The following is a 115,016-nucleotide window of genomic DNA, read 5'->3' as shown; positions in this document are numbered from 1 at the left end:
GGAGGGGCAGAGAGAGAGGGAGAGAGAGTCCCAGGCATCAGATCCCAATCCAGGCGGGGCTCCTATCCCCAGCCCGGAGACCCTGACCTGAGCTGAGGTCAAGACTCTGAGACTTAACCGCTTAACTGACCGAGCCACCCAGGCGTCCCGAGAATGTGACTTTCGTCCTACACCAGAAAAAGTATTATTGCAGACGTAAAGGACCTTACTTTCTTCTTCTTCTGGTTTCCTTTTGTATAATCACTATGTGTCAGGATAGATTTCTAACCCAGAAGCTACAAAAACAAAAACACAAACCCGCCAACCAGTGTGATTGTGCAACGCGCTTTTGAGACAAAGGCCGAATGAACTAACTTGAAAAACAAGCAAAAGGATGAGAAAAAATATGCCTATTACACGATTATTGCAATTGCAAATTAAACGACTGCAATTGTATATCCGTATTGTAGGACACGGTCATATCTAAAGAACTATAATTGCAAGCCGGTGGATACAAAAAGAAATAATAATAATCAAAGGACTTATATGTACTGGCTAACTTTCAACCTCCATCCCCGCCCCGAGTCAAAAGCATAAACGGATAAAAGATAAAACCGGAATGCAGATAGGAAATGGGTCTTAATTAGGGCTCCGGAGATTGGTGGGAGGCAGGCTGTGACAGCCGGAGCTACAGCAGCCATCTTGCGCCATGAGTAAAACTGGCTAATGGGCTGCAAAAGCGGAGGTCACCAAACAGACAACTGGGCCATGGGAGGAAATTATTGAACCCTCAAGTTACCCCACCCCAGAGGCTCAAACCTCACTAGGTCTTCTTATGTGATAATATCTTTATGGTTTTATCCATTTCGAGATGGCTTTGTGTGGCTTCCACAGAAAAGCATCCAAATTCATACAATCTAGCAGAAGTTCTCAAGCCTTCTGGTCACAAGACTCCTTGATACTCTTACATTCTGAAATAATCTGTCATTGCCCGCTTTCCTACTGAAACAGAATACACATAGGTCCTGGCGTTCACTGTTCCCCATCACAACGTCATGTATTTTATGAATTCTAAATGGCTACCCGCTGACCAACGGATTCATCACTGGCTGGATGAAATAATCTATCATTGCCCATTTTCCAAATGGAAAACGTGTATTTGTAAACATACGTTAAACGGAGCAGGACTTCACTGAATTCATTAATAAAAGAAACGATGATGGGCCTTTGTGGTGGCAAAAAACGTCATTTTAAAAGAATCTTGGTCGGGGGTGCCTCGGTGGCTCATTCAGTTGGGCGTCTGACTTCAGCTCAGGACATGATCACACAGTTCTTGAGTTTGAGCCCCACATCAGGCTCTGTGCTGACAGCTCGGAGCCTGGACCCTGCTTCCGATTCTGTGTCTCCCTCTCTCTCTCTGCCCCTCCCCCGTTCATGGTCTGTCTCTCTCTCTCTCTCCCTCTCTCTCAAAAATAAATAAATATTTTAAAAATTTAAGAAAAGATTCTCGGGGAGTGCATGAATCATACATACCATTGTCTCTCTTTTGTGACTCCTTCTGAATTTTTATTGTGAAATTTAGCAAACACAAATAACCAACACTTCCTCTTTTATTGATGATTTCCTGACATTGTTGTGCACGTTGTTTTAACAGGTTTTTAAGACTGTAGACCTAGGAAGAATATATAGAAAAAAATGAAATTTCTGAAGCTCTAAGACCTAGCTCTCCTTAAATATATTTTTACAAGCCATATACATATATATTAAAAATATATAAATATAAAATATATTCTATACATTATATTATATATCCCATATCTGTATATCTATATTATATTATATTATTATATTATATATGTTATATAAATATGAGATATCTATCTTATATATCCCATGTGTATATATCTTATATATGTAAGATATTATATATAATGTCATGTAAATTCTATATGTCACATATTATAATGTAGGTAATTGTATTATATATGATATATATGATTACTTATATATGATATGTATCAATATATATTATAAATCGCCTATATATCTGTCTGTATTATATGTTTACTACATAATAATTATAATATGTTTATATATGTTTATATAACAAACATATATAAACATATTATAATATATAATTATATATTATATATGATATATATGATTACATATTATATATGATATGTATCAATAATATATACTATAAATCACATATGTATCTGTCTATAGTATGTTTATTATGTAATAATTATATGTTTATATGATATGTTTATAATCTATATATTATATATACCGTATATTATATTTTCCTATACTAATTTATTAACAAATATAATAATGCATATGTAGAATGCATCCACTCTGAACAAAGCCCTGAACTCTCTAAGGAGTCTGCAAGTGCATAATGTAAAACATAGCCCTCTGGGGAGCCTGGGGACAGCAGCATTTGGTGTCTCGAAAAGCAATTATCACCTGCACCCAAATGCCTGACCCAGCTGCAGAATCTCTCGCCTCACAGCCCGCAGGGAAGCTGTCCGCACCGTGGTTCGCAGCAGTGAGGCCAAGGAGATGAGGAAGATGTCACTTTTGCACAGTGCTCTTAGCAGGTGTATTTTGGGCACGTCCAGAAGTCCGATGCAGGCACAACAAGGCACCTGTATGCAAGGACCATCCCGTCAGAATTCCAGAAGAGAAGTCCTTCAAAGTGTCGGGAAGGAAAAATTCCTCCTCTACCCTTCAAGGTGTTCCAGCTGGTTCAGGAACTAAATCAACATGAGACAGACTAACCACAGGAGAAAAAAAACCAAAAACCAAAAAACTTCGAAGTTTTGTTACGTGTGCACAGAGGCCAATGAAATTGATACCCGAAGAAATGACCAATGCAGGCAGTTTTTATACGTTTTAGGTGGAGATGATACATTTGTGAGAAATGGACAAGATTAAAAAACAAACACACACACACAGATTTCAGGGGCTGTACTAGTAAGGAATTCTGAACAGAATTTGGGCCGAGGCAGATCAGAAAAAGGAAGGTTTGCATACACAGCTTTTTCAGCTTTAAAGCCCCAGTTTCTGGTGATAAGGGTGTCTTGTTCCTTGTTAGTAAGGGAAGGTATTTTTCATACAGGAAACTTGTTTCTTGCTTTCAAGGGGACAGACGAGGGTCTGAGTGAACTTGCACTGGCCATGAATTAACTAACTTCTATTTAAATAATAGGTTTTGTTTCTTAAATTTGACATATGCATGAAATCGTATGGTATTTCTTTCTCTGACTTATTTCTCTTAGCATAATACGCTCTAGATCCATTCACGTGGTTGCAAATGGCAAGATTTCATCTTTTTTTATGGCTGAATTATATTCCATTGTACGTATACATATATATCTCTAGATATACACAGATATGCATATATCTAGATAGATAGATATAGTAATAAAACTTTCCAAATCGAGGGTCCCATCACTAGTTTATGAGCAAAAAGAAGTAAATAATTTTTTTTGAAACAAAGCTAAAGCCAGGTTACTTATTTCTTTCAAGTAATTTGTTTGGCCATGTTTCTGACATTCTGACAAACAAACAAAAAATTCAAGGCCCGTGTGAAAGTGGATTAACGTGTCCTGGAAAGGTTGATGGGTTCAGAGCAAGAATTAGCTTTCAGAGTCCCACATTACACGGCTCGAGGACAGAATAAGGATCCTGAAGAACTGTCCCAATGAGCAGAGCCCCCTTGGTGCAGGTTGGGGACCATGTGTCATCACTGCTTTGCAATACCGGATCGGAACAAGTTTGACGGGCTCTGAAATCCACCCACCCTCCGTATCACATCCCAACATGAGATTTCTCAGCCATCAAAAAGAAAGATCGGTGAGCTTTAAGGACAACCGTCTCACACAAGGCAGCAAGAACAGACAGTCTGGGTGCAAGTCCCCATCTTCAGGGACACATAAATCTGATAAGACACCCAAGGATGCAAAGAAAAAGGAAGTAAACTCAATGAGCAAACAAACACAATGTCAATAAACACTTACTCAAGATAGAGGCCATGGTGGTAGGGACGGGGGGGGGGGGGTAGGGGTGTCCCTGGGATTGGGGACAAATGCACGAGTCCAGGCAGAGCCCTGGTGATGCATCATGAGGAAGAAATTTTAAGAAAATGATTAATGTGCTCTCATCAATGCTCAAATTCTCTGGAACAAAAAGCAACCCAAGGTACAGTGAATTGTCTGATGGAAGATAAAATACCAGTGCACATGCAGATCCTGTTTACAAGTCTCCACAACAAGCAAGCTTCATGTAGTCAGAAAAAAAAAAGGCAATTTGAAAGTCAGATTCTGTAATGTCAGCTCAATCATAAAGCCATTACTGAACCACATCTATCTATCTATCCATCCATCCACCTATCTGTCCATCCAACCATCCATCATATGTATCTGTATATCTATTTACCTATCTACCCATCTTTCTATCCATCCATCATATCTATCTATCTATCCATCCACCCATCATATCTATAGATATATGGATCATATCCATTTATCTATCCATCCATCATATCTATCTATCTATCTATCCATCAACCATATCTATCTACCTATGTATCACCTATCTATCTATCCATCTATCTATCCATCAAATATATTTATATTTTATAGTATTTATATACATAAGTATATTCATATATATTTATATACATGAATATAAAAATATATTTTAAAAATAATATATTTTATATTTATATTTTATAGCATTTATATACTTAAATATATTCATATATATTTATACATATATAAATATATATATTATAAATAATATGTTATATATATAATATATAAATTTATATGCACAAATATGTTGTGTATATATATTATATAATGCCTATATGTCATTACAAACTTGTATTGAATTACCACCATGATTACATTTATAGTGAATTTACCGTGGAAAGAAGAGGGGAATCTTCCAGAGTCCCTGAAAACATCATCTGTGCGTGTCCAGTGGTGGACGCCTGCAGACTCCAAGCGAACACGCTTGTGGAGAGAGATCAGAGCTCGCCCGGGTGTGTTGTACAATTGTCCTACCACATGGTGACCGTGTCAGGTGTGCACGGTGGCACGGGACACACTCCCACGTTGCCGCGTCTGCTTTGTGGCGAGGACGCCGAAGACGCGCGGTGTCCACAACTGGAAGCTTGTACCCTTTTATTAGTAGGGTCTGAGGGTCAGGACCACAGGAGAAGGGTCCCTCCGTGAAGACACCCCGGTCCTGGCACAGCAGCCCCGCCCCCAAATACACCCCCAGATCTCTTCATTGCAGAAGGGGATCATCTGCAGGCACATAGAACTCTCCTGCAGCCGTAGAAATAGAGGTGGCACGCCATTGGCCAGAGCTGTCACATGACTATCATAGCGTGCAAAGGGTTCTGGGAATTGTAGTTCGCCTGGAAAGCCTGGAGCCTGGCTAGGGCGCCGTTGATTCAGAAGAGGCACAAGGCAGGTTTGGTGGGGACAGCCTCTATTCTCGAACACTCTGTGTGTTTCATTAGTGTCCGCAGATTTGATTTCACGGTCTCATCTTCTAATCTGACTCTAAGAAATATCCTATATATTTCATTGAACCTCATTCTATTTATAATAAGAAAAAAAGGTTATTTGTATTTTTTTTTCACACATCTGCACGTGCAGACCTCACTACCTACCGGGCACGGCTGGGCCTGCTTGTGACACCTCAGCTCCTACACCCCCAGCATCCGGGCGAGGCACAGCCCCGTTATTACACCCACCCTTCAGGTGCAGTTCCTGCAGCCCAGAGAGGTCGTGCAGGCTGCCTGCAAGGTGCACAGGAAGTCACACATATGGATGCAACATGTCGTGACCTGTGCGTGAGTTTCTCAGGGCCGCCACAACAGAGTCCCACACACCCAGCAGCTGAAACAACACACGTTGATTCTCTCTCTCAGCTCTGGAGGCAAGAAGTCTGAGATCCAGGCAGGGCAGGGCCGCGCTCCCTGTGAACATTGTACGGGAGGGGCTGTTGCAGACTCACCAACTTCCGGTTCCCCTCTTCTCCTTTTTTTTTTTTTTTAATTTTTTAAATTTATTTTTATTTTTTAAATTAATTTATATATTTTTTATTTTTTTATCTATTTTTATTTTTTTAACGTTTATTATTAAGAGACAGAGAGACACAGAGCATGAACAGGGGAGGGGTGGAGAGAGGGGAGACACAGAATGTGAAGCAGGGTCCAGGCTCCGAGCTGTCAGCACAGAGCCCAACGCGGGGCTCCAACCCACGGACCTCGAGATCACGTCCAGAGCGGAAGTTGGATGCTTAACGACTGAGCCACCCAGGCGCCCCATAATCCGTTTTATTCCAAATGGTGCCAACCTGAAAATGTGTTTCTGGGGGGAAGGGTGAAGGAAGGCCACCCAGTCCTCAGATACCTGCCAGGTCCCCCGGGATGGAGCGGAGACCATCTCAGACAGAACACACACCCAATGGACACACCACCAGGCCCAGGACGGGATTTACTCGATGCCTTATGATTTTTATTTTCCAGTGCTGTTTCATCAACGTCGGTGGGAAACAAAGAAGACGTCTTTTTACTTTATTTTTTTTTTACATTTCTTTTACACGATAAAAATGTACTTATGGCAGTTACAGGAAACCGATCGACGTATGTCGTTATGAATGCTTCCATTCCATCCAGGAGTGTCTGTGATGGTGTGGATGTGTCTGTCTGTCCACACACGCGCATACTTTTTATCAAGACTCAAAATAAACTCCTACCGAAACCCACAGAAAAGACTACAGAAAGAGTGTTGGGGCCACGAGGCTTTGTCACTTGATGGGGACACTGGAGAAACGTCGGAGGACATTCCCATCCCGATAGCAACCAGATGGTAACCACGGCCATCTTGAAAGTGCTCCAATCACATATGAATCACATCACATCAAGAGCGTTAGCTGTAAATTCCCTTTTCTATTTGGGGAGGTATTTCTAGGTCTTTCTGCATTCAAGTCCTCCCTGGAGACCTACCTCCCAGTCCATACCCATGAGCACGGTGCATACAACAATTTAGGACTTTCCTGGGTCCTCCTGATGAGTTCTGGATTGCAGTAACTATCTTTATGTTCAGTGCTGATATTTAGGGCAAACTCCAAAAGTCCTATAAGCATTTACGTTAATTGAATGAAACTCTATCAATGAGCCCAAATCCTTCCTTTTTCCCAGCTTCCCCTAAAATGTCGCTAAAATAGAAGCAAATACCTAGTATGCTTTTTAGATGCCTGAGGACTTAGAATTTTCTACTCCAGTAAAAAGGGGTGGAAAAAAGTAGAAACCAAGGAAAACGATGCCATTGCCTTCAACACAGTTGCCTACAGACTATCACATGAAAAATAATACGGGAAGACTCAACAGGCACAAATGACTGCCAGCCCCAATTTTCTCCCTTCCCAAAATACCGAAATCATAAGATTTTGCAGGAAAAAAAGAGAAAAAGTCTGCACAGATTGCCCACGATGTCTTGCACATCAGGGAGTGTATGAACCAGCAACTGGAAATGCCAGCCTTACTGTGTGCTAATAAGGGTTACATGGTCACGGCCAGCACTGAGCAGCGGGAATCCTGCTGTTCCAGCTGGAAGGGGGGGTGCTGGCTCCTTGAGGAAGACTTCCCATGGATTAGGTTTCTCCCAGAGCCCACTGGAAACCCTCAGAGGGTCCCCCAAAACCCCCAAAAGGAGACAGCACCCCACAGCCCGAGACCCCTTATACCTTTGCACCCCCGTTGTACTTTGGGACAATGTGCGCATCCTGCACCGTGAGGTAGTTCTGGGGAACCCACCACAGCCTCGCAATCTGGTCAAAGGAGTCATCGAACGTGCAGGTCAGACTGTCTTCTTAGGACCCAAGGCTTGGCTAACTTATCTTTATAAACACCCCCCTCCCCCATCTGGCGGATCAGAAATTCTTTGTCAGGCGGTCGGTCCCTTCCAGACAGAGACGCTTTAGGGTGGCGATGACGTCCGCAATGGAAGGAGCTGTCACGGGAGCGATACACGGGGACCTCGTCTACACTGAGCTTCTCTCAAAGCAACCGCGGGATCCTGAAGCCGTCACACGTGCTCTGGTTCTGTGAGGGAAGACGAGGAACACAGTGTCACCGCCAGGGACAAGAAAACTCCTCTGTGGCTTGATTTTCAAGCATTACCATGCTTTTTATGCTTTCCGCTCTTGAGGGCTTTGAACACCCTCAACGAACCAGCCACTCTATCTTTTTGGTCACAGCTAATATTTTTTTAGGGATGTGGTTTCCTTAACCTTCAAAGTCTCTGATGCGGGTGCTTTCATTCCTTCTAGTTTACAAAATAAACGTGAATCACGCTCAAACAACCCACTGTAAAGGAGGTCTGTCACCCTGTAAGTGGCAGCCCGACCCGATAACCGTGTCCCCACAAGCTATGCTAGGCCGACTGTGGGGCTGCGGCACACATACAGTTCACGAGGTTGTGCACTGCACCGCATCCCACCTAGAAGGGGCCAGTTCACCACATCGTGTGCACCCTTGCCTGTCTGAGGTCCCTAGTGTGAACAGAAGGTTAAGCGTCTGACTTGGGCTCAGGTCACGATCTCACGGTTCGTGGGTTCCAGCCCCACGTCGGGCTCTGTGCTGATGGCCCGGAGCCTGGAGCCTGCTTGGGATTCTGTGTCTCCCTCTCTCTCTGCCCCTCGACCACTTACACTCTGTCTCTGTGTGTCTTTGTCTCTCTCAAAAATAAATAAACATTAAAAAAATGAAAAATAAAATAAAATAAAACCCAGTTCGGCTTTACAGTCCTGCTTCTCCAATGCCCACACGTTGTTCACGGACTCGGTCCCCCTCTCCCGCCCCCACCCCCGCCGGACTTTCTGCGGGGCCCCGGGGACAGCGGAGATGCAGGCTGGCTGGCCCCAGCCTGCGTTTGGTCAATAGCCCGCATCCGCCAGCAGGGGGAGGCCCCGGGCAGGCTTTGGGGTTTTGACATCCCTTCTCGAAGGCTGGTTTTCACAGCGACCTTAGGGACAGGAAGGAGGGGAGGGCAGACACTCCCTGCAAATCCCAGACCCCGTCAGACGCAGGGGGCTCTCGGGACCAAAACTCAAGACACTGTCGCTTAAACTCGGAGCTGCTCTTTCCACAACAGAGGCCCCCGTGTCTGTCCCAGGACCCTCCCCGCAGAGATGTCCTCAGGGCCCTTCACTGACCACCTCTGCTCCCCAAGGACCGCCACCAGCCGGGCGCGTGATTCTCCAAACCCAGGAGCCTGTACCCAAAGTGGGACCAGAAAACCACGTGTGCTGGCTTCTCCCAAGTCCCCATGTGTCCCTCGCAAACATCCCAAGTGAAAACCATGTCCTCATGCCAGGGTGCTAGGCTGGCCGTCACCAGAAACAGCCCTGCTGAGTGACAGGCTCCGGAAGGAGCTTTCCAGCTCGAGACACTTGCCTCTTGTCCTGAAACAATTTCTCCTCCTGTTTCGCTGGAACCATCCCGTGGCAGCACCCACCAGCATGACCACCAACACGGACACGATGGGGGACACGATTTTCGCTATCGTGTTACCTGCCGGGTGGAGAGACGGAGAGGTTCTGAGAAAACACCCCGCGAGAAAGCCGTTCGTGTTAAATGCCTCCACATTCTCACGTCCCGCCCTCCCCACCCTCAACTCCGGACGAAAACATACATAGACACAGCAAATCCGAACGAGGAGCTAGCGGAAAGGGTTCTGCGCCTACCCTGCGTGGAGATCAGTAAGCACGTCTTCCCCATGCAGGACGTTCAAGATAGAACGGTGCCTGTGAGAGGCACTTGATTGGTTTTTCGTCTGCCTGTTGAATTTGACGGGTTTGTACCGTTTTCGAAGTAGAGTGTTTATGCAGGCCAAAGAAAATTTTTTTTTTTCTTCAACCAAAACGTGTCCTGACAGCCACAGGTCTGGACTCATTCACACCCCACAGGCTGACGCCTTCAAGGGAAGGTTACCGCACAGCTTTGGTTTCTCTCGTGCAGGACCTCGCGTGACAAAAGTCAACACTTGGAAAGAGAAGTCGTTGCCTGTGTGGACACTGACCCCCTGCGTCTTGTGTCAGGCGGGGTCGAGCCCCTGGCGGGTCGTAGGCAGGGATCCTTGGCCCCCATGGCACCTTGGCTTGGATATCGTCACCGGAGGGAAGCCTCGTGTGCCCGGACCCCACCCCAGCCTGCCATCGTCCCCCCCTCTTGCCGCGGGACCCCATACATTCTGTGCAGCCGTGTGTCTGGGCCGGATGTTCGTCGGTCCCCTGGACCGCACCCCTGCCCTGCGGCTGGCCGTGCGCTCTGGGGGCTTCACGAGGGCACAGCGCCCGTGCCCTCCTTCCTGTTCTCCTTCTCGGCCTCCTGAGCTGTGCGTTCAGCAAAGGACAGCCCTCGGTGGCACCGACACAGGCCCACGATCCCCACCGTGCCCTCGCGGCCACCAGGCATCCGGCGGCCTGGCGCGCGCCCTCCTTTCTCCTTCCCTGAGCCCCTGGGGCGCTGACCGCCCCCCGAAGGTACACAGGGCTGTTCAGGACCTTCCTTCCCAACGTGAAGACGGCAGGTGCTCTGTCAAAGACCAGAGGCGGGGACCACGCGGGCCTCGCGCACCCCATGAGAGCGTGTTTTTATTAAAGACGCGGGGCGTGGCCCCGACCCGTTACCTTGCTGGTTGCCGTACGTGGAGTATCCGTCTCCGCCTGGAAGGGGAAGGGGAAGGGCACACGGTCATGAGTGTGTTCCAAGGCGCGTCCAGCCCCAGGCGCTGGGCTCGCGGGTCCAAGCGCAGCGCACGACAGGCCCCCAGGGAGGCGGGGACACCCACAGAGGGAGCAGGTGTGCACGCCACACGACATGGTGAGGGGGGACAGGCCGCGGTGGAGACACACGGGGGTGCAGGTTCCGTGTCAGGGGTCGGGGTACATGCCCATGCACACATGTACGTGCAACAGATGTGAGCTCACACTCACATTCATGCACACACGAACCGATGTATGCACGCATAAGCACACACACGTGCATGCCTCCGCACGTGTACACGCCCACACACAGACCTATACACGTGCACACACCCACGTCCACACATGGACACGTGCACGCCCGCACACATGTACACGCCCACGCACAGGCCTACACACGTGCACACGCCCACCTCCACACATGGACACACACGTGCACACCTACACACATGTACACACCCACACACGCACACCTACACATGTGCACACACCTCCACACACGTGCACACGCACACCTCCACACATGGGCACACACATGCGTGCATGCCTCGGCACATGTACACGCCCACACACAGGCCTACACACATGTACACGCCCACCACACACGTGCACACACACACACACCTCCACACATGTACACGCACACACGTGCACGCCTCCGCATATGTACATGCCCCACACACACCTACACATGTGCACACACCTCCACACACGTGCACACGCACGCCTCCACACATACACACGCACACCTTCACACATGTACACGCACATGCGTGCATGCCTCGGGACACGTACACGCCCACACACAGGCCTACACACGTGTGCACGCCCACCACACACGTGCACACATGTGCACACGCACACCTCCACACATGTACACACACGTGCACGACTACACACATGTACACACCCACACACATGCCTACACACGTGCACACACCTCCACACGGGCACACGCACACCCACATGTACACACGAACACCTCCACGCATGTACACGCACACATGTGCATGTACACATGCACACATGTACGCGCCCATCTACACACACGTGCAACGCACACCTCTACACATGTACATGCACACACATGCACACCTACATGCATGTACACACCCACACACATGCCTATACACGTGCACACACATCACACACGGGCACACGCAGACCTCCACATACGTGCACACCCACACTCACATGTGCACACACATGCCTCCACACATGTAGACGCCCATCTACACACGTGTGCACTCACACCTCCACACACGTCCACGCACACCACACATACACATGCCTCCACACATGTACACGCCCATCTACATGCGTGTGCACGCACACCTCCACACATGGGCACATGCCCACCCACACGTACACACACACACACTACACATGCACAAGCCCACACAAACACCACACACGTGCACACACACCTCCACACACACGCACACGGCCACACATGTGCAAGAAACACTTGCACACGCGCACTGCACACTAACGCAGACACACATGCACGTACACACACAGACACATTACGAACTGTAAGCAGGGCTCACTTCCTTCCAAGATAGGGAAACAACTTCGCTGACGAGAAAAGCACACGAGTTAGACCCAGCTGGTGACCTGGTGTCCACACAGGACACAGTGCGACCCGCCCCCTGCCAGCGTGCAGTCGGTGTTAGTTCTCCCCGAGGACAGCCCGTCCTCGCACGGCGCGAACACAACAATCCCTTTACCATAATTATTTCCGTAAGAGTTGGGTCTAGAACGCCCTCCTCCTGCGGGGCAGAAAGAGCATGTGAACTGGAACCCCGGAAGTTTCCGGGGCCGCACCGAGAACACCCGACCCAAGATGCCGCGTGAGGCTGGGGAGATGTCGAGGCCGCCCTCCCCGTGCAACCGAAAGGTGCACCGTCCCCACGGCGTGGCCTCTGACCGCAGGGGACTGGAAGCTGAGGTCACACTGCACGGCCTTTGTCTCAGGGGGCTCGGAATCCCTCACCCCAGAGGATCAGGGGCCCCATGTGATGATGATTGCCAAGTTTTCAATAAAAAAAATTTCTTTTCAGGGCACCTGGGGGGCTCAGTCGGTTGAGCGTCCAACTTCGGCTCAGGTCATGATCTCGCGAGATCTCGCGTGATCTCGCGTGAGTTCGAGCCCCACGTCGGGCTCTGTGCTGACAGCTCAGAGCCTGGAACCCGCTTCAGATTCTGTGCCTCCCTCTCTTTCTGCCCCTGCCCCCGCTCATGCTCTGTCTCTTTGTCTCAATAATAAACAAACATTAAAAACAATTTCTTAAAAATGGCATCTGCTTTTGGCCGACAATTTCCCATTGCGTTATGGGGACAGGGCCATCTACGGGGTGACGGATGTCTGTCCCTGTCACCTTTACTTTGTAAAACGGGCTGTAAACTATTATTCCTCATACCAAGGCTGCGGAGATTCACGGACCACATCTCCAACAGGACCCCGACGCCTTGCAAATGCACCCATATGAGTCGTAACCCACCAGACCGTGACTCCATTCAGTTCTGATGCTGAAAGCCCGTAACCAATGGCAAAGAGAAAAGTAAATTCACGCTTTGCCTTTGACCCGTAAATTGACTGATGGGTGAACTGAATCAGAGGGACAAGTCTGCATTCATAAGCCCCAGGACGTCATGGGCAGAACGGGGACCCTGATTAACGACCCTGTATCACATCAGAATGCGAATGTATCGCATCTCAAAATTGCTAAGGGAAGGGGGCGCCTGGGTGGCTCAGTCGGTTCAGCCTCCGACTTGGGCTCAGGTCGTGATCTCACGGTTCGTGGGTTCGAGCCCCGCGTCCAGCTCTCTGGTGTCATCGCGGACCCTGCTTCCGCTCCCCTGTCTCTGTCCCTTGCTGCTTCTCTCCCACTCATGCTCTCTCTCAAAAATAAGTAAGCATTAAATTATTTAAGTCGCTAAGGAAGTAAATCTTAAAGGTTCTCATTTCGGAATAAAAATAAATAAATAAAATTTGTAACTATGCATCCCGATGCGATGCGGGACCAGCGGACTTACAGTCCCAATAATTTTGGAACAAGTCTCCAGTAGGGAACTGTTACTTTATATACATAGAATGAATGCAATGTTTACGTGCATTGTGTCTCCAATAAAAAAAAAGGAAAAAACAATCCGTAGCGTTTTCTTTTCCCAGCATGACATTTTGTCGTCAGTCTTCCCTTACAGAAGCAGACAACAAGCTGAGAGCTTCAAGATTGCCCGCTTACTTTGAGATACACTCAGTGTAGACAAGACCCCCATTACTTCCTGCTGTGGACACTTCCTTCCCTTCCTGCCAGGATCTGCCCGCCCAGAGTGTTTTCTGTTTGCAATGGTCAGCCGCTGAGCCGCGTAACAAAGATCCCCCCACACACCGATTCACCGGCTGCTGTTCCCCTAGTGTCAGTTGCTCTGTTTCTCACTACCTGCGTGCACACCTGGGTCCCTGGAGGGCAGGAGGCAGGCCAGCCAGAGGGTCAGTGCAGACAGGGCTCCAAACCCCGCACACCAGCACAGAGCCAACACCCAAGACCGCAGGAAGAAATTGTTGTGGGGATGCAAACAGGAGCCCTGGAAATACGACACCCCCTCCCGCCGCCCTCGCCCTCCGGGGGGCCCAAGTGTTGGACATACCGTAGGCGTTTCCGTGGCCGTCATTGTTGGGATAGTAGCCACCACCGCCAGCTGTGGGACAGAAGGCAGATTTCAGCTGAGCTCTGCTGGGACGCACAGGGTTGTAGCAGGCGTCTGCTTGGGTCGCTGGTGACGGCACCAAGCCATGCCCAGGAGTCACCCCAAAGGGAGCCCCATACGGCAGCCAAGAGCAGGGGCCGTGAGGGCACATCCAAGGGTGCCCCCAAAGTCATAGCTTTCTGTAGGAAAATTCATGCCCAGGCAGGCACCCCCACAGAAAGCTCTGTGCGGGGTGCCTGACGGGGCTCAGGCGGTTAAATATCGGACTTCAGCTCAGGTCATGATCTCCCGGTTCGTGGGTTCGAGCCCCACGTCGGGCTCTGGGCTGACAGCTCGGAGCCTGGAGCCTGCTTCCCATTCTGTGTCTCCCTGTCTCTCTGTCCCTCCCCTGCTCGCACTCTCTCTCTCTCTCTCTCAAAAATAAACATTTGAAAAATTAACAAAAAAGAAAAAGGTCTGTGCCTTCAGAGAGCACGTATGTATCCTGATGGCAGCAGATAAATGCAGGTGCATCCATCCCTGTCCTGCGGAGACATCTGAGCAGGACCAGAGACCCAGACACAGGGTCACCGTTCGGAGAAGGAAGGCTGGGAAGGCGGTCCCCACCATCAATGCTCTGTACCAAAGGCTACCCATTATTATCGTGTGATCATTACTGCAATAACGAGTCAAAGTTATTTGTTGGGGGTGTTCCAACATTGCAGAAAAGATGCGTGTGTGCATCCTGGTCGTCCAGATGACAAAGAGGCCCCTCCGCACGGTATCGGGGAGAAGTCCTCACGTACCTCTTCTGGACACTCGCAGAACTCGACACAGCAGAAACCTCACAGCCGTGCACGAGAGCCTCATACGTTACCCCCTGGCGGACACCGCACCCGTCTGTCTCGCGGAGGGCATGTGCTTTTATTCACGTATGAAAATGCCTATGAAGGGGGTCACTTTCTAGTCACACAGAAAACACTGCGTGAAAGCTTTCTATGCACGTGTGTATGGGTATGTGTGTGAGGGTGTGTGTGTGGACAAATACACACACATAGATATACACACAAATATACATACCTACATATGTAAAAGTAGATATACACATACACAGATATAGATATTATTTATCTGAAACTACTTATATAATGACACACATATAAAAATATACATATGTATGTATAAAGGTATATAAGTATACATACAGATATACAACTAACTATATATAAAAATATACCTACAGATAAATATACATATACATAAATAAAGATATATTTATCTAAAACTACATATATAATGATACACACCTATAAAAGTATACATATGTATGTATAAAGGTATATAAGTATACATAGAGATATACAAATAACTATATATAAAAATATACCCATATATAACAGTATATATACACTCAAAATACATACACAGATATATAAAGCTGTGTATATATCCATATATAAAGGTATGTATATACATATATAAAAATGCATCTATACACACGTATAAAGATATGTACAAAACTCGTGATATAAAGTCTATCTATAATCATGCACATACAAATATATATACATAAATATAAAGATATATGGAAACACATATATAAAGGTATGTATACACACTGTATATAAACACGTATGTATTTATAAAAGGTGTATATGCAGAGATGTATAAATATGTACATACACATATAAATGTGTATATATAAATATATAAAAAAGGATATATGATAAAGACATACAAATATGTGCATATGTATATAAAGGTACATATACATAAACATATATAAAGATATATTAATATATAAACGTGTTTATGTAAACATATGTAACACGATATATACATAAGTATAAATATATCCAAATATGTACATACATCTTATGTATGTACATATGTACATACGTCTTATGTATATAAAGATGTACATGTAAATATACATAAAGGGATGGATACGTAAAGAAAGGTACAGGGACTTATGTATCCAGACGTGTGTATTTACATAAAGGGACGTGTGCATACATGCAGATTTGGAGAGATGTGCGTACATAAAGCCCTGCACACAAAGCGGTACGTGGATACGTGGACGTATGCAAGTGTATGCCTAAAGGCCCGTATGCACACGTCCGAGCAGAGGCCGTAAAGGTATGCGCACACACAGGTCCATTCGGGCACACGTGCGTACACACGCCACCACCACCTTCCAGGGGAATCTGCCCCGTTTCCAGTCTCGCCCGCAACCTGCCCCTCCAGAGCGCCAGGGGTGTGAGGCCCACTGCACTGCGGCATCGGAGGGGACGCCCCGCACCCCGTGTTCGCGGGGCGCACCTTGCACCCAGGCGGGACCCGCGGCCTCCCCCCAGTCAAGTGAGAGAAGCCGTGGGCGTACCTGCGGGCGGCCTGGGCCTGGGCGGGTAGCGGCCGTCATCCTGGTCCCTGTTCCCAAAGTAACCTGTAGGGCGCAGCACAGAGCACTCCTCAAACCCCGCGCAGACAGCCCTCTGTAAACCCAGCCCGTGTGACCCGACGCGGGTAGCTTAGGGAGAGAGGGGTGGACCCTTTCCAGGACGCCAGGGGCGGTAACCAAACTGTGGGTGGGATGCCATCATTCCTGCGGGGAGAGCGCGGGGGGCGGGGGGGGGGGCCCAGAAGCCCGGGAAGGGCAGTTGGTGGGACAGACCCCGTCTGATCAAGGGAGATGCAAAACCGAGAGGAAGACACCCAACCCCAGGACCTTTGCACATGCCCTCTGCACTCAACACAGGCTACGCTTCCTGCCTCAGCCACTTCATCGGACCCCACGCCTCCCACACTTATCCATCCATTTGTTTCTGCCCCCTAGCACGCTGCAGGGGGCCACATTCCGTCGATGACCACCGAACCCCCATGCCCAGCACCAGGCTTGGCCCATCCAGAGTGCTCAATTAACCGCGTTCAAAGTCCTCCATGCAAGCACATAGTAAGTCCTTAATTAAACGCTCGGCATTTCCTCCCTGCAGGCACATAGTAAGTGCTCAATTAAACACGTCAGACTTCCGTGGTGCAAGCACATAGTAAGTGCTGAATTTGATAAAACTATGACATGGAAAAGGCCTGTAGAGGCTTCTCTGATTTCTTTCTGCAAGAACTTCTCCCTCAGCGACGCTGCCCCCAGCACTGGGGACCCCAGGAAAGGGCTTTCCTGCTCTGGAGGGCTCATGACATCTCACTGATTTTGCTTAAAGGGGCATCTCCCGAAATACGTGTGAGCAGAGAACAGCTTCCATCATGAGCCCTTACTAAACATCTTGGAGGACACTGCACCCCGCACGCAACCCGAGATTTAGGGGGCAGCACGGGTGAGGGATTCAGGGGTGGGCCTCGTAAAAGACGGTCTGGATCTTTCGGAAGCACTGGCATCGCACCACCAAGGGGACAATTCCAGGCGTGAGTAAAGGCCACACCCCGTGCACCCCGAGGACTTCTGAAACGCGTCTTCGTGCGCTTACCTCCACCGCTGTCGGAACCGCCGGGCTGGGGGCGCGGGGGTGGCCTCGGCCGGGGGTAGATGCCTGTCGGAACACAACGCCGCCATTTCAGGAAAGTAAGGACGCCTTTCGGCCATCGGCCAGCCGCACAACTGAGGAAGCACAGCCCCACACGCTGAGCCTGCCACCGAGACCTCAGTGGTCTCTCCGGAGAGCCAGTGGCCACAGCAGGGACGCGTGCCCTCCTCGGGGTGACCTGTCCCCAGCTCAACTACCCGCATCGGCTCCTGGGGGACCCCCCACCCCGAGTATCTGGGGAACAAGCCTGCACAAAACGCTTCTGGGAGCCGCCTTGCAAACGGGGCGCCCTCCCAGGGTGGGGCACATTCGGTGTATTTCCCCCACATCATGCAGGTCTGCCCCGGGGGGCATCCGACCCTGAGACCTCCGCGTGGTTCGGAACTTCACCCCCAGTCTCCCAGGGAAACCGATCGCCTAAGCACAAGGTTTTTCGAAAGGGGAACTTCGAGATGCAAAACTGTAGAAACGGCCTTGTTTAGGGTTGGAAGCAATTTCCCTGAATGCAAAGCTTCCGTATCGATTTCATACCGTGGCCACAACAAATACCACAAACGAGGCCGGCTGGAGCAAGACACATGTATCCCCTCCTGGTCCTGAAAGCTGAGACCGTAAGATCCAGGAAGGGCTGAGGCTGGGGGTCTGAGGCCCAGGCAGGGCTGAAACTGGGAGGCTGAGGTCCAGGCAGTGCTGAGGCTGGGGGGGTCTGAGATCCAGGCACGGCTGAGGCTGGGAGTCTGAGATCCAAGCAGGGCTGAGGCTAGGGGGCTGAGATCCAGGCAGGGCCAAGACTGGGGGGTCTGCGATCCAGGCAGGGCCGAGGCTGGGGGGCTGAGATCAAGGCAGGGCTGAGGCTGGGAGTCTGACATCCAGGCAGGTCCGAGGCGGGGAGGTTGAGATCCAGGATGTGCTAAAGCTTGGGGTCTGAAATCCAGGAGGGGCCGAGGCTGGGGGTCTGAGATCCAGGCAGGGCCGAGGCTGGGAGTCTGAGGTCCAGGTAGGGCTGAGGCTGGCAGTCTGAGATCCAGGCAGGGCTGAGGCTGGCAGTCTGAGATCCAGGCAGGGCCGAGGCTGGGAGGTTGAGATCCAGGAGGTGCCGAAGCTTGGGGTCTGAAATCCAGGAGGGGCCGAGGCTGGGGGTCTGAGATCCAGGCAGGGCAGAGGCTGGGAGTCTGAGGTCCAGGCAGGGCCAAGGCCAGGAGTCTGAGGCCCAGGCAGGGTTGAAGCTGGGAGGCTGAGGTCCAGGCAGTGCTGAGGCTGGGTGTCTGAGGTCTAGGCAGGGACGAGGCTGGGAGTCTGAGGTCCAGGTAAGGCCGAGGCCTAGAACCTGAGATCCACGCAGGGCCGAGGGTGGGGGTCTGAGATCTAGGTGGGGCCGAGGCTGGGAGGTTGAGGTCCAGGTAAGGCTGAGGCCTAGAACCTGAGATCCAAGCGGGGCTGAGGCTGGGAGGTTGAGATCCAGGCAGGACTGGAGGCTAGGAGGCTCAATCCAGGCAGGACTGGAGGCTGGGAGTCTGAGATCCAGGAGGGGTGGAGGCTGGGAGGCTGAGATCCAGGCAGGGCTGAGGCTGGTTCCTCCTGAGGCCTCCCTCCTTGGCACGTAGACGCGGTGCTCTCCCCATGTCCTCACATGGCCGTCTCTCCGTGCATGTCCGTGTCCTGATCTCTTCTTTGAAGGACACCGGTGTTATGCTCCCAGGACCCACCCTAAGAACCTCATCTTGACCCATTTACCTCCCCAAAGACCCCATATGTAACTAGAGTCCCATCGGGAGGTCCTGAAGGTTAGGGATTCAACGCACAAATGGGGGGACGGGGTGGGGGCACGTCCATCCGTGGCCCCCTCCTGGTTGCTTGGAAGCCAGTGTGGGGACCCTGCTGCTGGGGTCAGATGAGAGAATCAGAGAGTGAACCCGGAGGTTCTGGAAGGGGCGTGTGTAAACACCAGGAGCTCAGGGGGACGCCCAGAAGGAGTGTCCTCACGGAGCAGGTGTGTGCAGGGGAGAATCTGATGTTCTCCTACGTCCGTGTGTCAGAGAGAGACCCCACCACCGAGCTCAGGGGGGCCCGTATTCGTCCTAAAGGATCCAGAGCTCATTCTCGCTGCATCGGGGCCCCCGATAAATCGCCCAGCAGCCATACGTCACAGCAGGTGGCCCCTGGCAGAAAACCCCACAACGTCCCATCTGGAGGCCCTTTCTCAACGTGGCTCATCTGTGACCATCTGCCTTTTGGAACAGAACGTTCCGGAACGCCCCACACCCCAGGGACTTTTCAGGGCCGCTGTCAACAGTGCGTCTTCCTTCTCAAGGGACACATCCAGGAGCCCCGGGGCGAGCCAGGGGCCAAGCAGGGGACTTCGGGGGGCCGGTTGCCCTAATCACCTTCTCACCAACCTCCCCCGCCCTCTTGGTTTCGTGTGTGCATTGAGTTTAAGCAAAGAGTGAAAACTGCTCCCAGATGGCATTGGCAGCTGGCGCCCCTGAGTCACAGAGGGTCCCCTCCCACGCTGGGCCTCGCCCCTCACTTCCCCAGGGACTGAGTCACCCCGTCCTGCTGATTCATCATATACATTTAACCCCCCATTTCCCCAACACCGGGAGCAAGAAACACTTCCTGTAAGGGACTCCCGTGGATTCCTCGTGGAACAAGACTTTAAAAGTAATTTCCGGGGCGCCTAGGTGGCTCAGTCGGTTCAGCGTCCAACTTCGGCTCAGGTCATGATCTCACGGTTCCTGAGTTCAACCCCTGCATCAGGCTCTGCGCTGACCGCTCGGAGCCCGGAACCTGCTTCGGATTCTGTGTCTCCCTCTCTCTCTGCCCTTCCCCCGCTCACGCTCTGTCTCTATCTCTCAAAACTAAATAAAAACATTTTTAAAAATTAAAAAAAAGTGACTTCCAGGAAGACGAAAGGCTCAGGCACTTGGAGGTGTTAATGCCGGACAGAAAGTTTTAAAAGGTGAGGGTGCATGGTGACAAAAGCACCGTTAACCGCGGCCGTGGATGCTACTGTTGATTTTCAATTAGGTATCGGCTTCCTTGGACCCTGGTCCTGACGTTGGGCGGCCCCTCCTCGAGGAGATGAATTTTCACGCATCTCAGCGCCAGAACGGGATTCCGGGACCGCTTCTGGAAGCCTTTGACTTAGCCCTGCTTCACGCGGCCCTAACCCAGTCTGGTTTTACGTTTTCAGCGCTTTTGAATTGCTAAGGACTTTACTGACTTTGTCCGTCAATGTTTCCTTTCAGTTAACTTTTTTTTGTTTTTGTTTTGTTTTGTTTTAACTTTTTTTTTTTTAAGAAATCTATGGGAACATTGTCTGCCAAGCCTTTGAACCCAAGCGCACACTGAGGATAAATGATGTACAGTACACAGCACACCCCACGTGGGCTTTATTACGGGACAGAATTGGGAACCGTGGAAACAAGCGAAAAAGGAAACGTCCTCAGCCTCATTAAAAATGCATTTCAATAACGTTCACTATCCGCCAAGCAGACCCTACTATGCAGCGGTCAGAGCAGCAGGAAATAAAATGCGTGCTGTGGGTTCACCCTGCCAGCTCCCCCTGCTTATGGGTGAGACTCGGTCTCCTGCAGGGAGAGCCGTTCCCTACTTCAAAGGCAGCTGGAGGAAGACCTGTAGGGGAGACACGGCAGGCTTCATCCAAGCAGGGTGGAGAGGAGTCTGGAGGGGCACAAGACTTACCTCCGCTGTTGTCGGGCATGCCTGGCTGTGGGTGATACGGGGGCTTCGGTCTGGGGTAGATATCTGCGGGGAAAATGACAGTGCCCTCTTAGCAGAGAAAAGTAGCCTTCTGTTCACAGCAGGTTGTAGAACAGGAGCGTCAACACCACGATAGACGCCTCGATCTTGCACTAACATCTACTGCCCGCGGTGTCACAGCTGATCATGGACCACAGGACGTCCCTGAGCCTCTGGGTGTAAAAATCTCAAAACTAGAACTTCAAGAAAAACCCCACCTGGGTGCGCACTCACACACACACACACAGACACACACACACTCTAACCACTCATCCACCCACCCACCCATCCAACCATCCACTCGTCCATCCACCCATCCATCCATCCACCCACCCGTCCATCCACCTATCCATCTATCCATCCATCCATCCATCCATCCATTCTCTCATCTGCCCATCGATCCATCCATTCACCCACCTGTTCATCCATCCACCTGTCTACCCATCCACCCACCCACCCAAGCATCCACTCATCTGCCCATCCATCTATCTATCTATCTATCTATCTATCTATCTATCTATCCACCCACCCACCCATCCACCCATCCACTCATCTGCCCACCCATCCATCTATCTATGTATCTGTGTATCTATCTATCCATCGATCCATCCATCCACCCATCCATCCATCCATGCATCTATCCATGTACCCACCAACTAATCCACTTGTCCATCAATCCACCCACCCGTCCGTCCGTCCATCCATCCATCCACCCACCTACCCACCCACTCATCTGCCCACCCACCCACCTATCCATCCACTTATCCAGTTATCCATCTATCCATCCATCCATCTATCCATCCACTCACCCACCCATCCACCCATCCACTCATCTGCCCACCCACCTATCCATCCACTTATCCGGTTGTCTGTCTGTCTATCTATCTATCTATCTATCTATCTATCTATCCATCCATCCATTGATACATGAATCCTGTCTGTCAATCCATCCATCCATCCATCCATCCATTCATCATATCTATCTATCTATATCTATCTATCCATCCATCCACCCACCCATTCGCCTGTCCATCCATCTACCCATCTACCCATCCACCCATCCACTCATCTGCCCACCCACCCATCCATCCACCTATCCATCTATCCATCCATATATACATCCATCCATCCTCCCACCCACCCATTCACCTGTCCATCCATCCATCCATCCATCCATCCACCCACCCATCCACCCAACCACTCATCTGTCCACCCACCCATCCAACCACACATCCATCCACCCACCCACTCATCCACCTGTCCATCTATCCACCCACCTGTCCATCCATCCACCCACCCACCCGTCAGTCCACCCATCCATCCACCCATCCACTCATCCGCCCATCCATCTATCTATCTATCCATCCATCTATCCGTCCACCCACCCACCCACCCACCTGTCCATCCATCCATCCATCCATCCACCCACCCACCCACCCATCCATCTACAGTCAATATTTCCTTTTACTTAATTTTTTTAAAGAAATCTACGGGAACAGTGTCTGCCAAGCCTTTGAACCCAAGCACACACTGAGGATAAATGATGTACAGTACACAGCACAATGCATATTGACTTTTGGGGGGGGGACAGAATTTGGAACCGTGCAAACAAGTGAAAAAGGAAATGTCCTCAGCCTAATTAAAAATGCATCGCGGGGCGCCTGGGTGGCTCAGTCGGTTAAGCATCAGACTTCAGCTCAGCTCATGATCTCACAGTCTGTGAGTTCGAGCCCCACGTCAGGCTCTGTGCTGACAGCTCAGACAGAGCCTGGAGCCTGCTTTGGATTCTGTGTTTTCCCCTCTCTCTGCCCCTTCCCTGCTCATTCTCTGTCTCTCTCTGTCTCAAAAATAAATTTTAAAAACATTAAACAAATTTTTAAAAAATGCATCGCAATAACGTTCACTATCCACCAAGCACACCCTACTTTGCAGCGGTCGGAGGAACGGGAAATAAAATGCGTGCTGTGGGTTCACCCTGCCAGCTCCCCCTGCTTATGGGTGAGACTCGGTCTCCTGCAGGGAGAGCCGTTCCCTACTTCAAAGGTGGCTGGAGGAAGACCTGCAGGGGAGACACGGCAGGCTTCATCCAAGCAGGGTGGAGAGGAGTCTGGAGGGGGACAAGACTTACCTCCGCTGTTGTCGGGCATGCCTGGCTGTGGGTGATACGGGGGCTTCGGTCTGGGGTAGATATCTGCGGGGAAAATGACAGTGCCCTCTTAGCAGAGAAAAGTAGCCTTCTGTTCGCAGCATCCTGTAGATCACGATAGAGGCTCTACTGCGCTCACATCTGCTGCCCGTGGTGTCACAGAAGACCATGGACCATGGAACGTCCCTGAATCTCTGGATGTAAAAATCTCAAAGCTAGAACTTAAAGAAAAACCCCACAAGGGTGCATGCGCGCACACACACACACACAGACACAAACACACTCTAACCGTTCATTCACCCACCCATCCATCCACCTATCCATCTATCTATCCATCTATCCATCCACCGACCCATCCATCCATCTATCCACCCACCCGTCTGTCCATCCATCCATCCATCCATCCAACCATCCATCCATCATATGCATGTATGTATGTATGTATGTATCTATCTATCTATTTATCCATCCATCCATCCATCCACCTACCCATCCATCCATCTATCCACCCATCCACCTGTCCATCCACCCACCCACCTGTCCATCCATCCATCTATCCATTCATCCATCCATCCATCCATCCATCCAACCATCCGTCCGTCCATCCATCCATCTATCCATCCACCCACCTACCCATCCACCTGTCCATCCGCCCGCCCACCCACCCACCCATGCATCCACCTATCCATCTCTGTCTCTATCTATCTATCCATCCATCCATCCACCGACCCATCCACCCATCTGTCCACCCACCTATCCACCTATCCACCTATCCATCTATCTATCCATCCATCCATCCATCCTTCCCTCTATCCATCCACCCACCTATCCATCCATAGTCAATATTTCCTTTTACTTAAGTTTTTTAAAGAAATCTACGGGAACAGTGTCTGCCAAGCCTTTGAACCCAAGCACACACTGAGGATAAATGATGTACAGTACACAGCACAATGCATATTGACTTTTGGGGGGGGGACAGAATTTGGAACTGTGCAAACAAGTGAAAAAGGAAATGTCCTCAGCCTAATTAAAAATGCATCGCGGGGCGCCTGGGTGGCTCAGTTGGTTAAACGTCCGACTTCAGCTCAGCTCATGATCTCACAGTATGTGAGTTCAAGCCCCACATCAGGCTCTGTGCTGACAGCTCAGAGCCTGGAGCCTGCTTTGGATTCTGTGTTTCCCCCTCTCTCTGCCCCTTCCCTGCTCATTCTCTGTCTCTCGCTGTGTCAAAAATAAATTTCAAAAAACATTAAACAAATTTTTTAAAAATGCATCGCAATAACGTTCACTATCCGCCAAGCACACCCTACTATGCAGCGGTCGGAGGAACGGGAAATAAAATGCGTGCTGTGGGTTCACCCTGCCAGCTCCCCCTGCTTATGGGTGAGACTCGGTCTCCTGCAGGGAGAGCCGTTCCCTACTTCAAAGGCGGCTGGAGGAAGACCTGCAGGGGAGACACGGCAGGCTTCATCCAAGCAGGGTGGAGAGGAGTCTGGAGGGGGACAAGACTTACCTCCGCTGTTGTCGGGCATGCCTGGCTGTGGGTGATACGGGGGCTTCGGTCTGGGGTAGATATCTGCGGGGAAAACGACAGTGCCCTCTTAGCAGAGAAAAGTAGCCTTCTGTTCGCAGCAGGTTGTAGAACAGGAGCGTCAACACCACGATAGACGCCTCGATCTTGCACTAACATCTACTGCCCGCGGTGTCACAGCTGATCATGGACCACAGGACGTCCCTGAGCCTCTGGGTGTAAAAATCTCAAAACTAGAACTTCAAGAAAAACCCCACATGGGTGCACACACATACACACACACAGACACACACCCAACCACCCATACACCTATCCATTCACCCATCCACTCATTTGCCCATCCACCCATCCAATCATCCATTCGTCTATCCATCCACCCAACCACCCATCCATCCATTGACCCATCCAACCACCCAGGCATCCATGCATCCATGCATCCATCCATCCATCTACCCACCCACCCATCCATCCACCCATCCAACCATCCACCTATCCATTCACCCATCCACTCATCTGCCCATACACCCATCCATCCATGCATCCATCCATCCATCTCTGTATCCATCCACCCACCCACCCATTCAACCATCCATCCATCCACCCATCCGACCATCCACCTACCTATTCACCCATCCACTCATCTGCCCATGCACCCATCCAATCATCCACCCATCTATCCATCCACCCAACCACCCATCCATCCATCCATCTATCCATCCATCCATCCATCCGTCCATCCATCCGTCTGTCCGTCCATCCATCCATCCATCCGTCCGTCATTTCTTTCATCTACACATTCATGTATCCATCCATCTGTCCAACAACCTACCCATTTATACACCCACCTACTTACCTATCCATCCATCCATCCATCCATCCATCCATTCACCCATCCAGTTATCAGCCCATATACCCATCCATCCATCGTCCATCCACTTATCCACCCACCCATCCAACCATCCATCCATCCATCCTTCCCTCCCTCCATGGACATTAAGTCATTACCACCTTTTTGCTATTGTGAATCACCGTGCTGTGAATGTGGATGTCCACATTTGCTGGAGTCCCTGTTTTCAACTCTTGCTGGTCTACACGTAGGCGTGGTATTGCTGGGTCCCGTAGAAATTCTGTTCTTAGCTATTTGGTTTGAGGCCACAGTGTTTTCCACACAGCCTCACCGTTTTCCATTCTTACCAGCACATGCACGAGGTCGGGAGGGTGTGGGTTCTGATTTCTCCCCACCTCACCCACGCTTGCTATGTTGCACATTTTGATTCTAGCTGTCCTGGTAGGCACGCGGTGATGTCTCCCGGGGACTTTGATTTGCATTTCCCCAATGACTGCTTGGAGCTATCTGCACCTGCTTTGCACACTCAGCAGCCCCCATAAACACCCCGGACTCCCAGGCGCGGGCTCACTCCTGGCCACCCTCATGGCCACTCACCTGAGCTTGGCTTCTTGGTGGGTTCTGTGAACAAAGAGAGAAAACAAGTTGAATGAGCATCACGGATTTATCCACAGCTCAAAGAATCGTTTGCACCCTCAGAGAAAGTGAAAGATCTCAAGGCACCAAACTTTACGTGTTTCGGACACAAATTCCAATTTGTATTTAGGAGGGAAAAAAAAGAAAAAGGAAGAAAACGCGCATACAATCCATACCTACCGGTCTTCCTGGGAGCTGTGTAGGGCTGTGGGGCTGGGAGGAAGTTTAGCGAGAGAGACAGACCCTTCAAGGAGCCACATATCCAGGTTTCTAACAGCCACACTGTCTGGCCGGGCTCAGCCTGGCAGAAAGGCCCGGCTGGGATCTCTGCAATCACATGCCCCTTCCCCACGGGGACAGCTAGCAGCCCTGTCGGTGGAGATGCCCGCGAACCCGCCAGCAGGGAGGCTCCCCAGACCCCAGAACCAACGCCCCCAAGAAATACGGCCACTCACCGGGGTCATCGAGGGCATCGGCCAAATCAAAATCACGTTGACCTGTGGGGGCACAGAGGGTGTGAGTCACACAGACAGGAGGAATGGGGAGGGGGGCTGGCTCCTGACCCTTGGCTGCTCGGGTCTGCCCCATCCTCCCACTCGCTAAGCCACGCAGGGGCCTCCGTGCAAAGGGCAACCCCCGGCGAGCCCCGCGGAGGGCCGATGTGTTTGTCAGATGAGTATCTGCCCTCTCCAGGCACCCGGTGGCTCTCGACTCAACACACATCTTAAGGCAGATCATCGTTCCGTGGCTGTGTGAACGGAGTTAGAAATCCTTCTGGGATCTCAGCTGCCTCCAGCTGCAGAGCAGAACCAACACAGGATGTTCTGGAAACCCCTGAAGGATCCACACGTTCCACGAACGCTGCTGGGAGCCGGGGGTGTGACAACGAACCCCGTGTGCCCTGCTTCCCGGTTCTTCAACGGGGGGGACAGGCATGTGACCGGCCCTGCAGGGAGGGACAGGTTGCCGCAGGGACGGACCCAAAACAGGCGCCTGTGCGAGCACTCCCCGAGGGCTTCCCAGAGGAGGTGGCCCGCGAGCCGTTTGGAAGGTGCCGCTTTACTTGTGAGCCGCTCCAGCGGCTGCCGGGGCCCCAGGGTGCCACCAAGGAGTCCTGGCTGTACCTGCTTACCCCTCTGCCCCTGAAGCTCAGCCTGACCCCCGGCTGAGCTCCCGCGAGACAGCGCCTCCCAGAAGACACAGAACGTGCTCGTTTCCTCCTCCTGAACCCGGAGCCCCAACCTCCCCCTCCCAAGGGAGCCTTACTTTCACTTTGTGGCCAGACGCTTGCAAACTGGGCTCGGCCCCAAGGCTTTCCCGGGCCTCCGGCTCGTCCTTGCATTGCACGAATTTGGGGAGGCGCCCCCCCGAGGAGCCAGCCTCTCCCCTGTTTTCTAGCTTAGGAAACGCTCCGGGGAAATATCTGTCCAGAAGGGCGGGCATTTCCCTTCCCTCTGGGACAGACAGAAGCGGAATGCGGGCCCGGCCACCATGGTCCTGTCGCTCTCCACTACTGTCCCCAAACCGTTTCCCAAACCGCGCAAACCAGCCCCTTCTCCCCCTTCCCGTGCCCGCGTGCATTTTACGTAAACACAAAAAAATCGTTTCAATGAGCTGAGGGAGGCCGGGCTGCCCCGAGTTCGTTGCTTGCACAGCCCCCATCCCTTTGCTGCTTCCTAATCACAACGTGACAGAGCCTTTTGGATTCCGGCCACTTTCCATCGACTCTTTGGGGGAAGAGCTTTTTCTAAAACAGCTTCACTGAGGTACCACTTGCCAATCACGCCATCCTTCCATTTCAGGCGCACACTAGGACAGCCCGTTCACAGCCTGTGCAACCAACACGTCTGCTTCCAGGAGATTCCGCCGTTTGCAAAGGGGACCCAGGACATCCCCTGTGCAGCCATCTCCTGTTTCCAGAAGATTCCAGTGTTTGCAAAGAGACCCAGGAACATCCCTCTGCAGCTACCGCCTCTGTTTCCAGAGGATTCCAGTGTTTGCAAAGCACACCCAGGAGCATCCCCTGTGCAGCCATCTCCTGTTTCCAGAAGATTCCAGTGTTTGCAAAGCACACCCAGGAGCATCCCCTCTGCACTCACCACGTCTGTTTCCAGAAGATTCCAGTGTTTGCAAAGCACACCCAGAAACATCCCCTGTGAAGCCATCTCCTGTTTCCAGAAGATTCCAGTGTTTGCAAAGCACACCCAGGAGCATCCCCTGTGCAGCCATCTCCTGTTTCCAGAAGATTCCAGTGTTTGCAAAGCACACCCAGACCAGCCCCAACCCGAGGGACCAGGACTCGGCTTGCTCCTGCCTCTGCAGACTGGCCGAGACTAGATGCCTCCATGAAGGGAATCACATGTGTCTGAGCTCGGCCCACGTAACTCTGGGCGATCCTGCATTTGCATGAGGCAGGCCTTCCGCACACGGCAGCATGTGGGTCAGTTACCATGCGCAGGGTGCAGATCAGGAGCCTGAGGGCAGACTCAGCATTCGCACTGGACCCCCTGGCAGCGTCAGCCTTGACCCTGCGCCCGGAGGGAGCCTGAGCGTGGGCGAAGAAGGTGCCACCTTCTTCGACACCCCCGACACCGGGTGGCCTCCTCGCATGGGCCTGGGTTGCACCCGCACTGGAGCCCGTTTGCAGGTCCCGCCTGGGGTCAGCGCCGACTGCGATACCACGTGACGGGCTCTACTCTCTTTGCTGAGGGAGCCAGGTCCCTGGGGGCCGGCACGTCCCCAGGCAGGTGCCTCCTGAGCCGGCACAAGCCACAGGCCTCCTTGGGGAGGGCAAACTGAGGCCGGGGTGCACCCATCAGCAGGCCCACGGTCCAGACGCGAGCAAATCGCACAGAGAGCCACTTGTAAGTCTGAGAGGTGCCGCGTCCCTCCGGACACCCCTCCGCCTGGCCAGGCTCTGTGAGCTCCTCGTGCGTGCAGGGAACAGCCTGGAATGCTGGAATGCTCTGTCCACCCTCGTGCAGGCGGGGGGAGGGGCGCAGATACCCCCTCTCAGGGCTCTGCGGGGCTGTGGCAGGTGCTCAGCCCCTGCACCCCCCTGCCGCCCCCCCCCCCCGAAGGCCCTGACGGCTCACCAACAGCCATTGCCGCGCTCTGTGCGCCCCGCCCCGGATGCTGCAAGCACCCGCAATTACTCCAGCGCCCAGGAATCTCCGCCAACCTGCTCCGGCCACGCCCCTCACCCCAGATAAGCCGAAGGGGCTGTGTTATGTGCCCCACCCGCCTGGCGTGTCTCAAATGCCTGTTCCCAACCCGGGGCTCTATGCACTGGGTGTGGGAACCTTGACAGCCGCCTCTGCCTGACCCCAGGGCTTGGGTGTGCCCTTCCCGGCTTTGGAAACTTCCCGGGGCTCCACATGTGTGAGCGTGACTCACGCAGCCGGGGGTGGGAGGGGGTCTCCCCGGGACCTCTTCCGTAAGCTGGTGACCCTGGCTAGCATCAGGCGCCCGTATGGGGACCATCCAGTCCTGCGAACGGGGCAGCCTGCAAGGTCACTCACTCGTATGAGGATGGGTGATCCTGGGGCTGCTCTCTGGGGACACCTGAGAGGGGTTGCGGGGGGGGCAGGGTGCTCCCGAGGCAGCTGTTTCCATCGGCATGATTCTCCACTCAGAGCATGAGATCGGGCTCGTGTCCCAAGATCTGTTTCTGATCTGCCTCGGGGACTTTTAATCAAACCCACATGTTTTTGGATCCGCGACCCCGGGGGACGAAGTAGCCTCCTGTATTCTGGGGTCGGGACGTTGGTGATCCAGCTGACATCCTGGGGATGCGCGCGTTCACCCTGGTCCCTGCTAGTGGGAGGCTTGTGGTTAGCCTTATCCACAAGACCCCCACTCTCCTCCCGCGCGCGCGCACACACACACACACACACACACAAACAAAAAAACCCACAACTGTTGGGGGGGAGGGGTGGTGTTGAGTAGCTCTTGGAAGAATTGTGTCCAGTAAGTAAACACGGGGAGGCGGCCCTTCTACCCCCACGAGACTCCAACCTGGGTCAACGTGGACTTTTGACGCCCGGAATCTCTAAGTTTCTATCCAGACCCTCAAGTGAACAGGACGCATGGCACGGTTGTGGTCGCAACAATAGTAACAACTCAGCTCCTGAAGAGGGTGTGGCTTTGCAGCGCAGGGTCCACGCAGACCAGGAGCCACAAGCAAGGTCATGCACCCGAGCTCCCCTCCCACAGCCCCTGCACCCGAGCTCCCCTCCCACAGCCCCTGCACCCGAGCTCCCCTCCCCCAACGCTGCACCCGAGCTCCCCTCCCCCAAACACTGCACCCCAGCTCCCGTGCCCCAACTGCTTTCTAAAGGAGAAAATCAGCCTCAGGCGATCTCTTAAAAGCAGAAAACAATAAAGGAAAAAATAAAAAGCAACCACGGTTATCATCTGAGGCTTTGGCACCCATTACAGTATTAGCAACAGATTCACAACGCCCTGGAATGTAATTACCGTCCGTGCGGCCGTCATGTGTCCCGTCCCCCACTTGTGACCTCGTCCAGGCTGTTCCCAAGCAACGTCCCCGTAGCTGTGCCCCCATAGGAACATCATCTGTCATTTCCTCGCATAGGGGTTTTACTGATGGCCCCTGGACCGGGGTTAATGGAAACCAAGCCTACTGGGTCACCCGTCCTGGAGGGACCCACTCTGGGAGCCTTCAATCTATAAGGTCCGATCTTGTCATCCAGGAACCCCACATGGGGGACGTTGCTGGAGCAAGGACACCCAGGGAATAAATCTTGGTGCCCTCCAGGCAGCACTGGAAGGTCCCACCTTTGACTCTCTTCACAGTCGTTCTTCCAAAAAAAAAAAAAAAAAAAAAAAATATATATATATATATATATATATATACATAGCGCCTGGGTGGTTTCATCGGTTAAGCGTCTGACTTTGGTTCAGGTCATGGTCTCCTCGTTCGTGGGCTCGAGCCCCGTGTCGGGCTCTGTGCCGACAGCTCAGAACCTGGGGCCTGCTTTGGATTCTGTGTCTCCCTCTCTCTCTCTGCCCCTCCCCCCTTGCACTCTGTGTCTCTCTCTCTCAAAATAAAATAAAGACACATAAAAAGAAATGTATATGGACAGAAAGCATACTACCGGGCTCTTTCGCAATCTGCGGAGGCTGGCAGTTCGCATTTGCAAGGACAGCGAGGAGGGGAAGGAGGCGGCGAGCCCAGGGGGGCATGTCCCGGGCGGGCTCCACATTCTGCCCCCGGAGCAGCTGGGAATCAACCCGTCACAGGCTGCACCGCTCCTCAGGGTCTGGATTCCAGCAAACGGAATGGAAGGCGGGGCTGCCTGTCGGGCTGCACACAGCTGAGCGTGAACGTGCAGGGAGGGCAGGACCCTCCCTGGAGCCCTGCAGGTGGTCCTGGGGAACCCTTGTTCCTCCAGCCCCACCCCTTCCTCCCTGCCCTGCAGCTGAACCGCGCCCGGCAAGGTCAACCAGTTGTCCCGGTTCCTAGCGTCCCAAGCTCCCTTTTTGATCAAAGTCATTTGCCCCCACGTGCACAGTCCCTGGAGGAGAAGGATCTGGTCACACTCCACCAAGGGCTGGGCGTTTGTCACACAGGGAACACATCTGCCGTGAAATGCAGAGTGCCCGACCAGGCCGTGTCGGCCGGTGTGACCTAAGCCAGTCTTCCTGGTAGGACACGTGCACACGGGTCCCTCAGGACCCGGTGACTCACACACTCTGGCGAGGCAGGTCTGACTGTGCCCGAGAGGCTGCGTCTCTCGCCACCTCCGAGGGGAAACTGAGGCTGGAGGGCTGTGGACTTCATTTTGCAGAGCAATGGCTTTGATCAGTTTCCTGTATCTGCAGGAAGAAAATCCCACAGACCATGGGGCTTGAACAACACACATGTATCCCCTCCTGGAGCTGCAGGCTGGAGTCCGAGATGCAGACAGGGCCGAGGCTGGGGGTCTGAGGTCCAGGCAGGGCCGAGGCCTAGAATCTGAGATCCAGGCAGGGCCGAGGCTGGGAGTGTGAGGTCCAGCAGGGACTGAAGCTGGGAGTCTGAGATCCAGGCAGAGCTGAGGCTGGGGGTCTGAGGTCCAGGCAGGGCCGAGGCCTAGAATCTGAGATCCAGGCAGGGCCAAGGCTGGGAGTCAGATCCAGGCAGGGCCGAGGCTGGGACTCTGAGATCCAGGCAGGGCCGAGGCTGGGAGTCAGATCCAGGCAGGGCCGAGGCCGGGAGTCTGAGGTCCAGGCAGGGCCGAGGCCTAGAATCTGAGATCCAGGCAGGGCCGAGGCTGGGAGTGTGAGGTCCAGCAGGGACTGAAGCTGGGAGTCTGAGATCCAGGCAGAGCTGAGGCTGGGGGTCTGAGGTCCAGGCAGGGCCGAGGCTGGGGATCTGAGATTCAAGCAGGGCCGAGGCTGGGAGTCTGAGGTCCAGGCAGGGCCGAGGCTGGGGGTCTGAGATTCAAGCAGGGCCGAGGCTGGGGGTCTGAGATTCAAGCAGGGCCGAGGCTGGGAGTCTGAGGTCCAGGCAGGGCCGAGGCTGGGGGTCTGAGATTCAAGCAGGGCCGAGGCTGGGGGTCTGAAATGCAGGCAGGGCTGAGTCTGGGGGTCTGAGGTCCAGGCAGACCTGAGGCTGGGAGTCAGGTCCAGGCAGGGCCAAGGATGGGAGTCTGAGATCCAGGCAGGGCTGAGGCTGGAGGTCTGAGATCCAGGCAGGGCTGAGGCTTGGAGTCTGAGATCCAGGCAGGGCTGAGGCCGGGGGTCTGAGATCCAGGCAGGGCCGAGGCCGGTTGCTCCGAGGCCGCTCTCCTTGCTTACCTATGTCCTGTTCTCCTTTTCTTACAAGGACAACAGTCTTATGGGCTCAGGGTCCACCATACTATCTCATTTCACCTTAATCCACTCTGTACAAAACCCACCTCCAAATATCGTCGCATGCTGCCATCCTAGGGTTGGGGCTACATTATATGGAGCCCACAGTTGAGCCCAAAACACACTCAAACACACAGAAGTTCAACCACCATGGAAAGCAGCCCCAGGGATGTCCTCTGGATAAGAGGCAGGGGTCCCCACATTGCTGAGACAGAAGGACCACCTGGGAAACCAGAAAAGCATCCAGGGTGGGGCTCAGTCACACAACAGGCGGTTCGGCCAGAGACTCTGCACTTTGACCCCGTCCCCCAGCAATGCTGATGCCCACCGCCCACCAGACTTTCCCAACCACCCACCCGAGTGTCAGCATTCTGTCCAGATCACAGTTTCTTGCAACCCACAAGGAATAAACAACATATACACAATTGGCATCTCAGACCATGGAAGTGGAAAGATGAAAATATCCCGGATGGGTCTTTCTTCTGTGTCAACGTGCCTGGGCTACGGTGCCCGGACGTTTGGTCAAACACTAGTCTCGATGCCACCAGGAAGGTGCTCTGTCGATGGGATTCACATCTACAATCTCCCGCAGGGAGAGGCGCATCACCCTTGGTAACGTGGGTGGGCCGCCTCTGATCAGTTGAAGGCGAGGTTTCCCAGAGAAGATGGGATTCGGAGACAACATGGCAGGGTTTCTACCCTTCCCTATGGATTTAGGGCTTGCCAGCCCCACCATGTTGTGGGGCAGTTCCTTAAAATGAATCTGAATGTATACATTGATGATGATGATGAGGACAGATGGACAGATGGCTAGAGATGAGAAATATAATAGATAGATAGACAGATAGATAGAGATGATGGATGGATGGACGGATGGATAGACAGGTAGACAGATTGGCTAAATGATAGATGATGGATGGACGGCTGGGCAGATTGTAGATGGAAAGATACACAGATAATATTCTGTGTGTCCCCTGCAGTCAATGTCGCCCCCCGCTGAGAATGGCCAGCTGTGGCGTGTCTACGTAGGGGATGTGACCTGTGGGCCGGCCATGCTGGGTGATGATGCGTCTCTGAATGGGGACCCCCAGAGCAGCCGCCCCCTTGTGCCACGGATCCATGGGGCTCCACCCAAGGGTAAACCAGATGGCCTGGTGCTGACTCAGGGCAGCAGGGCCCGAGCCCCACCCACTCACCAAATGAGCACCTCCAGGGGCGGGCACTGGCCTGGTGCCTTTCATCCGTTCCCTCCCAGGTCACTCGCACACCAAGCATTGAGACCCACCCCCCTGCACAGCCCGGCCGGTTCGGCCCCACCGACGGGCGCGGTGACCGCAGCCAGCCTAAATAAATGACCCACTTCTGGCTGGACCCGCACACCCACAGATTGGCTAGATCAGAGGTACGTTGGGGGCCACGGCGAAAGACGCGCAGAAACCAGACAGACTCTGGATGGCTTCTGGGGTGTGGCCCAGCGTGGCCCGGCCTGCCTGTTTGGCACACGCCATGGTTTCCAGAAGCAAAGAGAAAATGCAGGGTGCACCCGAACGCAGCCCGTGACACGGTCCGAGTGAGAGTCGGTGTCTCTTTACGCGGGAGAAGTGGGATCTATATACCGGAAGGTGACAGACCACAGCCGTCGAGAGAACGGAAGCACATCGGGGACGTAGGCGTAGGTTTCCTTTTCGCTCAACAGACCCAAACCGCCGAGCCGACCTTAGCAAGTTTCGTTTCTGCTTCTGCTTCGGACGAGCGCCAACGCACTGATCACCAGGGGGGCTCCCCCTCCGTGCCTCAGTGCACCCATCTGCAACACGGCGATAAGAATGGGCACCATCATCCGGCTGCGTGAGAGTCTGCTAGGAATAAAGTCTCGAACGTGCTTCTCCGAGGGGGGCTGTGGGTGCAGCTAGGCTTCTCTGTGCTGAACCTGCAGCTCCCAAAATCACTTGCGCCCGGTCCCGCTGATAACGGAAGGGTCTCGCCCAGCGTCCCGGGCTGGGCGCCCTGGCGTCTCCCTCCACATCACGTCGGCCCCAGACAACCGAGTCCTGGTCCCCGAACACAGCTTGACCAGGATACACGGGCTGCCCCAGAACAGGGACACCTGAGTCACCGCTGCAAACCCACGGCATTTCCCAGACTTATGTCCCACCCAGACTTGTCTCCTGGGAATGTGAATATTTACATGACCGAGGGGGCTCTTTCACTCCCCCGTCTCATGCGTTCAAGACAGTCCCCTACAGCCCCCAGCCCAGCCCCACCCCGACGGCCCGGGCATCTGGGACACAGAACGTTGGGCGTAAACAAGTCACATGACTTTTCGTGCACAAGAAAGGATGGCGTTTATCCAAAAGCTGGAGAACACGAACACAGCGTTTTCCACAAACAGAACCAAGCCCTGGCAACGCCATTCCCCCACCAACAAGCCGTTTTTTCCAACTCTGTTTTTTACCCCAAGGCAAACGGTCAGAACAAATGCTTTGCATCAGGAACAAGGCATCTGCCGCAGGCATCCCACCCCTTCCAGCAGGAATCATCCGGCAAAACAGGGCTGAGTTTGAAATGTGACACAGAACCAGGCAGAGAACCCCGTCAGCCCGGGGCTCCGAACCGGCCCTCTGTCCCGTGTGCCTTCTCCTAAGACCTCGCTCCCGTGCGTTCCCTTCCAGCCCGGCAACTTAAAGCCACTCACTCCCTACAAGCTCCTGGGGAAGGAGATTTGGAAACCAAGCTGACCTCCAGCCCGGCGCCCACCCGGCTCTCCCTCGGGGCAAACCGGGTCTCACCTTGGACGCACAGCACAAAGCCCAGCACCGCGACCCAGAACAGTCCCCAGCGCCTCTCCATGGCTGTCGCCAGTCGGAAGGAGCCCCCGTGGAGGCCGCAGCCCGGAGGCTTGTGAGATCCGGCCTCCCGGACCCCACCCCACCCTCGATGTGTCGACTTCCTGTCTCCCAGCTTGGAAGGCACAGAGGCGATGTTTCAAGCGGAAAGTATGAACCCAACGGCAGTCCCGCGGCCAGAAGCTAATGGGCCGCGAGCTCAGACGCCGAACCCCGCAGCCCGGAGCCCGTGTGCAGCCCGGAGCCCGTGAGACCAGCAAGGGCTCGCACGCCGAGGACACACCCGGAGCCAGCCTCCCGCCCTCCGTCAGGGCTGGAAAGACGCATCGCCAGGCCTGGGAGGTTCAGCTACATCAAAGGCCCCCACCCCGGGCACTGGGAGGACGCTCCCTACACACGGACGGACGGATTCCAGGCTTTCTGCTTCCGGGGAGGGGGAGGGGGAGGGGGAGGGGGCGGGGGGGGGCATCACAGGAGCTCGCGCATTCGTTCCACAAATACCGTGCACGCACACGGGTTCTGAGCCGGGCACCCGTGCGCTGCCAGGTGCTGGCTGAGGATAACAGAGCGGAGGGGACACAGGAAGTGAAACCAGTGGAGGGCGGTGTGACATTGCAGGCCACGGGGACACCCACCAGGCCGCTAGGGGAGCGGGCAGGGTCTGAACGCAGAGGGGCATCCGAAGAGGCTTCGCAAGGGGGGCGGCAGGCTGCAAATGACCTCTCTCCACGGGGAGAGAGGCCTCGGGAGAACCCAGCCTGTGCCTGGATCTCAGGCTTCAAAGCACTTCTGCGGGCCCAGAACCCGACTCTCCTGATGGGTCCTACTTTTTTGTTTTGTTTTGTTTTTCTTTTCCTATTTTCCTGTGATTTTTTTTTCCTATTTTCCCAGAGTCGATTCCGTGTTTCCCCTGAGGCTGTGGGATTCTTCTGTCTAGCTTGGCCACACCACCCTGCAGGCCGCCCGTCTCAGCGGGAACAAAAGTTACAATTTCCCAAACGCTCTGAACCCGTCTCCTAAATGGCGTGAGTGCACGGGAAAAGAAAGTAATCATCATCATCATCATCATCATCATAAAGCCTGGTTGTGAAAGCTGTTTGTAAATCCCTCCCCCCCCCAAAAAAAAACTGAATTTGGGCCAAAGACATGGAAAAGGGGAAATGAACCTCGATGTATTTTGCATTTTTTTTCCCTGACATCTAGCAATGTGTGCATGTGTCGGGAACGTGTTTTCTGTGTCCGCGGAACATCTTTAGAAAACAGATGCGTTTGGGGGTGCACACAGGTGTGTGTGTGTGAGCTAGAGAGGGAGGGAGAGAGAGACAGAGACAGAGAGATGCTTTAAGGAAACCTCCGAGTCCCCAGTCATTGGCGGGAGAGTCAAGGACAGCAGATGACGTGGTCAGAAACGTGTTTTCTTCCAGTTTCCCCAACCACAAAAAGGAATACGGCTCTGACATGCTTTGCAATGTCATACAAGTGTATAATCAGGGGCGCCTGGTCGCTTAAGCGTCTGACTTGGGCTCAGGTCATGATCTCGAGGTCTGTGAGTTTGATCCCCGCGTCGGGCTCTGTGCTGACAGCTCGGAGCCTGGAGCCTGCTTCGGATTCTGTGTCTCCCTCTCTCTCTGCCCCTCCCCTGCTCACACACTCTCTCTCTCTCTCTCTCTCTCTCAAAAATAAACATTAAAATAAAATAAAATAAAATAAAATAAAATAATAAAACTGTATGTTCAGTCACAGAAGCCAGACTCCAGGCAAATCCATAGGCAGAAAGGAGATCGGTGGTTTCTGGGGGTTTAGGGCAGAGGGATGGGAAGTGTGCAGAATTGTGGTTCCCCCCAAAGCACCACCCCCAAATCATCTCCTGGAGTCGTAACTTGTAACTCTGCAGAGTGTGACCATCTTTGCAAATAAGGTTGGTGCCTACGTAATCAGGTGTCTTCACGTGAGGTCACCCTGGGCCCAGCTGAGACAAGACCCCCATATGCCCGGTGGTCCCTATAAAAAGGGAGAAATTTGCACACAGACAGGCACACAGGGAGAAGGCCGTGTAGACACAGAGGCAGAGGCGGGACATGCCAAGGGACGCCCAGGATCGCCCGCAGCCCCCAGAAGCTGGGACACAGACACAGAACAGGCTGTCCCCTGGAGCCTCCGGGAGGAACCACCCTCTGCCCCGCCTGGATCTCGGACTTCTGGTCTCCAGCACCGAGAGACAACGCGCTCCTGTGGTTTAAGCCGCCCCGTCTGTGGGGATGTGTTACGGCCGCCCCAGGAAACCCGTACGTGATGGTTTCCTTTGGGGGTGACAAAAATATCTTGGGAGCAGACAGGCATCTGCAGTCTCAGTATCATGAGCACAGTGCGTGCAAGGCAGGCCCGAGCGTCTTTGCTTCCGTCGTGGGTCCTTCGCGGGAGATGACCTCCCAGCACGACCCCATCTCAACCCAGTGAGTGTGGTTAAGGGGGGTCACTGGAGCCTCTCTGCAAGCCGCTGCAGAAACCCCTCGATTTGGCCACTATGGGGGGGAGGGGAGGCAGCCACCGGCAGGAAAACAGGAGGCGTGTGCACCTGTCCAATGTTACTTACGGACCCTAAAACTCCAGTGTGGCAGAATTCTCACGCGCCATAAAATATTACTCTTCTCAGAGATTTTCAAACCACCTGCGGTTATAAAAGCCATTCTCAGATGGCAGGTGGGATTTGGACGCCGGGCTGCAGGCTGGTGACGGTCACACTGTGGCGTCCTGGGAGGCACATGGTCTGCTGAACCCCCTTTTTCGCAGGCGCAGAGTGACCACATAATGTGGCCCGAGTCCCAGGACGACGCTCCCACCCCACCTGCTGGAGATCAGAGGGAACACACACGGGTACCTGCACAGACGCAGCTGACAAGGCAGGTTCCTGTCCTCTGCACCCGAAACACCGAGAATCCACACGCATTTCCACGTTCAGGGAGCTTTTTCAGAAAGAAAAGCTTCCGTTTGCTGGGAAAAAAAAAAAAGCAGAAATGATACAGACACCACCCTGGTCACACACGGCAACAGAACGGGAGACTGGTCACCGAATCCAGGAAGGCTGAGAACACAGAAATATCACGGGGACATTAAAAAACAAAACACTTCAAAAACCGTTGAGTTGACAAAAAAAAAAAAAAAAACAAAAAACAAAACAAACGGGAAATGGTGACTCTCTGGAAAATACAAATAATGAGAAGATTCCGAGTCCACATTTGAGCCCGGAGGAAATGATAGACCTGGGATATTTACAATATTCAATAAGAAAGGATGCGGAATCAGGGAAATTAAGAGTTTGACTCAAGGGGTGTCCGTGTGCAAGGACCTGGAAACCCAGAGAAAGCCAATGACAAGGGCCACGAAATAAAAACACAGAAATGGCAAAGATAATCATCATCCAACCATTATTTCAGAACCGAAACAGGTGACACAGAGAGGATACAAAATCATGGGATGTAGAGTTCCCCACAGACCTGGAGAATGTTGAACAAATTATAAGGAAATTCTTTGCTCAAATCTGTATGGAGGCATGTTTTCTTTTGAGTGTCTATTTATTTTTGAGAGAGGCTCCAGCCCCAGGTCGGGCTCTGTGCCGACAGCTCACAGCCTGAAGCCTGCTTGGGATTCTTTGTCTCCCTCTCTCTCTGCCCCTCCTCCACTCATGCTCTATGTCTCTCTCAAAAATAAACATTAGAAAAAAAAATTTTAGGTTTTTAAAAAGCTTCACAACAAAAACGGCACTATCTTTAATATGTAAAGAGTTCCCACGAATCAATAACAGCAGGGCCAATAATGCATATAAAAACGGGCAACGGGCATCTCAAACGGGTCCCCCAGAAATGGCCGTATAAGTGATTTTTCCATACACACATTCCCAATCTCACCTGTGTTAAAAGAAATTCAAGGTAAAACCGCTGATTTCATACCGTGTTTTCAACTAACAGTGGCAAGGACCCATAAAGCCAGGAGGGTTTTTGGAAGATGTCGGAGACATCACTGAGAATATCATGCACTGGCACAGCCGTATGGAGGACAATCAGGCAGCTCTCATCAACAATTTCACACACACAGCCTTCTAACAACGCCAACCACAGACATTTCTTTTTATGTCCGTGCGACCTTGACGTGAACCTATAATGAAACGCACCTGGTGTGAACCTGAATCTGGAAAGACGTGGACCCACCTTCCAGGAAAAAACAAGCCTCGTGGACATCTCTCTTACATGTATACATTTATTTATGAAGGAGTCACCCACAGCTCCCCTCTACTCTCCTGTAAGGAGACATTTATGCTTATAGTAGGACTGCAATGCTTGTAAAAACATCAATGTTATTCACAGAGTCACAAAACGATTTTCTGCACTTTTTTCTTACTGTAAAGTGAGTCTATGTGCACAGTCTGATGCTGAAGGCTCGTTCGGGAAGAATGGGGATACCTGTGTGCTGCGTTTGTAAACCTAGGTGTTGTGTGTTAGCACTGGGACCGAGCCGTGTTGGATAACCCAGCCCTCAGCCCCCTGACAACTGGTCTACCCCAGCACTTGAGATGTGTGTGTGTTAGGTCCTCTGGACTCCACACGGCCACGTTCACTTCCGCACATACCTGAGCCATGGAAAAACAGAACATCAGAACTTCTGCACTGGATGTGATTAATCTCGATGAAGCCTTCCCAAGAGTATATACAAGCATGCAAGTCAGCAGCCTTCCAGTGCGTGCAGAGCCCTACACGGGGTGGGGGTGGGGGGCAGTGTTTCTCAATGCACAAAAGTCCTTGTTTATTTCGAGGAGGAAGAGTATGCTTTCCGTTCATTTCAAGCTGTTAGGAAACATGTCAGGAGATGCCCTGCCACAAGGCAGTCTTACCCCAAAGTTAAAGGGAGCTTTCACATCAAAGCAGTTAAAACATTTTGTAAAGACGTTATAGTTAACAAATTCCCAACAACAACAACAACAACAACCACAAAACCCACATGGAAGAATGAGGGGACTATCTGATGCAGGGGAGTATCTATGAAGTATCTAATGCAGGGGAGTATCGGAAGTATCTAATGCAAGGGAGTATCTGAAGGCAGGGGGGTAATCTGAGTATGAAGTATCTAATGCAGGGGAGTATCTGAATATGAAGTATCTAATGCAGGGGAGTATCTGGATGCAGGGGAGTATCTGAATGCAAGGGAGTATCTGAATATGAAGTATCTAATGCAGGGGAGTATCTGGATGCAGGGGAGTATCTGAATATGAAGCGTCTGCTCTGGGGGAGCATCTGATGGAGGGCAGTGTTTGGATGCAGAGGGTTATCTGGATGCACGGGAGTATCTGAATGCAGGGGAGTATCTGAATGCAGAGAAGTATCCCCTGCAGGGGAGTATCTGAACACTGAGAAGGACTTGTCCCCCATGTACCAAGACCAGTGGAAGGAACCAGGCAGAGAAGGAAAATCCCAAAACTGAAAGGCTACCCTTAGGTCGGTCATTTGTGTCACAGCCCCAGAAAAGGGACCTCAGCCCTACCACTGTGTCCCACAGACTTTAGGAGTCACCCCATGGCACTGCATTTAAGGAAGAAGTACTTGGTTCCTTATTTCTTTCTTTATTAGTCTGATCTGAAAAAAAACAAAAAAACAAAGCTCCTTCCAAATGAAGGAAATTCTGAGGACACTAATTGAAGGCTTGTCTCGCTGTCTCCCAGGGTCAATGGCCCAGAGCTCCCGGGATGGGGGCGGGGGTGGGGGGAACTTCAGTGGGGTCGGGATTCAAATGACTTTGTGATGCATGGTCAGCCTTTCACAGCCCCCGGGGAAAGCCCTAGCAGCCACGGAGAAGCTGACCACGCGTCCTCTCCCAATGAACACGGGGTGTTAGTGACGTTCCTCCACCCAGCATGGTGCAAACAGGCAAAAACACATGTCAAGCAGAACATGACAGAGAGTCTCAACATGAGCACAGGCATGGGCAGGTCGGGGCTGGATCCTGCTGGAAACACGGGGGCCGCGTTCGACGGCTGCACAGCTTCTATTTCTCCAGAAGGGTCCACTGAACTGCAAACAGACCAAAGAGAAAAGACTTTGCAAGCCGGTCCCGGTCGCCCGTGACTCTCGGCTTCCTAAAACCCCCAGAAGCAGGTGCCTCCGGGACTATAGGCTACCCGTGACCTCCAAATGCACCATCAACGGCAAAGTCTGACCCTGATCTGCTTGAGAAAGAAATTGCAAGAAATTTCATAGACCAATCAACTGTAGCAAAAAAAAAAAAAAAAAAAAAAGCTACAAAAAAAAACAACATAAAAAAACACACAACAAGCCTTCCAGAAAAGAAGAGCTTCAAGATCCTAAATTTGGGGCGCCTGGGGGGCTCAGTCGGTTGAGCGTCCGACTTCGGCTCAGGTCCTGATCTCACGGTCCGTGAGTTCGAGCCCCGCGTTGGGCTCTGTGCTGAAAACTCAGAGCCTGGAGCCTGTTTCGGATTCCGTGTTCCCCTCTCTCTCTGCCCCTCCCTTGCTGTCTGTCTCTCTCTCTCTGTCTCAAAAATAAATAAACATTTAAACAATTAAAAGAACCTGTCCCCTTGACCTCATTCTGCACCAGGTTGAGACAACTGGGCAGAAGGAACTGTACAAACGAGTCTCCGAAAAGGAACCTTTAACCCTTTGCTGCGCATCAGGGGGCTGAGTTCCCGGCTCCTTATGCACCGCGGGGAAAGCATCCTAACGGGCATTGAAGGAGAGTCTGAGACCAAAGTGGGTGCCCTCTGAAGCCTGGATCCCAGCTCGGTTTATCCTGCGTCCCGGAACCAACGCCCTGGCAAGCATGGGGGCCTAAAGGTGCACATCCCACGTCCTGCATTGTCCCGGGACAACCGGGGGACGCACGGCGGTCAGGGGGACGGGGGCGGGCGGACGGGACAGAAGACAGAAAGGCCGGCGGCCTTGTGCTCACCGGGTTGGTCCGAGTTGGTGCTCTGCTGGTTTTTCGAGCTCACGTCACCTTGGTCGGCTGAAAGGAAGCAGAAAAGATGGCCCCGGGGGTGAATCCAGAGAAGGCCCCTTCGTATCCGTGAGGCTGAATCAGCCCCCCAGCGTCCCGCCTGCCCCCCCAACATCACAGGGAGCAGGAAAGGTGCAAACACAGCCCCATCCACAGGGTGGGGCGGGGGGAATCCATGGCTAACGGGGTCCCCTCGGCTTGCGCTTGGGTCTCCTTGTCATGTTTCCGTCACTTTCCAAATTTCTGTTTCTAGGCACGAAAGCAGACTCGACCGTACCCCAGACACCCCGCCCCCCAAAACCCCACCGCGGATACCCAGCCCGAATCGACAGAATTCAACACAAGTCCCAGCTTCGCGGGCAAAAAGCGTTTATTTCCTGACGGTGGCCTCGCTCAGGAGCGCAAGGGGCACGTTTTCGGCGACAGGGGGGCCTCAACATCCACGGCAGGTCGCAGAGGAACCGCTCACGCTGGGGGGGGGGGGGGGGTGTGCCTGCAAAACGCCCACAAGGCACAGTGAGGAATCCTAGCGGGAACGTCCACGTGGGGCGACGGTTGTCGGCGACACGTAACAGGGCGTCTGAGGCTCGGGCGCGTGTGGTCACAGGATGCCAGCTTTGCAGGACGTTCCGAAGGCATCGCGTAGGGGCCGCGGTCGGGGGGTGCGTGGGCTGGACGCCGTGTGGCACAGGGCGGGGTCTGCGGTCTTGGGAGCAGGGGTGCGTCCTGACCCCCAAAATCCGCACGCACAAGGCGGGGGGAGGGGTGGAGCAGGAAGCCAGGCCCCGTGGGTGGTGTTGGCTGTGATTCAGCCCACACCCGGGTGGGCGGGGCCGCAGGACAAAACCCCAAAGCCCCAGGGTGGTTTTCCCAGATGGCAGCTCTAGCCTCTTGCAAAACCCCCCGGAGATCAGTGTGGCCCGTGGGGAGGCCAACCCCGGGCAGGGAGGCCCAGGCCTTGTCAAGGGCAGGGACGCACGGCCACATTCCCCTCTCCAGGGGGACGCATACCTACCCTGGAAACACCGGGCACCTGTCCCCGGGCCCCCCATGCTGCAGGCCCCTGAGGGGACCCCGGATTGCACACAGGCACCGTTCATCGTCACCTCCAGGACGTTAAGGGACCACGTGTCGCCGTGTAAGCCGTTAGAGACACTGCAGCTTTGGGGCAGGCTGGGGGAGCGGTCCCCAAGCCCGAGGACTATTTCTATCACACACACTGAGCACTCAGAACCCCAACCGAGGCTCCCGGGGAGCAGTCAGGAGCACGGCCCAGCAGTGCCTGATTGTAGGTCCCACTGAAGGCTTTGCTCTTGGGGCCACACAGACCCTCCACTCAGACCATCAGCCGACTGACTCCCGATTGTAACATCCTGGGGTTTTTAGGGAAGGGGGGGCATTCACCCCTTTTACGAAGCCTGGTCAGAGAGACAGCTGGAAACTGCTTCCTTGGACACAGAGTGGGGGCAATGCGCCAGAAAACCCCACAAGCTGCAAAATCAGAGGTTCCAAGTTGCACGGGGACGTAGAAACCCGGTGACCCGGGCCGGCCATGTCTGGGGACCCTCCAGGGACCGCGGGGGGCAGCTCCCTGCCCTCCTGCCCGGGTGGCTAGCAAACAGGAACTCGACGGTCAGGAACGTGGTGATGTTGTACGGCCGACCCCTCAACCCCCCGCCACTCTTCCCTGGCAGTGAATTCAAGCTTAAAAGAAAATCTGCGCCTTCTTCCACACATCGTGAGGCTACCTATGCGTGGGACCTAAGACAACATGACGAGCCTCCGTGCATCTGGAAGGCAGGAAACACACACCCCGGCCGGGGACGACCCCCTCACCGCGGCGACCGACTAGGCATACGGACAGGGGCAAGTGCTCGGCTCTGAGGCTTAGCGGACAAACACTGACCACGCGGGAACGTCTTCGGGCCTGCACGGGGCGTTCTGTGCGTGCCTACATCCTCGGCTGGTCTGAAACGAAAGGTCGGGAAAGGAAAGAAAAAAACAAAAAACAAAAAAAATAAAATAAAATAAAAGCAGAAAAGGTAAACTTCGCAGAGGTCTGAGGCGGGTCCAGCAAAGCCCCCGAGAGCAGCCGCCAGCTCGGACAAAGACACTGTTGGGGCTCAGAAGTATACAGCAAGGTTTCGAGACTTTTTTTTCTTTTTCGCAGCAATGATTAGACACCAAAGTGCAACAGGAAGCCGAATCCGAGACGAAACCAACATCGAGGAGGAGAGGGGGGCAGGAGTGGGGAGACAAGCAGGGAGGGAGGGAAAGACAGGGGAGGGACGCCCCAGCTGCGCACTCCAGCAACGCCTCAAGCATCTGCTCCTAAGATGCTGAAGTGGGACCGACCACGGGCCCACGTCCAAAACGGCTCTCAACAGCCCAGCGTGCACCATTTGTTAGAAAAACACACTCAACCCTTAGGAACGTGTCCAAATCGTTAGGACCAAAGGACACATCTACCAAATTTCATCAGCCGTGGATACTTTTTTGGGTGTCAGCTCATAACGTGATACTAAAAAGCATTTAAATAAATTGTATCGGGGCGCCTGGGGGGCGGATTCGGTCAAGCGTCCAACTTCGGCTCAGGTCATGATCTCACAGTTCCTGACTTGGAGCCCCATGTTGGGCTCTGCGCTGACAGCTCAGAGCCTGGAGCCTGCTTCTGATTTGGTGTCTCCCTCTCCCTCTCTCTGCCCCTCCCTTGTTCATGTTCCATCTGTGTCTCTCTCAAAAATAAACATTAAGTTTTTTTTTTAATAAATTCGTATCAAGACAGCTAGCATGTGATCGACACACCTCCACGCTGAGAGAAAACTTCAGTTTGCACCCACTTGTTCGACATTGACCTGCATGCAGATTCAAGAGACATGACAAACTCCAATGCAATAACAAAGTCCTGGAAAATCACATTCTTTACAAACAGCCCCAAACCATGGCATCTTTTCAACCACTGGGATGCACTGGGGCCACATCCTCCTTGCAAAATGTCCAAGCCCACAGTGACATCTGGGTATGCACTTCTTTAAACAACTATCCCAGCAACAAAACCTATAAACGGCCCCACACAGACCCCCAGAGGGTCTAGGGACTTGTGTGCCCGATGGTGAGACCAACACAGAACTTGATTCCATAACACAGGTCGAAACACCAAAATGTCTATTCACACACTCAGAAAAAATACTCTTCTGCATTAACGTCTTCCGGTTTACAGAAAAATAGAACCTAATTTTCTTTGTCATAACACTGGGCATTTTATGGCTACAGACAAAAATGCCTAACAACTGAAACCAGAACCCCCAGCTTCCTTTCCTTGTTATGTTTTGCCTCTTTCTTTGCTCTTTTTTTTTTTACTTTTTCTTTGTACATCTACATCAGCTAAGATCATGAACCCCATAACAACCACAAAACAAATAAAGATTGTAAAGTCACCCCCAATGCTAATTTGGCTCATGCAGAGTGGAAGACTGGATGACATTCTGGGGAAATGAATTTAGCTAGGTCCTCGCTCCCATACGTTGAGTCATGGACTGCCCTCAGCCCGTTCTTCAGGAAAGACGGCTTTTATTTTTGAAAATTGTAAATGCAACTATTCCTACCTGGGGAGATTTTGATTTTCATGCCATGCAATGACCAGAATGTTCCAAGACCCAGGAATGAGGTGCGGAGAGAATGGAGAACACTTAGTTTTCCAAGGTCCTGATCCCATTCCAAATATTGGACAATGTCATCTCCATGAGGACTCCTGGGTACTTGCCCAAGTCCCTGTGCTTTGGCATATGGATGTCAAATAGCACCACAGCATCCAAGGGAGGACACGTCCCTTGCTAAGACAAGGTGACAGAAATGCTCTGGGACACCAGAATCTGACGGGATTTGGAAACCCAGTTTGGATTTGAAGATCACCTACAGATTTTCAGGAAATCGTTGTGCCTGCACTTCCTGTGCATTCTTCCCTAGCAGGGTGGCTTCCTCCTCTCCTGGCTGAGCGTCATACTCTGAGCTGAGCGTCTTCATACAGTGTGACAGAAATGACGTTGAAACAGAAACAGAGATGCACTTCTCTTGAATCCCCAACTATTTAGGCTCTCTGCTATTTCTAGGAGAAGCAACAGGTGTTTTCATTGGTTTCCTCTCTCTCGTTCCTCACTGCATGTCTTCCAAGGGCATTTTCTTGACCTTGGCCATCCTTCCATTTGGGCACATCCTTAACCTTGGCCAGTGGTCCACTTGGGCACGTCCTTGACCTTGGCCAGCGGTCCACTTGGGCATGTCCTTGACCTTGGCCATCCGTCCATTTGGCCACGTCCTTGACCTTGACCAGCAGTCCACTTGGGCACATCTTTGACCTTGGTCATCTGTCCCTTTGGGCATCCTGGACATTCAACATTCAGGCAACCAGGCACCCCTGATGGAAGTCACCCAGTCATATGTGGTAAATAGACATAATCAGGCACTCTTAGCCTTCACTGCAAGAAGACAGTAAGGGTGCTGTTGGGGACTTTCAATTTCAGGCTGTATATAAATTGAGTTTGTGAATCTAAAAATCTGGAATGATGGGAGATTAAGGGTAGACTCCCACCCTATAGTCTAACTGTGTGTCACCATCTAATGACATCTTTTGTGAAGTTCCCCAGAGTCCTTAGGCAGTGGTCCTTGAAGATGGAAGGCAACAGCTAAGAATGAATATGGAATTGAAGCCACCAGTAGGTCGGGAGTTCAGACATCATGAGGCTCCTCCGAGGAGGAGTAGCATCCACAGTCCATGGGACCCTTGAAACCACATCAGAGCCTACCCGTCATTATTCTTGCAAGAGGGAAAGCAAGTGACCTGGGCAGAGTGACCCAGAGATGCACGAACGTGAGCTATGTTCAAAACAGAACTTACGGACACCACAGCAAATCCTATGTAATTCAGGGACTCTTACATATATGGTCCCAAAACACCCAACAGTGCAATTCTAATCCCTGTGTCAGTAAGTGAGGCACTGTCTACAGTCACCTATAAGTTTTATATCCCATCCAAGAACCCTCTCAACTACCTGTTGGTACGGGATTGTACCAGAAAAGGAATCTGTTGCCCTGTGTTTCGATTTTAATTCCCTTGGGTGGAGAAAACAATATGGCGGCCCCCCAGCCACCGCTCTTGTCCAAAGGATGAGGAGGTGGCCGTGATTGTAAGTAATGATGAACAAATGTTTCTAAGTCCTAACATTTCTTCAACCAACCCGTCAAGACTTTGACACACAGCCTTACATATCCTCCCAAAGGGCCCTTGGTGTGCAGATGACCATCTCCCCATTTCACAGACGGAAAACCCAAACGACAGGGGTGGTTAGTGACTTCCAAATCTACAGCAACTTCCTGAACTATCAGCAGCCTCGCACGTGTCTCATGCCAACCAGACTTCTGCTTTGTTTTAGTTTTCAGAAAGCACAGATTTCCAGTTAGTAAGGCACAAAAGAAAGGAAGCTATTGCGAAAACCTTACCGTTTTCTTTGAAGCACAATTTTTTCTTCTGGTAGGCGATAAAGCTAGAAATTGCCCCAGCCACGGCCACCACGACGGCCCCCACGATGCCAGGGACCACCCCAGGGGAGTCAGCTGTGGGAAGAAGCACAAGGCACCGTTACTGGGGACCCCGTGACCACAGGGTGACCGTGGAGGAAACCCCACTCCTGAGCCTTGCCCAACTCCCACCCCCAATCCATCTGCATGACACGAAGGGCCAGCCACACTGCACCCCGAAACTCCCATCTGGAATTGGAATCTGTTTGACTATGGGCACCATTTTGGATGGGACACCCTGACTCCTCTCCTTCCCTAACTAAGGCCAGTGCTCGGGTCCCAGCAGTTCAACGTGGAAACTCTCAGGGAGGGCAACATGGCCGACCATGCATGGTGCCCCTCTGGGACCAGTCCGAGGTCATGCGGCATCACCGTCTCCACGCATTTTCTGGAAATCAAAGCCGCTGAACCCCTCTGTATGTTCCGTCTGATTTACCAGGATGGTGTTTCTGTTCACTCCCAGAGTGGGCAATGGGACATCCATTGTCTGCTGCCCTTGCACATGGGCGTTCCTGGTTCTCGGGGTTTCAGACTCAGCGGGGACTCGTCCCCCTCGGCTCTGCTGGTTGTCAGTCTTTTGCACTGGGACTGAACCACCCCAACGCCTCTCCTGAGCCCCCGGCTTGCAGAAGGCAGCCTCCCCAGTCATGTGGGGCGATTCCTTAGAATCAAACTCTTCCTGTGTATCTGTACCCATATCTGTAGACAGATGGATCCCAACGGTTCTGTTCCTCTGAGGAAACCGGGGCAAGACCGCTGGCATTCCTTCTTAGGGCACTCTGGGAAAACGAACTTAAAATGCAGGTCACGTCAGCACCCCTGGGCTGTGTCCCCGAAGGGCAGTCAGCCAGCTCTTCAGCTGAGCGCTTGGGGCGTGTGTGGCTCGGACCAACCACCAGCTTCGGTGTCCCGAGTGCTGGCATCTTTAGGACGACACAGCCAGCACAACAGGTGTGGTCTTGAGCAGCCCGTTCTGCTGTCTCTCAACAGCGTGTGTGAGAAACTCCAGGCATCAGAAACCAGGGATACCTACCCTGCTCCTCCCCATCAGGCCTCGGGCCTCCACCGCCGGGGCCATCGCCACCGCCCCCTGCAACGGAGAAACAGGCTGGCAGACGAGTTGCATCGGGCAGATTTTTGGTAAAGACAAACTCCCACTAAGGATCAGCTCCCGGGACCTCGAGCTGCGAAGGGACCTTGGGAATGACCTTGCAGAGACAAGGCCGGGCACACCTGTCCTTTCCCGTTGTTGAGCGGGGACGTCCCCGCTTGGCTAAAGGGAACTTCGGGCTTGCCCCCATGCACCTGACTGAGACCACTGCTCCCATGGTGGACTCCAGGAGACCTAGTGACTCCTGGCTGCCTCAGGCCTCTGGCCCCTCTCGCTGGGCTCAGCAAGGATCCCAGCCAGGGCCTTGGAGCCCACCTGAGACCCAGCCCCTGGCTATGAGGAGATCGAAGGCACATCCCTGTTGACTCCCGGATACGTACAGGGGACCCTTGAACAACGAAAGGGGATTAGCAGCGTCTGCTCCCTGTGTGGTTGAAAATCCATGTACGTGGGGCTCCTGTGGGGCTCAGTCGGTTAAGCGTCTGACTCTCGATGGCAGCTCAGGTCATGATCTCATGAGACTGAGTCCTGAGTTGGGCTCTGTGCTGACGGCATGGAGCCTGCTTGGGATTCTCTCTCTTTCTCTGACCCTCTCTTTCTGCCCCTCCCCTGTTCATACCCCTGACCCCGTCTCTCTCTGTCTCAAAATGGGTGGGAAACTTGAAAGAAAGAAAGAAAGAAAGAAAGAAAGAAAGAAAGAAAGAAAAAGAAAGAAAGAAAGAAAGAAAGAGAAAGAAAGAAAGGAAGAAAGGAAGAAAGAAAGGAAGGAAGGAAGAAAGAAGGAAAGAAAGAAAGAAGAAAAGAAAGAAAGAAGGAAAGAAAATTGGTGTACAATTTTCGATTTCCCAAAAACTTAACTACGAATAGCCTACTGTTGACAGGAAGGTTTATCGAACACATAAACAGTCGACACGGTATTCTTACAATAAAGGGAGGAAGGGAAAACAAAATGTAATTAAGAAAGTCGTAAGAAAGAGAAAATGCATTTGCAGGACCGTGCCGTATTTACTGAAATAAACGCACGTGTAAGTGGACCCGTGGAGACCAAACCCGTGTTGTTCAACGGTCAAGTATATGTTAAGACAAAGTACGTGTAAATTCATATATAAATATATGTAAATATAACATAAATGTAACCAACACGTAAATACATATCAATATAATGTAAATGATAACACATATAAATATATTCTACTTACAATAAACACATATATTACTATACTTACTTTATATGAACATTTTTACTCACTCATGTAATATGTATTATATTTAAGGACTGTTTTGGACCCTATTCCAACCTAAGATTTCAAAGGAAGAGGTAGGGGGCCCCTGGGTGGCTCAGTCGGTTAAGCATCCGACTTCGGCTCAGGTCACGAGCTTACGGTTTGTGAGTTGGAGGCCTGCGTCAGGTGAGCGCGAGCCCGGCTTCGGGATTCACTCTCTGCCCCCTGTGAGATTCTCTGTGTCTCTGCCTCTCTGCCCCTCGCTCACTCACGCTGTCTCTCTCAAAAGAAGGAAAAATGGGGCGCCTGGGTGGCTCAGACCTTACTTCATCCGCAGCACCAGAGTCACCGACAAAACAGGTGATTGGTGCATCCACGAAACGTCAAGAAGGGCCTGTGGCTGGCTTCCAACCCGTGCATACGGCGGGTAGCTGCCTGCGGTCAACACAGCTCCCGGGGACAAGCCCCCGTGGAGCACGTCTTACGGTCCACAGCCTTGATGCAATCTGCAAATGGCAGAGATCCAGAAGAGAGTTCCAAGCAGGCGACTGTGATTTCACTGAGCGCTAAGAGCCTAGACCCCGCCGTGACTCTGCACAACAGGTGGGTGACAGGGAGGAAAGAGAAGAAGCCATCGTTCTACCTGCATCTGAGGTTCCATCGAGGAGATCGGAGTCTGAGAAGCCACCTAGGAGAGAAAAACACAAGTGTTACCTGCCATCCTGGGACTGTCAGGAGGGTCTCGATGTCTCGGAACAAAAGAAAACGCCATCAGGATCAAAAGCAGAGCGGGGACAGGCGCATTCCAACAGGGATTATACTTTCTGGAAGAAATGTCTCCAGTATGCAATGACAATTTAATTCCCAATTCTACTTTAAGCTCCTGAAGTTAGCCTCACCAAAAGCTCTGCTACAGAGCCTGAAAAAGACTCCAAAAAAACAAAAAACAAAAAAAGGAAAACATTAGCAATCTTTTGGATGAATATACGTGAAATGATCCCAAAGGAACCTTAGTAATAGCCCTACCTGTTCACTCCCCCCGTTACTGGTGACACATTTTGTTCACCTCTCGACTCTGGACTCGGCCACGAGACTCAGAGGTTAAGTTGTCAAAATGGAAGCCAAGCCAATATTTTAAAGTAGCCTCCGGTGGGCTGGGCAGTCCTGCCCATTGAAAGGGACTCACCGAAGCTCGTGGCACAGTGACCTCAGTCATCCAGACAAGCCAACCCCAGAAGACCCACCCACTGACCACAGACACAGGACAGCCCCGCCCAGATCAGCCAAGCCCCGCCCAGACTCAAGCCCCGCCCAGCCAAGCCCCGCCCAGACTCACGAGACAGAACGACTCAAGCCCCGCCCCGCCAAGCCCCGCCCAGACTCAAGCCCCGCCCCACCCCGCCCCGCCCAGACTCACGAGACAGAACCATTAAAAAAATTTTCGGCCACATTGGGTTTGGGGATCCTTTGTTAAGGGTCAATAGCTAGCTGATACACATCAAATTTAATGCATCAGTTTCATGAAACCTATCATGATGAAATACGGGTCATTCCACAAAGCCACATACTTTGTAGGAGGACATCCTTCAGCGTATGACGTGAGACTCACGGGTTAAAAGAAAAAAATATATATATGACCACATGCATTGACAAGCACATGGCCCTGATAAAACTGAGTATGTCCTGGGCTTTCTACCCAAGGCAAAATGATTCCAATACAAGAGAAAGGAAAGAGAAAATATAAGTATAAAAACATAAATATATACACACGATTAAGAAACCATTTGCCAGTAATATGATAGTCTTTTCATAAAAGCTAAAAAACAAAGCCAAATCATTAACAGGTAATAGGATTCTTCATTAAGTGGCTAGTGAGGAACGATGTACAAAATTCATTTCTGGGTTACAGAAATGAGCCCCAAAATAGCGGACATTAAATGTATCCACAGAGGGGCACCTGGGGGGCTCAGTCGGTTGAGCATCCGACTCGGGCTCAGGTCATGAACTCGCGGTTCCTGGGTTCCAGCCCCGCGTCGGCCTCTGTGCTGACTGCTTGGAGCCTGGAGCCAGCTTCGGATTCTGTGTTCCCCTCTCTTTCTCTCTGCCCCTCCCCTGCTCACACTGTCTCAGAAATAAATAAACATTAAGAAAAAGCAAACATCTTTTCGAAAGCTGCTTTCCACTCCTGGAAACCCCACAGGACCTTGCCCCGCAGAGCCCATGTGGTGCCCAGGCCACCATGAAATTAGTGCCTCTCTGAAAGGGAGCCCACTATCCTCTGAGAAACGCCCAGCGGCCCTGAAGGGGAGGGAGTCTTACCGGAAGATCCAGGCTGCTTGGGGTCTGGGTTAGGCTTCGGTTTGGGTGGTTTAGGTGGTACTGGGTCGTCTGTTTGTAAAAGATAAGCGTTGCATTTATGAGCACTTTGCAGTCAGCAAACACACACACACACACACACACACACACACAAGAAAAAAAAGAAAACCAAGGAAAAGGCATCAGTTCACCTCCGCCTGGTTTCCCAAACAGCTAGGAATTGGACTGTACCCTTTCTCAGGGTGGGGACCCCAGGACACAGTCCCCTGCCCATTTCTTTCCCAGTGTCAGTACTCACCTTCAAGAGAACTGGGCCCTTCCCACACTTCTATAAGTTTCTGACAGAAACCGAAGCAGATGTCCGGACCGGCTACGGAATTCGTGGGACCCAGCCCAAAGGAAAATGCGGGGCCCACGGTTCAAACTGGATTGAGCATTTCAATATGGCGGCCACAAGCCAGGCTGGGCTCTGGGTCAGTGCGTGCACGGGTCACATGCCTGAGCTCACAACGTCACCCCAAAGACGGTGAGCCCCGGTGCAGAATAAACGCAGGTGCACACAGGGGCAAACCACACAGCCAACAGCAATGGCCAACAAGGACAGGCCGTCGCCTACGTTTTGGGGGGTGACAGCTATCGCTTGTTTCCGAGAGACGACGCTCGTGGGAATGAAACTCATGCAGCCATCGGAAGGAAAGTCAGCCACAGGGGAGACTTACGAAAACCATACTTACGGCTTCCTCCCCCGCCGAGGGCATCTTCCAAATTCAAGTCCGAACTGTCTGCAAGGGAAACGTGTCATCAGCCCCGAGGCTCCGGGGAGGAATTCAGACCCCTAAACAGACAGAGAACACCCTGCTTCCCCAGCTCCCTAAACGCTTTTCCCGACCCCAGTCTCACCAAGGTCAGAATGTCAGAGCCGCATTCCTGACCCGTCACATGAAAACAGCCACGGGTGAACCCAAGTCCCCCAAGAGTGGCCACAGCCTCGGGGGAGGCAAGGCTCAGAGCGCTGGGGACAGACATGTGACATCGTGTGTGGGCAGCCGCGCACCTGCGATGGGTGTCTCCGGGCCCAGACGTGCGGGACCACACGACGGGAGCCTCCCTGATGACCCAGGTGGCCTGCGTATTCCGAACCCTTTCCGAGCTGCAGCTACGTCTAGGGGTTGCAATGCGCTCTGGTCCCGCACCCTTTGCCAGCTGGTAACCCACAAGGACGTCAGCCCCGGTTTCTACAGAGAAACCACGGGGCCCACGGGGTTCACAAGCAGCTCTGGGGGCCGATGGGGGGCGGGGGACGGCAGGGATCTGTCCCGTGCCCGCCAGGGACGTCCGCCTCTTACCTGTGCTGGGCTTCTTGGGGGGCGCTGTGGGTTTCTTGTTACTGTCTAAAGAGAAAAGACAGTCTGTGAGCGAGACTGCTCGGGAACTCTGAGCCTGCTGAGAACCCGCCATTAACAGGTGCCGAGCAAGGTTTTCACTGAGACCAAGAGCATGTATACGGTGTATACGAAGGCATTGACCCCCCCGTACAGGCTGTGTTATACTTAACTACGTGTGGGTAAAACTCACTGTCCTGTGTGAGCCTAAATTTTAACATTACCTCCCACTTGTCACAGCTACGAAATTTTAAGAGCACTCACCGTCGAGGGCATCCGACAAATCGAAATCCTGGCCTACGAGGCAAAAAAGAAAAGAAAAAAAAAGTCTGATTACGCATAAGAAACGTACAAACGTGAAAACTGAGGAAATACACAGAAAGGGGCTCATGGGTTTTGTGAGGTTGGCAGCTTTAAAAAATTTTTTTTAACATTTACTTATTTTTTTAATGTTTTTTTAATGTTTTATTTATTTTTGAGACAAGGAGAGACAGAGCATGAACAGGGGAGGGTCAGAGAGAGAGGGAGACACAAAATCCGAAGCGGGCTCCGGGCTCCGAGCCGCCAGCCCAGCGCCCAACGCGGGGCTCGAACCCACGCACCGCGAGATCGTAACCTGAGCCGAAGTCGGACGATTCACCGACTGAGCCCCCCAGGCGCCCCTGGTAGCTTTTTAAAACGTAGGATGAGGGGCGCCTGGGTGGCGCAGTCGGTTAAGCGTCCGACTTCAGCCAGGTCGCGATCTCGCGGTCCGTGAGTTCGAGCCCCGCGTCAGGCTCTGGGCTGATGGCTCGGAGCCTGGAGCCTGTTTCTGATTCTGTGTCTCCCTCTCTCTCTGCCCCTCCCCCGCTCATGCTCTGTCTCTCTCTGTCCCAAAAATAAATAAACGTTGAAAAAAAAAATTAAAACAAAACAAAACAAAAAAAAAAAAACGTAGGATGAGCTAGGGCTTCTCATCTGGCCCCCATGTCCACGTTCACACCCCGAAAAGTAAGACGTCGGGGGACGTTCGAAACAGCAATGATCTTAAAACGTAGCAGCAGTTACGAGAGTCAGAAAATGTGGTGATTTGGTCCGAGCCTGATTCCTGAACAGCAGACCCCTTGCATTAAATGAGTAACGAGTTCCCACATGAGGGAAAACGCACAGAGGGAAGACTCGCCCCTCACGTGACCCACGTCTGTGACCACACAGCCGAACTATGCTTCCTGCAGAATCAGCAGACAACCCACAAAACACACACAAAAATGTTGCTTAAGCTCCCGGGTCCCCGAGAAGGGGGGAAAGTGCCCTGATGTGCCTTGTTCTTCGATCCCGTTGCTACCCCGTTTATTGAAGTCATTTTAGTGCTGCTGTTCAGAAGCCGTTTCTGATGGGCTGCAGGAGAGGAAAGGGGACGAGTCTTGGAGAAGCCTGATCGCGCTGTCCGGTCAGCTGTAAGGCCAGTGACGGTACCTGTGAGGTCAGAATGTTAAGGGACACCAGCCCCAGCTCAGGAAGGGCTAGACATTTCAGGCTGCGTGAACATCCCCGGGAGCCAGGTCAGGGTGGGGAGGTGTTCGCTTCTATGCGATGTGTGACCCAGGCTGAGGTCTGTGATTGTCCCCTCTGTCGTGCGTGTGTGTGTGTGCGTGCATGTGCAGGCGTGTGTAGGTGTGGTTTGTGTGTGTGCATGTGTACATACGTGTGCATGGTCTGTGAGCATGCATATGTGTGTGTGCACATGCGTGTGCATGGTCTGTGTGTGCATGTGTGTGTGGATATATACACATGTCCACATGGTCTCTGTGTGTGCATGTGTGTGCACGTGTACACGTGTGCACGGCCTCTGTGTGCCTATATACACATGTGTGCATGATCTGTGTGTGCATCTGTGGATATATACACACGTGTGCACGGTCTGTGGGAGTGCATATGTGTGTATGCATGTGTACATACATGTCCCCGGTCTGTGTGCATATGTGTGGATATATACGTGTGCATGGTCTGTGTGTGCATGTGTGGGTGTATATATACACATGTGCACATGGTCTCTGCGTGTGCATGTGTGTGCATGTGTACACGTGTGCACGGCCTCTGTGTGCCTATATACACATGTGTGCATGGTCTGTGTGTGCATGTGTGGATATATACACACGTGTGCACGGTCTGTGTGCATGCATATGTGTGTATGCATGTGTACATGCGCGTGCATGCTCTGTGTGCGTATGTGTGGATATATACGTGTGCATGGTCTGTGTGTGCATGCTGGCTGACTGTAACCATCGACCCAGAACTCACTCTCCCTAATAAAATGCTGCCTCCTCTCCCTGCGCAACCTGCCGGGGCAGCTCCTTGAGCTCGTGGGTCCCCTTGGTGCCCCTGCGGCTGACCCCACGTGGGGGGTCACCCTGAAGCAGGGGTGGGGGCACCCTGCCAGCCAGCACCCTCCAGCCCCCCACAGCCCCAGGCTGCCCTCTCTGCCGTGGTTCTCCCCCAGAACCCTCTGCAATGCACACCACGCAGAAGGTCCCCATACTGTCGCCAAAACAAAGTCTGGAGCCCGCTGCTCCCAGGACCCCAAGGTCAGCCAAGGGCAGGTCTCATGGCGCATGGGCAAAGGAACGATGCCCCCTTCCCAGCCTGGTCCCCACCCCCCTTGTGCACGCAGAACCCCCTCGAACCCCAGAGCAAGAGCTTGGCTGCCCGCTGTTGCACGATTGTGCAGATGTGTGGAAAAGTCACGCATACACATCGAGATCCGCTGAAACCCCCACAGGAACTGGCAAGAAATGCAATGATTCAACAGCCAGCACTCGACGGCCAGGAACACCGCCCAGTGTATTTCCAGCCTGACTTAATCTATCCGTCTACACAGCCCCCGCTGTGCTGCCTGCTCCCCAGACTGCCTCCCGGGGCCGACGGAGCCGGAGGAAACAGCAGCACGTGGGGCCGCCAGGCCCGACCACGCGGACGGGAGCCTGGGCCCCGGGCCGGCACTCAGGCACAGAGTCCCCCGTCCAGGAGGAAGCCGGCCGCTGTGAGCGGAAGCCTGTGCCTCCCCAGACGCCCAACACCCCTCACGGCTGCAGATGTTCGGGGGACCCAGGGTGACTCACGAAGGGCGAGGCCACGCCTGGCAGGACACATGCATGAGTCACCCCCACGGCACCTCCCTCCTGCAGCCCCTCCCGACTCACATCGGTGTCACGTGGGGACACGGGCCCAGCCACACGCAGTCCCCGAGCCACCCCCCGCCCCCCGCCCCCGGGCAGGTGGAATATGGAGTAAGTTATACACATACGTTTGGAATAAGTTTTATACATACGTACATATACATAGAACATAGGATTCTATGTAGAACTTAAATTATAGACATATACGTGGAAAACGTTATACATATTTACATACGCATACGATATAGAATTATATATAGCATATAGATTTACAGACATATATTTGAAATAAGTTATGTATATTCACATATATACAGAATATAAAATTGTATATAGAACATGGAATAAATCATATACCTATGTGTGGAATAACTCCTATATATTCACATGTATATAGAATAAAAAATTCTATATAGAACATGGGTTCTATATAGAACATAGATTATAGACATATATTTGTAAATATACACCTACATGTATAGAAAACAAGATTGTATATGGAATGCGAAATAGATTATAGACATATTTAGAATAAATTGTATATGCTCACGTATATATAAATATGGAATTACACACAGAATCTGGAAGAAATAATGTACATATTTGGAAAAAATTCGCTATATTCACATATATAGAATATAGAATTATATATGGAATATGGAATAAATTATAGACATAATTTGGGATAAATTTTATATGTATATTTACATGGAAATACATATATCCTATTATATTCTAACTATATCTAATATGTACCGATTCTACATATGTAATACACATTCTAAATATATCTGTTCTATATTCATATATATTTGTCTATAGAATATAGAATTCCATATATAATATGGAATAAATTATAGGTATTAATTTAGAATAAATTACATTTATATTTACATATACCAATATATGTAAATATAGTTACAATACTAAATGACAACAATCGCAAATTATATAGGTTATACACAGACCTTATAAATCCTATAGACAAATTATATAAAAACTAGAAGTCACTTACACAAAGAAAATTACAATAGGAACAAAAGACATTTATAATGTATTATAGAAACGGCAAATTATCTGACTTATAATTATACAGAGAAGTTATAAATCATATAAGCAAATATATAGGATTAATTAAAAAAATGTTTTGTAACGTTTATTTATTATTGAGACACGGAGAGACAGAGAATGAACTGGGGAGGGGCAGAGAGAGAGGGAGACACAGAATCGGAAGCAGGCTCCAGGCCCTGAGCTGTCAGCACAGAGCCCGACGCGGGGCTCGAACTCACGGACCGCGAGATCATGACCTGAGCCGAAGTCGGACGCTCAACCGACTGAGCCACCCAGGCACCCCACAAAAGTATAGAATTAAAACAGAAATCAAGTGGGGAAAGCAAGCCTCACATCCTCTGTCCCACCCCTTTCTCTCTGCCCCGCCCCTGCTCACACGCACACACACTCTCTCTCTCTCCAAAATAAATAAGCATTAAAAAAACACGTAAATCACACGTGGCTTGCTGGCCTGACCCAGATACCTCTTTGTCGCCCTAACCGGTCTGGTGAGCCCGTGAGCGGGGCGTTGGGGAACATCAGAGTCCCGGACGTGCCTGTGCAAATGCATTCCTGGGAATACACCGGGAGCACCTGCCCTTCTGTCACTGTCTGGGGGCTGCTGGCCCTGCTGGCCAGGACCCTCCACTCTCTCCCCGCTGTGGCTGCTTCCAGACCATCTGCACCGCCCCCTCCCCCCGGGGGGGAGGCACGGCTCCCCACAAGGCGAACTCCTATCTGACTCCCAGCCTCCAAGGGTGCTCCCTCCCAACTGCTCCCTGCACCCCCCCCCCCACCTGGACTGGCCCCAAATGACCCCTTAGACAAGCGCAGACATTATCAGCTCATGGAGCCGTCTGCGGCTCCAGAAACTGGCCCGAGGTCCCAAAAGAGACTGGACGTTTCTGCTTATTAATTACATGATTCATGCAGGTTACACGGCACGAAACGTGGGGAACGCTGAATGAGTGGGTACTCGTCCCATCGTTGCTCCTAGGGGATTTGCGTGGTTACCTTCTCCCACCTTGGGTCATGTGTCCACCAGCGCATCCATCCACGACCCTGTCGTGCATTACCGCGAGAACGCCTATTCGTGCCTCAAAGCCCCGAGAAAATGCTGCCTCCTCCAGGAAGCCCTCTGTCACTCCCCCTGGGTGTAGACTGACGCATTTCCTCGCGAGTTCTCAACTCGGGCTGCGGGTGATTTCCTAAGTACGGACGCTCAGGCCATGCTCCAGGCCAATCAGATCAGAGGCTCTGTGAGCCGGGACCCAGGCGCCGATGTCTGAAAGCCCGCCGGCATTGCGGGCTTTTAATTCCTTGAGATGCCTTGTCCCTCGCCTCTGATCCCTTGGTGCAGACTCTGCCAACAGCCCGTGTCCCTCCAGCTGGGTCTGCACGCCGCCCATCACCGAGGGGATCTCGCGCAGCCAAGTGCGAATGTGCACCTGTCTCCTTCCAACCCTCCAGGTGAGTTTCACACACACATCCTGGCAACCGAGGCCGCCCGTCACGTACCCCTGTGGTTCCACAGCCAGAAATAAGCTGCGTCCCTGCAGCATTCTCTCTCCTCAGCCTGCACACAAGCTACCTGAGACCTCCCCACGGCCCCACCGTCTCCCATACATTCCTTTGCTGTTTTCAAGCCAGTCCCCCAGCCTGAAAAGCCCTCTCCCCCCTTCAGGCTTCTGTTGCTATGATGGTGTATGCAGGGTGCCCAGGGTGGTCTCCACCTGCGAGGAGCTCTCTCTGGCCTCTCTGGGGGACACTGGTCCCTGCTCCCCTCAGGACACCGCAGCAGAAGGGGTACCTTCCCTGCCACTCACCAGGCAGAGAACAGACGATGGGGACCAGGTATTTCTTCTGCAGGCGCCCGAGCCAACAGTGTGGGGAGAATACAGATACCACTTGAAATTCGATCTGCGCTGACGGAAGGCAAGCGTGAGAGCCAGTGGCTGGGTGTGTGGGTAAGGGGACACATGGATGGGTGAGTGGGCTGGTGGGTAGATGGGGCAGTGGATGGATGTGTCAGACAAAGACAGAAAGGTAGATGGATGGGTAGGTGAGTGGATGGGTGGGTATTTTGATGAATGGATGGACAGGCAGATAGCTGGACAGACAGATGGGTGTATGGATGGATGGATGGATGCACAGATGGATACGTATGTGGGTAGGTGTGTGGATAAACAGGTAGGTGGCTGGCTGGCTGGCTGGCTGGCTGGATAAGTGGGTGGATGGATGGATGGATGGAGGGGAGGGATGAATATGGGGGAAGGATGGATGGATGCATGGATAGTTGGTTGAATGGGTGGATGGATGGAGGGGAGGGATGGATGGATAGATGGATGGATGGATTGATGGATGGATGGTTGAATGGGTGGGTGGCTGGGTGGATGGAAGGATGGGTGGGTGGATGGATGGATGGATGGATGGATGGATAAATGGGTGGGCTGCTGGACAGATGGATGGATACATGAATGTGTAGATGAAAGAAATGATGGATGGATGGATGGATGGATGGATGGATGGATGGACAGGTGGGTGGGTGGATGGACAGATGGATTGATGGATGGATGGTTGAATGGGTGGGTGGCTGGGTGGATGGAAGGATGGGTGGGTGGATGGATGGATGGATGGATGGATGGATGGATGGATAAATGGGTGGGCTGCTGGACAGATGGATGGATACATGAATGTGTAGATGAAAGAAATGATGGATGGATGGATGGATGGATGGATGGATGGATGGATGGACAGGTGGGTGGGTGGATGGACAGATGGATGGATGGTTGAATGGGTGGGTGGCTGGGTGGATGGAAGGATGGGTGGGTGGGTGGGTGGATGGATGGATGGATGGATGGATAAATGGGTGGGCTGCTGGACAGATGGATGGACACATGAATGTGTAGATGAAAGAAATGATGGATGGATGGATGCATGGATGGACAGATGGGTGGGTGGATGGACAGATGGATGGATGGATGGATGGATGGTTGAATGGGTGGACGGCTGGGTGGATGGAAGGATGGATGGAAAGATGGATGTATGGATGGATGGATGGATGGATGGACGATAGATACATACATACATACATACATACATACATACATACGATAGATGGATGGGTGGACAGATTGACAGAATGGATGGAAAGACAGGACGGATGGACAAATAGCTATCTGGGTGGTAGACACGTGGCCAAGAGAGATAGGGCAGCCTGTCTCCAGGGGCTCCCAGGTGGAGCTGTACATGTCTCCTTGCTCTGAAAGCAGCTGGACTCATCACAGCAAATCGTGAGCACATATCACCCACCAGGAAAGGAGTGGGTCACAACACAGGGAGCCAGCCTGGGGCTGGGGAAGGGATCGGGGAGAGGGAATACAGACAGGAATATGAGCCTTAGCTTAGCACCCTGTGTCCTGCTACTGGACAGGAAGCTTCTATGTGCACCTCTTGGGATGCCAGCACTACCTTCCCTAAGGTGCCACGCCCAAGCCTCTCTCCAAGTCAGGCTTACGTAGACAACAGCTTCCAAACCAGCTCCCTCTGGTTGCACACGTGGTATCTCCAGTGCTCTGTATCTGGAACGTCTCATTATTTTCTCCTCGCCGTACGTGTCCTCCTTCACTCCTACCTTTTGTGATATGGCCATTTGCCCAGACTCTCAGATGGAAGAGCCCCCCTTCACTCCTGCCAGCTCCTTCCTCACATATTGCATCCGTTACCAAATCCTGTGGATTTCATCTTCTGAATCTTTCTCGATTCATGCTCCTTTCTCCATTTCTGCCTTGTTTTTGTTTGTTTGAGTCTCATACCCGTCCCCCTAACATTTTTGTCAGAGAAATGCAAGAGCCCTTAACTAGTCTCTACCCTGACTCGTGAGGCCCTTTTAGGAGGGCTGGGCACTCCTTCTCAGAATACTTCACGTTTTAACGCACAGAAGAAAATACATGTAGGGTTGCAGAGGAAGCCAGTTGTATTAAGCCAGTTCTCTGTCCTGATGTCTGAGCGAAGGATGCACCTGCAGACCGGCTCAGTGACCCTCAGGTTCTCAGAGAACCTCCGAGGTTCTCAAGCCTGGCCCCACAGCGGGGTCCCCTGAGAGTCTGGAGGTATCACTCTTGCCCAGCCCCATCTGTGTAATCTGGTTTATGCTGGACGGCAAGACCAGAGCCTCGGGGCCACCTGGGCTCAGGTGTTGGAAGCTGCACTGAGTTCTCCAGGTGTGGCTGCACAGACCACAGAGGGAGATGCCTTTCTCAGTAATGTGGCTTCACAGGGAAAAACAGGACATTGTCCTATATTTAGAGAGACTTAACTCCCCTGAATCCTGTTGGGAACTTACCCAAGACCAGTCACCGAGGCCTCTCCAACTCCTCATGGATTCTATATTGTGTCCACCCACCCATCCATCCGTCGTCCATCTGTTCATCCATCCATCTATTGTATCTATCCACCTCAACATCCATCCATCCATATATCCTCCCATCCATACATCTATCCATCCATCATATCTATCTATCTATCTATCTACCCATCTATCCATCCATTCGACCATCCATTGTCATGATGTATCTATTCTACCTATCTATCCATCCATCATCCATGCATTCATCCAGCATCATATCTGTCCATCATCATCATCTATCCATTCATCATTATGTATCTATCTACCCATCCATCCATCATCCATGCATTCATCCATCATAATATGTATCCATCTATCCATCCATCCTTCATTATCTATCTACCTCTATATTCATCATCATTATCTATGTACCTATGCATGCACATATCCATATATCCATGTTGCATTCATTTATTTATCCATCCATCCATCCATCCATCCATGCATTCTGTCTATCTATCCATCCATCCACCCACCATTGTCATTATCTATCTATCTGTCCACTAATTATCAATCTTTGAATCTATCCATCCTTCATGTGAAATGTATCATTTATCATCTACAATCATCAAGCAATCAATCGTCAATCCCAAGCTTCAGGTGCTACCTCACTCCAGCCGGCCCATGGGTCCTTAAGTAAGTTCCCAGCAGGAAGGGGCTGGGGCCTCATCTCTCTTGCAGCCGCACTCACTGAGACCCCATGGTCTCCTTCCTTCCCTGGCTTGGATCGTTCCCCTTACCTCCTCCCTTCTTTTGCTGGGGTGCGCTGGGGCCCAGGGTGAGGGGAGCCTGGGGCAAACACCACGGTGTGTGTTCACACTGAGAACAGAACACAGCCCCTCTCTTTAAGAGAAGGCAGGTGACAGCCACAGAAGGAGACCAGCCGTTTTGGGGTTCTTGTAGAATCTACAAAATCGACTTGCCCGCGAGGCCCCGTGTCCCAAAGACAACATAGGCTACTTATTCTCTGTGAGCCAATATCGCGGGTCCACGGTGCATATGTTCTGCTACACAGCCCTTGCCCTTGCCACGGACCAGCCATCCCACCACAGGGATGGGGACCAAAAAGAAGAAGCCAGGAATCTCGGGCCTCGTCATCTCGGGATGAGTAATGCCTCCCCCAGGGGCCGAATGCAGCCGCTCTGGTTCTTGGGCTGACTTCCCAGGGAGGGCAGTTCACTGAAGGAATTACAATTATTGTTTTTTGAAAAGTACTCTGAAGGATCCACCAGCACGTTTGCACACGCGCTTCTCGGAAACGAAGGGATCCGATCCCAAACTTCCGAGGCCAGAAAGGAACGTGATGGAGAGGCGTCTGGATCATGCGAGTGCATTTAAACACTTGTGCCTGCCACCCGGGGTCACGAATACGGAAGCCTCAGGCATGCACTTAGCGGGGCTCGTGAAGAACATAACGGACGGTTTATCCTCTGGCGAACTTTCTTCTTTTCCAAGCCCGCCGGCCGCCCGGGAAACTCACAGCCCGTCAGCGGGTCCCGAGCTGCCGTTTGAGAAACACACTGGTTTGAGGTCTGACTCGCGGAGGGGGGGAGGGGAAAGGAAGTCTGTGGTTTCCTGTTTAGGGGATTTTAATAATACATCTAGCGGGGCCACACTAGGGAGAGTGGCAAGGCTGAGTCGCGCCGAGGCGCAGCTGAAACGCACCCGTGCCGCCATCTCCCAAATCTAGTCTAACGACTGGGCAAGCTAAGAGCAAAAGACTCAGGTAAGGGACGCCCTCCGTGTCCAGAGCGGTGGAAGATACTGTGAACTCGCTGCATCCAAACGGGAACCTGGGTCAGTCTCCGTTCACCCACGACGCGCACCCGGGAAACACCGGGAGGGGCTGTTGCATCAGCCAACGCGCCCAAGCAATATGGCAGCACGGGGACACCAACGGTCGACCCAGCCTTCAGCGCGCGGCCCTCGGGGGGCGCTATGACCTGGCCCTCACGGGGGGGGGGGGGGGCTGGTCTGTGGGTCAGGGCTGATGTCAATGGAAAAGAGTCCCCCGGTGGAAACAGGGAACCACATGAGGGAACCATTCTCCTTGACTCCAGAATCTGGATCTTTCTCAAGCGTAAGGAAATGCGGGTCTAAACGAGCCGCTCACGTACACAGTGGGCGGTCTCAGCGGAGCCACGGTCAAGTGGTGGTTTTCTGTGTCTGCCACGTGGGCGGATTGCTCGTGGAGCACAATGCGTGTGCACACATGCATGCACACGCGCACACACACATGCGTGCGCTCGTACACACGCCTGCGCGCGCACACACACACGCTCACCCACGCACACACAAGCGTGCACGTACACACGCGCGCACTCGGACACACGCCTGCACACACACACGCTCACCTGTGCACACACAAGCGTGCACGTACACATGCGTGCACTCAGACACACGCCTGCACACATGCGTACACACAAGCATGCACACACACGCGCGCACTCGGACACACATGCCTGCACACACACACACACGCTCACCTGTGCACACAGAAGCGTGCACATACACACGCGTGCACTCGGACACACCCGCCTGCACACACATGTATGCACGCATGCACACACAAGCGTGCACATACACACGCGCGCACTCGGACACACGCCTACACACACACGCTCACGTGCATACACACAAGCGTGCACATACACGCGTGGACTCTCAACATTCATGCATATGTGCACAGATGTGCATCCACACAATGTGTGGGCACACACGCACAAGCACTCACACAAGCACATATGTACACACATGCAGCATGTGCACACGTACCAACACACTCGTGCACACACAAACACGTGTGCGTGCACACAGGTGTGCACAAGCCTGCATACACACACACCCAAACATGCGCACAGGCACAGACGCACACAATACATGCATACACACATGCACATAAACACACACGTACACAACGCACATAATGCATGCATACACACACGCACGCTCACACACGTGCACACAATACATGCATACATGCACGCACACACGTGCAGAGTACATACACGCATGCACACACGTACACGTGCACACACAGTACGCACATACATGCACGCACGCACACGCACACACAGTGCATGCATACACACGCGCACACACGTACACATGCACACACAATACATGCATACGCGCACGCACGCACACACACGCAGGCACGGTGTTTTGGTCACAAGCTTGCTGCATAACCACACTGCTCTCTGGCCCCTCTCCTTCCCTGGAAACGCTGTCTGGAAGGGGAGGAGACCTGGTGTGTGCTTACAACCCCACAACAACACCCTTCCTGTCCCTTTGCATTTCTTCCGACAAGTAACACCAGCAGGAAAGACTTGTTTCCGCAGGTTCCCTGGGGATTAAAATGCCTGTTGGCCCTTGTCAAGCCTGTGTCATTCTGGTGTTTCGCAAAAGCCCCTCTGTATGTGGAACGTGTTTCCCACACTCCCCCCCTGCCCCCGCCGCCCCCGAAAGGACTTCTGGAGCCCCATAAACACACACTCTGTTGTCAACCCCAGAACTGGGTCAGGACGGCCCTGAAGGATCTCTGATTCACGTGGGACAGGCGCCCAGATGTCAGAACAAAGCACAGGAGGACCCAGGGAGGCGGCCTGCGCCCCGTGTGTCTGTCCACCCCCCCCCCCACGCACGCGCTGGGCCCCCTGTAAAACGCTCCTCCGCTCCGTGAGCATCGGGATGATTCCACGCAGACCCAAAAAGCTGAGGAATTTTGAGCCTCCAAACGCCCGTCAGCGTAAGTCACAAAGCACCTAGGACTCTTTTCCCCCTACAGGAAGCCACGTGAACTGGAAACTCTCCGCGGGAGGAAACACCAGGATCCCCACGTGGGTGAGAACCAGAGCCCCCCCCCCCCCCCCCCCCCAGATCCCGCTCGACATCCCGCCCGGACTCCTGGATGCGGGCTTGGTTAAAACGTAGTGCATGAGCCACATTCTTTACTAAATGAGAGCAGGCAGCCAACAGAGAATCCGGATGAAGATAAAAAAAAAAATCTACAAAAACTGTTTTCCTATCTCGAGATACACACACACACACACACACACACACACACACAAAGTGTTAGCAGCATCGACTGAAGACTGAAAAAAACAAAAGCCACAGGGCAGAGGTCAGTGAAGGGCAGTTAAGTTTTATCAGAGCCCAAAGGGCAGGCAGGCAAACAGGCGGGATCGTCAGGGCCATATCTTCTAGCAAGAAAGGCAGAGACCAGACGAGAGCCACCAGGAAGGTGCACAAAAAAAGCTCGCTTTTGACATTCTCCCTGGGATGGGGCTTCTGGGGACTGTAGGCTGAAGCCAATGGTCTGTGGTCTCCACCCACCACATACGAGGGGCCCCCCTCCCCCTCATGGTGAAATCCCTGCTCTGGGAGAGTCGAAACTGACTCTTGTTTCCTTCCGAGGGTCTCCACTCCAGAGGGAATTTCAGAAGAAACCCAGGAAGCCGGGATCCCGGGTCCCAAGGCCTCTGAAACCCGCCCTGTACTATTAAAAGCAAAGGTCCCTCCCCAGGCTCAAGGGGCTTTTACAGCCAACGTGGAGCCCAAGCCAGACACATATTTCTGTAGGAAAGTGTGTTTTGACCTTCACCAACTCCAAAGCGCTTCCGTGATCAAAACCCATTGGTGTGTTGGGAGCAGCACAGTCCTGCCCCCAACCCCCACCGGTAAGGAGGTGGCCGGAAGGACCACACGGATGGGGCTGGGACGCGTACTACAGCCCCATTCTTTCTCTGCTTTTTTGGGGCAAGGCTGGCTCCCATCGCCTCCCCCACCACGGGGTCACCAGTAATTTTCTTATTTTCTTTTAACGTTTATTTACTTTTGAGACAGAGACAGAGACAGAGAGAAACAGAGTGTGAGCGGGGGGAGGGGCAGACAGAGAGGGAGACACAGAATCGGAGGCAGGTTCCAGTCACAAAAGGACTAGTTTGGGGCCCCAAGAATCTAAGGCTGCCCCCCATCCAGACCCGGAACCCCAGAGCTGTGAGCAAAATCCATGGCTACTGCAGACTTTCCCCCTCACCCCACGCAGGTCTTGGACTCTGGGACGGTCCCCTTTTCTTGCAGCCCTGTGTCCCGTGGGCCTGTTTTCATGTTCCTCCAACCCCAGCGGCACAACTTGGAAACGCATGCCAGGCCCTCCCCAGCAGGCTGTAAAGTGTTCCAACACATCCCCCACAGACCAGAATTCATCTTCCCTACAGCCAGCGCAGGGCGGGCATGAAGCCCGTTTCAAAAGCGCAAACGTCGGGGCGCCTGGGTGGCGCAGTCGGTTAAGCGTCCGACTTCAGCCAGGTCACGATCTCGCGATCCGTGAGTTCGAGCCCCGCGTGGGGCTCTGGGCTGATGGCTCAGAGCCTGGAGCCTGTTTCCGACTCTGTGTCTCCCTCTCTCTCTGCCCCTCCCCCGTTCATGCTCTGTCTCTCTCTGTCCCAAAAATAAATAAACGTTGAAAAAAAAATTAAAACAAAAAAAACAAAAAAACAAAAGCGCAAACGTTCCCCACATCGCAGGTCTTTCCTGAACCAAGCAGGAGGCCAAGGACGCAAAACATAACCCCACGCGCCCGCCCCCGCGCGGAGCTAGACGTCACTAACACAAGGAACCTTCCCAGCACAATCCAGACCTCGTGTCGCGATCCCTGTTCCCAAAATGTGTCCTCCTCTCATCATCAGACCTGTGCTGACAAGACTCTGCCCCGTCTGGCTGTGCCCTAAAAATCTGGCCATATTAACAGGAGGAAAAAAAAAATCATAATAATCGTCCGGGGGTGGGGTGGGGAGGCTTTAAAAACGCCACGTCCAGCAAAATCCAGCTCTCCTTTGGAAAGGAGAGAGACAGACAGAGAGAAACATGATCCCAGCTGCGCTCGCAAAGGCGAACGCCCCGAAAACACAGGCAAAGGAGCAGAAACACGCCGGGCCGGCGCGCAAAGCGAGCGTGGTGGGGTCACGACCCCTTTCCGTCTCCTGGTGTCCCGACACTTTCCCCACGTTTTCCGAATTATTTCCTGGAGCGCACGCAAATCTGCTGAGGCCACCCGTCTGTTTCCAGCGGGCGCGCAGCACAGCGCCCAGGTCCCCAGGGCAGCGTGCGCACACAGGGCTGGTGAGTGCGCCCGGCGCTCCAAGTTCGCCCTAAGTCCCCCCACCCCCGCTCCCCCGGCTGGAGCCGGCTGCACAGCCCAGTCCAAATTTAGGCCCGGAGTGCAGGGCGTGGCTCCCCAAGCTGGAACAAAGACTGGGGCCCGGGAGAGCGCCGGGGGGACCAGGACCGCTATGGGGGGGCGGGGGGGGGGGGAGACCGGGACCTAAAAAGTCATCCGCCTGCGGGCATCTAGGGCCCCCCGGCTCCCCTGGGGAACCTCCAACTGCCCGAGTTTCTGGTTTTGGAAATACTCAGCGCCCTGGGCCTCTGGAACAAGTCCACACCCGCCCAGAAAGAAAGTTGCACAGTGGAGCCGCCTCCCGGGGCGTTGGCTACCCGCTGGCACAGCGCGTCCCGTTCGTCCCGCGGGGAGGAGGGTTCCGGGGTGCAGAAGGGTTCCCTGCACCCGCCCCCCACTGCGCGCCCCCGAGGCCCTCCCCGGGGTGGTGGTGGGGGTCCCCGGACACGCGTCCCCACGCCGGTCCCCCGGCCGGCCCGCGCCCCCTGCACCCCGCCCCATCCCCAGGCCCCCACAGATGGCTCACCCCGAGCGGGCACCAGCGTGCCGAGCAGGCCGACCAGCAGCAGCGCGACGGCGGCCCGGGGAGCCATGGTGCGGCCGGCGGGCGCCGCGCAGGAACCGTCCCGGGAGTGGCACGCGCGGGCGGCGGCGGCGGGAGTGCCCCTGGGGCGGGGCGCGCGGAGGGAGGGAGTGGGGGGGGGGAGCACGGGGAGGGGAGGGCCCGCGCTCTGGCCCCGCCCCGGTCTCGGCTCGCCCCTCCCGCGGCCCCCGGAGAGCACCCGGGGCGGGCGGGGCGCAGGGGAGGGACTAGCGGGGGAGGAGCGGTTACCTGGGGCGGTCCCGAAAGGAGCCGGCGACTGCCGTCCCTGCTCGGAAACTGGGGCCCCCGCCCGCCCCTAACACCCCCAGGGCAGCCCTGAAGAGAAGCGAGGAGTCCCCCAGCGCCGTGCTCAGAAGGTGGGGACCCCCACCCGCTCCTAACACCCCCAGTTCTGAGGAGAAGCGAGGGACCACCCCCAACTCCGAGCTCGGACAGTGGGGACCCCTCCATGTGTCCACAGACTCCTCCAGCCCCTCACTGGCCGCTCCCCCCCCGACGAAGAGGAAGCAAACCATTACAAGTAGCGGGAGCCCCCTCCCTGCCCCAATGGGACCCTGGGGCCACCTTGGGGGTGGGGGGGGAACAAAGTGAAATCCTCTCCTTTCCCGCGAGAGGTGGGTCCCTGTCCCCCCGCGCAGACCCCACTCCCATCCCGAAGTCCAGTCTGAACTGACACAGCCCGGAGCTCGGGGTGCAGGCTTTGGGGGCGCAGGGCAAGCCCCACTCCCCACTCTTAATGGGGACTCCCCCTTGCAGGAGCCTCCGGAAGCCTCTCCCCAGCCCACGCGGTGGGGGGGGGGGGGGGAGGAAGGCTTCTCCAGCCCGAGGGGGGAGGGGGGAGAGGCTTCCCCGGCCCCAGGGGAGGAGGGGCCTGTGGGGGGGAGAGGGGGTGCGGAGGGGGGAGAGGCTTCCTCTGCCCAAGAAAGTGTGGGGAGGAGGAGGGGGGGAGAGAGAGAGAGAGAGAGAGAGAGGCAGGAAACCCCTCCCCTTCCCCTCAGGAGGTGCTGGGGCCCTGATGGGTCCCTGTGCAGGTCATAGGCCAGCGGTGCTGGGGCTGGACCCCCGCCCAGACTATCAATATATATATATATATTTAATTGAGATGTTAGCTTAATATTCTGTCTGTGTGTATTCAGGATGCAGAACATCTTGTCCGCAGAAAAATCCCTGAGTCAGATGCCTGCTTTGGCCCTGCAAACCCTCCTACCGGCTGGCCAGGCTCCCACCCAGCACACCCTTCCCCTCAGGGGTCACCCGCCTAGCTGCTGCCACCTTCTGTCACCTCCGTGACTCAGACAGAGGGGCGCAGGGCAGAGGCATTGCGTTGCACCCCAGGGCCCCCCCCCCTTAGACAACTGCAGCAGGGAAGTTTTCTGGCTTCTAGGCCGGCAGAAAGTCAAACGTCAGTTTGTGGATTCAGACGCATGAATTTCACGGAACCCTTTCTCATCAAAACAACAGTCATCTGCCTTGGGAGTCAATCTGGGTGGACTGCCCAGCAGATACCACGTGTGCCCCCAGCCCCCACTGACTCGCTCAAGGCATCTGTCTCTCCTCATTCCCCTCTCCCTGGCCACAGCCTTGGGGCCAGAGGAGGATGTGGACCCTGGGCCAGGGCAAACAGTAGGCTCTTCCCGTGGAGCAAAGGGACACCAGAGCTGGTGCAGCCCTTTTGGCACCTTGAAGTAAGTCAGTCTCAGAATAATGCGTGCATGAAAGAAACCACCGCTTTGTACCAAAGTCAAAACCCAGAGACCCCTCCCCAACCCTGGGGAAGTTTCCAGTCCAGCCCTGTCATCTTCAAAAGAAAACCTCAGCCTGGCCAGTCCTTAACCTCTGTCATGGGCTGCGCGAGGACTCAACCTCTGTTGACACCACCCTGAATGTTCCAGAACATTCTGCAGGCAGGGTTCGCATTTTATCCCCAAGGGGCTAGGTCTCCATCACCCGTCACTTGCACCGAATGCCAGGCTTTGAGGATTGTTGTTTTATTTTCTTTTTTTTCAATTTATGTTCATCCCCACAGGCATTTTGAAGACTTTTCTTTGTAATTCGTTAAGTTGGCTTTTGTTTTTTTTCAAGCGCTCCCTTCCTTGGCTCAAACTAAAAAATTTCCATCGCATTTTCCGGACACTCTGACATCAGGAAGCCCTGAGTTCCAGAATCAAAATTAAATGAATTGGAGAAGCATCCGGAGTTGTACCCAAACGCCAGGGAACACATCTTTGGAGGGCATAGGCTGAGACAGACAGATGGACGGGGGAGGGCGCTCGACTCAGAACAGGCTTCTTGGTCTGCATGCGTTATACTGGTTCCGCCTGGGGACAGGATGGGGACAGTGTGAGCCTGTTTGCGTCCGTGTAACACACACACACACACACACACACACACACACACTAACCCTTCTCCCACTTTCTAGGGACGATCCTTTGTTGACCACAGGGCTTTGTGTATTTACCTGCAAAAACTGGGGTGGGTGGTGAAGGTGACGGCCGCACACGTATTCACGAAGGGGCGGAAGTCACCTTAAGGTGACAGGGTCCAGGTCCTGACTGATGGAGCTCACAAAGGCCAGCAGGGGTCAGTATTATCAATAGTCCGGCTCCTGCTGGTGTCCTGCCTGGGGAGTCCAAAGAGGCGTAAAAATCCTGCAGAAATTCCTTGGGAACGCGAGCCAGGTGAGTCTGGACTGTGGAAACGGCACAAGGGGCTGAACGCCGGGTTTCCGGTCTCTGAGTCAGTTGGGTTATCTCCTGCCCGGGTAGACGCTGGTTTTTCCATTCCTTGGTTCCCATAAAATCGTTAACCACTGAGGTTTTTGTAATTCTGTGTCGTTCTGACACCTGCAAGCAAGTGGTGCATGAAGGGTGCAGGGGCACAAAATAGTTGGGGGGCACCTAAACGGACGTGCCTTCTGTAAGAGAGACTCTGTCTTATCTTTCTTTCCCTGGAAGCGGGGTGGGGACCCCTACCACTGTCAACACCTCGACCTCTTCCGGTCCTTCTCTCCTTCTGAAGAATGATTTTGGGGAGTTCGGTTTCCAAGGAGGATACACATAAATGCACCAAGAACACCCCAAACCTGTGCACATTGCCTAGAAACGCTCTCTGGGCTGTCCAAACCTGTAGTCGGGACGATTTCTTATAAGGCGAGGGATGTCTTTGTTATCTGTATTTGCTAACCTCTCTGCACTGCATCTGTATTAGTTTCTGTTTTTTCTTAATTTTTTTAATGTTTGTTTCTGAGAGAGAGAGAGAGAGAGAGAGCAAGATCAGGGGAGGAGCAGAGAGAGAGGGATATACAGAATCCAAAGCAGGCTCTAGGCTCCCAGCTGTCAGCACAGAGCCTGACTGGGATAGATGGGTGGGTGGATGGATGGATGAGTGGGTAGATGGATGGTGAATGAAAGATAGGTGGCTGGGATTGGCCAATGGATGGATGCATGGATGGGTATGTGAATGGATGGATGGGTGCCTGGATGGATGAGACTGGGTGAATGCATGGATGGATGCATGGATAGATGGATGGATGGATGAATGGATGAATGGGTAGATGGATGGATGGATGGATGCATGTGTGGATAGATGGATGGATGGGTGCATGGATGGATGGATGGATGGATGGATAGATGGATGGATGGGTGAATGGGTAGATGGATGTGTGGATGGATTGATGGATGGATGGATGGATGGATGGATGGACAGATAGAAGGATGGATAGATGATGGATGGATGGATGATAGATGGATGGATGGGTGGATGAATGGATGGATGGATGGATTGGATGGAAGGATGAATGGATGGTTGGATGGACAGTTGGATGGAGGGATGGATGATGGATGGATGGATGGATAGATGGATGGATGGATGAATGGGTAGATGGATGTGTGGATGGATTGATGGATGGATGGATGGATGGACAGATAGAAGGATGGATAGATTGTGGATGGATGGATGATAGATGGATGGATGGGTCGATGGATGGATGGATGGATGGATGGATGGACAGTTGGATGGAGGGATGGATGATGGATGGATGGATGGATAGATGGATGGATGGATGGATGGACAGATGGATGGATGGATGAATGGGTAGATGGATGTGTGGATGGATTGATGGATGGATGGATGGATAGATAGATAGATGGATGGACAGATGGATGGACAGATAGAAGGATGGATAGATTGTGGATGGATGGATGATGGATGGATGGATGGATGGATGTAAGGATGAATGGATGGTTGGATGGACAGTTGGATGGAGGGATGGATGATGGATAGATGGATGGATAGATGGATGGATGGATGGATGGATGGGTAGATGGATGTGTGGATGGATTGATGGATGGATGGATGGATGGATGGATAGATGGATGGACACATAGAAGGATGGATAGATTGTGGATGGATGGGTGATAGATGGATGGATGGGTCGACGGATGGATGGTTGGATGGACAGTTGGATGGATGGATGTGTGGATGGATGGATGGATGGGTGGCTGGCTGGATGACTGGGTGAGTGGATAGAGGATGGATGGATGGATACAGGATGGATAGATGGATGGATGGACGGACAAACAAACGAGAACCTTATACTAGACAATGTTGTACCATTTTATAGTCTATTTTCACATGGGAGAAACTATGAGGTAGGGAGTGATTAGCCTATTTCAGCTCATAAGGAAACTCCCTGGGCCCATGGAGCTCATGAGTGGCAGGCTGGGATGAGAACCAAGTCTTTCTGGTTCTGAGTCTAGGCTGTTTGTACTTTACTGCCTCTGGATTGCCTGCAAACCACTGGCATTTTCCTCAGAGTGTCCACAGCAACCAAGAGAAAGAGTGTGTTTTATGATAGAGTTCTTATATTAGAAAGTTCACGGTGTGTGGCTGTCAGTGGTCCAATCTATTTTAAAAACAGTACTTGAATTTAGCAGAAAAGGTCATGTGTGAGCCTTAGGTGTGTGTATCTTCCCCCCTCTTAAACGTGACGTAGGTTGGGTCCACTGCAGAAGTCAAAAGCTACGTGAAGCTACGTAATATAAAAACAACCACTTTGTTGAAGGGGCTAAGTTGTGGCTTGTCTGGGTCAGAATCAAGAACAAATCTATTTCCCAGAGTCCGCGAGTCTCCCCCTTATCCTGGGGGACACGTTCCAAAGCTCCAAGTGTGTGTCTGAAACTGCAGACAGGACCTGATCCTACATGGGCTATATTTTCCCCTACGCATGCCTTTGGCAAAGTTTATCAATCAGGTGCAGTCTGAGAAGAACAATAACGAATCATAAAATAGAAGAATTAGAACAACACACAGTCCTGTAAAGTTATGGGAACGTGGTCTTTCTCTGTCTCCCTCAAACATCTCGTATTTCTGTACTCCCCCTTCTCCTTCTTGTGATGACGTGAGATGATAAGATGTGACATGATGAGATGAACTGGGGTGAATGATGTAGGCATTCCGACGTAGAGTTAGGCTACTGTTGTTGACCTTCTGGAAATCTCTCAGGAGGATTATCTGTGTGCCAAACCACAGATAAGGGGGCACTCCCGAACTGCATTTGGAACACGAACGCTGTTTGTCTCTACGTGTGTTTCAACAAGGAAACAACCCTGTGTCTTCGCACCGTGTGGGTGGCCAGCATCCCAGAGTGGCGTCTTCCCTGCTCCATGCGTTGGCCATGACAGTCACGGTCACGGGCCGGAAAGAGTTGTCCTAGACTTTTGGTGAGGCTAACTGCATTCCAAAGGCTGTGCATTGAGATAACGAAACTCCTGGTCATTTTTTACATCTACATGAACGTGGTCCATGGCAAAACTTGCATCCGTCTTAATTCTAAGACGTATAATGGTTCCAGTTATGTGTAAGATCTTACCCCAAAACTTAGCGGTTGAAGACACCCACACACGCATTTGGCTACGCACAAACAAACAAACCGAAAACCCTACAGTGTGGGAGGGCTTGGCCAACTTTGGCTGCTTGTGCAAACATGAGTAAGCATTTCAAGATGGCGGCAGGAGACCGTTACACCAAGTGTGGAGCCCCCTTGTGACCCCAGGTGCAGCTGCACACATTCCCGAAATCAGCTCTGGCTGAGATGTTGGGTGAGGCTGTCCCACGGACACCACATCACAAGCTTCCGGGAGGACAGAGGGATGAAACCAGGTCATCATTTATGATCCGGTTGGGGTTGACGGCTGACGGGAGCCAAGGGTCATTGGTCGGGAGACCTTTGTCGGCCACAGGATGGCCGTCGATCACTGACGAGCTCGGGTGGTTTCCCGTGATCCGTCTTGTGGGCAGGAAGCGTTTGACACGGGCCCTCGGGTTGAAACAACCCCTGTCTCCTTCTGACGGTCCTCCTCTTGGGGGATCGTGGCGAGGAGATCCCAGTGTGGCAGCATGTTTTTACCTCAACGCCCCGGATCTGCTGTCTTCCCACACTGGAGAATGAAAAGATTGATGCAAAGTGAGCAGGAGGCAAAAATCGATTAGAAGAAAACATCCAGAAGGAAGGAAATGTGCAAACTGTCTTAACAGAGAGGAGGCACTCGAAAGTGAATGCCTGAGGACGGCCCGCAACTTCCTTGTTTATGAGGTTTTGGGTGCCCCCCTCCCCCCTTATCTGCCTTATTGGCTGCAGAGGTCTGGGTGCTGGGTTGCACATTCCTGATCGACTCACTTGCAGCGTGTGAGGGCTGCTCTGTGTCCACGCTGGACCCCGTGGGTCTTAACGTTTTATGGCCTGCTAGTGATTTTTATTGTTTTTATTTCAAAAAAGATTTTGTTTCTTAATCTTTAGACATTCTTGCGAGGCACAGAGACAGAGAGCGCGAGCAGGGGAGGGGCAGAGAGAGAGAGGGAGACACAGAATCCCAAGCCGGCTCCAGGCTCCGAGCCGTCAGCCCAGAGCCCGACACGGGGCTCGAACCCGCGAACCGTGAGATCATCACGTGAGCTGAAGTCGGACTGAGCCACCCAGGGGCCCCTCTCCTACTTGTTTTTAGTCCGGTCTTTTGTCAAATCCCTGAGGGCATCCTGGCGGGGACGTAGGTCGCCTCTGTTCCATTCTTAAGACGAACCTTAAGCCTGGGCAGGGGGGACGGGCTGGGGGGCGTTTGCTGTGCTCAGACGCTCTGCCTGTTTTGTCCTGTCTCTCCGTGTCATATCAAGACCACCCCGCACCCTCCGTGGACTCGGCAAGCCACCTGCTTGCCCCAGATCAAGCCAGCGCACCCGCTTGCTCCCTGCAGGGACAGGCTGGGTGCTGTGCCACAGAGAACAGAGCGCGACCAAAGCCAAAGGGCACTATGCTTTGCAAACAAATGCAAATGCAGCTTCTGCAATGGACAGGGGGGGTCCAGGAGGCCAGCGGTCCCGTCTATGGTCATGCCGTCCCTCGCGTCAGTCAGTGCAATGCAGGCCAAGTGACCCCGACCCTTCTCACTGAGCTTCCTGTCCTGCTGTCTTGCCTGGCCGCCACATGCTCACGTCTGGGCGGGTTCGTGGGGCCCAGCTGAGCTGTCCTGGCTGAGCCACACATCGGCCGTGACTCGTGCCCACACAGGAGTTCCTCGGGCATCATCTCTGTGCCCCAAAAGACTGACCTTCTTAAGTATTTGCCAAGACCCCCGCAGTGTTCTTATCACCTCTAGGGCGCCCAATAACGTCCCCAAGGGGTTTGCAATCCCTTTGGTTTTGGGGGGGGAGGCAGAAAGACAAGATGACCACTGTCTGCGTGGGAGCTGCTTCTCCTACACGTGACTTCTACTTACTTCTGGCTGGAGGTCGAGGTCAACTGAGCTGGTCTGGGGCACAGACATTCTTCCCAGATTTCAGCAGCGTTCCCCGAGTTGGCTCATGGTGGCCAGTGATGGGCAGAGAGAAAAAAAAAAAACCCAACAGGATTCGGTAAACATTTAACTCACACGTGAGCCACGTGTCCCTGTTTTTTATTGCAGTGACAAAGTCAACTGGGGTGACGGTGCTTTTTGGGTCTTTGGAGGAAATTCGCATCTTTATTGCAGGGAAAACTGACCCACGACCGTTGACTTGTGGGCTGGGCGTGTGTGTTTGCGAGTTCGAGCCCCGCGTCGGGCTCTGTGCTGATGGCTCGGAGCCTGGAGCCTGTTTCGGATTCTGGGTCTCCCTCGGTCTCTGCCCCTCCCCCGCTTGCACTCTATCTCTCTTTCTCTCTCTCAAAAGTGAATAAACACTAAAAGATTTAAAACACAGTCTTCGTATCTCGGGGTAAGAGTCACCGTGTTATCGTTCCAGGAATTCTCGAGCAAGGAGACAAGCGTCCGTGGCTTTGAGTCATCTCTGGCCTGTTTCTAGGGTCCCCATCGAAACCACCCCACACCGGAGAATGCGTGAACAACCAGAAGCGGTCCCTGGGAGAGAGAAGGGGCCAGGCCAGGTGGCAGGAAGGGTGTGGTTCTGTCAGTGACCCCAGGGCGGGGACGGGAGATCGAGGGAACTCAGCCAAGAGCACCAGATGACAGGCGGGGCCGGCTGCTTCCTGGAGCTGGGGAAGCCTGGGCCGGAGCGGCTGCAGGGGACGGCACGTGGGGTCAGGGACTGTGGCCAACGCTGGGCTGCATTTGCAGCAGCCTGAGGACCCGGGGAAGAGAGCAGGATTGTGAATGAACTTCCTTGAGCAGCCGTGACAAAATATCACCAAACTGGGGGCTTAGAACAACAAGAATTCAAGTTCCCCCAGCCGTGGACACCAGACATCTGAGATCCAGGCAGGGCAAAGCCGCTCAGATCCAGGAAGGGAAGGGCTGCTGAGATCCAGGGGGGTCAGGGTTGCTGAGATCCAGGGGGGGCAGGACCACTGAGATCCAGGACGGGCAGGAACCCTGAGACCCAGGCAGGGCAGAGCCACTGAGGTCCAAGCAGGGCAGGGCGACTGAGATCCAGGCAGGGCAGGGCCACTGAGACTCAGGCAGGGCAGGGCCACTGAGATCCAGGGGGGGCAGGGCCACTCAGATCCTGGAGGGACAGGACCCCTGAGATCCGGGCAGGGCTGTGCTCCCTCCAGAGGCTCCAGGGGAGGGTCCTTCCTGCCTCTTCCAGCTTCTGGGGCTCCAGGCGTCCCTGGACTGTGGCCGCGTCCCTCCCGTTCTGCCTCCGCCTTCACGTGGCTTCTCCTCCGTGTCTGTGTCTGTGTCTCCTCTTGTGTCTCTTAGAAGGACACCTGTCATGGGGTTCAGACCCACCCTCAACCAGGATCGGCTCATCTCCGATCCTTCACTTTCCCACATCTGCAAAGACCCTGTTTCCAGACAAGGTCCCGTTGTGAGTTCGGCTGGAGTCCAAAGCAGGGGAGACCGTGTATAACCCACAGCAGGGTCTTCTGCCCTGACTCACTCCCTCAGGTCGGTCAACGCAGCCCAGAAGCCAGCACAGCCCGGGTCTCCGGACACAAGCCGTAAAAATCAGCACGCAGTGCAGACAGCGGGGTGTGGACGGCTGGAAGAAAGTCTGGGGGCCCGGGGCGGAGACTGAGCAAAGAAGTTACACGTGTCTCAGGACGGCAGTGGGAAACCCCTTCTGCTGGGGCTGAGCCTTCAGCTTGGTTGCATCACGAAAACGTAACTCTTGGAAATAGAGGACTACGAAAAAAGCGGTTATTTCTTGTCGTGATTCGGACAATGCTGCTGTTTTCCCCCAAAAAGTCAAACTAAAACCATTACTTGTGAAAGCTTCCTCAAGTCCTCGGCGCCCGCGGTTTCCGTGGATTGTGCTTTTTTTCAGCCGCACGCGAGCTTATCAAGGTCAACAGCCTTGGTCTCATAAGCAAAAGCAAACCATTCAAACAGCTCCGTTTCTGGCTTGTTTTCTCCTAACATACAAGGATAATCTATTCCTTAATAAGAATAATGATAAAATAATAATAATAATAACAAATGTCGGGGCGCCTGGGTGTCTCAGTCGGCTAAGTGTCTGACTCTTGAATTCAGCTCAGGTCATGATCTCACGGTTCGTGGGTTTGATCCCTGCATCAGGCTCTGCACTGACAGCTCAGAGCCTGCTCGGGATTCTCTGCTCAGGATCTCTCCCTGCCTCTGCCCCTCTCCCACTCTCTCTCCCTCTGTCTCCATCCGTCTCTCTCTCTGCTTGCGCTCTCTCTCTGTCTCAAAAATAAATAAGGCATTTAAAATTAAAAAAAAATAATAATAAAAACGATAAATAAACATGAAAAAATGCACACCTTGGATGTAAAAAAGCTGTGGAACTGATGTCGTAAGTGTTCCTTTGGAGAAAATGGGTCCCGAAAGGCACTTTGGGAATATCAGGTGGTTTGCTGTGATGCTTCAAGAGAGCAGAAGACAAAAGAAAGAGGCCCATGTTGAGTGAGGGCCAGGGCGGGGCCCGGGATTGCGGGGAGCCTCCTGAAGCCCTGCCTGCCCCTCAGCCAGGGTCTGGGGATCCCTTCATCTCTGGATGGTGCACTGACTCAACCAGATGGCCCTCCTTGGCATGGGTGGGCCACGCCTAATCAGTTGAGTGACAGCATGGAATCTAAGAACAATGGAGGACCCAGGACTTGCTTGCACTCTCTCTCTCCTCTCTCTGCTGCAGCAGAGACCTCTGTCCTGTCCCACACTTGGGCGCGAAGGTCCTGGTTCTGAGGCCTTTGGACTCAGGCCAGATAACACCTTGGCTTTGTCCCTTGTCCATGTTACAGGTGCAGGTGGGAGCACCTGTGTCCCTCCATAATCACGTGAGCCGATTCCTATAATAAGTGCCCTCTCCTATGTATTTGTGTCGCCTGTGGGTGCTGTTTTCTCTGCAGCAGGGCCTTGACTTAGGGGGCGGAGGTCATAGGTGCTCCAGGAAAATGAAAACACAGGTGGCTTCTGAGGCCACACGAATACAGCAGGGCCTGCAGTGAGGACATACGCTCCCCAGGAACCTCCAGAGCGCATCAGCCCTGCAGACACTCTTGGTTTCACACTTCTGATCGCCCGCGCTCAGCGGGAATACGTTTCTGTTGTCTTGAGATCGCACCCCTCCGCCCCCGCACCCTCCAGTTTGTGGTCCTGGCAAACAGACACCAGACACAAGGGAAAAACCACGCCCATGTATTTTCCTTCCCGTGTTGGATCCTTTTGTGCGGGACGGTGTGCAGGCGGGCGGGAGCAGTCCCGTGTAGCTTTCGCTCATTCCGAGGAGTCCCCACCCCATCCGTCAACGTTTCTCCGACCCGACAACAGAGTCCTGAATGGTTTTGCAGAAATAGAATAAAAGGTATTTATTGCACGGATATGTGGGTGCTGCCGAAACGGTGACGACCTGATGGGGAGGACACAGGTGCACCTGGGAAGCGTGTGCAAACTCTCACTCTGTCCTGTGCCCCTGGTCCTCTGGCTGGTCCTCGGTTGCATCCTGTGCCAGTGAACCCGTGACCTAGTGAGTAACATGCTTCCCGCAGCTCAGAGCTCATGCGGCCCGAGGAGGCGGTCCCGGGTCGCTCCCATCTGTAGCCGGTGGATCCGAGGCTCAGGTGAGTTCGGGGTTGGCGTGTGTGGTCGCAGAGGGCGGTCTCGTCGCCTCCCCGTGGGGACCTACCAGCCCACGGCCTCGGGCACCTCCCGTGGGCACAGAAGTCCTTGTGCGAATCCCAACATCTCTGAGCAGTTTTTTCCGAGAAAACCCGTGTTCTTCCCTTTTTGTCCAGCAGCCCCGGGGCGGGGGGGGGAAGGAGCGGGTGGGGGGGGTGACAAGGGTGCCAGACTATAGGACCAGCTTCCTCCTCTAGGGGCTCGGAGCCACACGGGCGGGCGGTGCAGGCTGGGCTTGTGAGCTCCACGCACAGGTCAGGCAGCAAAGTGACCCAAGTCACGCCCCAGATGTGTCCCCGCTGGGCCCCCCTCTGGCTCAGCTCTCCCGCCCTGGCTTCCTCCGTTTTTGTTTTCTCCTTCCCCATGGAGATGTTGTGGGCTGTCCCCTGAGCCCGGCCTCTTGAACCACACACAGGGACGTGCTGTTCTTCCGGAGAGCAGGTCTTGCAAAAAAAAAAAAACAAGAAGAAGAAGAAGAATTAAAAGAACAAAACGCACAGACGCGCTAAAGAAAAAGGCAACGGGAGAGAAACGTTCTACGGGGGCAGCAAACGTATACTCTGAACTCTGCTTTCTTTGCAATGTATCTTTTTTGAAACAGGCGGAGACAAGGGTCGCGGGGCAAAGGAAAGCCGTCTACGCGTCTAGCTGGAGCCCGCACACCCTGGCGGATGCCACGGGATGCGTCCTTACCCCTCGGCCCCGGAGAGAAGTGATTCGAATTCCTCAGGGCTCTCTCCCCAATCCGACGGGCTCCCGTGTCTGGAAACCTCCAGAAAGTCAGGACCTAAACACGGTCCAGGAGGCCACGGCTGCTCAGGACGAAGGTCAGGGCGGTCAAGTTTGGTGGGGTCAGGAACCCCCCCCCCCACCTCCCACGACTTCCCCAATAAACCCTCGGGCAGACGGATGGGGACTGATGTCCAGCAGGTGGAAAGCAAGAGCCCAGCTGAGGCCGAGACTGGCCATGGACGGCTTCCTTCCTCCCTTCCTTCCTTCCTTCCTTCCTTCCTTCCCTTCTTCCTTCCTTCTTCCTTTCTTTCTCTCTTTCTTTCTTTCTTTCTCTTTCTTTCTTTCTTCTTTCCTTCCTTCCTTCCTTCCTTCCCTTCTTCCTTCCTTCTTTCCTTCTTTCTTTCTTTCTTTCTTTCTCTTTCTTTCTTTCCCTTTCTTTCTTTCTTTCTCTTTCTTTCTTTCTTCCTTCCTTCCCTTCTTTCTTCCTTTTTCTTTCTTCCTTTCTTTCTCTTTCTTTCTTCCTTCCTTCCCTTCTTTCTTCCTTTCTTTCTCTTTCTTCCTTTCTTTCTTTCTTCCTTTCTTTCTTTCTATTTCCTTCCTTCCTTCCTTCCTTCCCTTCTTTCCTTCTTTCTTCCTTTCTTTCTCTTTCTTTCTTTCTTTCTTTCTTTCTTTCTCTTTCTTTCTTTCTTCTTTCCTTTCTTCCTTCCTTCCTTCCCTCCTTCCTTCCTTCTTTCCTTCTTTCTTTCTTCCTTTCTTTCTCTTTCTCTTTCTTTCTTTCCTTCTCTTCCTTCCTTCCTTTCTCTTTCTTTCTTTCTTTCTCTTTCTTCTTTTCTTTCTTTCTTCCTTTCTTTCTTTCTATTTCCTTCCTTCCTTCCTTCCTTCCCTTCTTTCCTTCTTTCTTCCTTTCTTTCTCTTTCTTTCTTTTTTCTTTCTCTTTCTTTCTTTCTTCTTTCCTTCCTTCCTTCCCTCCTTCCTTCCTTCTTTCCTTCTTTCCTTCCTTCTTTCTTCCTTCCTTTCCTCCTTCCTTCCTTCTTTCCTTCTTTCTTTCTTCCTTTCTTTCTCTTTCTCTTTCTTTCTTTCCTTCTGTTTCTTCCTTCCTTTCTTTCTCTTTCTTTCTTTCTTTCTCTTTCTTTCTTTCTTTCTTTCTTTCTTTCTCATTCTTTCTTTTGGTCTTTCTTTCTTTTTTTTTGTTTGTATTATGAGGACTGAACACATCGGACCATCAACAGATGGGACAGTGTATTTTTCTTGCGGAATTTAAAGATCTCGCTAATGTGCAAACCCAAAGTACTTGACGGGCAGGTGGAGACAGGTACCCCAGGTTTGCAGTTAGCCTGAAGAAAGGCTGGTTTCTTTAACGGGAAACCGTAACGGGAAAGGCCCCATGGTTAGCAATTTACATGTTACCACACTTTTACAATCAGGTCAACAGATGATGCATCATCACGGGTGACACTATAAGGCAGAAAGGGAGACAAATCCAATAACGGGGCCATGATTTCTACAACCACCTGTGCAGGGAAGTCCTTACTGCCCATTAACCCTACTGGTCTTATTATGTTTCTTTCAACGTTGGCCACCATTGGGGAAAAGAACACACGTAGGCCCAAAATTCCTGAGTCTCCTTCTTGGGCCATGTAGCATCTCTCCCTCTCTCTCTCTCTCTCTCTCTCTCCATCTCCATCTCTCCCTTTTTAAGTAGGTTTCATGCCCAGCACAAAGCCCAACATGGGCTTGGAACTCACAACCCTGAGATCAAGCGCTGAGTTCACATCAAGAGTTGGATGCTTAACCAACTGAGCCACCCGGGTGCCCCCATGTAGTGTCTTTCTCAGTGTGGTGTGGGGTGATGCCCTGGAGACCAGCCGGGGGCAAGTACATCGCATTGTGCACCAAGAAAGGGAGAAGAACCAGAGTGCTCCAGGAGAACCAGGCCATGAAGATGCCACCCACTGGGGCAGGACCATCGCATCCATTCCCCAACTGTGCTGTCGTCCTTCCTGACTTAGGTCGACCTCAGCTTTCCCAGCAGTCACTCCAAGAATCAGCTGGCTGTGGCCCCAACCATCAATTATCTGGCTGCTAGGTCACACCGAACCCCCTGACCGGTGCTGTCCAGGGAGGCGTGTCTCCTGCTACCCCGTGGGCAGATAGAGAGCCTTCCCACCGGGGCCGTCATAAGGGCAATGAGGGGTGTGTACAATGGGGCAGAGGGAGTGCGTGAATATGCTTGCAGACAGGATGAAAAGGACCAGGAATTCGAGTGACTTTCGAAAGAATGCCCTGCAGTCATCTGTGCCCGGCTGGGCTCCCACTCAGGAGACAGCACGTACTCAGCAGGCCCCAGACAAGGGCTCCTGTGTCAGGGAGGGCCTCTGCTGACCAGGCGGCTCACTGGGAAAGAAGGAGAAAACACAATGACGAGGGAAGGAATTTGTGGAGTGGGGGTTCCCACAAACAGCCCCAACAGAGGAAGCTGAGCCAGCTCTGGGGTGTCCAGCATGGCCCTGACAAGCTTGGTTTTCCCAGCTGGGTGCTGGAGAACCCCACATCACAGTGAAGGAGAAGCTTTGGAGATGCTGGTTGGTAAAGGAGGGAGGGGAGACCCAGGGCCGTGTGAGGATTTGGGAAAGGTCATGGTGCAGACAAGGCAGCTGCACTCAATGCCCAGGGCAACTCTTCGTCTACGTTGGGATTTTCTCTGGACTCCAGGACACTGGGAGGAGGGCCCACTGACTCAAATGACAGAGGGCTGGGGATGTAACTCTCCCTTTCTGACCCAGACAGGAAGCCCTAGTTGTGTTTTTCGTAAAGGTACCTTGCTCTATGTGTCTATCCATGCATCCACTCAAACATCCATCCATCCATCCATCCATCCATCCACCTCTCCATGTATTCACCAACCCACCCAGCTCTCCAGACAGTCTCAAACATCCATCCATCCATCCATCCATCCATGCATTCATCCATCATATCTATCCATCCATCCATTCGTCATATCTATCTATGTATCTATCTATCTATCTATCTATCTATCTATCTATCTATCTACCTATCCATCCTTCCATCTACCCATCCATCCATCATGTTTATCTATCTATCTATCTATCTATCTATCCATCCATCCATCTCTCCATGTATTCACCAACCCACCCAGCTCTCCAGACAGTCTCAAACATCCATCCATCCATCCACTCAAACATGTAGCAATTCAAACATCCATCCATCTACCCGCAGACTTATCTACTCAAACATCCATCCATCCATCTATCCATCCATCCATCCATCATGTCTATCTATCTGTCTATCTATCTACTATCTATCTATGCATCCATCTACCTATCTATCCATCATGTCTGTCTATCTATGTATCTATCTATCCATCCATCCATCCATTTTTCCATCCATCCATCCATCCATCTGTCCACCCATCATATCTATCTATCTATCCATCCATCTTTCCATCCATCCATCCACCCATCCACCCACCCACCCACCCATCATATCTATCTATCTATCTATCTATCTATCTATCTATCCATCTTTCCATCCATCCATCCACCCATCCACCCACCCACCCATCATATCTGTCTATCTATCTATCTATCTATCTATCCATCCATCATATCTATCTATCTATCCATCTATCCATCTACCCATCCATCCATCATGTCTGTCTATCTATGTGTCTATCTATCCATCCATCCATCTTTCCATCCATCCATCCATGCGTCCACCCATCATATCTATCTATCTATCTATCTATCTATCTATCCATCTTTGTATCCATCCATCCACCCATCCACCCACCCACCCACCCATCATATCTATCTATCCATCTATCATCTATCTACCTACCTATCTATCCACCCATCCTCCCCCATCCATCCAGCCAAACATCCATTCATCCACGCAGCCACCCATCCCTGTGCTTGTTGCTGTGTACTCTTTCCTGTCACTTAGAAAGCACAACAGTCCGAAGCAGACCAGCTGGACCCAGCAGAAATGGTGCCTGCAGGTGGGTCACTCACCTCACACCCAGGATGGGCTGTCTCCCAACACAGCAGAGAGGCTGAGGAAGCCTGTCTCCTTCATTTCAGACCTAGGAAAGGAGGCGCTGGGAAGTCTTTAGATGGCACCAAGCAGAAACCAGTTCCCCAAGAAAGGAAGGTTGGTGCAGGAGCTTGCAGGCTGTGAAATTCATGCAGGGGGGTCAGGAAGGTAAACTGAGGCAGGCTCACCACCAGGATATCCTGGTTGCAAGCACAGACTTTGGACACATCACCAAGGAAACCTCTGAATCCTGCTTCTGCCTTCAAAACAATCATGCAGTTGGAGATGCCACGAGCGTCTCGCCTGGAGAGTAACACCCACTTTGTCCTTGTCTGTGTCTGATAAATACCTTCAAACAGTCGTAATCAGGACGAAAGTCTCGGAAGGCTTGGCTCCCGCAGTTCACCCGCAACACCCTGTGAGGCGATTCGAGGTCTTGAATGATCTCCTGGTCTGTGATGAATGCTGCTGGCATTCCCACGGACAGGTCCTGCTGTCACGCCCTCACGGCGGAGAAGCAGCTGGACAAACACACACAGATAGATGACTCTCGGCTTCTATCCACGCCCCAGGTCACTTCTGTTCCGTTTGCTGAAGCTGAAACTCTGTCCCTTCCTCAAGGAACGCACCTGGGCCACTTCTCCGGGCCACCGCTGGACGTCATCTGATGACATCATCCCTCGTCGGCACCTGCCACACCTACTTGGTCCCCCAGCCTTTGGGGGTCCCGCTCTGGGGGTCCTGAACGCCGATTCAGAGCAGAGCTCATCAAGGAGGTGGCAGAGATGATTTGCAGGAGTCCATGGACAGAGTTTCAGACACCTGTCGTAGACTGAATAAGTGAAATCTTTATCACAATAACACAACTGCTAAGGTTGATGCAAAGAACTTGTTCAACCTAATTAAGGGGGGTGGGAGGAAAGGCATCTTCGCGGGGGACGGCCCCAGAGTGTGCCGTGTAGGGGGGTCAAAGGTGAGCAGAGCAAGGCCACGGGCAGTCCCCGGGAGCTCCCTCCTGCCCCCAGATGCCCGTCTCTCCATCTCCCTGCCCCTGGCTTGGGCTGTGACGCAGCCCATTGGTCACATCCTCATTGGTAACATGCTTCCCTGTAGCCTTCAAGTCCAAAGTTCGCTTTCCCATCACGAAAGCGGTCTCTGCTCCCTGCAGACAACCAGGAAAACCAAACAAGTAAAATGGTGGATGGAAAAAGAAGATCCCACTCTGATTTGCCCGTGGGAGGAATCCCGTGATACCGCTGGCAGCCAGCATCCTAAGGGGAGCCTCTCCATCGGGATCCTACTGTAGATACTGAGCGAGCCTTTCCCTTCCTATGCGGACGGTGCCCTTGCTGCACAGGAGGCCCCCAGTCCTCACCCCAGTCTCCCCAGTGCACTGTGAAGACGGCAGAAGGATCCGCCAGCCAAGGAAGGCGGGTGGCTTCTGGACCCCACACAAGGCATGGAATCCTGTCTTCACCAGCAATGGCGCCCTGAACACGCGGATTTTAACCTCGTAAAACCCGGCCCATCCTTCTGGCCTCCGGAAATTCGAGATCATACATTCCCATCATTTTAAGCGTTTTAAGCCGCATCCCCAAGGCTGGGCTGTGCGGGGTTCCATCTGGTTAGGAGTTGACTGTCCTATCTGTTGAGCTCGCAAGTCTGACCTCCAGACTCTCCAAGCAGCCGGGAGGGAGGTTGCCTCCCCCAGGTCTGGGCATGCTGCACGGTCTCATGGGGACCCGAGGGGCATACGCGGTGAATTCGAGGGGACTCTTCCGGTCACGCCCAGGAGACACCTCCTCATGGAAGCTGTTTCCGGTTTCACCCCTTGAGTTCACCACGCCCTTCATCCTGAGATACCCCAGGGCGTCCTTCCAACATTGTTTCCCCTGGGCTCTCCCACCTTCCCAGAAGCTGAGACGTTTGGCCAACTCAAAGATGTGATTGGTCGTTCAAATGCTTCCAAGGGACCGGGCGTCTGGGCGGCTCAGTCGGTTCAGTGTCGACTCTTGATTTTGGGTCAGTTCGTGATCTCACGGTTCCTGAGATCGAGCCCCACGTCAGGCTCTGACTGACAGTGCGGAACCTGCTTGGGATTCTGTGTCTCCCTTTCTCTCTGTCCGTCTCTCTTAAGAATAAATAAATAAATGGAAAAACAAAAATAAACGAATGCTTACAAATGAATACAGTGGGGGGGGGGGCTCATTTCAGCTACAGGATTCTTCGCTCATAACCAACCATGAGAGGCCAACAAGATACTGGTGGGGACAGACAAACCATGGCAGTCCAACACTGATCTATCTATCTATCTATCTACCCACCTATCAATTTTGTTTATCTATCTATCCAAACATCTATCAGTATTTATTAATTTATGGACCGCAAATAACAGGGGTGAGATTAACTCACTAATTGTCTGAGAGCAAATCTGAAGTTGTTCCTATGCAAGTGGCTGTCAGAGAAAGAATGAGGGTCCGAAACCCAAGTGAGGGAGAAAGCACGCCTTCCCTTTCAGAGCCTGCCTTGTGGGGCACAGAGTCTCAGCCAACAAGCGGATCCTTAAATCGTCTAACTGGGTGTGTGGTCCTTGTTGTCCAGTGTCCTCCATATGTGCTTATCCTGGAAAGGTCACAGCCACAGCCTCGTTCCCGACGGATGGCACGTGGGCCTTCTGCAAAGTCTCCCTTGTGTGAGCTGTCCCTGGGACAGGTGCCCTGTTTAGCTGTGTTCCCTTCCCAGCGGGCTACACCCTCGAGGGCCCAAAGCCAGTGCTGAATACGGATTTCACTACTTACTTAATATGTTACTTAACTACCTTAAAGATAAAATTCATGGGGCACTTGACTAGCTCAGTCGGTGGGGCGTCCGACTTCGGCTCAGGTCATGATCTCACGGTTCGTGGGTTCGAGCCTCACGTCGGGCTCTGTGCTGATGGCTCGGAGCCTGGAGCCTGCTTCCGATTCTGCGTCTCCCCCTCTCTCTGCCCTTCCCCTGCTCACGCTCTGTGTGTGTGTCTCTCTCTCCCTCTCTCTCAAAAATAAACATTAAAAATATTTTTTAAAAAGTTAAATATAGAAGGGACGTCTGGGTGGCTCGGTCTGTTAAGCCTCTGACTTTAGCTTAGGTCATTGTCTCACGGTTTGCCGGTGTGGGTTCGAGCCCCACGTCGGGCTCTGTGCTGACAACTCAGAGCCTGGAGCCTGCTTCGGATTCTGTGTCTCCCCCTCTCTCTGCCCCTTCCCCGCTCGTGCTCTGTCTCTCTTTCTCCCTCAAAAATAAACATTAAAAATATTTTTTAAAAAGTTAAATATAGAAGGGACGTCTGGGTGGCTCGGTCTGTTAAGCATCTGACTTTAGCTTAGGTCATTGTCTCACGGTTTGCGGGTGTGGGTTCGAGCCCCGCGTCAGGCTCTGTGCTGAGAGCTTGGAGCCTGGAGCCTGCCTCGGATTCTGGGTCTCCCTCTCTCTCTGCCCCTCCCCCATTGGCGCTCTCTCTCTCTCTCTCTCTCTCTCTCTCAAAAATAAATAAAAATTAAAAAAATTAAAAAAAACTAAAAATAAAAGAAAAGAAAATTCGGGGCATCTGGGTGTCTCAGTCAGGTGACTGACCAACTCTTGATTTCAGCTCAGGTCATGAGCTCACAGTTTGTGGGTTTGAGTCCTGAGCTGGGCTCCATACTGAGCATGAAGCCTGCTTAAGACCCCCTCCCCTGCCCCTCCCCTGCTCACACACCCTCTCTAAAATTAAAAAAAAAAAATAAGAAGAAGAATAAAATAAAAATAAAATTCAATCAATGTAGTCTGGCCACTGGCAAACTAAACCACAGATCCCTGTCTTGATCCCTGCACGTGTCTCTTCAAAGTCTGTGTTTTTAATATAATGGAAACCACTACGGAATTTCCAGAAGCTAATGGGAAGCCGAGGTTTTCTTTATATGTTTAATATAAAAGGGAACATTACCTGCCCCCGGGAAAGTATTTATGAGAGACATACGTGCATGGAGAATCAGCTTCTCCTTTTTATTTTCTTTCCAAGTAGCAGATTGTCCTGTTTGTTCAGAAAACCAATTAAATATTTAAAGAAGGTGTCCTGGAGAGAGTTATCTTCCTAAATTGTTGCAGACCAGCTGGGGAAAATGCACAGGTCCAGAGAGGAGGGGGGTCGGCTACGGTCCGAGATACACAGCTGGACAGGTTTCTGTTTTCTTCTTCTTTTTTTTAATGTTTGTTTACTTTGAGAGAGAGAGAGAGAGAGAGAGAGAGAGAGCGCATGAGCTGGGGAGGGGCAGAGAGAGAGGGAGACACAGAATCCAAAGCAGGCTCCGGGCTCCCAGCTGTCAGCCCAGAGCCCCACGCGGGGCTCGAACCCATGAACGGTGAGAGCACGACCTGAGCCGAAGTTGGACACCCAACCGACTGAGCCACCCCGGCGCCCCAACAGGTTTCTATTTTGCAACAACATTTTCTCGCTGGCTTCCCGAGGTGTCTGGGCCCCTTGGAGAGCTCTCACCTTCGCAGGTCAATATTCCTTGCATGTGAGCAAGGTAGCATTTGCTGTGCACTGAGCAAGAGACCGGTGTCCTTTCAGTGTTTTTAAAACGAAGCCAGCAGGGCAGGGCCACCGAGATCCAGGCAGGGCTGTGCTCCCTCCAGAGGCTCCAGGGGAGGGTCCTTCCTGCCTCTTCCAGCTTCTGGGCCTCCAGGCGGCTCTGGGCTTGTGGCCGCGTCCCTCCCATCTGTGTGTCTGCCTTCACATGGTTCTCGTCTTGTCTGTGTCTCTCCTCTTGGGTCCCTTAGAAGCACACCTGCCTTTGCATTCAGCCCGATTCCAGCTGAGCTCACCTCAGATCCTTCACTTCCTCACATCTGCAAAGACCCTGTTTCCGCATGAGGTCCCGGCCCCATCGATGGCCCGCCTGACCTCCTTGCACCCCAGTGCAGGTCTCAGGGCCTGCTTCTGGAAAGGCCTGCCCGACGGGCACTTCTAAGAGGCAGGGGATGGGGCGCCTGGGTGGCTCAGTCGGTTAAGCGTCCGACTTCAGCTCAGGTCACGATCTCGCGGTCCGTGAGTTTGAGCCCCATGTCGGGCTCTGGGCTGATGGCTCAGAGCCTGGAGCCTGCTTCCAATTCTGTGTCTCCCTCTTTCTCTGCCTCTCCCCCGTTCATGCTGTGTCTCTCTCTGTCTCAAAGATAAATAAACGTTAAAAAAAAAATTAAAAAAAAAAAAGAGGCAGGGGATGGCTGAACCAGCGTCCTGGCAACGGCCACCGTGTCTTTCCAGGCCCCTAGGACAACCTCCCGACTCAGGGGCTGGGTTTTGCCCCGTTCTGGTGTCCGTGGACGGGCCTATGTTCCCCTGCCGTCGACATCATATCTGTGTGATCCGTCCCGACCCCTTCCTCGCTGCAAACCCGACGTCTCGGGGATCGCCTTCCCTGTGCACCTCCCCACGTGCACAGCGCACAGAAAAGTCGTGCACTCGCCTGTATCTCGGGCTGCAGGCGACCCCAGTAGACTGGCCAGGGGGGGACAAGGGCCCGACTTTGCATGGCGAGGGGCAGAATGCAAAGTGGGGGTTCTGAGGGCACGGGACGCTGCGGGGACACAGCACGCCCCCACCCAGGCTAACTGAACAAACAGGAAGGACCGCGCCCCCCAAGGGGCAGGGCCCGCACTCCCGCAGAAGCACAGGGTTGCGAAGGACGCCGTGGGGCCGGGAAAGCTGGGTGAGGATCACAGCACGAGCCCTCGGGAAACCTCCCATCACGGGGTCCCCATCTGTCTGGGAAGTGGGTGTGTCCTAAGACGTCAATTCCAGCCGAGTGTCAGAAAACAGAAGGTGTGTGGACAGCGAGGGCAGGAGCTGACTTCCAGAGAGTGGACAGGTGGATGCGGGTGCAGCCTCCGAGAGAGCAAGCCATTTGGAGATGTCCTGAGGGTGAGTGCAGGTCCTCTGAGGGCCGTTGAGGAAGGAAGGGGAGGGGGGGAAGGACAGAAAGAGGGAGGGAGGGAGGAAGGAAGGAAGGAAAATGGATGGAAGGAAGGACAGAAAGAGGGAGGGAGGGAGGAAGGAAGGAAGGAAGGAAGGAAGGAAGATGGATGGAAGGAAGGAAAGAAAGAAGGAAGGAAGGAGGGCAGGAGACAGGGGGTAAGGAAGGAGGGAGACAGAGAAGGAAGGAAGGATGGAAGGAAGGAAGGAAGGAAGATGGAAGAAAGGAAATAAAGAAGGAAGGAAGGAGGGAAGGAGAGGGGGGAAGGAAAGAGGGAGGGAGGGAGGAAGGAAGGATGGATGGAAGGAAAGATGGAAGGAAGGAAGGAAGGAAGGAAGTAAGGAAGGAAGATGGATGGAAGGAAGGAAAGAAAGAAGGAAGGAAGGTGGGCAGGAGACAGGGAGTAAGGAAGGAGGGAGACAGAGAAGGAAGGAAGGAAGGGGAGGGAAGGAAGGAGGGAGGGAGGAAGGATGGACAGAAGGAAGGAAGGAAAGAAAGAAAGAAGGAAGGAGGGAAGGAGAGGGGGGAAGGAAGGAGGGAGGGAGGGAAGGAAAGAAGGAAGGAAGGAAAGATGGAAGGAAGGAAAGAAAGAAAGAAGGAAGGAAGGAGGAAAGGACAGAGGTGGGAAGGAAGGAGGGAGAGAGAGAAGGAAGGAAGGATGGATGGAAGGAAAGAAGGAAGGAAGGAAGGAAGGAAGGACAGAAGCAGGGAAAGGAGGAAGGAACGAAGGAAGGAAGATGGAAGGAAGGAAAGAAAGAAGGAAGGAAGGAGGGAAGGAGGGGGGTAAGGAAGGAGGGAGGGAGGAAGGAAGGAAGGAAGGAAGGAAAGAAAGAAGGAAGGAGGGAAGGAGGGAGGGAGGGAAGGAGGGAGGGAGGAAGGAAGGAGGCAGAGATAGAAGGAAGGAAGGATGGAAGGAAGGAAGGAAGGAAGGAGGCAGGGAGGGAGGAAGGAGGGAGGGAGGAAGGAAGGAGGCAGAGAAAGAAAGAAGGATGGACGGAAGGAAAGAAGGAAGGAAGGAAAGAGGAAAGGAGAGAGGGGGGAAGGAAGGAGGGAGAGAGAGAAGGAAGGAAGGATGGACGGAAGGAAAGAAGGAAGGAAGGATGGAAGGAAGGAGGGAAGGAGGGAAGGAGGCAGGGAAGGAGGCAGAAGGGAAACGTAACCATGGCGATCGTGTGTCCGTTCACTCGTGGACATGTCAGAACGCCCATGATTATTGTTCTCATCGTGGCTTCCCGCCTCTGCCGGTGCGCTCCGGGCACAGCCAGCCAGAGCAGGTGCGCGGGCGACGGGCGCAGGTCTTCCAACAGGGCCTCCGACAGCCCCCGGGGGACCGGGCCTGAGAGGCGGGCGGCCACGTCCTCCGCGCGGCCACTAGGTGGAGCCGTGCGACAGGCGCAAAGCGCTCAGCGCTCCCTGGGCATCGGCGTCCACCACGGAGACCCTCATCCCGGGTCTGTGTCGCGGCCAACCCCTCCCGCTGATGACCGCGGCGCCCCTCCCTACCATCCTTCCCTCCCCCGCAGGAAACCAAGGGACGGGGGACCTTGCCAACCGGCCGGACGGGGACTCCCTCCGGGGGGCAGCCATCGTAAAAAAAACAACAAACAAAAAAAGCCCCAAACGACCCGCCAAGAGCACATCGACGCACCCCGGACACGATGGAGAACACCAAAGGCTTGCCCGGATGCGTTTTCTAACGCACCCCTCGAGGGACCCCCCCAAGTCTGCCTTGCACCCCCGCCCCCAGGCTAGATTTCGTGTGGAAGGCGACCACCTCTGTCTGACCCACATCCACACCTTTGCAGAACTAGAACATGATTATCTAGAGGCTCGGGATTGGTTCCAGAACTGTGCCCCAGGGTTCAAAGCCCAGACGTGAGTCTGTCCTGCGCCCCCCCCCGGCCCCCCCCAGCTCTCGGCTTGGACAAGGGGGAGAAGGACGGTGCTCCTCAAACGCACCGCCTTCACGTGAACTATTTTCACACACAGGAAACACCCCAGGAGGGTCATCGAGGCAGCATTTTCTGCCTGAGCCCCTGCTTCCCCAGGCCTGCGTGTTCCCCACCGCCCCTTTTGCACTGGGTTCCCGAAGCCGCAAAGAGACGTAGCCCAGGGGCGCCTGGCTGGCTCAGTTGGTGACGCGCCAGACTCTTGGTTTCGGCTCCGCTCCTGATCTCGAGGTTCAGGAGTTCGAGCCTTCGTCGGGCTCTGTGCTGATGGTGTGGAGCCTGCTTGGGATTCTCTCCCTCTCCGTCTGCCCCTCCGCGGCTCACCCTGTCTCTGTCTCTCTCAAAATAAATAATTAAACTTAACAAAATAAAATGAAAAAAAGACACATGCCAACAGAGACAATATAGAGTATACAACCAGGGTCCTGGGGCCACCATCACGGTGTTTATTTTTGACAAAGAGAGAAAGAGAGAGGGAGAGAGAGCACGAGCAGGGCAGGGGTAGAGACAGAGGGAGACGCAGAATCCCAAGCAGGCTCCAGGCTCTGACCTGTCAGTGCAGAGCCTGATGCAGGGGTTGAACTCATGAACCGTGAGATCGTGACCTGAGCAAAAGTCGGATGCTTAACCTACTGCACCACCCGGGCGTCCCAGGAAAAGCAAGTTAAATTAACAAAAGCGTCTCCGTGAAACCTTGGCTGTCACCACTGGGTTGCCCCGTGTCGAGTTGGAACTGATCTGAGTAACCAACAAGAAGGCACGTCTTCAAGCCCAGACAGGGAAGGGACCCGTGTAGGCCTGGAACAGCCAAGGCCAAATCCTCTCTGAACATTCACGTCCTGTCCCGCTACTGGGCAAAGCACCGATTTCCCTTCGTGGCCTTTCGTTGCCTGCCACGGCCTGGAGACCCCGGGGTGGGGGGGGCGGGCCCAGGTCTGCAAGATCAAACCATTCTCTCCAAAGGCAATCGACTGCATTGTGCAGGATTTGGGCACGCTTCCTCCGATGATAAAATATATATTTATACATACAGGTTTTAGCGTTCAAAGGCAAGCTGTTGGCTTATGTTAGGCCATTGAGGCAAGCCAGAGAGAATACGGTCCAAAAACACTCAGAAAGATGTGCAGGCTGCTGTATAAAACGCTGGACCTGTCCCAGCTCGCTCTAGGATTCGCCCGGAGACGTGAAATACATTCAGGAAACCACACTCTCTTCGGTTCGCCGACGTGCCGGTGGTCATTGGCCGGGGGTCCACACCAAGGTCTGGCCGGCCCGTGGCTGATAGGCGCTCGGCGAAGAGAATCAGTCGTGGAGACATCGTTGGACTCTTTTCACGGGTCACGTAGGAGACTTTGGTCCCTAGGGGACCTTCCCTGCCCCCCCCCCCCGCCCCTGCATGCCTGGCCCAAACCCCAGGGCCCCCTCGTCCAAAAGTTTCTAAATGAAACTGTGCCCTAATGTGAAAACCAGCCCGTCAGCCTCATGCGCCTTCTTGTCTCCCGTAAACAGACCATCTTTGCTCACTTTCCTTGATCAAGAACATTTATTTCTTCCCTTGCAACACAAAGGAAAGTGCACGGGCCAGCTCCCGGCTCCCCGTGCCCCCGTCCCTGACCGTCTGCACCCCCTGACGCCTCAGCCGCACTCTGGGGTTCTCCCCACGGGTCACGCCTGCAGGTTGTGTCTCCCGAATGGCCTCTCCCATCCTCGGCTGGCCGGTGATCTGTACTCTCGGAAACGTTTCCGTGAAGTCACGTCAACTCTACTTTGTAAAGTTGGAGGCACCCCGCAGCATCTGAGCTGGATTCGCAGGTTGCTTTGCACACAAAGGCTGCGGCCACAGGTGCACGGGCTCACGAGGGGACCAGGGGATCCACAGACCCCCCCCCCCATGCCCTTCCGGAGGCCTCCAGAGACGGCACACACAGCAGTGTTGAGCCACAGGCAGAACCCTGGTGGCTCCTGATCTCTGCTTTAAGGACCAACCACGCACCCCGGACAAAGCCACGGCCCTGAGATCCCGCCTGAGTGCAGGACGGGGGTCCAGAAGTCCCTGATACATGCACATCAAGACCAAATGTGTATTCCGGTGCAGGATTGCATAGCATGGGGACAACAGGCACCGGGTTAGGAATGGCATGAAAAGTGGGGCTCACAAGGAGCCCCCAAGCGACGGAGGCTTTCCGACGAAGCCAGGCGTGTGACCCAGGAGCCTGGGACCGTGTAAGCATTGGGAAGCAGGTGGCCCGGGGCCGGCTGGGTCCGAGGCTGGCAGACCCCGGGCTGGGCCGTGCATTTCAAGGCGGGGAGGGGTCGGCGGTCATGGCTCTCCTTCCCTGGCAAGGCTGTTCAGGGGTGCGGGAGGGGGGATGGGCTTACAGGAAGCACAGGGACCAGCACAGGCACACTGACTCAGGTCTGCAAAACGGGGGGCGTGCCTGAACTTCATCCCCTGACATCGGGGATCCAATCCCACTGGGCCAGCAAGGGACTCTGATGCACTTCCTGGGGCGCCTGGGGAAGGTTTTCTCCCCCCGACGTATTCCTTCTTGGTCTGCACTCTGTCGGGGGCCCCTCGCAGATCCTGCACACGGCACCCAGTTTAATGCACAAGCTCAGAAACTCTGGCTGTCCTCCCTAGCGGACCCGTGACGCGTAGAAACCGTGCGTGTGGGTGTCTGCGTGTGCGTGTGGGTCTGTGTGCGCCTTTTTTCTCTTCTTCCTTCCACCAGCAGACACGTACGGCTGGTAATCGAGGTTCCCCTCAAAATCAGAAGCTGGGACTCTGGGAGAAGGCAGAGCATCGCGGCCCAAGCAGACGGGTCGTGGCCGATCCCAACCCCTCCCTGCGGATGTGTGTGTATGTGTTTATGGCAAAGCAACCCCCCTGACTCCGCGTGCGGCTGGGCTGGCTCCTTGAACTCGCAAGGACCTGCCTTCAGCCCCGTTTCTGCACGCGACCCCAGTCGCAGACTGCAGAGACAAAGAAAAGCCCCCTGCAGGTGCCCTTGTGGCTGCGGGGAGCTGCTGGTGCCCCCATTGGGAACGTGGACCCCCCTTCCCAGCACGCTGGGTGCGGGGGAGAGGAGAGCAGTCTCTGGGCCGCAGCCCCTACATCAGGACACCTGTAGCCTCACTCGGCCCCCGTCTGCGGGGCTGCTGTCTCCCGGCCTCGTGCCTTCTTGGAGCTCGGCTCTGAAGGTCAAGGATGATGCCTGCGGACCTGGAGGGAGTCCCGGGCTCACGCACAGGACGCTGGAGCCCCTGGGGGTCTCGGAGGGGAATCGGGGACAGGGTCGATGCCTGCCTTTCTGCCACGGCTCACTGCTTGCACAGGACAAGTTGGGTCAAAGCCGGTGGCCCAGCCCCTCGTCACCGGTGTGGGGGGCCTGGTGCGCTGGAGACAAGAATGGCCACTGGGCCTCCGGTCTGGGTGGTAAGGCTGTTGGGTTCTTCTGCCGCTGGCCTGGCACGGGTTCCCGACCAGGCCGCAGGGGGTGCACCCAAGTCACTGCATCTGGGGACCCTGAGCCTTCCGGACGCCCAGCCAGGTGGGAACCTCCGCTTTGGCCAGGAATTCTGCATCAGCCTTTGGGGGGCTCCCAGAGTCTCCTCTGTTTACTGACTGTCCTGGGCAAGTGCCCACCAGGCATCAGTCGTAAATGCAGCCCAGGTGGCAGGACACGTGTGTGTGTGTGTGTGTGTGTGTGTGTGTGAGAGAGAGAGAGAGAGAGAGAGACACAGACAGAGACAGAGCGCGCGAGAGAGACAGGGGGGGGCAAGGTCCCTCCCCACGTCCCCACGACCCAGGATGCAAGGTGGGCGACACCTGTTTACGGTGGGGGGAGGGGGCTCCCTGGGAAGGCGCAAGACTCGGGAGGGACCCCTGCGCCAGGAGGTGCACCTGCTGGGCTCCTCGTCTGTTTACGCTACAACAGGGAGCCCCCTTCCCCTTATGTAAGCCCTGCGTCTGTCTGGGTCTGCAGTCCGCCTGCTCCTCGGCCCCGAGACCCTCGCACCCCCTCCTGCCCGGCGTCACCAGGCACTTGGACGCAACAGCGCAGCCCCCTCCCCAGGAAAGAGAAGAAAGGAGGGGTGCGCCGGCCCACCCGCAACCCCCCTCCCCAACCCGGCCCTTCCTCTGTAATGACAGCGCAGCGCGCCAGCCGCGGCGCGCGGGGAGGGGGCTCCGGAAGGACGAAGGCGGGGAACCCCCGCCTCCCCCCCGCCCACGAGCAGGGGCGGCGCGGGGAGAGGGACGCGGGAGCCAGCAAAGCGCGCCATGGCGCCGGGGCCCCCCAGGCCAGCGCGGGGGGCGCAGGGGTCGCGCGCAGGAGCCCCGCGCCGCAGCCTCGCCTCCCTCCTTCCCCTCCCGGTCCCCGCCCCGCGCTCGCCCCCGCGCCCCCCGCCGCCCGCGTTCGGCCGCGCGCTGCGCCCCGCGGGGCCGGGCTTACACCTGTCACCGCGCGCCCGCCGCCTCGCCGCCGCCGCCGCCCAAGTTCGCGGGGACTTGGCGGGCGCGCCGCCTGCCGCCTCCCCGCCCGCGCCCGCGTCCTCGCCCATGGCCGCCGCCCCCGCCCGCCCGCCGCCCGCGCCCCCCGCGCCGCCCGCCCAGCCCCGCGGCCGCCGGGCCCGGTGAGCCAGCAGCGCGGCCGAGCGCGGGCGCCCGTCCCCCGGCACGGAGCACTGCGGATGCGGCGCGGGGCCGGCGCGGGGCTCCGGGCGCGCTCGGGGGTCGTGAGCGCCGCGCCCCGCGCCCCCGCGCGCCCCCCGCCCGCCCGCGCGCCCCGCCGGGGCCATGCAGTCGCTTATCTCCCCGGTGACCAAGGCGATCCTGGTGGCCCTGTTCATCTTCGCAATCCTGCTCATCCTGTACGTGATACTCTGGTACATCTGCCGCGATGTGGACTGCGACCACGGCATCTGAGCCCCGCGGCGCCCTGGGCGCCCCGCCCCGGGCATGGGGGCCGCGCGCCCGCCGCCGGGCCGTGACCTTCAGGGACGGAGCGCGGAGAGCCGGTGAGTGCGCGCGGGCAGGCGCGGAGCCTCAACTTCCCGGGGCGCGGGGCGCCGGGCGCGGGGCGCGGGGCGCGGGACGGTGCCCCACCCCCACCCCGAGGTGGGCGCTGCGCCCAGACTCCCCGCGGGGCGCCCGCAGGTCCCGCCCGCGCCCCGGGGTCCGAGGGCGCGGGGCGCTCCAGCCTTGGGGGGACGCACCTGCGCCGCGTGGGAGCGAGCTGGCGGGGGGCCCGGGGAGCGCCGCGCGGTGCCCAGTTCCCGGCCCTGCTCGCAGGGCGCAGCACCCCCGACCCCGGGCAGCCCCGCGCGTCTGAGCGCAGCGCCGAGCGCCTTGCGGGGGGGTCCGTCCCCACGGGCCGCCGAGGAACCCCTCCGACGAGCGACTGCCAACAACTGAAAGCAGGTCGCAAGGTTGGTGCGCCCTGTTCGCCCTGCCTGCACCCCGCCCCCCTCCGCCGCCGGCTCCCCAGCCTTCCCAGGGCTTCCAAAGCGCAGGAAGGGGGCTTGCCTTCCAGTGCCCGCGCCCCTGCCCCACAGGACAGCGACGGATGGGACGGACATGGCGCTCAGCCCTCCAGCAGGCGTGCCGCCGAGCAACTTTGTGACTTAAATAAATAGCTTGTTAGCGAGAGAGAGAGAGAGAAAAAAAAAAATGCCTCCCTTTGAACGCTGGTCCGCAAAAAGAACGTGTGAGGAAAAACACCCAGATTAAACAGGCTGCCAATTTATGCGTCTGCGGGCACTGGGATGTGTGCTTGGGAATCAGGGCAGGCAGGGGGAGGTGGGTCCCGCTGGCCTCGCGGAGCCGCGCGCCCCCTCCCACCCCAGGGCTTGCCCAACCCCTGCTTTGTGGAAACGCATTCCCGTCTGTTCCTGTGCTAGTCAACCCCGTCCAGACAGTTCAGGGTTAAGGCATCGGAAAACGCAGACTCCTTGTCCCCAGGAACCTCTGGAAGCCCGAGGGGGGCCAGACTGTCTGATGCGCTGTGTTCTGGGGCGGTTGGGGGAGGATTAGGGTTGCCCAGAGTGTGTGTGTGTGTTTTTTTTTTTTTTTTTCTCTCCTGTAGTTAAAACTGGAGCTGAGGCTGGGAGTGATCTTGCAACACCCAGACTGGCATGTTTCCAGCATCCAATGCAGGAGGAGGAGGGGGGGGGAGGTAGGGGAGGAGGAGTGTGTGTGTGTGGGGGGGGGGGTAGGGAGAGTATAGGAGGCCCGTTTTCAAGATAAGGAACCCTGTTGGAGACAATGAAGAAAGGTTTGCAGAGCCTGCCTTACACCCTGTCAGCGGTGCAAACGCATCCGGAAAGGATGCCGGGGAGCTGGGCACCTAGACAGTCTTGTGAGATGCTGTGTGTCAGTGTGCAAGGCCCTGCGCTGAGCCCCATGTGTCCCCGGTGGGACACAGCCCGCACACAAACACACACGGACCAACCCCCTTGGTAACGCAGTGGGCAGACATTGCCAACAAATTGCTGAAGCACCACCGCGCCCCAGGCAGGAGCGGGTGAAATCAGCGGGATGACCACATTCCAGGACGGGGGGTCCCCAGATGACCCCCACCGCCCCCCTCCCCAGGAGGAAAGGCCACCAAGCCTCACACGTCTGCATCCCACACACGGCACGTGAATCGGGATCCAAAATTATACCAAACACACACACACACGCTGTGGGCTAGTCAGTCGGGAGGAGGATCACACCCACACGAGCTGTGTGCTTCTCCGGGGAGCCTCCGGGGAGGGGGACGTTGTGGTGGGGAGGGGGGGGGCGCATGGTCACCACTGGGGCATGTCTGCAAGGGACACGAGAACACAGTTGCAATTAAAACAGTGAGCAATTATATAACGGACGCCATCCGGGATTTTTCCATGGGGCCGGGGGTCGGTCCACACCGCTCATTATTCGAACCCCACGCCCGCAGTTCACGGTCTGTTTAACTCCGGCGACTTCTTTGCTCGGCACACTCTCTCCCTCCCCCGGATTACTTTTTCTCACACACAATTTCAGCTGCAATAGAGCAATGTTTATTCGATTTCCCAGAGGATGCTTCCCCATCAATTAGAGGCGAGCCGCACGCCTATGGGTTGTGGGAACGATTCAGTTAAAGGTCCCTGCTTAACCGTCACGAGCACATGGGCTGGCAGGTTCATTGCAACATGAGAACCAAACACAGGGTTCCAGAATCGAACTTGCACAGCACGTGTAAGTCGACAGATGATGGATGCTGTGGGTCTGGAGCAGTAACCCCCACGACAGACAGACCCCAGGTAGCCCAAGTTAGAACCAGAACCCCGTGGGCAAAGTGGGTCACAATAAGTCACATTCCCATAGCCCTGGGTGATCTGCAAAGGAGCTTCCCCAGTGGCGTTCTTCTGGATCTGTCTCACTGTCCCGGGAAGAGGTCGGGGCATCATTGCAAACGTCCCCACGTCAGGTACACAAACTCAAGGTCACACAGCTAGGAAAGGGCAGGGTTGTAGCTGATGAATGACACATTCACACTGGGAGCTTGTGGGCACATTTCTTTGACCCGTGAGACCTTCGTCTGCTCTAGTCAAGGGAATGCCCAGATCCCTGTCGTGTCCATCAGGGGATGTTTAGATCCGTCGGCTAGCTGCATGACGCTCTACAGCGTGGCGACCATTCGGGTATCTGAGACCTAAACAATAGGGAAAGTTCAGCCTTATCCAACCACGACCGTCACTCAGAAATCACTCTTGGGTCCAGGGAGATAAACCACATACCGAGGTAGAAGGACGATGTCCAAAAAGCTGGCAATAGTGTGTCTACACAGAAACATCTCTCCTGTGTGTCACCTTCTTAATTTTCTACAGGCAACCACACGGAGCAGATTGTAGCACTGCAAAAGAAATAACAATTCCTCATAAATAACAATTACAGTGGGGTAGTAAGAACAACACGGGAGGCTAACATGATTATTATTTATACTGCATTTCGCCCTCGTGACAGCAACGTGGATATAATTATTCTCCCAATTATGCAGAGTGGAAACGGGAGACCACGAGAGAAAGGTGACATTAACTTCCCCAAGATGGCAAGAAAAATCGATCAGCAATTGTCTCCAAGCTGTTGACTTGCATGCACGCATGTGTGGTGTGTGTGTGTTTGTGTGTGTGTGGTGTGTGTCTGTAAATAAAATCTCAGAGGGATCGCTTTTCTATTCCCCGAAGTTTTAAGTTGTATAGGTATTTCCAGCTGCTCATTGGGGTTGAGGCATGTCATTAACCTTATAAGTTTTTTTTTTATGCATTGCCAAACATCTACTTATGATATATTTCTTTACATTTTTTTAACATTTGTTCAATTTTGAGAGACAGAACGAGACAGAGTGTGAGCAGGGAAGGGGCAGAGAGAGAGGGAGACACAGAATCCGAAGCAGGCTCCAGGCTCTGAGCCGTCAGCACAGAGCCCGACGCGGGGCTCAAACTCACGAACCGTGAGATCGTGAGCTGAGCTGAAGTCGGACGCTCAACCGACCGAGCCACCCAGGCACCCCGTCTACTTATGATATATTTCTCGGTAGTGCACACAGTTGTTTTGGTGGGAAGCACCACCACAACAAAACCCAACTGTGGTTCTATTTGTTCATTAATATGGATAGCAGCCTGCAAATTGAAAGACCGAATTCCAGAGCGTGCCCCTATCTTGGAAGCTGTTGGTCGTGCTCCTGGTGCAAGGAAATTGCTGATTTTGGAAGAATGTTGTAACATTGTTCATGCATTCTGTATATTGCATACTTTATCCTTACCTAGTCCATACCCTGCGTGTTCATACAACATACTCTCTGTCCTGGAAACTGAGAATATGTGTCCAATGCTGAATGGATTGGATGTCGCATCCTGTATCGTTGGACAACTGTTCCCAGCAGCCCCTTCATATCTCCCCTGCCTCCTCCCCAAAGTGGGGGGTCTCCGAATGGGGCAAAGAGGGGCTCCTGTGATCCCCAGCTTTTTTTTTCTGAGAATAATTAGTAGAAATAAGTGAATTCGGTCTGGTTGGAAACATCCGATAGGGAAGCAGAACTCCCAGGGCCCAGAGCCTCTGCAAAGAGGCTGGTTCTGCATCCCAGAAGAGTGAACTCCCTGAAGGTTCTAATTACACAGGAGAGGAACAGACGGCCCCACAGGTGGCCGGGGGTGTGGGTGGGGGGTCCTTGCCTGTGGGGCACTTGGCTTTGCTGAGGAAGGACGCAGGGGGTCGGGGACAGGTCCTAATGCCCGATGCACTCGACCCTGTGTGTCCACGGCACCTGCCTGATACACGGCACGCTTTGGCATGAGTGAACATTGTAACGTTAAAGAGAAGTGAGCGACGTTGGTGGGGCAGGGGTGGGTAGGGAGGGACAGAATGCCTTCCGAACCCACTTTCCGGTTAAAGAAAGAGAAAAAAGACACACACTGCCTTCCGGGCACTCGCTCCCGAGACCTGTCGGCCGTGGCGACATCCTGTTGTTTCTCGGCGGGGCGAGCCCCACACCTCAGACGTGCCTCTCGAAAGCGGGCTGCATTGCAGATGCCTCTAGAAACTGCGGGCGGGCAGAAAGGTCGTGCGGAGCTCAGAGGTGCTGGCCCAGGACCAGAGCCGGTCCGAGTGTCGCTGGCCAAAGCTGCAGGCTTGGGGTGCGTCTGAATGTGCCGTGGATCCCGGCCTGCAGGGGGCCGTGGGGCAGCGAAAGCGGGCGGGCTGTCTGCGCCATGCCCGTGGCCCCCAGAGCCGGCCAGCACCCGGGGGGCACAAAATCCCATTCCTGTCATCGGGGGGGGGGGGGCGGCAGGGCTGACCCTCTGTGCACGCCTCTTAGGGACCTTTGGCCATCTGTCCCCCGCGGGCACTCGCCCACGCCTGGCTCTCTGGCACGCCTACGACTCCCCTTTCTGGGCCCAGCAGGGGTGTCTTTCAAGGCGAGCCAGCCCGCTGGGAGTCCCCACGCGCCCGGTGCCTTCCAGGCGGAGGCCAGGAGCTCTGGAAAGACCTAAGCTTCCTTCGCGGCCAAGTCGGGGAGGGGAAGGGCTTGGAAAGCCAATGTAATCAATGCGGCTTTTGAGCTCAAAATAGTGTGAGCGTCACAGAAGGGCTGGACAGTGCTTGGAGGCCCTTCCAGAAGGGTTGCAAAAAGGACGGGGAAGCCGTGCTTTGAATCCGCGGGCGGCCCCGGAGGGAAAGGTCAAACACATTTGTGCGTACTGTCTCTTGTTTTCCAAGTCTCCCCGTTTCTCCATTCACGCGGCCCTTGCAAGCCGGATGTTTAGGGCCTGGCAGCCAGGACCGTGCACCGATGGAGCACCTGCTGTGTGCTTAACATGGCTTTGCGTGATTCTCATACAGCCCCTGGGATGTGCTGGTAGGATTTCCTCCGCGTGGCCGAACCACTGGTCCCACCGGATGGTAAGGAGCTGTGACCTAGGGGTGTGACCAGCCTGAGACCGGGGGCATGGACACCAGGCTGAGGGGGCGTCCGCGGCGGCCGTTTGCGATTCGCTGGCCAGACTCAGGCATCCGACCCATCCGCGCTCGCCCGAGTGGGGCCCGTGACGCCAGCACACGCACCCGCGGAGGTCTGTCCACTCCAACAACAGTCACGGAGGCCGTAGGTAGACCGTCGCCGCCAATGGTCGCGGAGGGCCATCAGACGCAGTGGACGGACGCCATCGGTCCACACAAAACCCACCCTTGGCGTCTACCGAGGCATCACGGTCCACGCACGCAGGCTGGCACGTCGCTCTCCCTCACCCGCTACATTATCGCCATGTTTGGGACCCATGAATACGAGCACCATGACAGATGCATGGTTTGTCCCCAGAGATGTCATCCTTTAACGTGTTGACACCCATAGAGCGAGTCTCACGGGGATGGTGTCACGGGGAAGGGAGACGTCACCGGCTGTCAACAAAAAACCTGAAGACGACACAACAAGAAGAAAAAGCAAGTGGGTCCAGTGAATAAGATGGCCGAAGATGAGGTGGGATGGGAAGGGGAGGGGAGGGGAGGGGAGGGAGGGGAGGGGAAGGAAGAGAAGGGAAGGGAAGGGAAGGGAAGTGATGGGAAGGGAAGGGGAGGGGAGGGGAGGGAAGGGAAGGGGAGGGAAGGGAAGGGAAGGGAAGGGAAGGCAAGGCAAGGCAAGGCAAGGCAAGGCAAGGCAAGGCAAGGCAGGGGAGAGAAGGAGAGGGAAGGGATCCTTCCCAAAGCAGATGCCTCCAACACGGTGCGTGGTGTAGACTTCTTGTGGGGAGAAGGGTTATCACAAACACACAACTTTGCCTCCAAGAAGTCAGGGACGTGCTGGTGAGCGCGGAAGGGTCTGTATTTGTTGTCTGTGGTTCATCTTTGAGAACAGTGCGTGAACCCCGACGGCTGCCCCCCAGCTGACCGGAGCAGACCCCACACAGGCACACCGCGCCTGTTGCCGCAACTTTTGCGGATTCCGGACCACCTGCCTTCTCGCTTCACAGGTTCAAGCTGAAAAGCGAAGGATGTCTGACCCCACAGACAAGCGTACCCGGGCTCGCGGCCACATTCACCGTAGTGTTTGTGCGTCTCTCACGCACCGAGTGCTTGGCGATCTGTGCTATTCCTTGCTGGCATCGCTATTCCCCTTCTCGATATGTCAGTGACAAGATTCTCGGGTGTTGTGATGCTAATGCTGTGTTCCTGTAACCTTTAAAAAAATTTTTTTTTAATGTTTATTTATTTTTGAGACAGAGAGACACAGAGCACGAGTTGGGGAGGGGCAGAGAGAGAGAAGGGGAGACAGAATCCGAAGCAGGCTCCGGGCTCTGAGCCGTCAGCACAGAGCCCGACACGGGGCTCGAACTCACAGACCGCGAGATCACGAGCTGAGCCCAAGTCGGACGCTTCACCGACTGAGCCATCCGGGCGCCCCTGTGTTCCTGTAAACTCTTAGGGCTTTACTGCGGAATTGGCTGTTTTAGACACTTTCCTTGTGCTCTATTTATTGTCTTTCGATTTTGTGCTTTTCCTGCAGATCGGTTGGCCAGGGCCCTGGATCCTAATCCTCCAGGGAAGCTAAGCCCTCCTTGTGGAAAAGACAAATTACCCGGGTTTCCTCTGTCTGGGCGGGGGGGAGTGGGGGTTCTTTTGCTTGGTATTTCTCTGTGTTTCTAGGGTGCAGAGCCATGAGGAGGGGCTGTCTTATACCAAAGGACTTACATTTAGGAAATAATTATTCTTCTCCTGGAAGAAAAAAAGTCCCCTAGGCCGCATCTTCAGCACTGAGGGTTTTATTTAGTCCAGTGTGCTATAAAGAGAAGCTGATTTCTCTTGGAGCCGGGTGACCTGTTTCGGGGCCTACATTTTGCCACTCCTGGCGACATCCCCAGTGGAGAGAACTTCACTCAAGCTATTTTTCTAGCCAACCGTGTGTCTGTTCCGGAACAAAGCAAGAAAAAAAAAAAAAAAAAGAAAGAAATCGAGGGAGGTCCAGATACTAACCTAGAAATCATCTGGGATGCCCTGTTTAGTCATTACTTGGATCCCAGAATGATGGCTTCTGTGGATCCCATTGGACATTTCCCGGGTTATATTTTGGGCTGGCGACTTAGCGGGCTCCCGGAGTAAGACGGTTGTTGACCGAAGCTTCATTCTCTGCAAGAATACGGATGGTTTTCACCTAGGTGTGGGGGTGGGCGGACCCAGCATTGGGGCAAAGACAAGACGAAATTGACACGTAAGCCAAAGGGATCGCTATGCTGTGAAACATTCTAAACATTCTTAATCCAGTTGTGCTGGGTAGCGATCCGACAACTGTGGGTCCCTATGCACAAAGGCATTGGGATATTTTATCAAATAAATATGTCAGTCGATCAATGAATCGCTACCCGTTTGGAGGAAACGGTAGAACCAGAAATTAGGAGGCGGGGCCACCTGCTCTACGGTGTGGGGCAATGGGAAGTCACGCCATGTTATTGCTGCGGTCCGGGACTTGCACGCTGGAATCCACACGGGCACGGAGGGGGACCCCCTGCCCATATGCAACGCGGATGTTCTCAGGACGACGATTTCACCCCAGTTTGAAATGTCGCTGCAATTCTGCATCTCTGGCGTTGAGACAAAGCAGCCAGCACGCAGCTGACTTAGCAAACAGGGGCACGAACCAGATTTGGTCATTCACATTGTCCACCACGAACCTGCAGCAATGACCGGGTGCGGTCTCACATCACGGCACGTGCATTCGCTTCCTGTGGCAGCTGTGACCTCTCACGACCGGCGTAGCATCCTAAAACACCAGGATTGTATTCTCTTGCACTTCTGCAGAGCACAGTTGCAAAGGCAGTCTTGTGGGAATAACACCGAGATGTGAGCCGTGCTGGTTCCTGATGGAAGTCCTAAGACACGGTCCCTCCTGGCCTCTCCCAGCCTCTGAAGGTGACTGAGTTACTTGGCTGCTGGCCACGCCAGTCTGAGCTCTGCCTCCATGACCACACGTCTCTCCTTCCTTGGAGACTCCTGCCTCCCTCTGATAGGGAGTCTGGCGGAGACGTTGGGACCGTCTGGATGACCCAGGATCACCTCCCCGAATCAAATTCGTCACTACACCTGCAGCGTCCCATCTGCCACATGAGGCAACATCTACACGTTCTAGGAATTAGGACCTCCTATCTGTGGCCGCCATTTTTCACCCAACCGCGTCTTTGTGATACCCAGAGCCTCGCTTTCTCATGGGGAAGGAGATACCCAGAGAAGTTTTGCAACCTGCCCGTAGCAACACAGCTAATCATTGGCCCATGAGCCCCGGCATGAAATGCCCTCTCTCTGTCTCTGTATCTCTCTGCCTCTCTCTCTCTCTCTCTCTCTCTCTCTCGGGCCTGCTGCTCCCCTCCCTCATTGTCACACTGATTATTCATACCATTTTGTTCTGAGGACTTCTATCTAATTAATCCTGTAACAATGATGTTTCCGGCAAAGTAGCAGATTCTGAATTGTTCTGTGTCATAAGAGTCAGGCTTTGACCAGAAAAAGTTCTAGGGAACTAGATAGTCACTTGAAAGGGGGACACAATGAGGAAAAAAAAAACAGAATAGAAGCTAGAAATGAAGTTTCTAGCAGTGAAGTGTTGACCAGCCCTGGAGTCTGTCTCCTTGGGATTCCTTGGGCTTTGCAAGAAATACCTTTGTGTTCGTCCCGCCCTCCCAGAGCCCGAGTGGTGGCCTGTGAGCTGTGAGTAGTGGCCTGCACGTGGATGGGACTTCACGGGTGGGATCTTCCTCCCACCTGTGGAGAACTGTGTGTACCCACTTATGTAAACCCAGCAAGAACAAGACGAACATCATTTCAAGATGGCTGCACCATCCAAGATGGCGGCACCTTTGTTCACAAGGGCAGGGAACATGAGCACTGTGTCTTCAGAGACAGAAAGGAGGAATCCAATGCCCAACAGGATGGGTGAGCAGGGGGAAAAGTGTAGACCTGGTCTGTCCAAGACAGGAGCCACCAGCTACCTGCGGCTACAGAGCCCTTGGATGTGGCCATGTTCACTGAAGGCCTGGGATTTTTCTTTTCTTTTCTTTTCTTTTCTTTTCTTTTCTTTTCTTTTCTTTTCTTTTCTTTTCTTTTCTTCTTTTCTTTCCTTTCCTTTCCTTTCCTTTCCATTCCCTTTCTCTTCTCTTCTTTTCTTTCTTTCTTTCTCTTTCTCCTTTCTTTCTCTTCTTTCTTATTTCTTTGTCTTTCTTTCTTTCTTTCTTTCTTTCTTAACTTTATTTACTTCGAGAGAGACATAGAGCACACGTGGGGGAGAGATACAGAGAGAGAGCCCCTAGAAGGCTTCACTCCATCAGCACAGAGTCCAATGCAGCGTTTGAACTCAGAACCCGTGAGATCATGACCTGAGTAGGAATCAAGAGTGGGACCCTTAAACCGGTGGATTCAGTTGACCACTCGGCCAACTCATGGGCCTGGGTTTTTCACTGCATTGATTTTTCCTGGATTTAAACACCAACAGTCACAAGGCTAGTGTCTCTCATATTGGATAATGGGGCCACAGTTTTGACTTTTGTGCTGTTTGATTCACTCATTGTAGGAGTCAGTTAGAGCTGCCATAATTCAAGTGGCAGGGGCAAACCAGGTGGCTTAAACAACACTTATTGTTCCAAGACCTGGAGGTGGGGAGTCTGAGGTCCAGGAGGGGCTGAAGCTGGGAGTCTGAGATCCAGGCAGGGCCGAGGCTGGGAGTCTGAGGTCCGGGAGGGCCTGAGACTGGGACTCTGACATTCAGGCAGGGTTGACGCTGGGATTCTGATATCTAGGTGGGGCCCAGGCTGGGACTTTGAGGTCCAGGCAGGGCTGAGACTGGGAGTCTGAGGTCTGGGGGGGTGGAACAAGGCTGGGAGTCTGAGATCCAGGCAGGGCAGAGGCTGGGAGTCTGAAGTCTAAGCAGGGCTGGGGCACGGAGTCTGAGGTCGAGGCAGGCCTGAGGCTGGGAATCTGAGATCGAGGCAGGGCCGAGGCTGGGGGTCTGAGATCCAGGAAGGGCAGAGGCTGGGGGTCTGAGGTCCAGGTGGGGCTGAGTCTGGGATTCTGGGATCCAGGCAGGGCTGAGGCTGGGAGTATGATATCCAGGCAGGGCTGAGGCTGGGGGTCTCAAGTCCAGGCAGGACTGGGGCTGGGGGTCTGAGATCCAGGCAGGGCTGAGGCTGGGAATCTGAGATCCAGGCAGGGCTGAAGCTGGTTTGTCCTGAGGCCTCTCTCCTTGGCTTACAGATGCCACCTTCTCCCTGTGTCCTTACGTGGCCGTCCCTCTGTGCGTGTCTGTGTTCTTATCCCCTTTTTAAAAGGACCCGAATCGTATGGGATTAGCATCTGTCCGCAACATCCTCATTTTACCTTAATCCCCTCCTTAAAGACTCCATATCCTGAGACAGTCCCATTCTGAGGTCCTGGGGTTTCGGGACTTTTGAGGGGAATCCCATTCAGCCTATAGCGTTCGGTGACTCACCTTTCCCGAGCTCCTTCCATATTCCAGGAGCTGCAGTATTGGCCAGATGTGGGTCACACTCCCTGAGTGTACATCCCCTGGGGGTCTGAGATCCAGGCAGGGCTGAGGCTGGGGGTCTTAGATCCAGTCAGGGCTGGAGGCTGGGAGTTTGAGATCCAGGCGGGGCCAAGGCTGGAGGTCTGATATCCAGGCGGGGCTGAGGCTGGGAGTCTGAGATCCAGGCAGGGCTGAGGCTGGGAGTCTTAGATCCAGTCAGGGCTGGAGGCTGGGAATTTGAGATCCAGGCGGGGCCAAGGCTGGAGGTCTGATATCCAGGCAGGGCTGAGGCTGGGAGTCTATTATCAATTTGATCCGTGCTGGAACAGAAGTCTGGGCAGGGTGCCGGGGAACATCTGGTGGGCATACCACTCAGTCTCTGTGCCATGGAGACATGGAGGCGGAACCCAAGTCGGACCGGGTCGGGAAGTGCGGGGAGGTGTCTCAGGGGTCCTAACCCTTGGCTGAGCCCTGAACGGCAGAGAACAGTCCTCCAGAGTGCGTTCCAGGTAGACACGTCCCTGTGCCAGGACGGGAGGGTCTGTGGCATAATTTGCTCTCCAAAGCCCTCACGGGTCAGGTCGAGACGTGACTGAGGGCGTCCCCGGCCACTGGGTCTGCCGTGGCCCCCGATGTTCAGAGCGTCCTATCTGGGAAAAGCTTTCTGCCAAAGGTTGCGGGGGGAGGTTGGTGCTCGGTGGGGGTGAGATTGGGGGCAGGTGCTTGCCTGGCCAGGTGCCCTCAGAGGATCTTATCCTCTAAATGTAGCATATTGGCCAAACCTGTTTCTGGCTGGGGGACACACACATACAACCTGGGCTTGTCGACACGCGACCGAAGGACCTGCTTCTTTGATGGATGGTTGTGGTTTTTTTTGGGGGGGGGGGGATGTGGCCTGAAAAAACCAGAGAGCTGCATTTGCCACTATGCTGCACCGAATGTCCCCTCCAGCTTCAGACACCCCGGATGGTCAGGTCTTGATTCCACTTGGGTTAGTCCCGCGCAGCATAGGAATAACGCACGAATGGAAAATTCTCCTTTTGAAGGCACGTGTCCAGCCCTCTCCTGCCTTGTTCCATCGCAAGGCCCCATCCAGGGCGCCATATTTCTTTACTTTCATCGCCTTCTGTGGGAACTTGCCTGTCCGTGGCCGAAACGTGAGGCATGTCTGGCCTCACGTTTTGGCCACGGACAGACCGGGGTGGTTGGTTTTTGAGAGGAAGCCCAGACAGATGAGTCCTCCTCTCAGACCATTTCACCTAAGGTACCTGTGATCAGCGCAACTTGTCACTGTGGCTATTGGTTTTGGTCATCTGGCTGAAGTCTTATTGGTTTATTTATTTTTGAGAGCGAGAGAGAGACAGAGTGTGAGCAGTGTGAGCAGGGGAGGGGCAGAGAGAGAAAGAGAGAGAGAGAGAGGGAGACACAGAATCACAAGCAGGCTCCAGGGTCTGAGCTGTCAGCACAGAGCCGGACGCGGGGCTCGAACCCATGAACCGTGAGATCATGACCTGAGCCGAAGTCGGTCACTCAACCGACTGAGCCACCCAGGCGCCCCAGGAATAGGAATTTAGCTTGTATCCTCTTGTGGGTAGAGTCGCTACATAAATTATTTGGAATTTCTTTGCATGGGGACATTTGTCTCTTCTCCGTCATTTATTCATAAGTTCAGTCATGTATTTATATCTGTATGGACTCGTGGGGACGTTTATTTTGTATCTTAGGTTACAACCCAATGGCCTTTCATCTTCCTTCTGCAGGTGTTCCAACGTTGGCCATGGGGATCTCTTTCGGTCTGGCTTCCCTTTGGCCTGACCCCCACACGTTTTGGGCTTTGAGCGTCTCGTTACTTTGTAAGATGACAAGATGCTCCAGGCCACATTCTGTGTCCACCAAGCCCTCGTCCTAGAAGTAGCCGTTTGCTAGGCAGCCCCGGTGTCTCCGATTCGTGTTAGGAACCGAGATACGGACGCTTAGCTGAAGCGACTTCTCAGCAGCATTGAAGAGACTTGGATTTTGTCCACTCACCGTTTTCTTTTTTTTTTCTTTCTTTTTAAAAAATTTTTTAACGTTTATTTATTTTTGAGACAGAGACAGAGCATCAATGGGGGAGGGGCAGAGAGAGAGGGAGACACAGAATCGGAGGCAGGCTCCAGGCTCCGAGCCATCAGCCCAGAGCTTGACGCGGGGCTCGAACTCATGGAGTTTGTGAGATTGTGACCTGAGTTGAAGTCGGACGTTTAACCGACTGAGCCACCCGGGTGCCCCTACACTCACCATTTTCTTTCCCTTACACTTGTGTTTTCTTTCCTTCTCTTTCTACCTATGTAGGGCCCCTGGAGGGACGGAGAGTTCTGGTGGCCGTGCAGTCTCTGTTCACCTGTTCTCCAGAGGTGATGAGAACATCTCCATCGCGGGCCACCACGGGCAGCCCAGGACTCCAACGTAACGGGGTGCATCCCTGCAGCTCAGTGCTCGGCGCTTTTCTGGAGACAGCCGAGGAGCATGCCCCATCCCAGCCACACTGTGGGGGTGAAGGGTGGGGTGACCGCCCATGAGGATTACGGCCATCCCCCCGTCACTCATGTTGCCAAGCCATGACCAGGCGGCCAGGACTCGTGGGCAGTGTCTCCTCCGGGGCCATGCTGCCATCCGTAACCTCCATACACCCTTGTGGTCCCATCCAGCCATCCCTGCCCGCCCGCCTGGCCCAGTCCGTCGTGAAGTTTCGTCAGCCTTTCGCGTGTGCATAGTCCCAACTCCCAGGGGTTCCGGCGCCGGTCGGAAGGGTTCTCCCGCTCATTCCTGGCTAGGCAAGTTCAGAGGACCATCTGCTTCAAGTTATAGCGTCGTTAAGGTAGGTGCAACGGGGGCCTGACCCACTTAATCTCAGAGGCAGTCCATGCTGTAAAACGCACAGGAACCACACCCGGGGCCTCCCCGGTCTCCTCGTGTGTGCAGAGCAAACGCTCCGAGGAAGAGACGCAAGGAACGCCCATCCTCCTTGTTGCCAAATTACCCCGAATGTGTTCATCTCTGCTGCAAGCAGAAGACGGCATGTTCTGGGAGGATCGAGCGACCCTTTAAGATACACACCAGAGATTTTGCACGGGCCATCAGACGGTTCCGCAAACTCGTAGACACCCATCTAACGTTAGTTACGCGGACACGCGGCACAACGCATCAGGCGCTTTCTCCAGGGCGTCAGGCGGGGAAGTTGCATCGTGCAGTCCGGCCACCGCGAAAGACGTTGAGCGGTCTTTCCTCCACTGGGTTTCAATGAAAACTCGCGCGGGTCTCCATGAATGTCCGCGGCCGCGTGCCAGCCAGCAACAGCCACCCGCCCCGTCCCGTCCGTGTGCACCCCGGTGAGCAGACACGCTCTCCCTCAACGCGACCACCCTTCTCTTCCGCAGGTGTGATGAATGGCGCCTCTGTGTTGTTTTGTTATAGCTTCCGCCTCCCCACGTGGAGAGGGCCAATAAAGACAAAGCTGAGACATTATGGCTATTCCAGAAAATAAAATATTTTTGAAACCGCATGGCGTCCGTGCCGAGCTTTGTCCCGTCGTGGTAACAGAACCCCGGCGACCAGGCTGGTAGCACGGGAGCGCTGGACAGACAGAGGGGATTCAGCGCCCCTGCACACGGGCCAGGACGGGAAGGTGTGTATCACCTGAGGCTGGCATAGTCTAGGCTCTGTGTGTTTTGCAGAAGGAGCTCCAGAAAAACAACCACAACCACCAACACAACAACGCAATGGCAAAAACTTGATCGAGATTTTAACACCAGGGCTATTCTGACGTCCCTTTCCTGAATGGGGTCTGGTTTCCCCACCCCTCAGGAAGATTCAGGACATCGCCCCCTCCCAGCCCTGCAGTAGACAACTGTCCCAGGGCAAGCGTCCTCAGTTTTCACTGGGCGTGTGTCCGATTTCTGAGCAGCCCCTCCAGGGGACAAATCTACCGTAAGCTGCACCCTGGGCTCTCAACTCAGCCCACAACAGGGTGGAGGGGGTCAAGGTGTGGACCTGGAAAGGTACACAGAACAAAACCAATT

At 53.6% G+C, this 115,016-nt stretch overlaps 2 protein-coding genes and 3 long non-coding RNA genes across 21 annotated transcripts; 2 read left to right on the top strand and 3 right to left on the bottom strand.

The window, feature by feature from the left end:
- Positions 1 to 6,502: 6,502 nt before the first annotated feature.
- XG (Xg glycoprotein (Xg blood group)) lies at positions 6,503 to 37,729 on the bottom strand. 15 transcript variants are annotated; one of them, XM_053202006.1, is made up of 14 exons: positions 37,270 to 37,717; positions 36,578 to 36,982; positions 27,386 to 27,427; positions 26,892 to 26,915; positions 25,430 to 25,492; positions 23,899 to 23,961; positions 21,714 to 21,776; positions 17,952 to 18,014; positions 16,853 to 16,915; positions 14,431 to 14,481; positions 12,507 to 12,548; positions 10,702 to 10,737; positions 9,467 to 9,583; positions 6,503 to 8,113 (listed from the first exon to the last, which is right to left on the bottom strand). In XM_053202006.1, exons 2-14 carry the CDS (start codon positions 36,636 to 36,638, stop codon positions 8,097 to 8,099), a joined length of 705 nt encoding a protein of 234 aa, XP_053057981.1. In that variant the 5' UTR covers positions 36,639 to 36,982; positions 37,270 to 37,717; the 3' UTR covers positions 6,503 to 8,096. The 15 variants fall into 15 exon arrangements, with proteins under 15 accessions (XP_053057981.1, XP_053057984.1, XP_014935690.1 ...); XM_053202009.1 differs by lacking the exon at positions 25,430 to 25,492 and having other exon boundaries at positions 37,270 to 37,720; XM_015080204.3 differs by lacking the exon at positions 37,270 to 37,717 and having other exon boundaries at positions 36,578 to 37,023.
- Positions 37,730 to 42,229: 4,500 nt separating this feature from the next.
- On the bottom strand, positions 42,230 to 70,723 carry CD99 (CD99 molecule (Xg blood group)). 3 transcript variants are annotated; one of them, XR_003418014.2, is made up of 11 exons: positions 70,565 to 70,723; positions 55,509 to 55,541; positions 55,209 to 55,253; positions 54,597 to 54,644; positions 53,866 to 53,934; positions 52,190 to 52,234; positions 50,246 to 50,302; positions 49,135 to 49,248; positions 45,545 to 45,606; positions 43,591 to 43,647; positions 42,230 to 42,693 (listed from the first exon to the last, which is right to left on the bottom strand). XR_003418014.2 is itself a non-coding variant. In XM_027052873.2 (10 exons), exons 1-10 carry the CDS (start codon positions 70,629 to 70,631, stop codon positions 42,668 to 42,670), a joined length of 561 nt encoding a protein of 186 aa, XP_026908674.1. In that variant the 5' UTR covers positions 70,632 to 70,723; the 3' UTR covers positions 42,230 to 42,667. The 3 variants fall into 3 exon arrangements, 2 of the variants coding, with proteins under 2 accessions (XP_026908674.1, XP_026908675.1); XM_027052873.2 differs by lacking the exon at positions 45,545 to 45,606; XM_027052874.2 differs by lacking the exons at positions 42,230 to 42,693; positions 43,591 to 43,647 and having other exon boundaries at positions 43,991 to 45,606.
- A 136-nt stretch (positions 70,724 to 70,859) lies between these two features.
- Positions 70,860 to 77,465, top strand: LOC113597155 (uncharacterized). The gene is made up of 3 exons (XR_003418015.2): positions 70,860 to 70,998; positions 72,027 to 72,327; positions 76,172 to 77,465. It is a non-coding gene; the product is annotated as an uncharacterized LOC113597155 (long non-coding RNA).
- Positions 77,466 to 82,387: 4,922 nt separating this feature from the next.
- On the bottom strand, positions 82,388 to 89,121 carry LOC128311499 (uncharacterized). The gene is made up of 4 exons (XR_008289947.1): positions 88,901 to 89,121; positions 86,973 to 87,816; positions 82,903 to 83,021; positions 82,388 to 82,652 (listed from the first exon to the last, which is right to left on the bottom strand). It is a non-coding gene; the product is annotated as an uncharacterized LOC128311499 (long non-coding RNA).
- A 10,454-nt stretch (positions 89,122 to 99,575) lies between these two features.
- Positions 99,576 to 114,499, top strand: LOC113597160 (uncharacterized). Its single transcript, XR_003418020.2, has 2 exons — positions 99,576 to 99,955; positions 113,290 to 114,499. It is a non-coding gene; the product is annotated as an uncharacterized LOC113597160 (long non-coding RNA).
- Positions 114,500 to 115,016: the final 517 nt, after the last annotated feature.

This window comes from Acinonyx jubatus, chromosome X (assembly GCF_027475565.1).
Source record: "Acinonyx jubatus isolate Ajub_Pintada_27869175 chromosome X, VMU_Ajub_asm_v1.0, whole genome shotgun sequence".
Lineage (NCBI taxonomy): Eukaryota > Metazoa > Chordata > Mammalia > Carnivora > Felidae > Acinonyx > Acinonyx jubatus.
This window is presented reverse-complemented; position numbering and strand designations above follow the sequence as displayed.

Bases quoted from the DNA above. Each gene is read 5' to 3' on its own strand.
- XG (XM_027052872.2), bottom strand. From the start codon at position 32,138: ATGCCCCCCTGGGCTCGCCGCCTCCTTCCCCTCCTCGCTGTCCTTGCA. The intron at 16,916-17,951 runs GTAAGCGCACGA...TGCGCCCTACAG, and splicing joins CGGTTCCGACAGCGGTGGAG to GTTACTTTGGGAACAGGGAC. The intron at 10,738-12,506 runs GTAAAGGGATTG...TTCCCCTTCCAG, and splicing joins CTCTTACGGAAATAATTATG to GCGGAGACGGATACTCCACG.
- CD99 (XM_027052873.2), bottom strand. From the start codon at position 70,631: ATGGCTCCCCGGGCCGCCGTCGCGCTGCTGCTGGTCGGCCTGCTCGGC. The intron at 55,542-70,564 runs GTGAGCCATCTG...TTTGCCTCGTAG, and splicing joins CACGCTGGTGCCCGCTCGGG to GCCAGGATTTCGATTTGTCG. The intron at 52,235-53,865 runs GTAAGACTCCCT...TTTCTCTCCTAG, and splicing joins CAAGCAGCCTGGATCTTCCG to GTGGCTTCTCAGACTCCGAT.